Source organism: Asterias amurensis, chromosome 3 (genome assembly GCF_032118995.1).
Source record: "Asterias amurensis chromosome 3, ASM3211899v1".
Classification (NCBI taxonomy): domain Eukaryota; kingdom Metazoa; phylum Echinodermata; class Asteroidea; order Forcipulatida; family Asteriidae; genus Asterias; species Asterias amurensis.
The window spans coordinates 23493653-23595194 of NC_092650.1; the positions used below are offsets into that span (position 1 = coordinate 23493653).

A 101542-nucleotide genomic window follows, 5' to 3' on the forward strand; every position below is an offset into this window, starting at 1 on the left:
AAACACTCATTTTAAGTAGTAAATAAAATTAAAAAAACGTTTAGTTTTTGGGGTCGTTTTTAAAAGTCGTGTATAGATTCTTTCCAATTTCCAGGGGCGCAAAAGACTCCGGACTTTGAGATAATTTGTATTTGTATTTGTATTTGCACACATTTATTTCATTGCTGCCCTACATTTAAACTTACACATTTTACAAAGTTTTATAAATATATTCAAATTATGAGTAGTTTACAATATTACTTAGTATCTTAGGATATGAAAGTTTACAATGATTTAGATAGTTATATATTATATCCCTCCTCTTTTTGCAATAAGCCCCACCTTCAATTTACCATGTGGTGTCAAAATTCACAAATAGTAATAATGAACAAATATTATTACTTTAAAGGTAAAGAGGAGAGGGGTTCTCAAAATTATTTTTATTACTCACACTTAATTCCATTGTTTTCAAACAAAGTATATACATAACCTATTACTGCGCTGTAAAAAAAACAAGCTATTTAAAATACTATAATTTCATGTAACACACAACATGTTTCTATGCACTGAGTAACGTTGACGCGTATAAAATCGTTATAAACTCTTGAAGCGAAAAGCTAGTTTAATTCCCCGTGTAAAAAATTTCCCTTTGGAATTTAAGTCCGAAATATGTGGTAAACTAAAAAATAGTAGTTATGTATTATGCTAATTTTTGAAAAAAAATTAGGCATTGCATTTACGTTTGGTAATATTGTCAAAGACCAGTGTTTCCACTTTGTGTATCCCATCATAAGCATAAAATAACAAGCCTGTGATCATTTCATCGAAGTTGCGAGAAAACTATGAAAGAAAAAATAGCCTTGTTGGACGAATTTGTGTGCTTTCAGATAAGAATAAAAGACTTCTAGCTAGAAGTATTTTATTAGATTTATGAGAAATTACCTCTTTCTCAAAAACTACGTTACTTCAGGGGGAGCCGTTTCCCACAATGTGTTTTACTATCAGCAGCTCTCCAAAGCTAGTTACCAAGTCAGTTTTTAAGCTAATATTTGTTTTGAGTAATTACCAAACGTGTACCTTCCCTTTAAGATTTCATTAAAACCTCTGAACTTCCTTTGTAGGAGTATGCAGCTCAAGCAACCAACTATAAAGGGCGGGAAAATGAGATGTATGCAGCGCGCCCTCTCAGTTCTTGTTGGGGCTGGTTTTCTTTAAAGGCAATGGCGTTCGGTACCAGTATTCTCACTTTTAGTGTTTCCCAACTTATGCATCAAATAACGAATCGCCGAAAAAATTGGACTGACTTGGTCATCAAAATGTGCAAGCGAACAGTGACAGAAAAAATACCCTTGTACCACAAATTTGTGTGCTTTCAGATGCCTTGTATAAGGCTTCAGCTGTCCGTTGAGTGAGAAATTACCTCTAGCTGCCGGGCAACCTCGGTAGTCTAGTTGGTAAGACACTGCTCTAGAATTGCAAGGGTCGTGGGTTCGAATCCCACCCGAGTAACATGCCTGTGATATTTTTTCACAGGACTCGGGAAAGTACTGAGTATACAGTGCTAACACACATCGGTGTATGGGTATAAACCAAAATTAATATACCTATTGCTAAATACGGACTTTTCACAAAGTTTTATAATATCAACATCTCATTACTCGTTACAAAGTAAGTTTTTTTTTTTTTTCTTTTTTTTTTATAGTAATAACCAATAATGTTCAGTGCCTTTAAGTAGATTGTATTATTTGGCAAGTCTAGAAACGTATAATAAATGTGTTTGCAAGAATAGTCATTGTTTCCAGAATGGAGTGTCATTTCTGCAGCAGTTTCACGCCTTTGGTTTGGCATTATAGATAGCACAGCATTGGAAAAAGGGATAAATAAACAATGTATGTCTGTCTGAATAATGTAATCGAATAAATTATTTGATCGTTCTACGTATCATAAACTAACGCTTTCCTTAGACCAACTCGCACAACTCAAGGCAATATGCCCCTTAAAGGCAGTGGACACTATTAATAATTACTCGAAATGGTGACGAGTAATTGGGAGAGGTTGATATAAAACATTGTGAGAAACGGATCCCTCTGAAGTGCCATAGTTTTCGAGGAAGAATAAATTTTCCACGAATTCGATTTCGAGACCTCAGATTTAGAACTTGGAGGTCTCGAAATTAACTATCTAAATGCACACAACTTCGTGTGACAAGAGTGTTTTTTTCTTTCATTATTATCTCGCAAGTTCGATGACCGATTGAGCTAAAATGTTCACAGGTTTATTGTTTTATGCATATGTTGAGTAACACCAACTGTAAAAGCTATGTCTTTGACAATTACAAATAGTGTTCACTGCCTTTAAATGACGCGAGTTGATTTTGTTAAACTCTAAACTCTCACTGCTTCTTGTTCTTGAAATAGGATAGGCGGGAAATTTTCGCGTACATTATTTATAGCCGATTATTCCGTTAAGACCAAGCGCATCATAAATTCTCACACAAGGTTTTTAGAAACATGTAGCCTTTACAGATGGATGTAACTAGGCAACGAAAATTAACCCATCAATTTATTCATGAGGCCGAATGGGGTCTTACGCTGCCGGATTGAGTCTCGCAAAAGTAATGGTTAGCTTCTTAAAGGCAGTGGACACTATTGGTAATTACTCAAAATAATTATTCGCATAAAACCTTTCTTGGTGACAAGTAATGGAGAGAGGTTGGTGGTATAAAACATTGTGAGAAACCGCTCCCTCTGAAGTGCCATAGTTTTGGAGAAAGAAGTAATTTTCCACTAATTTGATTTCGAGACCTCAAGTTTAGAACTTGAGGTCTCGAAATCAACCATCTAAACGCACACAACTTCGTGTGACAAGGGTGTTTTCTTCTTTCATTATTATCTCGCAACTTTGATGACCGATTGAGCTCAAATTTTCACAGGTTTGTTATTGTAAAGGCTGTACTGTGAAGGCTAGTCTTTGACAATTACCAATAGTGTCCACTGCCTTTAAAGGATGTGGGTACTTTTTGTAACACAAAACGCAATGTCCACAGATTTACATTAAATTAACACCGTTTGAAGATAATGATAGTAGAAAGCTTACCACAAAATATTAGTTGCTGAGGTGCTGTAGTTTTTGAGAAATGAGTAAAACAATGTTATGAAAATACGTTTTTACATGCTAAAATAATTTTCGTCTCCGAAAAAAAACCGGCCCTCAGCATGTGATATTTTCAGGAAAGCTTTCTACCATTATTATCTTCAAACTGTGTAGTTTAGTGAAAATCTGTGGACATAGTGTTTTTTATTCCACAAAAAGTACATAGACCCTTTAAAAGGAAACGTTGCCATGGATGAGTTGGTCTATGAAAATCGTTTGAAACCGTTTGTTGTGAAATGCATGGTTTAGAAAGTAGTTTTAATAGTAGAATATAATTATCCTCACAAATATGCCTTGAAATTGCGTGATTTTGCGAACTTACACGGTCGGCCATTTTGTAAAGTAAAAAATTGGACTCCACATAATGGCGTGCCATTTTATTTCAAGGAAAATCATCTTTCCAACCATATGCATCAAACGGTTTTCAAACGCTTTTCATATACCAACTCGCCCGATCCAAGGCAACGTGTCCATTTAGAGCAGAGAAGAACTAGTTATAAAATAAGTGACGCAAATGGCTGACGCAACATGCGACACGATGGGCAATGGCACGACGTGACGGGTTACGGAAACAGTTGGGGGAAACAGGTGACGCGACGCACGGCGGCTTGCAGGCGACGCGACGGTGACGGATCGTATTTCTTCTTTAGAACACCGCAGTATTCACATTTTGGATTTGCGCAAAACAAAATTGATGGCACCATTAAATTGTCAAGTACCAGAATCTCACTTTGTGTACCCCCAACATATGCGCAAAATAGCAAAGATGACAACACTTTTCATTGGGCTCGATTGGTCATTGAATTTGCAAGAGAATAATGAAAGAAAAAACACCGAATTGTTGCATTACTTTATGTGCTTACAGATGCATAATGTAAAGGCTTCAGCTGAAGTCGTTTATGGTTGAGAATTTACCCCTTTCTCAAACTACGTTACTTCACAGGGAGCCGTTTCGCACAATGGTTTACAGTATCAAATGCTCTCCATTGCTCGCTACAAAGTAAGTTTATATGCCAACAGTTTTGAGTAATTACCAATAGACCTTTTCGCAAATACTGGGGCGCGCGCGTAAAGCTTGGAATTAGGTGCATTGTGGTCTAGCTGATTACAAATTTGATTCATATATATCCCACAATGCACCTCATTCAACAGTCTGCGCTTGCGCATTGGTATTTGCGATAAGGTCTATAGTGTCCAGAGTGCTTTAGTTATAATTATAATGCGCCCCCCCCCCCCCACATGTGAAGAGCGCTTCCTCACCTTGGCGGACCTCGTCGTCAAGCAGACTTAGTGTAGGCCAAATAAAACAAAAATATCAGTTTCTCGTTGCCTCCCTCATCCTTTTTTGAGGCCACACCCCGTTTTTTCAAAGAAAAACAATTCTGTGTATTTCTCAATCAACTCGCTAATCTTTTAAGAAATTGTAACTACACAAAGTAAATGGTGATTTTAAAACTGAAGAAAACCAGCTTGAATTAAAATGCTTCGCGGCCACAAGAAATAACAAATACAAAATAAAACATGCCATCATCCTCCTTTTTTTTGGAAAAACCCGGACGATTAACTGGTATTTTCTTTTACCTGGCCTTACCCTGACTGAAAGCTTTCGGTAGCAACAGGTAGGTTATGGTTTAAGCAAGTATTGGTATATAACGAGCATTTGGTGTTGAGGAAATTACAGAACAAAGTAGTATATATAAATGTATTCACAAACTCGTAGTGTTGTTTGAGTCAGTCAAATCGTTGTGGGTCTTTCTTTGGTTTGCGGTATAGCACCATCGTGTGTGTATCTATACTTGCCATTTAGAGTTTGTTCTTTAGAGAACTATCATTGCTATAAAAACTACATTCTACTAGTACCGCGGAGTAGATTATGTGCTAACAATTATTTTGAGCAACGACCAACAATCTTGCTATATATAGTTACATCATGGCATACTATTTGTATCTACCCATCTTGCTGATTCTATACACACTGTCACGAATACCTTTGGTTTACGGGAAGCTCACGCCATGGTGTGGTGTGATTGACTATGCTTTGGTTGGCCGGAACTACACCACCATAAACGCCACCAAGAATCAAAAGCTGTGTTACCAGGCCTGTCTGAAGGATTCACCGAGATGTAGATCTGCAAATTACCGGCCTAGAGATCAAGAATGTGACTTGAACTGTGCCTCACACTTTGATGTTTGTGCGGGTGGGAGATTGGTCGAGCAGCCTGGCTCTCTCTACACCTTTACGGCATCTAAGGTAAATATTTCGTTGGAATTTTCTTCTTATAGTTTAGTTATTTCATCGTCGTATATCATGGGCGTCAATCTGTCTTGGGGGCATTGTTAGTTGAAACTTTTCCGAACTGGAGTCCGGTGCCCGCTGTAGGGCCCCGGGGGAATTTTGTGGCCGTTGCTGCTCTCTGGTGCAATCTAGGGAGACTGAAAGGTGCTTTACACTCTCTCTTAACGTAGGAATTTAGGGCTTACGGATTGATGTAAATGACGGGAAACAGGGTTAGGTCTTCACGTTGCAAAACTGAGTCTCATGTCCCCGCCCTTCAAAAAAGTGGGGACGGGGGGCCACCCTCCCACCCTTTTTTTAAAGAGGGAGGTGAGCATATGTCAATGATGGAGCATTCGGTGTGAAGTCTTTACGGCGTGGGGTCCAGCCAGCATAAGGGCCCGGGGAAATTTTGCATTTTAGATGCTCTGAGTATGCAATATAATAAACTGCGCCAATAAAGTATCTAAACACTTACAAATAGTCAGATTTGTCGGAACCTGACATAGTATACCAAAAAATAATTATTCATTTCTATTCACCGTTAACTTCTGCGCATTTTGACACATCTTGTGTTGCGCTACGATGTTGTTGGGTGGATTTATTTGTTAGTGTTTAGATACTTTATTGGCGCAGTTTATAATATAATATATAATCGAAGTCTTATATAGCGCACGTATCTACCAAACAAGGTACTCAAGGCACTGAGTATCTACAAACTTTCAGAAAGATAGGTTATTGCAGTGATGAATTCTGAGACCCAATTTTGTAGCACTTATAAGGGTTTACAAGATGCTACGGCGCATGAAGCAGCCACAACCAGGAACACTGGGCGAACCCCTTCTCTTTTTGATAAGTGCACTGGGTTCTTTTACATGCGTTAACACATGGGACCAACGGCTTTACGTCCCATCCGAAGGACGAAGCAATGGTAAAGTGTCTTGCTTTTATAAGGACACAAGTGTCACGGCTGGGGATTCGAACCCACACTCTGCTGATCAGAAACACCAGAGTTTGAATTCGGTGCTCTTAACCGCTCGGCCACGACACTTCCACAATTATATAGGCTAATTTTGAGGGGGGGGGGGAATAGAGTCCCTCACCCTTCCAAAAGTGGTGTCATCCGTTTCCCCCAGGATTAATCCCGATGGCGGTTTTGGGGTTTTACAATACAACACTTCAGCATCATGATAAAAAGTAGTCAAAAACCTTGTCCCCCAATCCCAAAATTTTGAAGGGTGGGGGACATCTGACATTGTGCAATCCCCCCCCCCACCCTTCACAATTTTTCCTCCCCTGAGTGAAGCCCATGTCGTATATACATCTCTGTTTTTATAGGCAGTGGCTTTAGCTACGGTTTCAAGGGAAGGGACAGACACACTATACACAAAGTTAAACAAATTTTAACAAACTTGTGTATTTTTCTGCTTCAAAATACCACCATATCCTTATTATTTGGGGGGTAAACCAAACATCACTTGAATATAATTGGAACAATGGATTGTATTGTAACAACATAAAGTGTGTCATCACACTTAAAATTATAATTGGTATTGTGCACTTGCTTTGTTATTGTCATTATAATTGCTGTGCAATTAATTTATATTCATAAATACCTCAGACAGTTGCGCTATTCCTATTGGTGGAGAGCGCGTCACGTGGGGGTGTTTAAACCTTTGTCTATAACCGGTTGTGAGCGGGGACTCCGCGCTAGTCTTGATGCAAGACGTTTCTTGTTACGGGCGATGCAGTCGCTGTCGGTGCATGAGTTGGCCGCGCTGTGTGTTAAAGGAAAACCAGCGAATATGCACCAAGACTATACGCGCATGCGCACGAACGGAACCGGAAAACACACGCGTACGGTCATCGTACATGTGCATGTATGTGTACTGAACATACCATGGAGGTGGAAATACAGAGCTCAAGCACTCGGAAACGGATAAGTTTTACAGAGTTTCTTACTTTATTATGCCTTTTAACCAAAAAGGTACTTATGAATGGGAATCTAAGTTTGTTGAATCGGTTTTAAACTAGTGGTTAAAACCCGCCGAGGCCTGGTTCTTGATAATTTACCTCGACTTCGTCTCGGTAAAATTATCAAGAACCAGGCCTCGTTGGGATTAAACCACTAGTTGAAAACCTCTTCGCCACACATTGAATCCCTTATTTCAGCACTTAAATAAATAAACCCTACAATAAGTTCTATGTAAATGAAAGCTGTTATTGGTATTAATATTAAGTATCCTGTATACCCCATTAGCAAATTACCAAGAACTGTTGGCAATGCTAATTCTTTAGGCTTGCATCCAAGCTACCACGGCAACCATTGTTTCAGGTGGATTTACCAATCCCCATAAAATAAACATCAAGGCCAATTTCTTACTGCGTGGATATTTTGCTAGGACTGGTTGAACAACCTTAAACAGTTTTGATGCAGCGTGGTTTTTTTTCTTCTTTCATTATTCTCTTGCAAATTCGATGACCAATTGAGCCAAAACTTTTAGCATGACAATATTAACAGCTGAATCCTTTAATTAGGCATCTTTCATTTGATGACCAATGGAGCCCAAAATGTTCACACAGGTTTGTTGTTTTATTCATATGTTGGGATACACTAAGTGAGAATACTGGTCTTTGGCAATTACCAAACGTGTACAGTGCCGTTAAAGGGACACGTTGCCTTGTATCGAGTGAGTTGAAAAACCGCTTGAAAACCGTTTGTTATAAAATGCATATGTTTGGACAGATGTTTTAAAAGTAGAATAATGATCCCCACATAAATGCCTCGAAATTGCACGGTTTTCCTTATACGGGCCTACAATGTGAACGTCAAATTTTTGACTCCACAAAATGGCCGACCATGTTTGTTCACAAAATAACAGGAAAACCACGTAAAAACGTACTTGGTAACGAGCAGTGGAGAGCTGTTGATTGTATTAACATTGCAAGAAACGGCTTCCTCTGAAATAACGTAGTTTTTGAGAAAGAGGTGATTTCTCAACACTCAAATAACAAAACACCTCGGGCTTCCTAATAATTTTTTATGCATTTGAAAGCACACCAATTTGTGCAACAATGGTGTTTTTTTCTTTCATTATTCTCTTGCAACTTCGATGACCAATTAAGTCCTAATTTTCAAACATTTGTTATTTGATGTATATATACATGGGATACACCAAGTGAGAATACAGGGCACAATTTCATAGAGCTGCTGAGCACAGAAATTTGCTTAGGATGAAATTTCTTACTCGATAAAAACAGGATTACCAACCAAATTTCCATTGGTTGCATATAATAAATATTGCTTGTTACTGGTATTCAGCTGTTGTTTGCTCATCCTGAAAATCATGTGGAAATGTAGGTGGTAATCCTGTTTTTATCGAGGCAGAAATTTCATGCTAAGCAAATTGTTGTACTTAGCAGCTCTATGAAATTGGGCCCTGGTCTTTGACAATTACCCAATGTGTCCAGTGCGTTTAAGGTAATACTTCTTTTTAAAAACACGGTTTCTTTTAATCATCAGACAAAGGGATGCGACATTCACCCTGGCACTACGCCTGCTGATGGGTGTAATCTTATCCGGAACAACGAACCTTCTTGTCCGGGAGATCAAGGTGAGACCAGGGACCAATTCCATAGAGCTGCTAAGCACACAAATTTGCTTAGCACGAAATTTCTTACTCGATAAAAACAGGATTACCAACCAAATTTCCAATTGTTGCATATACTGCTTGTTACTGCATGGTATTCAGCTGTTGTTTGCTTGTTTGGTAATCCTGTTTTTATCAAGGCAAAAATGTCTTGCTAAGCAAATTGTTGTGCTGAGCAGCTCTATGAAATTGGGCCCAGTTTGAAACGTCACAAAAAGTCAAGCTAAAATATCCGCTTCATGCGTAAAATTTGTCGTGAATTATTATCTGTTCAGCCCTGTTCGTACTCTGCTTCTGCTTCACAAATAACTTGATTGTGTTTTCACATTCTTTTTTTTTTTCTTTCTTTTTTTTTTTGGGTGGGGGGATGGGGGGGGCAGGGGGATCAGGCTAGAACGAACCTCTTGACTCGATAGTCACCGCCGCTACACACTGTTACAGAGCTGGTTAATTGCATGTTTCATCACTACCTATAAAGCATCTGTTACTTCGAAGGGCCGGGGTCAAGCCTCCACCCCCTCCCCGGACAGATAAAGACATTTCTTAACGCAATGTTGTCCCCACCTCAACGAGGATAGAGTGCTCCCAAGGGGGGGGGGGGGGGGGGGGTATCGCGAAAACTTTACCATGAGCATGCAGAACCCCACCCCCCCTCCCAACAATTTTTTGCGGCATTCATATACTCATCTTTACATGAGATGGAAAATCCCTCTAAAAAGCTGATGTAGATAGTCCCAACCGGTAGTATGACTGTACAGTTCTTGTCAAAACTGTCTCCTAAATTCAGAAAATCTACTCCGCAGTGTTTTAGTAGAATGTAAAGCAAGACAAGTTCTCAGACGAACATAATCTACATTGCCAGAGCTGTTTTCAGCATGTCAAAAATGTGCTTATCCAGAGTAAGGCTACCAGCTTAAATACAACGTCATGTGTAAATGTGTGAATGGTATTAGCAGACAATTGCTAAGCAAATTCCCTGGTTAAAGGATTCGGGTACTTTTCAAAATATTCACAGATTTACATTAAACTTACAGAGTTTGAAGATAATGATAGTGGAAAGCTTCCCTTCAAATATTACTAACTATAAGGTTGTGCAGTTTTTGAGAAATGAGTAAAACAAGTCACAAAATAATTTTGGTCTCATGAGACCAAACTTATTTTAGCATGTAAAATCCTCTCATAAACCAGTTATGATATTATACCTATATAAACCATACTGGTTATACGTTTTTACATGCTAAAACTAAGACGAAAATTATTACTTTTACTCATTTCTCAAAAACTACAGCACCTCAGTAAGTAAAATTTCAAGGGAAGCTTTCTACTAAGTAAGTTTAATGTAAATCTGTGGACATTGTGTTTGTTTGTTAGGAAAAAATACATATACCCTTTAAAGGCAGAGACACGATTGGTAGTTAAATAATTAACAGCATAAAACCTTTCTTGGTAACGAGTCATGGGGAGCTGTTGATGGTATAAAACATTGTGAGCAACGGCTCCATCTGAAGTAATATAGTTTTTGAGAAATAAGTAACTTTCCACGAATTTGATTTCGAGACCTCAGATTTAGTTTTGAGGTCTCGAAATCAAGCATTATAAGCACACAACTTCGTGTGACAGGGGTGTTTTTTCTTTCATTATTATCTCGCAACTTTGACGACCGATTGAGCTCAAAGTTTCACAGGTTTGTTATTTTATGCATATGTTGAGATACACCAAGTGCGAAGACTGGTCTTTGACAATTCCTAAAAGTCTTCAGTGTCTAGCAGCTCAATAAAATTGGGCCACGGTGTGGCAGCAAATCAAATATTGGTGCCTCACCATTATGGATGGCACATGACTAAGACAAAGAAAGCTGTTTTACAAAGAGCGGTACGTTCCTTTTCTCATCAGGTCTTGAATGGCAACTGGTCTTCAAAGGAGTTGCTGGGACGGGATTTAAGATGCATGATCTCTGGACTAACACAACCTGGTATAGCGACTCAGAAAACAACGGGAATTATCGAAACGAAACGGTGTACAATGCTTGGATCACTAGACAATTGAACATCAGACGGGTAAGTCAATTTCGTTGGATTCACATTAACTGGTAAATTATTAACTATTGACCTTTATTTATAGGGCATCGCTTGACATTGTTAATTATTATTATTGTTTTTTTTTTTATGCATTATTTTTTTTCTTGCTTGTCTTTTATATCTGAGTTGCCTGGCTTGGCTGGTGGGTAATACGAATTCCTCCTGTGGAGGGTGTGTCTTGTTATAATGCTCGTTATTGTCTCGAACCAAAAGGTCAGCCACTTTGAAAGTGACTTTTTGTCGCTATTGGCTTTCCCTGCCAGGGTTCTTGTCTTTTGTTTTGTCTGTAGTGTTTTGTGTTCCACCCCCACTGGAGGTGTTTCCTACACAATCCTTATATCTGCCCGCGGCCAGGCCAGGTTTCTCAGTAATTTGCTAGTGTTTTTGCATTTTTTTTTGCTGTTCTCTTTTTATAACCATTGTAGTATTGCTTTTTCTTGTAAATCTTTGATGTGCAATTTTTTAATACATGTTTGTGCTTTTTCATGTTTGCTGGCAAATAAAATGAAATGAAATGAAAAAATTGTTAAAGTGTCACGTTGCCTTGGATAGGGCGAGTTTGTCTACGAAAAGCGTTTGAAACCGTTTGTTATAAAATGCATATGGTTAGAAAGATGTTTTAAAAGTAGAACATAACGATCCACACAAAATATACGCCTCGAAATTGCATGGTTTTCCTTCTACGTCATGAACTAACACGGCACGCCCTTTTGTGGAGTCAAGTTTTTGACTCCACAAAATGGCCGACCATGTTAGTTCGCAAAGTAAAAGGAAAACCACGCGATGGTCAACCCTGTAAAACAGTTGCTTTAAAACCTCTACCCAGGTCAAGCTGTCCTTGTATGACCACACTGGGGTCAAAGTTGAATTGGTATTCAATGGAATAGACTCGGACATTACGAGCTGGTTCGCCAAGGAGCGCCTTGTATCCTCTCCATGGAGTGACCTGACAACAACGGCCACTACGAACTACTTCTCCATCGGAGGGTACGTATTAGTACATAACAAGGTAACACAATCAAAAGTGTTTTAAGTATACACCTATAATATAAGAAGCAAATAATAAATGATGAACTATAGGTTTTCTCGGTCAATTTCGGAAAACGAGCAGCCAATTTAACCACCAGCTTATTCTATTTGGCACGAAATTGAATGCTACTGAAAAGGGTCATTCGATTTCGTTTTCAGACTAGTCAAATGTACCTTTACGTTATTCGATTTAACAAAATAATCATTCAATTTAACACTTCATCATAGCAGCATTCAAATTCACAGACGCTTCTTGGGGCGTGTGTGTCACGAAAAAGAATGACGATACGCTAAATTGAACGAATTTGACTCGACTCAAAACGAAATTACACGGCCGAATTCTGAATTTGAAACGCAGTTACAACTGTGGAGGCAAAACAGTTTTAATTTGAACGCATGAAAATGAAATTGACTGCTCATTTTCCGAAATTGACCGAGAAAACCTATATTAACAAGAGAGGAGCGAGAACATGTTAGAGTAAGCCGATGCTTGTAGAAAACAGCCTTATACAGACGAACAAACAAACAGCGAATCACGAAACAAGGACAAGACAGACATAAAGAAGATTAATTGCATTACAAAATGCTGACGACAAAATACAGAGTTGTTACTTTGTGCATAATGTCGGGATATCACCAGGTGAGAATACTGGTCTTTGACAAAAGAGGTGTCCAGTGTCTTCAAGGGAAATTGTGTTTCTGGTGACATGACGATGTTTCATTAATTCAAAAATTGTGGTCGGCTTAGATTGAAGATTGTCAAGGTTTTTTTTCGCTATTAATGATTTACTTGTGGTTCATTTTAATAACCAGAACTCACTCTGCATTAATATTCTGTTCATACAAACTCAAGGGACGGGTATCATGACCTGTACCATCGACGGTTCTTCATCAATAAGAGTTATGGCGGTTGTAATGCGGACCGTGGTTGGCTGGTGGTGGTAGATACAGCAGCGTATTGTCAATGGGATAAATCCTTCAGCAGTTATCCCGCCATACTGTACAGTACTCACTGCATTGCAGTCAACTGGGCAAAAGGTGGGCTACTTTATAATAATGTCTTTAAGGCACTATACACTATTGGTAATTGTCAAAGACCAGAGTCCTCTCACCACTTTGTGTATCTCAACATATGCATAACATAATTACAACCCTGTGAAAAATTGATCTCAATTGGTAGACGAAGTTGCAAGCGAGATAATAGTGAAAGAAAAAACACCATTGTAACACAAAGTTGTGTGCTTTCAGGAAGCTTGATTTCGAGACCTCAAAATCTAATTCTGAGGTCTCGAAAACAAATTCGCGGAAAATTACTTCTTTCTCGAAAACACGATACTCTAGAGGGAGCTGTTTCTCACAATGTCAGCCATTGCTTGTTACCAAGTAAGTTTGTTATGCTAACAATTATTTTGAGTAATTACCAATAGTGTCTAGTCCTTTAATAAACCAAACAGTAGACCAACTCCTCTTTACTATAAAAGTGTGTCAGAATATATTGTTTTTAATTGTTCTTCTGAATATAGGTTTTCTCGGTCAATTTCGGAAAATGAGCAGCCAATTTAACCACCAAGCTATTCTATTTCGCGCAAAATCGAATGCTACTCAAAATTTGCTATTCGATTTTGTTTTGGGATTAGTCAAATGTAATGTTGCGTCATTCGAATTAACAAAATAGTCATTCAATTTAACAATTCATCAAAGCAGCATTCAAATTCGCAGACGCTTCTTGAGTCGTGTGTGTCACGAAAAAGAATGACGCTACGCTAAATTGAACAGAGTGCTAAAGGAATTTGACTCGAGCTCAAAACGAAATTGAATGGCCGAATTCTGAATTTGAATCGCAGTAACAACTGGAAAGGCAAAACAGCTTTTATTCGAACGCATAAAAGTGAAATTGATTGCTCATTTGCCGAATTTGACCGAGAAAACCTATAGTTCAACAAATCCCACGTAATTTTAGTCTTTTCGTACAGAGAGCGAAATGGACGTGAAACTGAATATGATATAAATGTGTAATACAATGCATGGTACGATACATTCCGTTGTTAAATACACAGGACACTTTTGGTAACTGTCAAAGACCAGTCTTCTCTGTGTATCTCAGTTTCTCAAAAAAAAAAAACTGTGAAAATTTGAACTCAATTGGTCGTCAAAGTTGCGAGAGAATGATGGAAGAAAAAATGCCCTTGTCGCACAAGTTGTGTGCTTTCAGATGGCAATTTTTTAATACCTCAAAATTCAAATAGTTTAGTGAGAATTTACTTCTTTCTCAAAAACTACGTTACTTCAGAGGGAGCCGTTTCTCACAATATCTTATACTACCGTAAGCTCTCCGTTGCTCGTTAATACCAAGCAAGTTTTTATGCTAATTTTTATTTTGAGTAACTGCCAAACGTGTCCAGTGCATTTAAACTGTTAGCAAAATAACACCTATATTGAAAGAGACTGTAAATCACCGCTAATAAGGGAATCAATGTGTGGTGAAGAGGTTTTCAACTAATAGTTTAGTCCCAACGAGGCCTGGTTCTGTATAATTTTACCGAGACGAAGTCGAGGCCATCCTTTAATTTCGGAAGATAATGCAATCAACGTCCGAATGAACTTGCTTGACACAAGACACAGACCAACACAACTGCACAAAAATTATTCATCGAATGATAATATTGTAACACGTGACGGATTGAAATCTGATTTGTTTGCAGCAGACGTATTACCATTCTGAACACGCAAAGCACGCGCATTATTTTATCAAAACAACCACGGGCCAAGCTAGCCTGAGCCGAATCTGGAACCGAAGCCGTGGTTTTGAAAAGGGACTATGCTGCCACCAAGCGGCCCAACCCATTTTGGTATCAATCGTATAAGAGCGTGTCCATGGATGAGCAAACTGCACGCATCTGGGAACAGACCAATACTTTCTTGTTTCACCAACAAATCATGAGTTGTGTGTGACTATCTGGTAAATCGTCTTAATACCCATATATACCCCCAACAAACCCCGGGGCAGAAGTTTGCGGAACTGAACCATATTTTGATCGGGTGTCCTGATGATGAAAGACATTAAAGATGCTATGTGAGATTTTTTGCCGATTTGACCCAACAATTTTGATTTAAAATTCAATAGGTATTTTGATAGGGGTCGAGAAAGTTACAAGCTTTCGTTTGAGCCATTGCTCGAAAAAGTCCGCCAATTATTAGTAGCAGTGAAAAAAAGTGCTCAAAATTAGTTTTTGTGTTTTATAAGAAACGTTTTAAATTTTTGTCATGGTTCCTGACCATTAAAAGTAAAAGTTAAACTTTTCTTCGTTAGAGCGGGTGATACTCTTTGAAATACCATTCACTCAAACAAATCTAGTTTTTAATGTTTTGGGCCAAAAAACTTACATAGCACCTTTACAATGTCGAAGAAATATTTCAAAAAGCATAAAAAGGTTAATAAAAAATAAAAAAAATACTCCAGAAAACACCTCCGACCCCCCCCCCCCCCCCCACCCCGCTTTCCCCTTTTCTCTCCCCAAGTCCATAAAGGCGTCCGCCGTCCCGTAGTCTTGAAATCAAGTCGGTAATTGTTAAGCGGTGTACTTACGGGGACGGTACACACATCCTCGATCCCAGTAGTGAGCCAGTCGCAGAGTATGGTGCTTTCTTACCAAAACTTTTGTTTTATTTCACTTTATGTTGTTTCCAGCTAGAGCTTTGGCCATGGCGGATTACTTGACCATCCACATCGATACTGAGTGAGACGAGACCTTGAAGCGAATCCGCACCGTGCACGACCTGTTGGTGTCGCACCAGTTTTATATTCATCACGCGTATCACTTTTCACTTTTACCTAATAATTTTAACCTTAGTATTATAAATTGGCCTTATTTGATGCAGCTAGGGTGGTGTTATATACGTACCCGGGGGGGGGGGGGGGGTGTAGCAGAGGGGCTTGGTTCATTTATAACTAAAATGCTAAATGCTCTACAACTGACTCACTTGGTCATCGCAAATTTCTTTTGACGTGGATGGTCTCTATTGCAATGTTGGACATTCACGACTAATCACTAATATAAATTTTATCGGTCAATTTCGGAAAATGAGCTGCCAATTTCATTTTTATGCGTTCGTATTAAAGCTATTTTGCCTCTCTGGTTTTTACTGCCGCGTTTCAAATTTAGAATTCGGTCATTCAATTTCGTTTTGAGGCATTCAAGTTCCTAGCACACTCATTCTTTTTCATGACACACAATCATCATTCAATTTAGCAAAGCTGGTTCGACTAGAGATTTTGCTGATTTAATCATTTTCAATTTCGTGAAGAGGCAATCAATTTCGCTAAACGAGGATTCAAATAAGTATACGACTAAAGAAATACGAATAAACAGATAAACTGCAAATTTAAAGGCAATTGTTTCGTACCTTCACTTTTAAATCAAGCAAACCTTATTTTCTTTATTTTATGTTTCCAGTAGACTTTACCTGGGGCCCCAAAAGTTTTTTTTTCTTCTTTATTTTTTCGGGAGAGCTTTGATGGTTAACTGAGCAAGACCCGATATTTGAATGTGTTTGAATGTTTTTTTTTTGTTTTTATTTTAATGTTAAACTGGGTTTTACTGCGTTTAAGATAGCACAAATTCTAGAATTGACTGTACTGCCCCACAATGAAATTGAATGACTAAACGCACGCCCTAAAAAAAAATCCTGCGAATTTGAATGCAGCTTCGATGACCTGTTAAATTGAATTATTATTTTGTTAAATGGAATGACGTAAAAGTACACTTGACTAGTCTTAAAAAGAAATCGAATGACCATTTTCAGTAGCATTCGATTTCGTGCGAAATAGAATAGGCTGGAGGTTAAATTGGCTTCTCATTTTCCGAAATTGACCGAGAAAACCTATAGTTAAAAAAAAAAAAAAATTGCGCTATTTGCCCTTTACATTTCAGGGTAGTCTTGGCACTGGATATACTATTGGTATATTACTCAAAAAAATTGTTAGCATAACATCTTGGTGACGAGCAAAGGAGATCTGTTGATGGAATAAAACATTGTGAGAAACGGCCCCCTATGAAGTTACGTAGTTTTTGAGGAAGAGGTAATCTCTCACTCACATATTGAAAAATACTTCAACTGAACCCTTTTATATGCGTTCTTATTCTATAGACCTACAAGTAGTTTGCACCTCCGTCATTCTCAGTCATAAATTTCATAAATTTGGGATAACTCTTTTGTGCGGAATGTTACCTATGATTTGGCTTTATAAATTATGTGGTGTTGTCGCAGCTTTTGTTTGATTCACTTTATGCCAATTCCTGTTTGAGTCGAATGTTTAGTTAAAAGTAATTTATACCGATTTACCGGTGAATTTTTGGTCCCTGAGTTACACTGCATAAATTGGGCTGTTAAAACAGACACCATAGGTGTTTTCGCATTATAGATACCAAAAAGGGAATCAAAATTGTCCCCAAAGAGTGTGAAAACAACATGTATGCCTGCCGAAATAATTGCATTTGTGATATTTTAACACCATTAATGATGTTTGTTTTGGGTAGGTGTCAACACTCACGGTGCTAATTTTAACACCCCCTTTTTTACAAGGTAGGCCTAGAGACTCGCAACCATTGTAATAGAATACAGAACAGTTGTTGCGCCACAATGTGGTTTTGTTTCAGCGTTCTGGTAAATATGAAAGGAAGAACATGTTTAAATAAGGGAATAAAAGAGTAGTGACTTGTTCTTAAGCGGCCGTTTAAAACTGCCATCGACCCTGCAAGGTTTTAAACGTACGTTTAAGAACAAGTCACTACTCTTTTATTCCAATTCATAAATGCCCTTTTGTTAAAAAACGTTAAACAAATATAATTATAGACACTTTGACAATTGAAAACTCGAGGATTGAAAATATTCTTTTCAAAAACTTTGTGAAGAATCTGTTGCGCGTGGGTTGTGTGTACGCGCGCGCGCGCTTAGAAAAAGATTACGCGCCGCGTTACTAAAAGCTATGGTTTGCGCGTTCCGCGTGATCATATTGGCGTACGCGCGCACCTGAATCCAGCCGGTTATAATAAACTCCAGCTGGTCATTATCAACCGTTTAAACACTCCCACAGACTTCAGAGTTAAGATGATACGCTGTTGAGTATTAGTCCAATTTTTAAAGTAGATCATAGGAATTTGATTTTTTTTTTTCTATTTATATTTCTTTGGCCCCAAAAAACTGTGAAGTCTTACACGTTGACCTTCCCACTTAATGTCTTGGTACGAAAAAAGGGAGGGGGGTCTTCGTCACACCCCCATCTGGCAACCTACTTACAACGACCCAAACGAGCCATGATCCACATGACCTGTGGATCATGATCCACCGCATAAAAACGGGGTCATATGCGCCGCACATAATTACTACTCTCCTAATAAGGGAATGCTGTGCGCGTCGCGCGTGTCGTGCGATGTGGCCATAGAGTTATATATAAGAACTAGAGCGCGCACTGGCCTATATACGCGCCCCGGTATGCGAGCAGGCGGCCATTTTCTAAGTTGACAAAACAGCTATCTCACAGCGTGTGTTTGTGCGGCCATTTTGTAAGTTGAACAAACAGCATCGCGTGATCGTTCAATAAAAAAAAACCTCAAACGTGTATTTCATATTCAACGCGCGTGCAGAATGACGCGCTTGTCATCTTGCGGTCCCGTGGCATAGACCTTATCGCAAATACTGGGGCGCGCGCGTAAAGCTTGGAATTAGGTGCATTGTGGTCTAGCTGATTACAAATTTGATTCATATATAGCCCACAATGCACCTCATTCAACAGTCTGCGCTTGCGCATTGGTATTTGCGATAAGGTCTATTTGTGCACGAAGCATCACTCGTGCGCCCTCTAGTTCTTATATATAACTCTATGGATGTGGCACAACTTCAGCCGTTGATCTCAACCATTAGGAATGAAGAAACTACAGATGCAAGCTCGCGTGTCACGCCCATGAATTAACACTTTTTACCCGTCATAAACAAAGGTTTATACACACCCACGTGACGCGCTCTCCACCAGGAATAGCAAAACTCTCTGAGGTATTTATGAATACATTTTTGTGCACGTGTGATGATCAAACTCAACAATTTCCTTTGACGGGGTAGCCTTCGTATAGGCTCTTATACGCAAGCACGATTTTTTTTTTTTGCATTGCCTGTCTATATTGTCATACATAATTATATAAATCAACCGACGATGAGGATTATGAAAATGAACGGCGGGGGGAGGAGCAGGCGCAGGTCCTCTTTGAAGATGATAGTGGTGAACCAACAGGGGGATTGTGCCGAGTATGGGGATTGGGAGGAGGGGGGCGATATGGTAGTGGTGAATCAACAGATGAGGAAGATTATGAAAATAAAAAGGAAGGGGACTCTTTGTGACTTACAATCTCAACCTGTAAAGGGACCCTATCAACCCACTACATGCATTACAGTTCAGTCGACAGATACCAAATTCCTTGTACATTCGGGGGGGGGGGGGGTCTTTATCATGATGATAACGAAATGGACCATTGCGAACAGTGGGATAAATATTAAGTAATAAATGTCATGAAAGATTTCCTTGATGACCCGTTGATGACATTTTACTCAGTATTTTGCTTTGTATGCAAATCCAAAAACATAAGTATAACATTATGTGTGATGGTTTTCCCAACATTTTGCTTTGTATGCAAATTTAAAAGAAGAAAAAAAAAACCCAAACCCCACTTCGATTAAAGGTCATCAAAGGCTTCCTTTTCCACCTGGGGGCGATATGGTGGTGGTGAATCAACAGATGAGGAAGATTATGAAAATAAAAAGGAAGGGGACTCTTTGTGACTTACAATCTCAACCTGTAAAGGGACCCTATTAACCCACTACATGCATTACAGTTCAGTCGACAGATACCAAATTCCTTGTACATTGGGGGGGGGGGGTCTTTATCATGATGATAACGAAATGGACCATTGCGAACAGTGGGATAAATATTAAGTAATAAATGTCATGAAAGATTTCCTTGATGACCCGTTGATGACATTTTACTCAGTATTTTGCTTTGTATGCAAATCCAAAAACATAAGTATAACATTATGTGTGATGGTTTTCCCAGCATTTTGCTTTGTATGCAAATTTAAAAGAAAAAAAAAAACCAAACCCCACTTCGATTAAAGGTCATCAAAGGCTACCTTTTCCACCTGTTTTCTTCTCCCTTGACGTCTTTCCAGACGTCATGGATTCACCGTGCGCATGTGCTGCACTACCAGCAAATGAAACAACTAGCCAAACTTGTGTTTGCCATCGCCACTGTGTCTGTTAAGCTCAGCCGTTATACCTTGTCGTCTGAAAGTACAGAACTGTACACACACCAACATTATTGCTTCTATAAGTTTGCCGGAAAATGGATTCATGTTGTGTAAAAATGACCCTCTTGGTCTTCATAGCCTTGTTTGCTATGACTGTGAAGGTGTACCATGCTGAGCGTATCATTAACGAGACTGAACAATGTGGGTGCAAGCCCCACATTACCATCGTCCCGCCAGTTTGCGGACGCTCCGCTCAAGTGGATGGATTGCAGGTTGCTGTCGATAACAACCACAAATCGGTTTCCTCCGAGCTGCTGAACATAAAAGAACAGCTAGAAAAGCTACAATCAGCAGTTACTTCCATAGTCGGAGTGCCGAAAGGTAAATTAACACACTTGCCATTGAGGGAACTATGTAAAAGTGTCCAGCAGTCGTCTTTGTTTTAAAGGCTCTAATCTATACGGCTGATACCATTTCAAAGGGATGGTATTTACTTAAAGATGTATGTCAGATTTCTTGCCGATTTGACCCAATTTGTGATTTAAAATTCAATAGGTATTTTGATGGAGATCGATAAAGTTACAAGCTTTCATTTGAGCCATTGCTCGAAAAAGTCCGCCAATTATTAGTAGCAGTGAAATAAAGTGCTCAACATTAGTTTTTGTCGGAATCACGTGACCAATTCTTATGTGTTTTTTAAGAAACGTTTTTAATTTTTGTCATGGTTCCTGACCATTAAAAGTTAAACTTGTTTTCATTAGAGCGGGTGATACTCTTTGAAATACCATTCACTCAAAAAAAATATATTTTTAGTGTTTGGGGCAACAAATCTGACATAGCATTTATAAGCTGCACTTTCCATGTTACCCGGCGCCCTTAGTCCTGGCGGCCTTACACTTTCGTTTTGTACTACAGTGACGTCCTGGACATCAGGGTACATTTCTGGGGCGGAACATTTTCACAGCTTCATAACTCAAATCTTACCTGCAAGAAAGCACACATTTCAACAGATTCACATTCCATGGCAGCATATGTTTTTATGCGGTGGGGTTTGATCGTCATATATTTTTCACATTTCCGTCATTTCCATGAAATAATGCAGCTCCCAACGTTAAGGAATTCCCATTTTTGTTCGTACTCTCACAGTCTGCCGTGTGTACGCAAGACGCACGACGCGCAAATTTTGAATTGTGTTGTTAACGCTGCGCAGTCAAGATACGGTGACAAAGAATTCATGCGTCTAAGCTTGCATCGTGCGTCTTGCACGCGAATGTGTACGCGTACGCACGACAACAGACAACACTGTGAGAAAACGATCGAAACAGGGAATTTTTTAACGTTGGAAGCTGCATTATTTCACGAAAATGACGGATTTGTGATGAAAATATGAGGACCAAAACCCACCGCAGAAATATGTATGCCGCAATGGAATGTGAATCTGTTGAAATTAGTGGCTTGTTGCAGGTAAGATTTAAGTTATGAAGCTGTGAAATTTTTCCGCCCCAGAAACGGGCCTCAATAGTTAGGACTCTGTTCCTGTGTACAGAGAAAGAGTCCTAGATAGGGCTACCGGCGCCCTGTGCATTACGCTTAGCGCAGTTGTTCAAAATTGCTATCTTAAATAAGGTCTATGATACATTATATCGTAGGAGGTCCTGTTTTCGAGGTGTCCCTAATATCGTGGCAAATCTTTTACCTCTCTGTGCGCGATGTAAACAGTCCCTAGATAAAAATTGTGTGGTTTTATTTGCCAAGCAAAGAGTCTCCTCTTCTTTGACCAAAACTTAGAAACACGTAATGCTCCACTGGTCATTTGCACTTGTAAATGCAAAAAAGTTGGTATTTTAGGTATTTCTACAAGGTACAAAAATATGTCATAATGTTGAGGCCATAAAAAAATATTTGCCCACCGAAAAAGTTTCATCAAACGCTATTTCAATTCACAATTCATGATGATCAAAATCATGTGACTGAATGTTTTGCTGAGCATTCTTAAAGAAAAATACAGAGGCTTAAAGAAGCCATGTGCCTTATATCATTTTCTAATATTTTTTGAGATTTTTATTTTGTAACCCTCGTATCAATACTATTATTTATATTAAAATTTAAACATCAGCTTGTTGATTCAATTATCACTGTTTATTATACGCTTTATTATAAATATTAAGAAAAAAAGTAGAAAAAAAATAAATAGAAATCAGATTTTGAAGCCAGTAATTATTCACACTTTTTATTTTTTTTTTTTTTTTTAAATTTTTTGCAAGTTATCATGGTAATTTTAAAAATTTAATAAAAAAATATTTTGAATAAAATGAAGGCAACTGCTGGCTATACAGTCATACACAGAGTCTCAAAGAACACTTGTAGTCACTGCAGATGTTTCTTCCATGTATGGCTTCACCGGGAAACCATACTTTCTTGTTTGCCGTGAAAATAGGAAAAACTCAAAACAAATGGGGCCAGTTGAAGTCATCCAAGATCGGTGTGTGGTGTGAACATTTCAATGTCCATCAAGTTTTAATATATGTTTGCATACTTCGTATTAACAAATGAAGATAATTAGGGCATCGGTTGATATATTGCATCATTATTTTTTTCCCAATTCAAAGAAAAAGGCATAATAGCGTGATAACTGGTAAGCAGAGGATACAATTGTTGCACGCTGTGATGGGATTCATGTCGTTTCGTACACCCGAGGGGGAAAATGGCACCCGAGGCGAAGCCGAGGGTGCCGTTTGCCACCGAGGGTGTACAAAACCCATGGACCCCAGTAGGGGTACAGATGGAAGCTTTACCGTGACCAGCAACCAACAACTACACCCCCAATCGACCTTTTGCGGAATGCGGGATTATTATTTATTTTTTTAATAACAAAAAGCCTTTTTTGTTCGTTAATTTATGATTGTTTTTAATAACATCACCTTTTCTACTCAGAGTGTGGATGGCAGTTGGTCTTCAAAGGGGTTGCTGGGACGGGATTTAATATGTATGACCTGTGGACTGACTCAATCTGGGATAGCGGCTCAGATAACAGCGGGAACTATCGGAACAACATATTGTACAATTCTTGGAAAAGTGGACAGTTGAACATCAAGCAGGTGAGGAAATAGACTGGTCCCCTGTCTGTATCCGAAAACAGACATGTACTTGCTTTTCAGAAACAGTGATTTCATTTGATACAATTATGAGTTAATTTATAAACATGCAGCGACGTAAGCTTAAAGGCACTGGACACCTTTGGTAATTGTCAAAGACCTGTCTTCTCACTTGGTGTTTCTCAACATAATGCATAAAATTACAAACCTGTATTAATATTTAAACTCAATTTGTCGTCGAAGTTGCGAGAGAATAATGGAAGAAAAAACACCCTTGCATCACAAGTTGTGTGCTTTCGGCTGCTTGAATTCGATACCTCAGCTGAGGTTTCGAATTTTGAGAGGACCAGGCGGATTCCCCTGGGGGTATCTAACGACCTTTTCGAAGTGCAGGACGAATGTTCATATGACAATAACTAGCTCAATGCATTTCCTAATGGGCTTATAATCGTTTGAGCCTGTTTGTTAGAAGTGTGCGTGGATCAGTGCGATTTACGCAACATGTTTTTGGTTTTTTGTCTTTCGATGATACAATCCTGTTTAACTTGAATCTCTGTCCAGGTCAAGTTGTCCTTGTACGACCAGACTGGGGTCAAAGTTGAATTGGTATTCAATGGAGTGGACTCTGACATTTCGAGCTGGTTCGCCAAGGAGCGCCTTGTATCCTCTCCATGGAGTGACCTGACAACAACGACAAACACGAACTACTTCTCTATCTTTGGGCATGATATATCCAGGTACGTACACATGATGGTGGTCAGCTCGGCACGTCGCATACATTGTTTTATTTTAAACTCCATAACAAGAACGCATACACACAAGCGTTCGTTTCAGTCAAATTTGAACTGTGACTGAAACAAACGCTTGAAAATTTAAACACTGAATAAAACACGGAGAAATAATGTTCTGAAACATTCGAAAAGTAACCAGAAAGAGTAACCGCTAATAATGGTCTATAACAAAATAAGAAAGATGAGATGACGAGTTATGGAGTGAAGTTACACAAAGAGTAGGACCGGATATACTATGCATTTCTGTTTCTTCAATAAAAAGTTTTACGGCAAGAAAAGATGCTGGATCTGTTTGCCTCCTCTCTTTAGCATTGTCTTTAGCATTGTGACTTTCCGGTCACTAGCGGTGGTTCAAACTGTGGGTATTAGCACACGAGGGTGGTTGGTATCCAAATGTGTTTTTCGATTTGGTAAACACAAGTGTATGTACACAATTTTTTACAGGTCTCAAAAAAGTTTTTTTTTTTTGTATTATATCCATACGACATACGACACAATAGTTGAGTGAAGAACCAGTGCGCACGCGCAAACTCACATACGCCAGGTCGGTCATTGTCTGTGTAAGGTATGTGGGTGATTACGAGGTGTCGTTAAACGACCGCGGTACCACGGGTTCGACTTTTGAAGTCTCTTCGTTCGAGCTCCTTCTCTTCCTTCCTCCATGCTTTTACTGGCGTTATTCACAAGCATCGAAGTTTGACGTCAGATGCTAGGCTGAGACATGGGCTGATATAGCTAAAGCTGACTCATTCATTGCTAAACAAAATATACGTCTGCTTGAATTATACTTTTAAAGACAATGGACACTATTTGTAATTGTCAAAGACTAGTCTTCACAGTTGGTGTATCTCAACATATGCATAAAATAACAAACCTGTGAAAATTTCAGCTCAATCGGTCATCGAAGTTGCGAGATAGTAATGAAAGAAAAAACACCATTGTCACACAAAGTTGTGTGCTTTCTGATGCTTGATTTCGAGAACTCAATTTCGTGGGAAAACTACTTCTTTCTCGAAATCTACGTCACTTCAGAGGGAGCTGTTTTTCACAATGTTTTGTACTATCGACCTCTCCCCATTACTCCTAATCAAGAAAGGTTTTATGATGATAATTATTTTGAGAAATTACCAATAGTGTCCACTGCCTTTAAATAATATTGTGGGTATAAATAAGCTACTGTTGGTATCAGAATTCCTTTCTCGTTTCTCTTGTCACGCAAACTTTAGTGGATCGGCTCGTCGACGGTTCTTCATCAATAAGATCTATAACGGCTGCCCTTTGGACTATGGCTGGATGGTGGTGCTAGATTCAGATGGCGTTTGTCAATGGGAACGATCCTTCAGAAGTTATCCGGTCTTACTGTACAGCACACAAGGAAATATCAACTGGAATGTTGATACATCAAACGGTAAAACATATAACAACTAATGTCTTAAAGGGTTACACCGGCTCAACGTTTACGTAATTTAGTGTTAAGAATCTATGAAGATAAACATTATTTTAAAAGTGTATCCGCTTTTCCAGCCGTTGCAACTGTCAAATCTATACGCGCACTTTTTTAAGTAGACTGGTGCTCTGTTTATATACATGTTTACTATGGGGACAGTCTCGTCAGTATAATAAACCTTTCTTTTGTTTTGCCTTGGTTGGCATTGACGGCCGGCCGCATGTTAGTAAAACACCCAATCGTTTTAACATATTATGTTTTAACCAAATTCAACGTTTTCTGTAAACCTGCTACTAAATAAAATACCTCCCATAAGTAGTTGTTTTGTTTTCAGCAAAATGAACACAATGTTTGAATATTTTTGTACATTGTAACAAACAGTAGCGATCTGTTTTTGATTTGCATTCATGGCTTTCCATAGTTTTCCAACCTGGGTTGGCAAAAACTTGGGCTGTGACGTTGCAAAAAAAGATGGGCGGTCTACATAATCCATGTGTATAAGCAACCGGCATAATACACGCATCTGCTGCCACCTAGCGTTCCAAAATCTCCCATTAATCGTTATAGCGTGTCTACGAGCAGACAGCACGCATCGGGAACGAACAATGATTTCTTGTTTCACTAAAAAAAAAAAAATGATTGGTGTGTAGCCACTGGCCAGGTTGGGACGGAAGTCTGCGGAATTTAACTAGTTTGAGTAGTTGACACTGAAACAACAACATTATTGTCAAATCCATTTGCAAAACAAAAACGTGTGGTAATGAAAAACACGCTTTGTATTAAAAAGACACGCTTTATCAGCACAATTGGAAAAAAGTATGATGCTTTCTCAGGGTGCTTTTTTCCCGAGCCTTTTATTTTATTTTATTGTTATTGTTTCCAGCTGGAGCGTTGGCCATGGCGGATTACTTGACCATCCACATCAATACTGAGTGAGACCAAGGCTTTGAAGCGAATCCGCACCGTGCACGACCCGTTGGTGTCGCACCGGTATATTAATCATGCGTATCACTTTTACATAATCATTTTTAACTCTTATATAATCATATTAACTTTACATCATCATTTACATAAATAATCATATTAACTTTTACATCATCATCATCATCATCATCCTTCGTCCTTAGGCGGGATAGTCTTTTACATAATCATTTTAATTACTTTGATTACCTTTTTTGGTACTCTTAGATTACATTAGAATCTAGAATGATTTATTCAGCCAACGTTAAAAAGTTGAAAACCTAAAACATCGGAAATTGTAGTGCACCTCGAGCTCTCTAGATTAACAATCGCAGAATACATTTAAAAACATTGCGAAGAAAATACTAAAGTAAAAATATATACAAATATATAAGCTACAAAAAGCAGAAAACAAACTAGTTATCATTAAAAGCACGAACAGCATCAGGATAAAAACTATCTATGAACCGCTTACTACATTTAAAATGCTTAAGACGACGGTTAGAAGGGAGAAATTGGAAATAATAATCTGTTACCAAATTCTATATAATTTTTATTTGATTATTTTTTGGTACTCTGTTAGCATAAAAACTTACTTATCAATGGAGAGCGGTTGATACGTTAAAACATTGTGAGACACGACTACCTCTGAAGTGACGTTTTATTCGAGAAAGAGGTAATTATTCACTAATATAATGAATTTGATTTCAAGACCTCAAAATTAAACTTTGCGGTCTCTATAAGTCAAGCGTCTGAAAGCACATAACTTCGTGTGACAAGGGGTCGATTTCACAAAGAGTTAGGACTAGTCCTAACTTAGGACTAGTCCTATAGGAGATATACAAATTGCATGGATAGTCCTAAGTTAGGACGAGTAACTGGTCCTAACTCGAGATAATACTAGTCCATAGAGCTATTATGGACTAGTCCTAACTCTTTGTGAAATCGGCCCAAGGTGTTTTTTCTTCCATTGTTATCTCGCCACTTCGACGACAAATTGAGCTAACAATTCCACAGGTTTGTCACGTTTTGTATGTTGAGATATACTTAGTAAAACCAAAAGCGTACTTTATTATTAAAAGCTTCGTTGATGATGCATGCATGCTGGGTCAAGATGGAGGGGCACTTCCCCGGTAAAATTTCAACTAAACAACAAAGAGAGACGAGAGGGGGAGGGGGAGGGGGGTTGATTGAGAGAGGGGTAAGTAATACCAAACGTTCAATGCTGCACAACTTCGCGTTTGTTATATTAAAGCCATTATACACTTTCGGTAAAAATATTTAAAACAACAAACCTGTGAAAATTTACGCTCAATCGGTCATCGGAGTCGGGGGAAAATAACGGGAAAACCCACTCTTGTTTTCGCGCGTTTCGCCGTGTCATGACATGTGTTTAAAATAAATCCGTAATTCTCGCTAACGAGAATTTATATTGTTTTACTGTTTTCTCAAAAAGTAAAGCATTTCATGGACTATTATTTCAAGAGAAGTCTTTCACCATTGCCTTTTATAAACCCTGTAAATCATTTGTAAATCTGTGAACTTTTTTTTTTTTCTGTACCGAAAGGGTCCAATGGCTTTAAAAAGGGTGTATGTACTTTTTGTAGGACAAAAAACACGATGTCCACAGATTTACACTAAACTTACACAGTTTGAAGATAATGATAGTAGAAAGCTTCCCTGAAAATATTACGTGTTTTGGTGTAGTTTTGGGGTAATGAGTAAAACAATGTCATGAAAATAATTTTCGTCTCATGAGACCAAAATTATTTTAAGCATTTACAAACGTATTTTCATTACATTGTTTTACTCATTTCTCAAAAACTACAGCACCTAATATTTGAAGGGAAGCTTTCCACTATCAGTATCTCTAAACCCTGCGAGTTTAATGTAAATCTATGGACATTTTGAAAAAGTACCCAAAACCTTGAACCAGAAACATTATAAGCAACACAAGCAGAAAATTTGCGAAATTTCAAAATCTAAAAATAAAAGTGTGATCATCAAACTTGCAAAACAAATTTTTTTTTTACGGGGATGCACATGGTGGCCCCTCTCTCCCACACTCTCTCGCATTTTCCCAAAGTTTAAAGACATCGGGCACGACTCACTTGGTGTATCTCAACATAGTGCACAAAATAACAAACCTGTGGAACTTTTGAGCTCAATTGCGAGATAACTATTGAAAGAAAAAATACCCTTGTCACACGAATGATTTCGAGACCTCAAACTCTAAATCTGAGGTCTCGAAACCAAATTCGTAAACTACATTACTTCAGAGGGAGCCGCTTCTCACGATGTTTTACCTCTCCCCATTACTAGTATTCAAGAAAGGTTTTATGCTAATAATTATTTTGAGTGATTACCAATAGTGTCTACTGCCTTTAAGGCAAGATCTGAAACTTGACATAGTGTTTAGTCCAGTGCATGAGGAAGTAAAATAAATTCTTGTAAGCGCAACGGAAGTGCAATTAAAGTTGTTGCCCATTATTTTTTTAGGTCATCAATCGCCCAGTTCCTATTAAGTTCCGGTACCTCATTTAAAACACTCTGAAAACTTTAATTTGAGGGATGAAGATCCCCACCCCTTTAAAAGTCGATTTTGCCACCACCCTCCTGGGACCAGCATATATTTTGAACAATCCTCCAATGAGCAACACTCGACTTTCAGAATAATCTAGGAAAATTCACACTGATAAAATTGTTCTGTCACCTGGAAGTGGTATTTTGTCAAAATAAAGCTTTTGTCATTGAAGTATGTGTTTTGATGAGTGGAATATGAATAAACAACTAACTAAGGTTTACATAAATTAGTTTCCATGTTTTTTACAAATTGGGAAAAAAGCCCGACCCGAGAGTGCGCTGTTCGTGACGTCAATCGAGGCGCGATGAATCGCATGTAGTTCCAACACAGCATAGTGACGCTTGGCGCAAGCTAAAAACGCCCTTAAAGTTGAAACAATACCTGATTTTTTTCACGTTAGGCAAATGCTTCTTTAGGTTCGTTACGTCTTTCAGGTACCTTCTACGACTACCCCACTAGTTGGAAAAATTATTGGGATAGCGTCATGTTTTAGAAAAGAACTTTTCTCTTCATGTCAAAATGTGTAGTGTATTCCGGATTCTCGAAGCACGACGGCTCGAAGTGTTTGCCGCACAGCGCTGGAAAAGACGTCGGACCGGACAACTTGGTAAACTGACACCATCTTTAGTTGTATTGCTGCATTCAGCAGCAATACACCTGGTTGACATTGCCGGGAAAATGCAAGAAAAAAACGTTTTCAAACGTACAAACTCACGTCCAGGACTTCAATGTACTTGCACGTACGTATGTTCGATCGAGGCAAAGTGTTCCTCGATTGACGTCACAAAAGGGGTAGGCGGAGTCACCCCCCACACATCCTTATTTAATTTGTTAAACATATAAATCGTCGAAAACAATTACTCAACAAATTATTTTATTGTTCAGGAACATATACTCTAATGTTTAAAGAAAAAAAATATATATTTCTAGGTGCCTTTAAGTCAAAACAATTTCGCTGGACAAACTCGACCCAGAGAAAAATTCCTACCGATAAATTTCCGTCCACCGTCATTAATTTTATTATTTGACGGATTTTAAAATGAATGGGAGACTTTTGGGACGCTTGGTGGCAGCAGACTTACCAGGTAAAATCCACTGTTCTCGGTAATGTGCGCATGCTCATAACTACGTAAACAATGGAAATTTACCTGGTAAGTCTGCTGCCACCTAGCGTCCCAAAGTCTCCTATTGAACATCACAGCCCTGGATATCGAACCGTGGAACTCCAAACTCGAGCAATCTTCGGCTGGATCAACTCAACTCTCTAGGAAAATTATTACTGATAATTTTCCGTCCACCATCATTTTTCAAACTGTCAGAATTCAAAATTCTCGAGTGGGGGGGGGGGAGGGTGCAGCCATCTGGGCTTGGAGATTTGTTGAGGTCTAACCTAGACACACAACTCTAATAATATCTGTCACTGAAACTGGATAATTATAAGCATAAAAACTTACTTGGTATTACGAGCAATGGAAAGCAAAGGAAAGCTGTAGATAGTATAAAACATGGTGAGAAACGGCTCCCTCTGGTTTTTTTTTTAGAAAGAAATAATTTCTCGCTAAAATGTTTTAATTGAATAGGCATCTATAAGCACACAACCTGTGCGGCAAGGGTGTTTTTTCTTCCACTATTCCATTGCAACTTCGGCGACCAATTGAGTTCAAATGGTTACAGGTTTGTATTATTATTATTTATTTTTTTTAAATAAGAGTAATCTTAAATCGAGTTGTGTGAATAGGTATGTAAGTATGAAGTTGTGTACATACAGCCTCCGTGTGGAATTGGGAAAAGTTAACACCTTGATTGTCAGCACGCCCAAACCACACGCCCACCCCATACACCACGCCCACCCACTGGGTGCAACCGTGCTGAAAAGCCGCTACAGCCCTCAGCAGCAACTGGAATGGAAGCAGTATCTGACCACAGTTCAACAACTGCTCAACCCCGAAATGAGAACACAAAAGTAACTGTCACGAACGGTGTAATTTCCATAAGTAGTGCTTTAAAGGTGCACTTTTCAAAGTTGTGTGTATGCCAAACCAAAAGTTCGACTGAGGTGAAACTTGGTGTATTGTTAGTCAAGGACAATTTAACTTCTTGAACTCGGAATGACGTCATCGTGTTGTTTCCACAATTTTTGCAATTTTGATTATTTGTTACACATCTTGAGACAAAGCAAGTTGCAACATTTGTTTTTTACACCAGGCTTTTACTCCCGGAAACCGAACACCTAGAGTTTGTTCACAAACTCTCAATGTCTAGTTATCTTATTTATTGTATACATGAGTGGGATAAGCCCAAACAGAAAGGTGATTGTATCAAGTTTAGATCATTTGTGAACATGAACCACGAAACATTTGGTGATGATCTTTCTGCGGCCCCATGGTATCATGTTCTTAATCGTGAAACGTCGATGATGCCAGGGCCCAATTTCATAGAGCTGCTTCCTTGCTTAGTAAAATCAGATAACTGGCGAAGACTCCACTCAATTGTTGTGCTAAGTAAAAAAACAGCTAAATATCAGTCACAAGCAATGTATTTAGCATTAATTTTGGCCAGTAACATGTGTCCAATGAGCGAGCTATTTTTGTGCTTAAGCAATGTTTTTGCTTAATAAGCAGCTCTATGAAACTGGCCCCTTGTCTTTATGGCACTCTACGTTCATGAACATAGTCCGTCAATTTACATGTTCCTGAAAAAACCAAACGTGTTCGTGATGCTTCACTGCCTTGGTTGAGCACTGAAATTGTCCATCTCATGCGTGAACGTGACCGCATCCACAAAACGGCGAGACGGTCTTGTTCATCAGATGACTGGGACAGTTACAAGAAGTGACGTAACATGGTGACTTCTAAAACCCGTTCTGAGAAAAGTAACTACTATGTTTCTGCAATTGAGTCGAACAAAGGCAATTCCTCTGCTTTTTGGAAAACAATTAAGAGAATCCTCCCCCCCCCCCCCAAACAAAAAAAAAGCCAGTTCCAAACTCTATCGTAATAGATGGTGAACTGTAACGTACTGCCAGGGTCCTTGTTTGCTCTGTAGCCAAACGCAGACAGAAAAACAAACAAACTCAAATTCCGTTCAATATGAAACACACTGATTTATTTAATACTTCGAGAAGGACAACTTATTCCATGCTCACCCACTGAACTCAACATTTGGTCTGTCTACACATCTTAATCATACACAATACATTGTATAGAAAAGGCGCCAAAACAACGCATCCGGTCCGCGCACCTGGATAATCTCTTATAATTATGTGTTACAAAGTTATACATCATCGATAGTTTGTCCAATCACAGAATGGTTCACCAAAAGTTCAAGCCAGCTGCCGTGGGAGCTTTGTCCCCCAAGATCCGGCGGGGCCACTCCAACGCACCGGCGGGGCGCACAGTTTCAGTTCGTTACAGAACATTATTTTGGATGGTCCCATTGACATTGCTAACACATTCAATGAATACTTCTCAACCAGTAGTAGCAGTAGTTCTTCCAAGAACAGTGCCATGTCTGATGGGGGCGATTTCTCCACTCCAGTTACTGACTATGGTCACGAACACAAGTTTCTATTGTCTGAAGTCACTGAAGCTTTTGTTAAAAAAACAGATTGACTCAATGCCAGTCAAAAAAACTACAGGCCTAGACGGCTTAAGCGTAAAGCTCTTGAAACTTGCTTGTCCATAATGTAGTCACAGTCACATTACTAATTTATCTATCAGAAGTGGTCAATACCCTGATGCTTGGAAACATGCTTCAGTAATTCCAATACACAAAGGTGGTGATACAGGTTGCGTCGGTAACTATCGGCCGATTTCCATTCTTCCGATTGTCTCCAAGATTATTGAGAGGGCGGTGCACAATGATCTGTACTCATACCTTGATGAACACATTATATGATCACCCCCTTACCAATCAGGTTTCAGACCTCAACATTCAACAGAGACCACACTGCATGGATTGATTAATAACTGTCTCAATGCATTAGAGCATGGGCAAATCACTGGTACTGTTTTTATTGATTTGAGCAAGGCCTTTGATTCAGTAGATCACAATATTTTATTGGAAAAGCTACATTCTAAAAACAGGTTGACAAATAATGCTACAAAAAAACTAAGTCAATGATCATCGGCTCTAAACACAAGGTAGCTTCAACTGACCTTAACATTGTCATTTAAACGATCCAGTTGAACGGGTTTCCTCTTACAAGTGTTCAGGTGTTATTATTGTCGAATCACTCACATGGTCTCCTCATATTGATTACATTAAAAAGAAAGTTTCTTCTAAACTAGCCGTGTTAAGTAGAATTCGCCACAACATCCCAAAAAGTAGTCTGCACACGTTGGTTAAAACTTCTGTGTTACCGAGTCTGGACTATTGTACGGTTTGGGGAGGCCGATACAACAGTAAACACCGACCACCAGAAAACTTTAAATAAGTCGAACCTGTATGGATCTTTCAAACCTAGATTAAAAGGTAACATGGGGTGAGGTCGTTGTCAAGCAAGCGAAACAACCGACAAACGAACTTGACAACGACCTGAGCCCAATGCTACCTTATAATCTTAAGTTATAAGACCCATACAGGTTCGACTAATTTAAATTTTTATCCAAGTTCAACAGTGTATCGTCTTACTGTGATGTCTTACACTTTGACCTCCCCGATTGCTGTCTGTGCTGGTAAAAAGAAGAAAGAAAAGGGGGGGTCTTCGACACATCCCCATCAAGCAACCTCCTACTTACAACGACCCAAACGAGCCATGATCCACAAGACCTGTGGATCATGATCCACCTCTCAAAAAGGAGGTCATATAATACGCCTCCCATACTAAACTGCGCCAATAAAGTATCTAAACACTTACAAATGGTCAGATATATCGGTACCTGAAATAGTATGCCAAAAAATAATTATTCATTTCTATTCACCGTTAATTTCTGCACATTTTGACACATCTTATGTTGCGCTACGATGTTGTTTGGTGGATTTATGGGCACTTGAGTGGCTTAAGGTCGAATTTCAAAAGTTGCAAAAGCCCCTATTCGAGCTAAATCGTTGTATTGTGACGAGTAAGATCAGCGTTTCTTTTGCCCGCCTTTTATAAATGATTTGTTTGTCGCGTTTTGGATAAATCGGTTGCAATGAACATCAGCAATAATTGTCAGTAACCAAGCAAAGGGGTCAAAGATGGGAGGCATACAACAAAATGGGTTAAGAGCCAGAATCCCTGATTATGGTAAGACAGGGAAAGGTGTTTCAAGATAACAGGAAAGATGGCACAACTGACCAAACAGGAAAGAGGACGGATCGTTGGTTTGATAGAAGCCGGTATGTCGATTCGAGCTGCAGCTCATCAAGTTGGAACGTCACCAGCGACGGTCAGTAAAATGGTGGAATGGCTACCAAGCTCAGGGAAATGTGGACAACCTGCCAATGAGTGGCCGCCCGAGTGTGACTTCTGCAGCAGAAGAAAGTGAACAAGTCCATCAAGCCTGACACCACTCTCGAGGGATTGCGACGCACCCTGATCAGGAAATGGCAGGGGATTGACCAGGGACAGATCAAATGTCTCGTTTGGAGTATGAGAAGACGACTCCTTGCCGTTAACAGTGATGGAGGACACACCAAGTATTGAGGACAGGATATCAGCAGTTTTAGAGTTAAAGATACGGCCATAAACTTCCTGGTCAAGTAAACGAAACGAGTTTGTGTCTTTTGTCTTGATTTTGTCTGTGTGTGATGCTTGTGTGAGTTCCCTTCTGGAATTGGGGTGAATAGGGGCTCAAGTGAATAAGCCACTCAAGTGTCCATAAATCCACCAAACAACATCGTAGCGCAACACAAGATGTGTCAAAATGTGCAGAAATTAACGGTGAATAGAAATGAATAATTATTCTTTGGCATACTAATTCAGGTTCCGATAAATCTGACTATTTGTAAGTGTTTAGATACTTTATTGGCGCAGTTTACTTACAACGCACAGAGTAACCTGTTGAACAGACTATTGAAAAGAGCTGCCAGATTAATCCTTGGTTGCCCCTACCGAACTTCCTCGACTGATATGTTTAATGAACTCAAGTGGTTAGCTTTTCCCGAGAGAATTTGTATGAAAAAAACACATTCTCGTGCATAAATGCATTCGTCATCTATGCCCAGAAAACATGGCAAAACTATTTAGTCATTTCACCAATAGCTGTTCCACTAGACAAAATGACAACCTTACTCTGAGAGTTCCCATGGCAAAGACAGAAAGCTTGTGCAACACTGCTCTCGCGCGAACTGATGGCTCCTCGTTATTAGCCTTGCTCAAGGTAGTCGCATTATTCGCTCCGAAAAGACGCCGCTGTAAACCCACCCGTATACCCTGTGCGTGGTGCGTGCGATCAGTGTACGGGGCATCGTGTCGTGCGATGTTTATTTTACGCACAGTGAATACGGGTGGGTTTTTATACAGCGGCGGTCTTTTTTCGGAGTGAATTATTCGGCTGCCTTGAGCAAGGCTACCCCGTTATCGACTCCTCATTCGAAATCGCTAAGCCATCAGTTCGCGCGAGAGCAGTGATCTCGCACTATCTCAGCGCGTGGGGCCGATTTAACGACTTGTCCACAAGATTTAACGACTTGCGCTGTGTGAATGGGGTACTTGAGCAAAATACAGGCTTTAAAGGACCCTTTTTGTTTGCTTACCGCTTTAAGCTTTAAGCGCTTTAATAATTTTCATTATTGTATAATTATATTTTTATCGTTGGCAGGGGTCTGGTTTTACACATCTTTTGATGACAGTTTTATATTTTTGTTTTAACCTGGACAGCCCCTGTACAACTTGTAGCTATTGTATGTCTAAAGATTTAAAATAAATAAATAAATAAATGAATAAATAAGCAAAAAACCTTGCTTAAGCAAGGCTATGAAATGAAAAATGTGCTAGGTGCGCCCAATCAGCACAAAATCGACCGTTGCAGGCAGCTTTTGGCTCTATGCTTCTTCAGAGTACTTAAAGGCAGTGGACACTAATGGTAATTACTAAAAATAAATATTAGCATAAAACCTTACTTGGTAACGAGTATAAATGGGAAGAGGTTGATGGTATAAAACGTTGTGAAAAACGGCTTCCTCTGAAGTGACATAGTTTTCGAGAAAGAAGTATTTTCCACGAATTTGATTTCGAGACCTCATGTTTAGAATTTGAGGTCTCGAAATCAAGCATCTGAAAGCACAAAACTTCGTGTGGCAAGGGTGATTTTTCTTTCATCATTATCTCGGAACTTCGACGACCGATTGAGCTCAAATTTTCAAAGGTTGGTGTTTTTATGTATATATTGAGATACACCAAGCAAATGTACTGGTCTTTGACAATTACCAATAGTGTCTAAGAACATTGCTTAAAGGAACACGTTGCCTTGGATCGGTCGAGTTGGTCTTTGAAAAGCGTTTTGTAACCGTTTCTTATAAAATCGGTATGGTTAGAAAGATGTTGTAAAAGTAGAATACAATTATCTACACAAATATGCCTTGAAATTGCGTGGTTTTCGTTTTACCTCGTCGACAAACACGGTCGACCATTTATGGGAGTCAAAAATTTGACTCCCATAAATGACCGACCGTGTTAGTTCGCGACGTAAAATAAAAACCGTGCAATTTTGAGTGATAATTGTGTGGATCATTATATTCTAGTTTTAAAACATCTTTCTAACCAAATGCATTTTGTAACAAACGGTTTCAAACGCTTTTCATAGACCAACTCGTCCGATCCAAGGCAACGTGTTCCTTTAATCAAGGCTATGAAATGAAAAATTTGCTATGTGCGCCCGATAAACACAAAATCTACCGTTAAGCAGCTGTATGAAATTTGGCCCTGGACCCAATTTAATAGCGCTGCTTAACGGTAAGTAAATTTGCGTGCTTACTGTAGCAGAAAAATTTGCTTAAGCCTTAGCGTCTTTCACAGGTTAGCGGAAAAATTGGGCGGCCATATAGCGTGTTTACCGCGGATTTGCAATGTGACGATTTATTTTCGTGCGGTAAGCACTGGAAGGTTAGCATGTTTTTTCGTGTGCTTAATACGGTTAGCAGCGCTATGAAATAGAAATTACAAAGTAAGCACAAAATCGGCCGCTAAGCAGCGCTAAGAAATTGGGCCCTGGTAAGTCTGCTGCCACCAAGCGTCCCAAAAGTCTCTCATTTGGGATCTATAGAGGTGCTTTAATAAGCAGACATTTTGTGCTAAGCAGATCATAGCAATAGCAGGAAAGATTGCCCGGCCGTGTGACATAGTATACTTTGGGCTGCTTACATTAGTCTGGTAAGCACGTTGTGTTAAGTTGTGCTTGATATTGGTCCCTTCATAAACAAATACCGTTCTCGGGCACTGTCCACTATTGGCAATTACTCAAAATAATTGTTGGCATAAAACTTACTCAAGTATAAACATGGAGGTAGAAATATCCATGGTATAAACAAGCAATGAGCATTATTGCTCCATGAAACAAGCAATGGAGAGCCAGTGATTATGAGAAACGTGATTAAAGTATTTTCAAGAAAGGGGTAACTTCCCCATAATAAAATAGTTTATTTGAACTTAATTTAGACACCTCAGAACTATATTTCGAGGTCCCGAAATCAAGCACCTGAAAGCACAAAACTTCGTGTGACAAGGGTGTTTGACGTGATCATGACTTTTTTTGTTGTAGCCAATGAACATGAGACGGTTGCCGGTTGCTGTCTTGCCCAGTAACCCCCGATAAGGCGTGGATAACTCATACCCTCCATGCTCATACTATAGGGCCGGGGCTGCACAGTCGTGACTGATCTCATTCCCATCTCATCTCAAAATCAAGTCTCACAGTCTCACTCAATTAAGTGTGCACCTGCTCATGTAAATTCACAAAGTTACATTTACATCATTCGCTTTTATTAGCGTCTGGTATAAAATCGAGAGACATGCAAATGCTTGGGTAGTAAAAGTAGAGAATGCTTGGAATTGGAAATAGCGCAGCGACATCGAAAAACAAGGTTGTCGTGAGAACGAGGTTGAGTGGTACTACTGTCAAGGAAACCCGATGCGCGTCATTCATTGTGTATGTCATGGTCCATGTAGTTTGTATGTTGTATCCGGGTACGTGTTTTTTCCCACTGCGTGCTAGCTGCAATGGGTTTTTCCATTATTTATACAGTACTGCGATTCTGTTTAATATTATGACTTGTAACTATTTGTACAATCGATTGTACTTTATGTCGCAGATACTGAAACCTGAATTTTGTCAACGACCGACGGAAGATTGCTCATTTCAACTAGATTCTCCGTCTTCTATGTCACAACGTTTTGATTGAGGTAGGCACGTAGGGTAAAAAAGGGAGGCAATAATAATGTTGTACTTCGTGTTTTAATTCATCGTTTATGACTGGCAAAACTGGTGCGATAGTGGGCAGTGGTCGTATTCAGTACGGCCTAGAACTATTTGAGTTTCGTCTGCTATCGTCTCCCATAACTGAGACCGAGACGATCGATAGCGGACGAAACCGAAATAGTTCTAGGACTATAGGTCTGGATAGCCCACCTTGTTGAACTGTTTTAAAATGGCTCGCTTTTAACATCAGTCTCATCACTGTCACCATTGCATCACTGTCACGATTACATTGTAATGGTGACAGTGATGTAATGGTGACACCGATGAGACCGATGGGAAAAGTTTCCGTATGGCGCCACCACTTTTTCATTCGAAATAAAATAATATAGTATCTAATTTGGAAAAGTTTCCGTATGGCGCCACCACTTTTTCATTCGAAATAAAATAATATAGTATCTAATTTACCTGATTGATATATCCCTTTTTGTAAAAATGAGTGAAAAAGTGGTGGGGCCATACGGAGCCTTATATCCTCCCCTTACCAGTTTTCACGCTATTATGCCTTTTTCTTTAAATTGGGAAAAAAGTAATGATGCCTTATATCAACCGATGCCCTAATTACCTTCTTTTGTTAATGTGAAGTATGCAAACATATATTAAAACTTGATGGACATTGAAATGTTCACACTACACACCGATCTTCTATGACTTCAACTGGCCCCATTTGTTTTGAGTTTTTCCTGTTTTCACGGCAAACAAGAAAGTATGGTTTCCCGGTGAAGCCATACATGGAAGAAACATCTGCAGTGACTACAAGTGTTCTTTGAGACTCTGTGTATGACTCTATAGCCAGCAGTTGACTTTGTTTTATTCAAAATATTTTTTAATGAAATTTTAAAATTACCATGGTAATTTGCAAAAAATAACAAACAAAAATAATTTAATAAAAAGTGTGAATAATCATTGGCTTTCAAATCTGATTTTTATTTATTTTTTCCCCCTTTTTTTCCCCCTTTTTTTCCGAAATTTTGTCTTTATCAGTCGAGTACCACCGATACTGACAAAATTTTCGAAAAGAGGAGTACAGCTACCCAGTTCCGTGGTCTACGTCAGGTCAAGATCTTGTGTGCAAGTGTTGTTTGGAAGCACAGGTTCGTTGTAAAACCAAGTAACTATTGTGTTTGTTTCGCTATCATCTCCACGAACAGGTACTAAGCCACCAGGGGCCAACTTCATGAAGCTGTTATTTGAAGCAGAAAATACTGCTCAACAATGTTCTCTTTTAGTTCTATGTAAAACTCGATTGGGGCACCTTGTTTGTTTGTTTCGTTCGTTCGTTCATTCGTTGGTTCGTTCGTTCGTTCGTTGGTTCGTTCTTTCGTTCGTTCGTTCTTTCGTTTGTTGTTCGTTCGTACGTTCGTTCGTTTCTTTTTTTGTTTGTTTGTTTGATCAAGATATGATTATTTTAAATTTAGGGTTTCGTGAAATTGGCTGCTGTACTCCACAGCAATTTTCATGGTGCACTTCGCAAGATTTAAAAAACATTTACAATTTACTTGGGCCTGTTAGTATTAGAAGTGTCCCTTATCCAAAGTTAGTGTTGCCGTACCCCTTAAAGCCATTATACACTTGCAGTAAACAGTATTTTCAAGTCCCACACTTTGTGTATCACATCTTATATATAAAATAACAAACCTGTGAAAATTTAGGCTTAATCGGTCATCGGAGTCGGGTGAAAACAACGGGAAAACCCACTTTTGTTTTCCGCAAGTTTCGCCAAGTCATGACATGTGTTTCAAATAAATTTGTAATTCTCGCTATCGAGAATTGATATAGTTTTACTGTTTTCTCAAAAAGTAAAGCATTTCATGGACTAATATTTCAAGAGAATCTTTCACCATTACCTTCTGTAAACCCTGTAAATTATTTGTAAATCTGTGAACTTTTTTTTAATTTTTTTTACCGAAAGTGTATAATGGCTTTAAAGACCACGGTTCGAGGCATGAGAATCTGTACTACAGCAGGTAGGCTGTTTAATGACATCAGGACTGCAGACCACAGGTTGTTGCACTGTTAGGCCAAAAAATACTGCTTGACAAATTGCTTTGCTAAGCAACAATTGAGAGGGGCACCAGTCACAGCAATGTAAACTTCAGGTAACTTTGTTAAGCAATAATTGTCTGTGCTTAGCAAGTTTTGGGCTGATGACAGGCTCTATTAAAATGGGCCCAGGTGAGTTTGGATCAAACTAAAGACATTTTCCACTTGGTTTTTTTTTATGCTGATTAGCATCACAGGTAATAATTGCTTAATTTCTTGTTTATTTATTTATAACAATATCAGGATGTGAGTTGGTGAGTCTTGGTGATATAGAAGTGGAACTGACGCTCATTAAGTACCAAGTGACCCCCAGTTGACCCCAGTTGACCTCCAAGTTGACCCCTCCATCATGAGGATCCTACCATCAATGAGTTTATCCCCTGCAATCTTCAACTGCATCATTATAATAAGCATTCAATATGTTGTTGGACAGGGTAAGTTAAAGTATATAAAAAACAATCCACAATTATAATAATAATAAACATTTTTTGGAAAGCTTCTTGCAAAAAGAAAATCTCAAAACGCTGTACAGAATAGTTTTTACATGTTATAAACATTAACTTTAAGCTTTTAGAAAGAAGCAAGATACAGCTCTTAAAGACTCTGGTCACTATTGGTAATTGTAAAAGACTAGTCTTCTCACTTGCTGTATCTCAACATGCATACAATAACAAACCTGTGAAAGTTTGAGGTCAATTGGTCATCAAAGTTGTGAGATAATAATGGAAGAAAAAACACATGTGTCACACAAAGTTGTGTGTTTTCAGATGCTTGATTTTGAGACCTCAAAATCTAATTCTGAGGTCTCAAAATCAAGCATCTGAAAACTACTTCTTTCTCGAAAACTACGTTACTTCAGAGGGAGCGGTTTTTCTCAATGTTTTATACTATCAACAGCTCTCCATTGCATTTACTCATTTCTCAAAAACTACAGCACTTCAGCAAGTAATAATTTTTTATTTTAAGTGAAGCCTTCTTATATCATTGTCTTCAAAAACCCTGTGGAAATTGTGTTTTGTATTTCAAAAAAGACCCTGATCCTTTTAGAATGTGTTGCATCATGCTCCCTTCGTTACATATGCAAGGTAAACTGTACATTGCAGCTCCTGATAAGTGTAATGTGTGTTAAATTGTAATGTGTGTTATTTTGTTTGCATACGGTGTGTAGATGAGTTCTCAATAAGAATTGTTGACGGAAGCACCAACTTCGAAGGCCGTGTTGAGGTGTATGTAAACGGTGCATGGGGAACAGTGTGTGATGACGATTGGGGCATCAATGACGCTACAGTGGTGTGTACACAACTGGGCTATTCAAGTGCACTATCAGCCAAATCATCAGCCTACTTTGGTCGGGGTAGTGGAGCCATCAATTTGGATGATGTTGCTTGTACCGGAACAGAGACCAACCTCGGCCAATGCTCATATAGCACAAGTCACAACTGTGGTCACGGTGAAGATGCTGGTGTAATCTGCACTGGTACGTATACAGGGTGTGTGGTTGAAAGTAACAAACAATAAAAAAAGGAAAAGTCCAAATCGTTTTGTAATGCTATGTAGCATATATTTTGAGCCAGATAGTCCAAAAACATCAGATATAATTATACTGCACAGAGGTACTATAAAGCTAGGAGAAGTGGTTTAAATGCTGTATAAGTGTAGAATACCTATCACAACATGGAGTCACACGCTCACAAGCCAAAATTCCTTGCTAACTGAAATATGCTTGGCGTAAGCGCAGAATTTCCGCGAGTGTCGATATTTTGCTTACAATAAGTCGAGCCATGAATTTGGGCCCAAGATAGGAGGGGACCATGAGTTGTTTTTCCTTCCTGTCTGCTGCTTCATTTGTCTCCTGTGTAGAGCCTCGCTAGCAGCCAGCTGGGATGCCTGTCTAAGAGCTTAACTCCAAGTCCACTGTGGAAATTTTGAGAAACCCTTCCAAAAAGGCAGAGACCGTGTAAAAAAAACGGCTGAGGTGTCCATTTGAAAATTTGAAATGGAAATAACACTCCCAATTTACCAGAAATTATGCTATAATAAAGAACCAAAAATTGAGGTGCAACACAGCCTCCCATTATATCGTTGCGGTACCCGCTGCCAAAACATAGGATACGAACTGCCTCTAGCTACCGGGCAATCTCGGAACTCGGTGGTCTAGTTGGTAAGATACTGCTCTAGAATTGCAAGGGTCGTGGGTTCGAATCCCACCCGAGTAACATGCGTGTGATGTTTTTTCACTGGACTCTGGAAAGTACCAAAAAAAAATGCTTGATGAAGTCTTAGTATATCTAATGCAGTCTTCTGACGAGCCTATATGGCTGTATGATTCAGTAATGGTTTCAGTTTAAGGAAAATGTACTTGATGAGTAAATTATTACTTGTTAGTTCAGGTTTTGATTGTTCTGCATTGCCAACATGTCATTTTTATTTTGTAACTCATTAACTGTAACAGGTTCGTTTTCTGTGCGACTTGTTGGAGGAAGCTCTAGCTCAGAAGGCCGTGTTGAGGTGTATGTAAACAATGCGTGGGGAACAGTGTGTGATGACCAATGGGGCATCGCTGATGCTACAGTGGTGTGTACACAACTTGGCTATACATATGCAGTATCAGCTGAAACGGGAGCCTACTTTGGTCAGGGTAGTGGAGACATAGTTATGGATGATGTTGCTTGTACCGGAACAGAGACCAACATCGGCCAATGCTCATTTTCAACAAGTCACAACTGTGGTCACGGTGAAGATGCTGGTGTAGTCTGCAGTGGCACCTCGGGTATGTTTCGGTTTTTGTACATACATTTGAATCGTTTGTGGAGGTGTTCTGAATCGGCCAAACGCCAACGGCTATTTTGGTGGTTATTTGATGAATTTGTTTTCATCCTCTTTTGATACAAACTTTTCTGCGAAAAAAAAAACATTTGTAAAGTTTCTTTGTATCGCCTTTAAACTTTACGTGTAAATGCATTTTTTGTTATGTATGTACATGTACATGTATGCTCTTTAAATAATAAATGGCCCAAATAAGTCCATCATGTAGGTCATCATCAGATCATACTCTACTCAAAATGTTGACTGCCGTTAAGCTTGGGCGGTGCCTTCGGTTACCCAGTTCTACCCGGTTTCAAATTGAAAAACGGACCGCAGGTTCCACTCTTCTGTGGAACCCGGTATCCGCTTTTGTCGGTTCCGATTTTAAAAGACAGAGTCCCAATTATAAAAGACTCTACGGAGCCGATCCTGCGACGAACCGGCTAATGCATCTAGGTATCTACAGCCACCACCTGTATACATGTATATCTCATGCATATACATGTACATGTACAGAGTCCAAAGTCCAAATAGACAGCACGTTGTGATTGGCTGCCAATATATCCATATTCATGAAAGCTTGCCCCAAGCACAAAATACACAGTACTGTATGCATGTACATGCATATACACTTGTATGTACAAAGACGACACACTGCATGCACTACGGACGTTCTGCACTACGGACATACTGCACTACGGACGTACTGCTACACAACGGATGTACTTTGCCGGCCAAATCAAAGACTTGTTTAAATGCAGGGAGAATAGGTGCTCGGTGGCACGATGTCTGATTGACTTGGGGTGGGTATTCTGGTATTTTCGTTAAAAATAGATCGGCTCCAATTGTGTGTGTGAGCTCGGGACCGATGTCTGATTAACTTGGTTATTTTCAGTTAAAATAGATCGGCTCAATTGTGTGTGTGTGTGAGCTCGGGACGGGCGGCTTATGTTTTATATTGAATTGGAACCAGGTATGTCTCGGAACTGAGCTTTTTTTTCGCAACCGGAACCGAGCCCCAAATTTCTGGAACCGCCCAAGCTTAACTGCCGTTAGCGCTTCCCTATTAAGCCACCTTGTGCTGTGTGGTCACCATGGATACGTTGCACCTGTGCAACGACACTTGGACGACCTTCATTGGTGAACTTTTAATCAACTTCTGTTCCCAAAAGGAGGATCAATACGCAATTATACTAAAGTGGGCATCGAGGGAGATTTAACGCTTGCAACTTATCCTGTTGCAGGATCCAGTGTGAAGCCAGTCTAAGAGCTTCACTCCAATGTGTGAAATGAGATTTTTTTTTTTGGGGGGGGGGAAGGGGGACCGGTAATACAGTGTAAAAATTTGTGTCCCTTTGAAAATTTGAAATAAAAGAAAATTCCCCAAAATATACCAGAAATGATGTTCTATAAGAAACAAAGAATGTTGAGTTGGGCTGTTTTGTCGCAGAAGGGTTGAGGGGCCACAGCCTCCGATGATCTCTGGTTTTAACGGCTGGTCTTTTGGTATCGTTTGATGAAGTCTTCATGGTCTTCTGAAGAGCCTACGTAGATATGGGTGTATGATTCAGTAATGGTTTCAATTTAAGGTACAGGAACTTGATGAGTAAATAAACTTGTTATTATAATTCAAGTTTTGAATGTTCTGCATTATATGCCAACATGCAAAGATTATCATTGTGCTCTTTCTAAATGAACGTTTAAAACATCAGTTATTGTTATTTTGTAACTCATTAACTGAACAGGTTCGTTTTCTGTGCGACTTGTTGGAGGAAGCTCTAGCTCAGAAGGTCGTGTTGAGGTGTATGTAAACAATGCATGGGGAACAGTGTGTGATGATGATTGGGGCATCAACGATGCTACAGTGGTGTGTACACAACTTGGCTACTTATACGCATCATCAGCTGAAACGGGAGCCTACTTTGGTCAGGGTAGTGGAGACATAGTTATGGATGATGTTGCTTGTACCGGAACAGAGACCAACCTCGCCCAATGCTCATTTTCAACAAGTCACAACTGTGGTCACGGTGAAGATGCTGGTGTAGTCTGCAGTGGCACCTCGGGTATTTAATGTTATAATTATTTAATCAGTGTTTAGTCTTACAAGGCAATAATACAATACAATAAGCATTTATATAGTGCCCCACAAAGATCGGAGCGCTTTACAATTCATGGTACAAACAAACAATACAATGACAATAATACAAAAACAATACAAGTAAATAACAAAATGACCGGATTAAAAAGATATCCCTCCTTAAAAAGTGTGCCATCACGAAGATTCATCTTTATACTTTTGTCTTCCAAAGGTGTGAATTCTGTACGACTTGTTAGAGGAAGCTCTAGCTCAGAAGGCCGTGTTGAGGTGTATGTAAACGGTGCATGGGGAACAGTGTGTGATGACTACTGGGACATCAATGATGCTACAGTGGTGTGTAGACAACTTGGCTATTCAAGTGCAGTATCAGCTGAAACGGGAGCCTACTTTGGTCAGGGTAGTGGAGACATAGTTATGGATGATGTTGCTTGTACCGGAACAGAGACCAACATCAACCAATGCGCATTTTCAACAAGTCCCAACTGTGGTCACATTGAAGATGCTGGTGTAGTCTGCAGTGGCACCTCGGGTATGTTTCGGTTTTTGTACAAACATTTGAATCGTTTGTGGAGGTGTTCTGAATCAGCCAAACACCAACAGCTATTTTGGTGGTTATTTGATGAATTTGTTTTCATCCTCTTTTGATACAAACTTTTCTGCGAAAAAAAAAAAACATTTGTAAAGTTTCCTTGTATCACCTTTAAACTTTACATGTAAATGCATTTTTTGTTATGTATGTACATGTACGCTCTTTAAATTGGGCCCAGGATAGGAGGGGACCATGAGTTGTTTTTCCTTCATGTCTGCTGCTTCATTTGTCTCCCGTGTAGAGTCTGATTAGCAGCCTGGCAGTCATCTGACACCAAAATTTGGGTTGTTTTAATGTTATAATTATTTAATCAGTGTTCAGTCTTACAAGGCAATAATACAATACAATAAGCATTTATATAGTGCTCCACAAAGATCGGAGCGCTTTACAATTCATGGTACAAACAAACAATACAATGATAATGATACAAAAACAATACAAGTAAATAACAAAATGACCGGATTAAAAAGATATCCCCTCTTAAAAAGTGTGCCATCACGAAGATTCATCTTTATACTTTTGTCTTCCAAAGATGTGAATTCTGTACGACTTGTTGGAGGAAGCTATAGCTCAGAAGGCCGTGTTGAGGTGTATGTAAACGGTGCATGGGGAACAGTGTGTGATGATGATTGGGACATCGCTGATGCTACAGTGGTGTGTACACAACTTGGTCATTCAAGTGCAGTATCAGCCGAATCGTCAGCCTACTTTGGTCAGGGTAGTGGAGACATAGTTATGGATGATGTTGCTTGTACCGGAACAGAGACCAACCTCGCCCAATGCACATTTTCATTATATCACGACTGTGATCACAGTGAAGATGCTGGTGTGGTCTGTAGCAATTCGTACCCTGGTACAGGTAAGTAGCTAGCTATTGTCCTAAATAAATAAAATAAAATTTAAATAATGATAACAATATAAAAAATAGAAAATAACTATGACTGGTAAATGTGTTCACACAAACCTCTGTAAATCTCTTTCGGAAATAGTCTGGTCTCAACTGTATACTCCGGTCATCTTCTGGAGAATGCTGGACTACCGATGATGCTGTGGTTTTGTTTAATACAGCTTTAGGGATGAACAGTTTGGGCATGGATATTCCAATCTGTTCTTGTTACTTTAATAGAAGAGGTGTCCCATGTATTGAAATTGATGTATTATTTACAAGGCTGTGATAAAACTTACATCATAGGACTGGTACAAGTCTACACTCTGTTGTGATAATGCTTACACACAACCTCGTTCCCAGGGGTGATCGATCTCGCCGCGCCATTTTTTCCCAGAATGCCTTGCTCGATCATAACCCCTGGAAGTGTGACTTTAAAATATCCAAATATATTGGATATTACAATTAGTCCTGTGGTTGATGTGTTCTGTGGTGGGCGTAGTCGCGCACAGGCTAGATGCGCTGTGTGGAAAGTTGTAGAAAACATACCGTGTATGTAAACTTGGCGGTCAGGGTTGTGTGACAGAAAAAGCAAATACGTACTTTGATTTCATTTTTTTTATTTTAAATCTTTAGACACACACAATAGTTACAAGTTGTACAGGGGCTGTCAAGGTTGAAACAAAAGTATAAAGCCTGTCATCAAAAGATGTGTAAAACCAGACCCCTGCCAACGATAAAAATATAATTATACAATATGAAAAGGTAATTGCACTGAAACATAATACATCTTCATACGCACGCGTTTGAGCATTGAAGAGCTTTTTGAAGACGCATGGCGTTTCATATTTTGCGCATTATATGATGCAATCAAAGACACAGATCGGAGTTTCCTTCCCAGGGGTTAGAGACATACGCATAGCTAGCGGGTGATACGGCGCACTGCCCATGGTAGCGAGGTTGACTTACATAGAACTGGTTGTGTGACATAAACTGGGCTTACTAACATATGAATAAAACATGAGTGAAGACTCGTACCAGTCCTATGTACAGGATGTAAGTATTATCACAACACAAATGAAGTTATAACATCACAAAGGTGTGAGCCCAGAATCCTGTCCCAGAGTACATGTAGTTGTGAATATCTGTCCTTTCCTCTCAGAACACATTTGACCATCCTTGCACTTTCCCGCTAGTAATCGCCTTGTAACATGACCTAGCCACATCCCAGGGAATCAAAACACACAAGAAATTCAGAAGGAATTTTGGCCACCCTCCGTTCACTTCACGCTTGGTGGAATTTTTTTAGGGAGAATGAACACGCAGACTGTATCGTTCCCGAGGGAAAGGTTTCTCCGAGAGTTAGCGATTCAAGTGTGAGAAGGTGAACAAAACTTTCCTAGAATGGGCCATATTTTTTACCCCGTGAGGGCCCTTTCAATCGCTTCAGGGAGTATATTCATTCATACCCAAAACAGTTATTAAAGATTGGAACACATTACCACCACCACAGACATCTAATCCATCACGGACAATAAGACTTTTAAAGGAACAAAAGTGACAGAATTAATTTGTGCAGGGCGAATAGTGTATTCCCCCGGAAGTGATAAAAATACTATTTAAAGCATCCTCGCGCTTTTCAGAACTGAGAAGTCTCCACAACATTCGATAAATCTACTCCGCGTTAGTAGAATTAAGAAAGACATTTCTCTACCTGGCATGTACATGTGTAGATACACACATGTTGTTACCCAACCAAATATATAGTGATACCTCACCATGCAATGCGTGTGGGGTGTCGTGGCTGAGCGGTTAAGATCTCCGAATTCAAGCACTATCATTGCTTCTCTCCACCCAGGGGTAAATGGGTACCTGTGAGGGCAGAGATGCAGGTCCTTGTGATTGATTTAGCCGAGTAGCGCATTTGTTGCACGAGCCTGTATACTCCCCAGGGAGCTGAGATGGTTTAAGGAGTGAATTAAGGCCCAGTGACCAGGGGTAATATCTTGAAGCGCTTTGAGACACTCGTAGGGAGTGAAAAAGCGCTATATAAAAACTCAATATTATTATTAATGCCTCAAATCCTATATATACGTAGGTACGCATACGCACACAAATGTGAATAACAATTCTCTCATGACATCTTTTTATACAGATTATGATGTACGTCTTGTTGGTGGAAGCTATAGCTCAGAAGGACGTGTTGAGGTGTATGCAAACAGTGGATGGGGAACAGTGTGTGATGACGGTTGGGGCATCAATGATGCTAGAGTGGTATGCAGACAACTTGGCTTCTCTGGTGCAACATCAGCCAAATCTTCAGCCTACTTTGGGGCGGGGGGCGGGGAAATAGTTCTGAGCAATGTCGCCTGCACTGGCTCAGAGAGTAACATTGGACGGTGTGCATCAGGCAGTGTTGGCTGTGTTCATAGCGAAGATGCTGGTGTCATCTGCGTTGATGACGATCGTAAGTTTTTATCTTGTCTAGTTTTTTTAAATCATCTCACCACCAACTGCAAGCCTTTCATCTTTGAGAGGGCAAGGCCCTTTTCACTTGCAAAGGACATGTCTACTTCAAAATCTAAATATCTATTTGAAGGGTCCCTGTACAATATATCGGCCTTTTTACACTCCAAAAAATCTCTGTGTTGGACACGGATACTGTTTCACACTTACAACTTTTCAACACGGTGTCGATCCGGATATGGTTTATTATCCGTGTCGAAACCAACCCTGCCTGGCTTGATAAATCTCTACACGGATCGAAAGTCGTAGTGTGAACACCTCCGGGTTAATTTTCGATCCGTGTTGAGTGTGCGTGGCGCCATCCGCGCACACTATTGTCCAGCGCATACGAAAAACCGCGTACGAAAGGCGCTGCGTAGCTGCGTCCTGCTTCGATCCGTGTACGATTTTGCAGTGTGAAACGGTTGCACAATATACGGATTGAAAGTTACACGTGTAACCAAAAAGCCGATTTCCTACAGAGCTAGTGTGAAAGCGAAACTGTTTGTATCTGTGTTGAAATTTTACCGAACCAACACGGACCCTTTCCAGATAGGGTTCGACACGGATCGAAGATCAATAGTGTAAAAAGGCCTAATGTCGCAGTCAACCTGAGACGACTGTAACGTGAAACGCATTTACAATTGCTTGACATTTATTTGCAAGTGCTGGGGAAATGCCCCATTCCTGGCTTCTGTGCAATTACTTTATCTCAAGTTCTACTGAAATAAAACAAGAGCTCAATACAACTAGCAACTGCTTAAAGACACTGGACACTATTGGTAATTGCCAAAGACCAGTCTTCTCACTTTGTGTATCTCAACATGCACATAAAATAATAAACCTCTTGAGCTTTATTGGTTGTCGAATTTGCCAGATAATGATGTAAAACAAAAAACTCTCTTCTCACACGAATTTGTGTGCTTTCATATGCTTGGTTTCGAGACATCAAAATTTAATTCTGAGGTTTTTTAATCAAATTCGCGGGCAATTACTTCTTTCTTGAAAACTACCTTACTTCAGAGGGAGCTGTTTCTCACATTAATTTATACTATCAACAGCTCTCCATTGCTTGTTACCAAGTAAGTATTTATGCTAACAATTATTTGGAGTAATGACCAATAGTGTCCCGCGCCTTTAACTTGTAGTACTTTTATATTTCAAGATAAACCACAATGGAAACTGACTGGGTAAATTTGTAAATTATTTTTGGGATTAAACAAAGAATTGACTAGAGTGGGATTCGAACCAACGACCCCCGGATTAACGTGCCGGCGCTCTACCAACTGAGCTATCTAGCCCTATGTTGGCAGTGTCCCTATTGTGTCAATATCCAGATATTTCCAGATATTGACAAAATAGGGACACCGCCAATATAGGGCTAGATAGCTCAGTTGGTAGAGTGACGGCACGTTAATCCGGAGGTTGTTGGTTCGAATCCCACTCTAGTAAATTCTTTGTTCAACCCCCAAAATCACTTTTATATTTCATCAGCATACTATTACGGATTATCTGGTGGAGCTATAGCAGGTATCGTTGTTGGAGGTATATTTGGCGTAGTTGTTCTCGTCGCAGTTGTCTGTGCCTGCTGTTCACAAAAAACCGCAACCCAGGTAAGCTTGTCAAAGTTACGGTCCAGCTAGCACCCACAAACCCAGTAATTAGGACATTACCATGGATGAAAAATATGCTGCTTTTTGTGGGAATTCCGGCTGTGAAAAAGCGTCTTTTGTTGTCAGTTAAAGGAACACGTTGCCTTGGATCGGACGAGTTGGTCTATAAAAAGCGTTTGAAACCGTTTGTTATGAAATGTATAAGGTTAGAAAGATGTTTTAAAAGTAGAATATAATGATCCACACAAGTATCGCTCAAAATTGCACGGTTTCCCTATTACGTCGCCAACTATCACGGCCGGTCATTTATGGGAGTCAAAATTTTGACTCCCATAAATGGAAGACCATGTTAGTGGACAAAGTAAAAAGAAAACCACGCACTTTTGAGGCATATTTGTGTAGATCATATATTCTACTTTTACAACATCTTTCTAACCATGTGCATTTTACAACAAACGGTTACAGACAGCTTTTCAAAGACCAACTCGTCCGATCCAAGGCAATGTGTTCCTTTGAGACTTATTTAAATCTCTGACTTTCAGCAAATGGACTTTTGACTCCTGACTCTCCGGCATTTAAATTGGCTGCATTGAAAACAGCGGCGCGCGAGTCAACCAATTTGTTCCCTGTGTGATATTGTTGAGCTTTTTTTGTGATTTTTTTTTTTTAGATGTTTGGAAAGTTGTGTGCAAACTTGCGGGGGCCACACAAAGTGATCTACCAGCTTTTTCATGGTGTACCCAAAGATACCTACTGTAGATAGTGGTCTAAAGGCAGTGGACACTATTGGTAATTGTCAAAGACTAGTCTTCACAGTTGGTGTATCTCAACATATGCATAGAATAACAAACCTGTGAAAATTTGAGCTCAATCGGTCATCGAACTTATGAGATAATAATGAAAGAAAAAATACCCTTGTCACACGAAGTTGTGTGCGTTAAGATAGTTGATTTCGAGACCTCAAGTTCTAAACTTGAGGTCTCGAAATCAAATTCATGGAAAATTACTTCTTTCTCAAAAACTACATTACTTCAGAGGGAGCTATTTCTCACAATGTTTTATACCATCAACCTCTCCCCATTACTCGTCACAAAGAAAGGTTTTACGCTAATAATTATTTTGAGTAATTACCAATAGTGTCCACTGCCTTTAAAACACCAAAACAAATACTTCTGTTTAATTTCTGGTTTTACTCATTGGATTCTAACCGGGTAATCTCAACGGGCTAGTGGTAAGACATTATCTTCTCTAGAATGTCAAAGGTCGTGAGTTTGAATCTCACGCAAGTGATCTCGTATGGAGTTTCAGTTTTCCTGGGGTGGATTTCACAAAGGTAGTCCTAACTTAGGACTAGTCCTAGGCAATGCTAAGAGATAGGACCAGTCCTAAGTTAAAATGAGTTACTGGTCCTAACTTAGGACTGGTCCTGTCTCTTAGCATTGCTTAGGACTAGTCCTAAGTTAGGACTACCTTTGTGAAATCCACCCCAGGACTCTGGAATGCATTGTGTCTGCAGTGCTTTACACACATCGGTGTACGAGTAAAACAAAATAATATTCTTTAGCACAGATACAAATTTAACATGTCGTACTATGAATTCTTCTGTATTTTGTTGTTTTTCACAGGCACGAGGCAATTCAGTACAAACGCAGAACCAGTCGGTCACAGTTCATGCAAGGTCCGGTGTGACTAACATAGCCTACGTCGATTCTACGTCAGTGTACTACAATCCATCCCAACCGACTGTGACCTTTAACCCAACACCCCAAGGGGCGGCACCCCCTCCATCCTACGGTGATGTCATTGCAATGCCTAACAATTACCCAAAGGTCCAATCCAATGGTATGTTTACAGTTGGTGCCATAAACCCAGGTGGCCAAGGTGCTGTGTATAATCCACCACCTAGTCAGGGTACTGCCCAACCCTATGGTGCGGTACCCCAGCACTACCTAACACCTAGTCAGGCAGCGGCACCCTACCCACCACCACCGGGTGACACCACCACATCTTTGTACCCAGCTCCCAATGAGACACCTTACCCGTTACCAGTGGAAACACCTGAGCGCCTCTAAAACCAAGAGCAGGGGACAAAATAAAAACGCCAACAAATCCTTCGCCATCTGTGCCACATGGTTCTTTCATGGACCAAATCAGTTATCTTGACGAGGTCGTGTCTTTGACGAAAGAGGTTATTGTCTTCATGGAGTCATTCAAATTTTTTAGAAGAATTTTTTTTAATTTTCCAGTTGGGTGGTTGGGGAATATCTATGTCAGTTTTGTGTTGATTGTGAACAAAAATTCAAATTATAAGGATCTATGTATTTGTTATGTAAGACAAATATTTAATTCTTTCTGTAGTGCTTTGTCACAGAATAGCCCAGATTTCACCCTTTGATTACATTCTGTGACATTGCACTCACATGCATTGAATATTTGTATAATATAACAGTCCTATAATAAATTTGCAAGGGGTCCTGCATTGGGCCAGTGAATCATGGCATGATAACGTAGGACACGTCCACAAATCATTGACAATGATCTATGCCTTGAGTGTTTACTGGGGAAAGACAAATGTCATGTTGCATTTTACATAATGGAAAAATAATGTGTGAATAAGTAAATTTTTAAGACTCTAGGTCCTATTTTGGACGATTTGACATGAACATTTAGATTTTTATTTTGAATAGCTATTTGTATAGATTCAAGAAAGTTATAGATACAATTTTAAGTTCACCAAAATCACGCCGATGATAAGTACTAGTTAATTTAAAACAATAATTGAATTGTTGTCTGGATTTGAACATTATCTCGCTTCCATACGTATCATCTTGCTTGATTGTCCATGGCATTATGCAATTGTTTTTGTATGTTTTGGTGTTTTTTTCATGTTCAAAGAGAGCATCATTTGTCAAAATTCTTCAAGAAAAAAATCAACGAAAACAAAAAACATGTCTTTTTGTGAATATTGGGCTATCATGCCATAAGTAATTTAAAACTGAACTGACCACTTTGCCAACCATTCCAAGAAATGCTGCAGTTAATATATGTAGCAAGATAAACTAAGACATCCCACAAATTAAACGACAAGGGTTCATGTATTGTGTGTTTTATATTAAAAAATATTTTTACAGTGGGACCGTTGTCAACTATTCTAGCATTAGACAATAAAGCATGACAACATTACCTTTTGACGCATTGACATATCAACACAGAGCTAGACTATAACGGGAACTGAGCATATTATATGGGAATCGATTCACTCTATGGATTTTAAACTGTAAAGGGAATCTATTAACATTATGGATTTCGATTCTGTACTGTGTAAATTAAGCAAAGCAGGGTCTTTATTGCACAAAGAGCTAAGATTTGTCTGAAGTGTTTATCAATCAATCTTAATTTCTAATGTAATTTGGGGTTTCTCAACTTACACCGATATGTGTAAGCACTGTATACATGTACTCGGTACCTCGATTTCTGTGGGAACAAAAATCACAGGCATATTACTTGAGTGGGATTCGATACACACCAGTAAGAGGTTATAAAGAACAAATGACATTCTTTATCCCCGATGCAAAAGTTTACATCTTCATGAATTAAATCAATGATGTACCTGATGCTTCTCTGTGGTATAGCGGAAAGACGTCTGGGCCCAATTTCATGGCTCTGCTTACCGTAAACACATAATAGGCGCTTACGGAAGCAGGGAGTTCTGTGCTTACGGCAAGCGTATTTCACAAGTTAGCGGCAAATTTTGGCTTCTGCGCGTCCGTACTCCACGTTACTAAGCATTCTGCGCTTACAAGGCTAGCGCAGAAATTCAGCGCATAGCGGGGAATCGTGATCGTAAGTGCAGAATTCGGTGGTAAGCAGAGCCATGAAGTTGGGCCCCGCTCTAGCAATGCAATGGCCATGAGTAGATTGTTTGTTCACAGAACTTTGGGAAAGTAAAAAGTGTACAGTGCATCGAAATAAAGGTAAAAACAAATTGTATTCTTTGCTATTAATGCCAAATGATGTAAATTTTTAGAGATTGTTCCGGGGTGGTAGCAAGCCCTTCCGTTTGATTTGGAAAAAATAGAGGATCTTTTTTAATTAAGTGTGTTTTGCAACTCAATGTATGCAGCTTGTGTTGACCATATTATAACCGCAGTAATGTGTTTGTGTAATTTTACAAACTGATAAGGTTTGCTTGATGGATGCAAGTACAATGTACGCTGTACATGCTTTTTAACTAAAAGGTTTTGTTTTCATGCAAGGTTTTCGGTTTCAAGCCTCGAAGTTTTTTTTTTGCTTTTTTAATACTTTAGGATTTCTATTGATTAAGTTTGTTTTTGAATGTTTCTAAGAATGTTTACTCCCGTTGTTATAACTCAGTATTTTCTTATGTTTTAGTTTGTCTAATTTTCCATGTTCAGCGCCCTAGAGCATGTTTACACATGATTAGGGCGCTATACAAGTTTTTGTATTATTATTATTATTTAAGAAAAAATATTTTTGTAACAATATTATTTTTACATGAGTTTTCTTCCCCATAATTTTTAAAGTGTATTATTTCAAAAATATAGATGTCTAATTTGTAAATAAAGTCTTTCATTGTTTTTACACAATGATGTAATTTTTTTTAATGTACATGCTGTCACAATGGTAGCATGATAGTTTTCACTATATGTGTCGTTTTACATAAGTTTCATCAGTACTCCATTTTCACGTAACTATAATATTTACTATTCATATCTATATTTATAGGTACTGTTTTATGCTTAGTATAAAAGTATATTTTTAAAATCTAACCTTTTCAACCAAATATATATTCAGACTGTATTAATAGATACACATACTAGCTTATTTTATAGAGTTTACAGTTATTTACACGGGGTCTTCATTGTGTTAACACAAGTATATTAATATTTTGATGTATAATGCTGATAGTTTAGGTAATTTTAACTCAATCTATTTTCACTATAATTGTAGTTCAAAATAAGTTTCACCAGTACTCCATTTTTACGTACTATACTCTTTACTATTCATTTATGTTAGTATCTATTTTGTAAGTTGCACCATGATGCAACTTGTTCTCTAATCCTACCCTTTCATGTTTCCCTGCATTGTTATCGAACAATGCTTTTACCATTATGGTCCATTAATCCATCCTTTCATACTTAACATCCTTTGTCCTCACCACTTTACTCTTATTGGTCCATAGCTACCAATTGTTTCTGAAATAGAAAGTTTGATTTGCTATAACTTTCTCGCTTCTTTCTGGATCCTTCTCTTAATCCCTTTCCCTTTTTTTCTTTTAATGGATATGTATTTGTTTGTACTTGTTTTATGCCTCTGAAGAAGGTCCGGTTCGGATCGAAAGCTAAGGCCATCTACCCTACTCATTATATATTTATAGTTACCCCTATATACTTGCGGTTAATGTATAATACGTAGGGAATATGGCCTTAGCTTTCGATCCAAACCGGACCTTCTTCAGAGGCATAAAACAAGTACAAATAATCACATATCCATTCATAGAAAAAAAGATGGGGAAGGGAAGGATCCAGGAAAAAAACTGTTAATATAGAAGTAGACTTTTTTAATCTAACCTTTTCAACCAATTAATATATTCAGACAAACATATCAGCTTCTTTCGTAAAGTTTTTTTTTTCTTTTCTTTTTTCTTTTCACTTGCTCCATGTATATTTTGCATCTGATTGGCTTACGGTCCCATGGTTTCACGCGTGCGCCCAGCCACAGTGCTGTAATCTTCAAATTTTCTGAAGCAGGACTTTAAAGGAAGAAGTTAACGGTTGGTTTGTTATTTACACAGGGTCTTTCATTGTTTTTACACAAGTATGTATTGCTGTTACAACGGTAGTATGATAGATAGTTAAGGTGGTTTTGAACCCAAAATTGGTATTAAATACTAATTTGTCCTTAATAAAAGATAACATTTGTTGAAGTGAGCATCTAACATTCAAACTTGTCGTTATATTGTGTTTGTGGTGTTCTTGTTAAATTCGAAAAGGGTGTATAGTTTTATTTTATTCACGTAAAACTCTCCAAATGTCAAGGCACGACCCGTTTGTAAAAAGTGTGGGTTTTATTTAAATAATTAAAAAACAGGATTTGCTATTATTATTTTTTCATGATTCAAGCTTAGATGGGGTTGTCTTTGAAGCTATTATTTTGTTTGGTTTTTTTTTTTTTTTAATGTTGCCATTTGCATTTTTTGTACTAGGATTAGTACAAAAATATAAAAATTTTAAAAAATGAGTACACAGCCCCAGTTATTGGGTCTAGTTATGAAATACAACTATGTCATGGGACAGATAAAAATTGATCTGCATATAGGTTGCATGTTATTGCATTTTTTGTTTTGAAGTAACTTTATATTATATGGAATGCCAAAGAGGCACTTAATAATCGGTGATAGTCTTTTGCAACCGGTGATTAAATTTGTCATCGGTGATGGTCTTAGGTCATCGGTGATCAACTTTAGCAATCGGTGATGCATATACACGATCGTTGATGGTCCAAGTTGCAATCGGTGGTTGATGGTCCAAGTTGCAATCGGTGGTCAACTTTAGCAATCGGTGTCTGCTTATTCAAGATCGGTGATGTTCTTTCGCCATTCGTGATCAACTTTAGCAATCGGTGATAGTCTTTCGCAATCGTTAGGAACGTTACAGATTTGGTAAGAAACAAAAACTGTGAAGATCACAGATTTACATAAAATTTACACGGTGAATGATCGATGATATCGATGATAATGGTAGAAAACATCCTTTGAGATATTACTGTAGGACGCAAGCCTCGTGCGTCTTGGAACATTGGAACCCGTTAGTGAGTGCGCCATAGATATAGAATATAATATTTTATCTATGGAGTGCGCGAGTTTGTTCCATAGATATAGAATTAAGTTGTTCTATTCTATATCTATGGTTTGTTCACGCGATACACGCGTGCGTAATGCGTTTTATGCGTCGTGTTTCTGATGCTTGCGTATGGCGTACCACCGGCGTTGCCTGTTTATGTAGATATATAGCTCTATGGTACCGGTACAGTTTTCACAGGATCGGCTTGGTTGTAGACAGGCCGCCGCAATCTTTTACAATTTTTAGAATCAGCAGATACTTTCAGCATTAATATATATAAAACAAATGTTTTTAGTTGTGTATTATTAAGCATTTACGGCAAGTGGGGAAGAAGGAAGTCACAGGAATTCGAGGAAAGATACGTCACACGGTAAGTGAAAGTTTTATATAATTGGAACACTTTGTATCCTACCCTAATAATCTTGCAGTAGCTTACTCCTTCATTGCGTCTAGTGCAATGAATGGTAAGGCCTAGCCTATGTACTGGCATATAGGCCTATAACCTAAACATGACATAGGCCTACTCTATCCCAGGTTTGGACTACTTTACAGCGCAGTATTCAACCGAGACCGACATCCTATAGGGCTAAAAACGATACCCCAGGGCCTAGCCGTGGAGGAGTACCATGTACATTTTGATAGTTTATTTAAAACCTATATTAAGTAAACAATTAGCCCAGCCCAGGTTGGACCCTGCCTCCACGGTCACCTTCCACGGCAGTGTAGACGAAAAGTCCTCCAACCTGCCGAAAATGTAATTTGTATAGAAAAAACAAATCAGAAGTGGTAAGACTGCATGTCTTGCAATTACAAGGTTGTGGGTTCGAGTCATCCGAGCTATAGCCGCTGATTTCACAATGACTTGACTAGAATACGTCGTTGTCGTCTAGTTTTGAACCTTAATTTCTTGATTTGTGCAATTTTTCGTTTTAAAAACGAAACATGACAACGACATTGAGTTAGCCCTATAGTTTAGGACTCTTCCTCTGGAGGGCTAAACGATAGTATGCTTGGACTGGTTTCTAAAGAATAATGACTATTAATGGTAAATAATTATTCTAAAAAGTTCTTGTTATCTTATCAGGATGGGAGTTGATGAGTCTTTGTAATGTGGTGGATGGAGAACTGACGCTATAGTTCAGTATCACTTGACCCCAAGTTGACCCCTCCATCATGAGGATCCTACCATCATTGAGTTTATCCGCAGCAATCATCAACTGCATCATTATAATAAGCATTCAACATGTTGAACAGACACTTGGACAGGGTAAATCATACTTTTCACTGGATTCCTCATTTTTCACTTCAAGTTCGTAATCTTAGAAAGTAGAATTTACTTAAGCCAGCTACAGCTCAGCAGTCGAAGACCCAAGAATAACTACTAACATGAAGGCAACAACAAGAAGCAAGCTGAAACAACTTGTTCAGTTTAAGGTTTGCCGCAATATTAAAACTCCTTTAAAGGCAGTGGACACTCTACTCAAAATAATTATTAGCGTAAAACCTTAATTGGTAACATAACTAGTTATGGGGAGATGTTGATGGTATAATACATTGTGAGAAACGGCTTCCTCTGGAAGTAGCGTATTCTTCGAGAAAAATAGTAATTTTCCACGAATTTGCGTCTCGAAACCAAGCATCTGAAAGCACGCAACTTCGTGTGACAATGGTGTTTTTTCTTTCATTACTCTCTCGCAACTTCGATGACCGATTGAGCTCACATTTTCACAGGTTAGTTATTTTATGCATATGTTGAGATACACCAAGTGGGAAGACTGGTCTTAAACAGTTACCAATAGTGTCCAGTGTCTTTAATTAAGTCATGGCACAAGTTTAACTTTTGATGGCCGTGAAGGAACATCGAACACATCAACATGACAACATATCAACATATCAACATGACAACATTTTTAGCTTGTGCCCCAACCAAGAAGTGAATACTGACGCAAAAAGTGCATGACCAAAAAATATCTAGCCTAATAATCGACGAAATTCACGACTTGGGTACCTCCCAAGTCGTAAGTTTTGACGTCATTCGTGACACAAAAGCTCACGACTTGATGCCAAGGCCAAAACTGCAAACTCCAACGAAGTCTGAAATATTTGTTTGGTTTCAGCATTATGCAGGTCCTGATACAAACACATGTTCATCAAACAATTAGACACATTGTTCGTGTTCCTAAAACACTTACTTATCTTAAGACTTTTGTTTTGCGTTTTAGATATGTATTCTGTGCGACTTGTTGGAGGAAGCTATAGCTCTGAAGGCCGTGTTGAGGTGTATGTAAACGGTTCATGGGGAACAGTTTGCGATGGCCAATGGGGCATCAATGATGCTACAGTGGTGTGTACACAACTTGATTTAGGAAGTGCAACGTCAGCCAAAATGTCAGCCCATTTCGGTCAGGGTAGTGGAAACATAGTTATGGATGATGTCGCTTGTACGGGCACAGAGACCAACATCGCCCAATGCTCACATTCATCAAGTCATAACTGTGGCCATCATGAAGATGCTGGTGTAATCTGCAGTGGTAGGTTTTATTTGTTAAAGGAACACGTTGCCTTGGATCGGACGAGTTGGTCTATAAAAAGCGTTTGTAACCTTTTGTTATAAAATGCATATGGTTGGAAAGATGTTTTAAAAGTAGAATACAATGATCCGCACAAGTTTGCCTCGAAATTGCGTGGTTTTCCTTTTACTGTGCGAACTAATACGGTCGGCCATTTATGGGAGTCAAAAATTTGACTCCCATAAATGGCCGACCGTGTAAGTCGACGAGGTAAAAGGAAAACCACGCAATTTCGAGGCCTGTTTGTGTGGATCATTGTATTCTACTGTTACAACATCTTTCTACCCATATGCATTTTATAAAAAACGGTTACAAACGCTTTTCAAAGACCAACTCGACCGATCCAAGGCAACGTGTTCCTTTAAAGTAGTACATGTCAACTTAAAATGTTTGTTTAGGTATTTTTAATTGGCACAACGGTGGTGGTTTTCTCCGTAGATTTTTTTTTTTCTTCTTTTGAATGAAACTTGTCCGCAGAAAAAAAAACTAAATGGTGTGTTCTGAATGTTTTGTAATAAACCAATAGTAAAAGACAAGAATCAACTGGAAGTGTCCGAAAAGGACGAAAGAAACCGATGTAGACCAACCAAAGACACACCACAACAGTGGCTCAGAAACACTGGGTTGAAAGCAGAGACGGAGGGCCTTGTATCATTGCCGCCAAAGACCAGAGTCTCGCCTCCAGATCATTCCGCGAGCGCATCATCAAAGATGGAATGAACACACAATGTAGGATCTGTGGACAATATCAAGAAACCGTAGACCACATTGTCTCCGGTTGTCCACAGCTAGCGAAGACTAAGTACAATTATCTACATTTTAAGGCAGCGCCATAAATTCTCTGGAAGATCTGTAGCCATTTTTGAGACGACGAGTGGTATATAGACCTTTATCACGCTGTCTCCATCTTGGTCATGTTCCCTGTTTCCAATAACAGTAACGAATGTCAACATTCATTGCGCAAACATGGCACCAAACTATTATTTCGTCCAGCCTCAGTTTGGTTACGATGAGTATGAATGGTGTAAAATCAAGATGGCCACACCGTGATAAATGTATATAGACACCAGCCGACAACGGTCACCGAGAATGATGTTGTAAAGAAGTAGCCTTTAGTCAAGGCGCACGCGGCACACCGGATAGCACGCACAGCCCCAAAAATGTAACGCACGAAAAGTAATTGTGGCTTCTTATTGGCTAGCAACTCACCACGCTAATGCATTATGCATTACATTTTCTCCCACCTAAATCGTTGGCAAATGTAAAGAAAAACATAAGGCCCCGAAACGAGTTGGTGATAGTCTTTTTTCGTGCGTTACATTTTTGGGGCTGACATGTGCGTGCTATCCGGTGTGCCGCGTGCGCCTTGACTAAAGGCTAGTGAAGAAGGGACTGGATATAATTCATTAACCGTATCCCGGGCAACAATAGCATTAATCTAGTTAAGATAGCACTTCTTGAAACAACCCACATATTACGTAGAAAAACTGTCCATGAAATAACATCTCCCCTTTAGCGCCTCAGATCCATGGTCCGGAACCGGTCTATAAGATTTTAGATTGCATATAGGGGAAACATCATTATGTGAGAAAGCTGTTGCAGATGCGGCGCTTTTGGGAACAGCGAGGATTCTAAGAAGGGCCCTCGAGAAGGCTACGGAACGTAGCCCGACTCGAGGAGTTACCGGCAAATGTTATCTTTCTTTTGCATGCTATGATAAGATGAAATAATAAAAATAATAGTGAGAAGTTTTGCTAACCAACAACAATTATGTTGACAAATATTAAAAATAAAAATACTCAATTGTGTTATTTATTAAACAAATACATTAATCTGTATACACTTGTCTCGCTTTACAGGTTTGTCTGTACGACTTGTTGGAGGAAGCACCAGCTCAGAAGGCCGTGTTGAGGTGTTTCTAAACGGTGTATGGGGAACAGTTTGTGATGACAGTTGGGGCATCAATGATGCTACAGTGGTGTGTACACAACTTGGCTACACAAGTGCTGTATCAGCCAAATCGTCAGCCTACTTTGGTCAGGGTAGTGGAGCTATCAATTTGGATGATGTTGCTTGTACAGGCACAGAGACCACCATCGCCCAATGCTCACATTCATCAAGTCACAACTGTGGCCATCATGAAGACGCTGGTGTAATCTGCACTGGTATGTTTTGGTTTTTAAAGTACTGTACACGTCAATTTATATTGTGGGCTTTATCTGTTTCGAATTAGTCTAAAACCAACAATTTTGTGATGTTTTAAGATTATTATTGTTCTTCCTCTTTTGAATTGTGTGTTTTGTATTTCAACGAAATCCCCCCTAAAAGCGTGTATTTGTCGGGTTTAATCGGGTATTGTAATGATGATCTAGATGTCATGGGCAGAAATAGAAAAATACTAACCTTTGACCTTTTGACCGGTCGAGGGAGATATAAGGTTAGCTTCGAAGGAGATGGGTAAGATCCAAATACCAAGACCTGGCTAGGATAAGATTTGGCAGATGGAAGTAAAAGAAGCACCGGTGGTGGTTTTAGCGCTTGGCGCCATTCCGAAAGAACTGGAACGGAATAATCTAGGGACAATAAACGATGTGACCTATGTTTACATTCAAACCGCCCTCTGTTGACAAAACACTATATACGTCATGTTTCGCCGGGCACTGAGTTGCGCAGTCATAGTAAGATTGCGTTCACTTTCTAGCTGGCTGCGGTGTGCGCGCCAATCATGTTATGGTTTTCGTGTGACGTCAGAGGTCACATCGTCTATAGGTATGTTGCAGAAGACGGCGCTCTTGGGAACAACGCTCATCCTGAGCAAAGCCCTCGAGATCTTAAGGCTACGGAACGTAGCCTATAACCGACTCGAAGTACCGGTGTCGCGTGCAATTATGTCCTCTGTGCAATACTATCCGGAGGACATTATTGCATATGCAATAATGTTCGCCAGACAGTTTTGCATATGCAATCGTGTCCACCCGGACGCTGCTACAAATGCAATTGTGTCCGCCCGGACACACTTGCACGTATGCAGTTGTGTCCGCCCCGTGCAAAACCATCCTTGCAGTAAGTTAAACGCCCTTGGTCGACGAAACACGTTCGCCATTTTGTTTATAAGCTACAAAGTGCATGTCATTAAATGTTAACTTTCTTGTGCATGCTTTGATAAGATGAAATGGTAAACAATTAAAATAAAAAAGACCAATTGTGTTTAATCCAAAAGGTTAATCTTTATACCTTTGTCTTGCTTTTTAGATTGGTCTCTACGACTTGTTGGAGGAATAACTAGCTTAGAAGGCCGTGTTGAGTTGTATGTACACGGTGCATGGGGAACAGTGTGTGATGACTACTGGGACATCAATGATGCTACAGTGGTGTGTACACAACTTGGCTATTTAGGTGCAACATCCGCCAAAACATCAGCCTACTTTGGTGAGGGTAGTGGCGAGATAGTTATTAATAATGTCGCTTGCACAGGCTTCGAGAGTAACATCGCCCAATGCTCATTTGCGACAATTAACAACTGCCGCCACAGTGAAGATGCTGGTGTAGCTTGTTATGAAGACCAAGGTACTATTATCTAATGTATTTAAAGGAACACGTTGCCTTGGATCGGTCGAGTTGGTCTTTGAAAATCGTTGTAACCGTTTGTTATAAAATGCATATAAGTAGAAAGATGTTTTAAAAGTAGAATACAACGATCCACACAAACAAGCCTCGAAATTGCACGGTTTTCCTTTTACCTCGTCGACTACCACGGTCGGCCATTTATGGGAGTCAAATTTTTGACTCCCATAAATGGCCGACCGTGTTAGTTCGTAAAGTAAAAGGAAAACCACGCAATTTTGAGGCAAATTTGAGTGGATAATTATTGTATTCTACTTTTAAAACATCTTTCTAACCATATGCATTTTATAACAAACGGTTAAAAAAATGCTTTTTATAGACCAACTCGTCCGATCCAAGGCAACGTGTTCCTTTAAAGGCACTGTTGGTAATTACTCAAAATAATTATTAGCATGAAAACTTTATACTTGGTAACGAGCAATGGAGTGCTGTTGATTTTAAAACATTGTGAGAAACGGCGTCCTCTGAAGTAAACGTAGTTTTCGAGAAAGAAAGTAATTTTCCACGAATTTGATTTCGAGATCTCAGAATTAGATTATGAGGTCTCGAAATCAAGCATTATATGCACACAACTTCGTGTGACAACTTCGAAGATCCAATTGAGCTCAAATTTTCACAGGTTTGTAATTTGTTGCGTGTGTTGAGATACACCGAGTGAGAAGAATAGTCTTTGACAACTACCAAAAGTGTTGGGTGCCTTTAATTGGTGCTGTAATCTTTGTACTACTTCTGTGTATTACGGCGATTCACTAAACGGGTTTGAAGAATGACTAAAACAGACATGTGCATACGATCAAAGAAAGCGTTCGCAATGGTTTAAAGTTCAATCCTTTCTATTCCTGTCCCTTTGACAAAAGCCCGATAGACTAGCACTGCGAGACTAACGCGGTAGCTCATATTTTCAGAGCTAAATTTTTAAAGTAAAGATTTGAGAAGTCGAACCTTAAAGGTAGTGGACACTATTGGTAATTGTCAAAGACTATAGCCTTCACAGTTGGTGTATCTCAACATATGCATAAAATAACAAACCTGTGAAAATGTGAGCTCAATCGGTCATCGAAGTTGCGAGATAATAATGAAAGAAAAAACACCCTTGTCACACGAAGTTGTGTGCGTTTAGATGGTTGATTTCGAGACCTCAAGTTCTAAATCTGAGGTCTCGAAATCAAATTTGGGGAAAATTACTTCTTCCTCGAAAACTATGGCACTTCAAAGGGAGCCGTTTCTCACAATGTTTTATACCATCAACCTCTACCAATTACTCGTCACCATGAAAGGCTTTATGCTAATAATTATTTTGAGTAATTACCAATAGTGTCCACTGCCTTTAAAGTTAAAAGCCCGATAGACTAGCCCTGCGAGACTAACGCGGTATAGCTCATATTTTGAGAGCTAAATTTTCAAAATAAAGATTTAAGAAGTCGAACCTTAAACCTCGCACAGCCCGCTGCTGTAGACTGGTCCTTTGCACTGGCGATTCTTTTGACACTTCTCTCTCAAATCATGTATAATTCCCTAAGTTCTGTTACTGTCTGACGTAGATTACTCTGTGCGGCTAAGCGGAGGAAGCAACAACTTAGAAGGCCGTGTTGAGGTGTTTCTAAACGGTGCATGGGGTACAGTTTGTGATGACCAATGGGGCATCAATGATGCTACAGTGGTGTGTACACAACTTGGTTTAGGAAGTGCAACATCAGCCAAAGTGTCAGCCTATTTCGGTCAGGGTAGTGGAAACATAGTTATGGATGATGTCGCTTGTACGGGCATAGAGACCAACATCAACCAATGCTCACGTTCATCAAGTCATAACTGTGGCCATAATGAAGATGCTGGTGTTGTTTGTAACAATTCGACGACAGGTGGGTATATAGGTCACTTTTTGTCGAGATAAAGACAATCAGAAGATCAGTCGTATTGTATAACCAGAATTATTATAAACAAACAACAACAAAACAGATGTACAATATGATTTTGATGTTTTATGTTGTGGATAATGATGTGACTATGGCTATACAACTCAACTTGCAGGTAGACAAGTCTTAGCCTGAACATCTGACGTCACACTTCCAGGTTCGTGACTAATGCCGGCAGAGGAACACGTTGCCTTGGATCGGACGAGTTGGTCTTTGAAAAGCGTTTGTAACCGTTTTTTTATAAAATGCATATGGGTAGAAAGATGTTGAAAAAGTAGAATACAATGATCCACACAAACATGCCTCGAAATTGCGTGGTTTTCCTTTTACCTCGTCGACTAACACGTCGGCCATTTATGGGGGTCAAATTTTTGACTCCCATAAATGGCCGACCATGTTAGTTCGCACAGTAGAAGGAAAACCACGCAATTTCGAGGCAAACTTGTGTGGATCATTGTGTTCTACTTTTAAAACATCTTTCCAACCATATGCATTTTATAAAAAACGGTTACAAACGCTTTTGTTTTGACCAACTCGTCCGATCCAAGGCAACGTGTTCCTTTAAGCCGGCGTGTTCATTCACCTTTCACCTAGACGGTCATTTCACGTAGAGATACGCAGTCAAATTCAACACCAACTTTACATTTAATTACATGAACATGAATGTGCATGTACTGTATACACGTGGACACGTATGTGTTTTGATTGATTGGTCCGTAATGTCACTGCATTTTAGTCACTGCATGCATTGTATCTTATGGAATCACTGTATTTGGAATAGCAAGAACCTGCCATTATCTAGACTAGCCTGAAGATCTGACGTCACACTTCCAGGGTAAAGACAGGTGCATGCCCAGTCTAGGTCTAAACCAGTGTAAGCTCTAACCAACAACTGGGCGGCAGATTAAAGGGGGGGGGAAGCTGAGCATTTTATACTGCATATAAAAAAAAAACATAAATAGAGAGTTTAAAGGCGGTGGACACTATTGGTAATCACTCAAAATAATTATTAGCATAAAACCTTTCTTGGTGACCAGTAATGGGGAGAGGTTGATGGTATAAAACATTGTGAGAAATGGCTCCCTCTGAAGTGCCATAGTTTTCGAGAGAGAAGTAATTTTCCACGAATTTGATTTCGAGACCTCAAGTTTAGAACTTGAGGTCTCGAAATCAAATCTAAACGCACACAACTTCGTGTGACAAGGGTATTTTTTCTTTCATTATTATCTCGGAAGTTCGATGACCGATTGAGCTCAAATTCTCACAGGTTTGTTATTTAATGCATATGTTGAGATACAACAAGTGAGTTGACTGGTCTTTGACAATTACCAATAGTGTCCACTGCCTTTAAGGTAATATTTACTGCACGCAAATTTTAATTTAAAAAACTGGTGGAATTGTTTTACTATGCAGGGGGTTATGAAGTACGGCTTGTGGATGGTACTAGATATTTGGAGGGCCGGATTGAAATGTATGTAAACGGTGCATGGGGAACAGTGTGTCATGACGGTTGGGACATTAATGATGCTACAGTGGTGTGCAGACAGCTTGGCTTCTCTGGTGCAACGTCGGCCGAATCTTCAGCTTTCTTTGGGCAGGGGAGTGGGGAAATAGTTCTGGGCAACGTCGCCTGCACTGGTCCAGAAAGTAACCTGAGAGAGTGTCCATCGGGCAATAGTGACTGCCACCATGGCGAAGATGCAGGTGTCATTTGCAGCGATGATAATGGAGTTTGTAAGTTTCTATAATATTGTCTAACATTATTCGGGCGCGACACATCATTTAAGTGTGTATGTCAACACGGTAACGGATGAATTCAGTTATTGTTATTATACTTTTGACGGAAGGGGGAGGGGTAGTAAATAAGATATTTACTTGTGTATGTATTAGGGTTTCTTTATAATGGGTTTGCTCTTTTGGATTGTGATCGGGCCACTTTCCTAATGGCTTTCGTTTGCTTTGATAGTGTCATCATTTTTAGTGTTTTCTTATTTGTTTTTTCAAGGGCCCAAAATCTAGTTTTCATCAAAATTACTATCCATAAAACCGAGAAGTGACAGACAAACATGGCCAGATGATATTTTGCGGCAACATTTTAGTGGCTTAACTCTTGCCTCGTATAGACCTGAAATTTGTGTGCCTTTTGTGGCTCAACTTAGTTTGAAGATAGCTGGAGCACTTTGCCTCAAATGCCCCAGGGTGATATGGGATACACTTAATTATTTGGTGCAATGTTCTTTTGTAAAGGCTTTTACGTTATTTTTAAACTTCTAATGACATCAAGAAACGAGTTTTTGGGGGGAGTGTGTGGGCCATACTGTCCGCATATTTGAATAAAAATCCTTCCATGACGTTGTTACTATTCCATACATCAGGGGGTTATGATGTACGACTTGTGGATGGTATCAACCATTTAGAAGGCCGTGTCGAGGTGTATGCAGACGGTGCATGGGGAACAGTTTGTGATAACGGTTGGGGCATCATTGATGCTACAGTGGTGTGCAGACAGCTTGGCTTCTCTAGTGCAACATCATCCAAAACATCAGCATATTTCGGTCAAGGTAGTGGAGATATAGTTATGGATGATGTCGCTTGCACGGGCACAGAGACCAACATCGCCCAATGCTCACATTCATCAAGTCATAACTGTGGCCATCATGAAGATGCTGGTGTAATCTGCATTGGTAGGTTTTATTTGTTAAAGGTGGACTATAACAGATTATTGATATAGCCAATATTACTATTTTTGTACAAGAAATGTAAAATAAGGACTGATATTTTAGTAGTATTCAATAAAACCTTTTCCTTCATGCAAAAAAAACACGAATTCGCGCGGCGTACTCCGACCCAGAAAACTCAGTTTCGGCAAAAGCCGGTGACCCACGAACCATTCATACACAGTGTGTGACGTCACACCACGTACCGAAGCTCTGTACACAGTGTGTCAGGTCGATCGTGTGCGTGCATTTTACATGTACATTGAATGTGGAATAACATCGGACACTATAGGCTGCATTTTTTTTGACACAAAAAAACAGTGAAACTGTCCGATGGCAGCGGGTCTCGGGAAAACCACAGTATAGATGAGGAAAAGGCATTTTAGGGAGGCACTTCAGAGGAAAGTGAGGGCTCTAGCGATAAGGGGAGCTCACCGGACGAGAGAGAAGCCGAAGACGTGTTATGAGTACATGTAGTTAACCAGCCCGGGGACGATGATCGTCAGGCCGAAGACGATGAGCCAAACCCTGATGATCGACGGCTAAAGACAGACTGGTAAGGCCACAAAACGTTTCATGAAATATACTGAATGATGCTTCGTTTGATCAGTTTATTTCTGCTCCCAAAAATAGTTGAAGGCTATCCTTGACTAAATTAAAACATGAACGAACATGATGGACAAGGTTTATTGTTTACCTCCATTCACGTTATAATACATGTATGTGAACAACACATGCACTGACTTGGGCAGTATAGAAACGTGAGGGGAGGGGTAATTTTTGTCTTGCGTTTTATACTTGGTTGGCAAAATTCATACATTATCAATTTAAACTGATATTGTAGATAACCTATGTTGTTGTTTTTCTCCACCAAGTAACTGCATGGTGGTTGACACATGTGCATCTACACAAATATCTCATGTACATGTATGTAACTGCTACTTTGGATTATGATTGCCTTCTGGCATGGGTATAGTTTTAAAGCAATTCAGGTACACACATGCAATATTAACACTTCACCATGCAAACCACAAATCTGTTGTTAATAATTTTGTATGAATTCTTTTGTTAATAATTTTGTATGAATTCTTTTTTGTTTTACAGAAAACACTGCAATGATGATTATCAGCAAGTGGTGAGCTTAGGACTATCTTGTCCGTTCAACCGCTGCCACTGACATCATGTTTGATGGCAGCAACACGAAGGACGTTTCCAAACCCTCGTGTACAGTACAGTGGAAGGATTTTCGTATCCACCAACGGATTAGGCAGCTTTGCTTTGGTTTATTTGTCTTCAGTCGTAACAATTTTCCAAGTTATAATGATCCGGAGGGAGTGAGAAATAATTTGATAAGCCATAATAATTTACGTATAAATGTACATGTATATTTCATTTTGTTTCTTTCAGATGGGTGGGTGGTTCAAATTGATTAATTTAATTTGAACCACCCACCCCTCTGAAAGACACAAAATGTAAATTACTATGGCTTATAAAATTAGGTGTGTGGTTCAAATTGATTAATTTAGCACTTATGTGCAATAAACTTGTCCCCTGTTGTCAACAATACACTATGATTAACATGGTAACAACATTCAACTTGGTTAGCAGAAACATAAAAACAAAACAAAAAATAGAAGCCATGTACACCTCCATAATAACGACAACACTAAAACTGTATGTATTTGCAAACGACAATAGTTTATTTTTGAGTTTAAAATATCAAAATTGAAAAAAGGTTGCCTAGTGATAGCGAAATCATCTGAACATTCCATCATCAAAAAAAGTTAACTATACAACCCTGTCAACGCCCCTACCCCCAAAATAAGAAAACCTAAGCCATGTTATGTACCTAGTTAGCTGTGGTTCTCTTTGTAAATTGTAAATTAAGTTGTACATTAAAAGAATATAATAAAATCATTGTGTACAGACCATGTCATTCTGTTTTTAAACAAAGTTGATTGTACTACCCTGGTTACCCCCCCCCCAAAAAAAAATATATATATATAAAAAATAAAATAAAAACCCACATCAATGTGTACAAGCTAGGGCCCAATTTCATGGATCTGCTTACTGTAAACAAAGAATCGACACTTGCGGAAGCAGGAAATTCTGTGCTTACGTCAAGCGTGTTTCACAGGTTACCAGCAAATTTTGGCTTTTGCGGGTCATGGGTGCATACTTGGTTTATACCAGGCATTCTACGCTTACAAAGTATTAAGCGCAGAAATTTAGCCTTTGGACGTAAGCAGAGAACCGTGACCATAGCGCACATTTTGGTGGTGAACAGATCCATGAAATTGGGCATAGGTCATTCTTTCTTTAAACAAAGTTGATTTTACTACCATGGACCCCCCCCCCCCTACCAAAAAAAAGCACCAAAAAATCAATGTGTACAGGCTAGCTAGGGCCCAGATTCATGGATCTGCATACTGTAAACAAAGAATCGGCACTTGCGAAAGCAGGGAATTCTGTGCTTACATCAAGCGCGTTTCACAGGTTACCAGCGAATTTTGGCTTTTGCCGGTCATGGGTGCATAGTTGGTTTATACCAGGCATTCTACGCTTACAAAGTAAGCTCAGAAATTTAGCGTTTGGACGTAAGCAGAGAACGGTGATCATAAGCGTAGAATTTGGTGATGAACAGATCCATGAAACTGGACACAGGTCATTCTTTCTTCAAACAAAGTTGAACCCACTACCTTTGAACCCCCACCCCCCCCCCCAAAAAAAAAAAGCTGTTGCATCCTTTTCCGGCTGGTGAAGGTTGATGTCAATGACACGGGGGTTACACATCAGCTGCGGATGGAGTTGTTTTCGTGTCTTGTCACCCTGCTGACAATGAACAAGTGCATTGTGCATGCATTCTATGCGTATCTGTTTAATGAAAAATAAAAAACAAAACCAAATAATCGTTATGTGGGATTTCTTGAAAATTTACAAGGCAGAAATACAATCTCGGAAGGTTTGACGTAACACCATGTACTGACAATCTCTCTTTGAGTTTGCGTAGTTTTGAAAAGAACCTTACAGGAGTTAACGCAAAACCAGTACAAAAGGAGTCCACATGCAACAAAACCAAGGGGGCAGGTTTTCTTTATGTCTGATAGAAAACATGACCTCCAACCACCCCCCTCCCCCAGATCTACACCTAGTACAAAACTGTTCAGGTACAGATCGGGGTGGGGGGGGGGGGGTTTGCGATTCAACACCCCATCCCCTCCCCCCCCCTCCCTGTGAACAGTTTTCAAAGGGGCAGCTGAAAAACTAAAAATGAAGAAATCATCTGATCCTCTGAAAATTTGCATGCATAGGCCTACTACTTACCTAAAGTGCTATTGAGAATCTTAGGTCTCCATTTCTAGTTCTGGCTAGCATGTCTTCGTACTGCATTGTCTTTGTCCTGCATTCTCATTGTAGTGTAGAGCTGCGAGTTATTTCTGTACAAAAAAATATAAAAACAAAAAATAAATAAATAAACAAAAAAACTAGTGCTGAAAAAGAACTGGCCTTATTTTACAAATGCAAATATAGTAAACACTCCATAATTAACCGTGCCAAGCCAATAAACACAGCTATAGGAAAACTTCAGACTAAACTTCTCTGGAATTGGTAATTCCTGAATTAGGAGAGAAAAATTCTGAATGACCATGGATGGGCAATTATATGGATGGGAGTTTGAACATATTTTTGAGCTGTGCCTTAAAAAAAAAAAAGCAAACAATTCTTAGGCAGCTTTGGCAAAAACAATGTCCAGCAATCCAGTATAGACCAATATAAATACATGTCAGCGAGGCCAATAAACTGTTAACTGTAACAATCAACTTTTTAAATGGATTAATATAGTGTTCACACATGGTTGAGCATGAACATGCCAGAAAGTGTAAACCAGGGCATAAACATGCCTAAAGCACTTGGGTGGCTACATGGATTCATCACTCAACAGAGTCAATACACTATGTAGCTATTTTATGGTAGTCGGGTCAGATTCAGAGCATGCACATCGTGTCATTTGACAACAAGATGATTGTTCCTTGCATGAAAAGGGTAGAGATTGTTTACTATTTTTCTGATTACAATTACATGTACAAGTATTGGGCCTGAATTAATAATGGAGATAGTTTCTCAGTAGTAGATTTTTAAAAATTATTAACAAGTACTTACCAGGCTTTTCTCTCTCTCTTTTCTGTAATGCCACTTGATTCTTTTGCTGTTCCACGGCCACTTGCGACCAGGGCCACGGCAGAGGGACCCCGCCGACGTCGTAACATGCACAAGCAGCACTGGCTGGGGCCTGGTGGTAGAAGATCCCCCTGAATTCTCTCGATGCTTAGAGGTTTAAATTTCGGAATCGATCCAGGCTTCTTACACAAACTTTGAAACTTCTAGTGCATCCACAAACAACCAAATAGTCGGCAGTATTTATAGCTGATACATTAGAAACAAAAAGCTTCGTAGCACACACGCACGCCTATAGTGTGGATGAAAACGCATACACAACACACGGAGTAACATGGCGTAATCTTTGTTTACTCTCGTTGCTTCATGGGTATGACATCACCATTTTTTGACCGCGTTCATGACGTCCGCTGGTTTACAAATCCGCTTGGATTTCAGTGTTGGTTTAATAGCCGGGAACCAGTCCAGGGCGGGAAATTTCAAAATCGAAGAATCGAGGTCAAATTTTTTCGGTCAAATTGTAGCAAAATTATTTGGAGAAAAACATGACCACAACAATGAATTGATAGCTGAACACAACATAAACAAGTTCTGATAGTGATTTTAATGTAGGAGTACCGTTATAGTCCATCTTTAAAGTAGTTCATGTCAGCCTACTTTGGGCAGGGTAGCGGGGAAATAGTCTTGTACTGGTTCAGAGAGTAACTTGAGAGAGTGTCCAGCAAGCAGTAGTACTAGTAACTGCCACCATAGCGAAGATGCTGGTGTCATTTGCAGCGGGGATTATGATTGTAAGTTTCTCTTCTGTCAACATGATCAAGGGTGAATTCAGTTTTTGTTCCTTTTGGCGGGGGTGACTGTATTTTTTGCATTACATTTGTTTTTACAGCCTGGGTGAAATATTTGTTTGTGTTTGTAACAGGTTTTTTTTTTAAGGGGCATGCAATATAATGAAATTGTTATGGCAAGGTCTACTGCCCCCTGTATTTGAATAATAGCATATCGTGATTTTGTTATACTATTCCATACATCAGGGGGTTATGATGTACGACTTGCGGATGGTATCAACCATTTAGAAGGCCGTGTTGAGGTGTTTCTAAACGGTGCATGGGGAACAGTGTGTGATGATGATTGGGACATCAATGATGCTACAGTGGTGTGCAGACAGCTTGGCTTCTCTGGTGCAACATCAGCCAAATCGTCTGCCTTCTTCGGCCAGGGGAGCGGGGAGATAGTTCTGGACAACGTCGCCTGCAATGGCTGGGAGGTTAACCTGAGAGAGTGTCCATCAGACAGAAATATGAACTGCCATCATAGCGAAGATGCTGGCGTCATCTGCGTTGAGGATTATGAAGATTGTAAGTTTTTATTTATCTTGTCTATAATATTAATCAGAAATCAACTCAGCGCCAACTGCAGTTGATATTTCAAAAATACGAAACTCGTGCTTGGCCCTGAACGTTTTGCAGCGAATACGGGTACTGGTAAATGCTTATTAAATAATTTTTGCAAAAAATACTTATTTGCCAATTAATGTTGAGTGATTTTTAACTCGTACGTCAGTTCGTGGCGCGGTCCGACGATGGGATTTGTAAAAGACCAAGCTACGTGACTATTGCCAAGGCCTTCGTGGTTTGGACAGCTTCATAGAGCTGATATCCCGAGCGATTGGAAAGGAAAGGGAGACCACGCATGCCACTCGACTTGTACGCGTGGTCCCCCCTTCCAGTCGCTTAGAGATGAAGCTATCCAAGCCACGAAATCATTGACAAAAGGCTAAGCCGTGACCAGTCTGGAGGCCTCCAGCACTGCTTATTTAGGCAAATTGTATTATAAATGAAATAACATTTTAGTTCAATTTAATTGTAGTACTTATTTTTTTCACCAGCATATAGTTTCGGATTAAGCTGGATTGCTATAATTGGGATATCTGTTGGATGCGTATCTGGCCTGATTGTTCTATTCGTATGTATCCGCCATGCCTGCTGTTCAAACACAACCAATACCAGGGTAAGTTTATTAATGAACAAAGTGACTGTGGGGGAAAATGTTTCCCTCCATCCTACAAATCTAGACTGTTTTCAGAGGATCATCAATTCCTTCCTTCAGCTCCCCTGAGTTCTTTCCACTTTAGATAATTGTTCCTCTTGTAGCCCCATACTAAGAGTGGCTTTTAGTTTTAACCTTGTTTGGGGCGGACATGCATATAACAAATACATGTATAAAGATAGGCCTATCATAATAAAAAGGTAACTTGCGGGTACAAATGTGTAAGACCTCTTCTGGTGTTTGCTCTTAAAGTCATTATACACTTTCGGAACAGAAAAAAAAATCACGGATTTACAAATAAATTTCAGGGTTTACGGAAGGTAATGGTAAAAGACTTATCTTGAAATATTATTCCATGAAATGCTTTACTTTTTGATAAAACTTTAAAATAATTATCAATTTTCGACATCGAGAATTACGGATTTATAGTAAACACATGTCATGACACGGCGAAACGTGCGGAAACAAGGGTGGGTTTTCCCGTTATTTTCTCCCGACTCCGATGACCGATTGAGCCTAAATTTTCACAGGTTTGTTATTTCATATATAAGTTGTGATACACGAAGTGCGGACCTTTACCGAAAGTGTCCAATGGCTTTAAAAGAGCCATTTTGGTTTCGACGTTTTTCAGAACTGTTATTTCCGTGGTGTTGTTACTGAAAGCTCTACTGCAGGAGTGCGTTTTGGCGACCCCAACCAAAAACTGTTTCTGACGTCATAACCAAAACGGTAACCGAGCTCACAACTCGGTTATCGTTCAGTCTGAACAGCAGAACCAACGACCAACAACCGAAACAGTTTTTGGTTGGGGTCGCCAAAACGCACTCGCAGGTCGCTCTGAACATGATTCCTCAAACTATTTTGTACTCGGTCGGTTTTCACAGGCACGAGGTACTTCAGTGGCACCACAGAACCTACCAGTTATAGTTCATCCAAGCTCGGGTGTAACTATTCAAGGCAACGCCGTTGCTCCATCGGCGTTCTTCAGTCCTTCCCAACAAAATGTGGTCCTTAATCCTTATAACAAACCGTATCCAGTGGCTGCTCCGATGCCAAACTATGCACCCTCCCCGCAAGTCGCTCATCAGGGGCCACAACCAATACAGGGTACCACAGCGTACCCACAAGCCACTCAGGGTACCACCACAGCGTACCCACCAACCACTCAAGGTGCCTTACCCTACCCACCACCTTACCAATGTGGGGTGAATTATCGGCCACCTAGTCCGGGTATTGTACCACAACCTACAGTCGCCTACCCACTACCACCACCCAACCAGGGTGACACTTCTGGGACTTTCTATCCACCGCCAAGTCACGCACTTTACCCGCCATCTGAGAAAACACCAGAGCCCCACCAAGGGGCAGCTAAACAATGACAAACTGGTTTGGGTCGTCAGGTTACCAGACCCAAAAGTCCAATGAAAACGCAGCTTAAGCAGTCCATATTTATAAACAACTTTAACATCATACAAGACGATAGAACACACAGTGTATAGGTTGCGTAAAAAACATGAATGTTTTACAGTTTATTAATATAAAAAAATACTCAAAATTAAATTTGTCATTAATCAAATAAAATTTATTAGAAGTAGTAAAAAATAAATGGACGGATTAACCAAAGTATTTCTTTAAACAAATGGTGCATTCTGATTGCCTGTTGCGTGTGACATCACTAAGGAGGAAAGTTTATTGAAACGAAATTTCTAATAAACTTTAATGATACTGAGTATATACAATAAATCCGTTTTCATAAATAAGATCTGGGTATTGGTAAGAAACAAAAAAAAATAGTGAAGATCACAGATTTACATAAAACTTGCATGGTACAATGATGATGTTAGTAGAAAACATCTCTTGAAATATTTCTGTCTGATATGTCGTATTTGATGAGAAAAAAATCTAACTTCGCGTTTGGAGTTTATCGCTTTAGTGAGCGTTTTATTGATTTTTATTTTGTTTATTTGGCATCGATGCAAGGCAAAATTTGTAATCGCTTCTTCACTATTCTGACCAAGATGGCCGATCGATCTCAAACTTCTACAGGTTTGTATAGTTTATGTATAATATGGTGGATAACATAAAGTGATTACACTGCCATCAACTGTTTTGTGAGCCCAAAAAAATAACTATGTAATGTTCCTTTAAACCATTTTCAAACGGAGCTTTATGGACTGGAAGTGGCGCACCCAGGGAAAGGGTGGCCTTTTATGTTTCAAACACCACACCCAACCCTAGCCTCACCCAACCCCAGACCAAAAATGAAGGCCATAAAGAGAGACTTGGGATCACCTGTCTCCCAACCCCCCACTTGGGTTAAACACTTTTTTGGGGGTGCGCCACTTTGGTTCTGGGTATAACGTTATACTAGTATATACACCTTTCCCATGAAATATGTAAATTACACATCGGACGTCCTATACGAATTTACACTATGGCAAAATGAGGGGAAATCTTGCCATCTTATGGTGCCGATGGTGGCGTGACGTGTAACATGCGTATGTCTGACTCTATGGCCCTTTTCGAAACCACGGCTTCGGCTTTGGATTCGGCTTCTCAGGCTCCGTCCTCTCGTCTGAAGCCCTGAGCACGTACGCAAAGCGCACGCCAACTTGCCAAAAACAATCGCGGGGCAAAGCTAGCTTCGTAAAGGGCCTACGGCGTTTGCCAACAAAGACCGTCTGTACGCATGCGTGAATGTAATAAGCATATTTCACGGAAAGGCTTACTGGTTGAGACTGATATCTTACAACTATCTAAAGCTAAACACAACAAACTGCAATATAATTCCAGGTATCAAAACAAATACGGTCAATATATGCCAAGACCTTTGCATAAATGCCGGTTTATTTGAACCAATGGAAGCCGGGGCCCCCATATCAATGTTGACCGTACACGATAAAATTTGAAATATTTCTGGAAAATTGCCCTACTATAATCTGAACGTGCATTAAAAACTATAACTTTATCAAATCACATTTAACTATAAATTTTATTTTAAAAACTAATTTGTATCCCAGCGTTCAAAATTACTTACAAATTAAAGAATTAAGGGTTTTTTTACCAAAGGGCATAAAGTTTAGCATAGTAAAAAAATGAAAATTGTATATCCTAGCGTGCCGATTATATGTTTTTGGTTTTTTTTTTTACCAAATGGGCATAGCTTTTAGCATCATAACATTGTGGAAATTTAACAATAATTATTCAGGTCACGCTTCATAGTGTTGGTTGATTTCATCATCCGTGGTTTATCAACACGTTCACTGTCTCTGGCAACCCTGCCGCATTGACAGCAGTCACTGTCAGGTAGTAGTCTGTATGGGGAACCAGCGGTGATACACGCATACCAGTATCCATTGTCTCTATCCACTGCATGACGTCACTTCCGCCAAGGACGGTACCGAGAGAGACTTCAAAGAACATTGGAGAGGAGGACATGAACATTTCGTCCCAGCTTAAATCAACCAAGGTGCCATTGCCCTGCCATGTCGTGATTAGAAGATTCGAACCTGTAATAGTAAAAGCACAGACCAATCTTTACTTCATACGTGCGACGCCATTCGACGTGTTTCCTCTTGCTCAGAGCTAGCTGTTTCTTGGTTGGTTGATATTGCAGCCTGCAACTCACTAACCATTCGACGTGTTTCCTCTTGCTCAGAGGTGGCTGTTTCTTGGTTGGTTGATACTGCAGCCTGCAACTCACTAACCATTCGACGTGTTTCCTCTTGCTCAGAGGTGGCCGTTTCTTGGTTGGTTGATATTGCAGCCATCGTACGTCTTGTGTCCTCCAGCTCCGATGAAACAGTTTCATTCATTAATACTTTGAGCTCTTTCACCAGGTCTTGTGTGTTTCCGAGTTCATCTTCAAGAATGACTAGGTAGTTTTCTACAATAAGCCTTAACTTGTCTACCTTACTATTTGTGTCTACATTACATGAAACCGTTCTCTGATGTCTGGAAGCTTCAACTTGTAGTTCAACTTGAGCTTTCACGATCAAAACGACCAAGAGCGAACGTGTAAACAACCCCATGTTGCTCAATTAACTGCAACTACAAAACACGACTCTTTCGTTGCTGAATAGAGTAGAAATGTATAGATGAGTGAGCAACAGCCTGTCTGTAGATCATTTTACATTGAACAGATGGTACCCGCATTAAAGTTTGTTTTTCTTCCTGATACGCTGTTAGAGCAACCTGGATTCTTAGGGGAAATAGCCGTTGAACGTTAAAGACACTGGACACTATTGGTTATTGTCAAAGACCAGTCTTCTCACATCTCAACATATGCATAAAATGACAAACCTGTGAAAATTTGAGCTCATTACTGGTCGTCGAAGTTGCGAGATAATATGGAAGAAAAAATACACTTGTCACACGAAGTTGTGTGCTTTCAGTTGCTTGATTTCGAGGGCCTCAAAATCTAATTCTGAGGTCTCGAAATCAAACTCGTGGAAATTTACTTTTTTTTTCTCGGAAACTACGTTACTTCAGAGGGAGCCTCTACTCACAATGTTTTATACTATCAGCTCTCCATTACTCGTTACCAGGTAAGGTTTTGTGCTATTAATTATTTTGAGTAATTACCAATAGTGTACACTGCCTTTAAGAGAGACTGACTCGGGAACTATGTAGGTAGGTCAGAGTTCAGAAAGTGTTGCGTGAACAACTTTCAACCAGACTCGATGATTGGTTTTGGACTTGGGCCAGACCCAAAGTTGTTATAATGACGTGTTGACAACGAACCAGGTGCAACTCAGTCTGAAAATAACCAGGAAAGATGGCTTAACAAGAGATTGATGGTTTTTACAGCTTTCACTACGTAATGTCTACAACATGTTTACTACACATCACTACACATCAATAATATTGAATGCAACATAATATAAATAACTAGGCTTTCGAAAACACATCAACATTTTGCTAACAAATTGCAAGAGAGAATCGTGGGCTCGTTTTAGATTAAGACTATACGAGGGTAAATCACAACAAAATAGCATTATCAGTTATACACTGCTTCTCCACACGGGAACGATAACGACAAGGACAACAACGACAATGACAACGACAAAGGTCGTTCAAACAAGTTAATTTAGGAACGATGGAATTAATATATATTAAAAAGCCGCGGCCTCATTGTTTATTATTATTAATTACCAAGATAATAATCGACAGGTTAGAGTGGTAGCAACTTACACTCATAACAACACTGTGATTTGAATCGACATAATTAAAATGATCCGCCAAACCCCTTTTGTGACGTCAATCGAGGCAGACTTTGCCTGCAATGCGTATAGTAAACACAAGTGCAAAGTACATGTACGTCCAAGTCGTGCGTTAGTACGTTTCAAAAAGTGTTTTTCTGCATTCAGCAGCAATACACCTGGTCGGCATTGCCGGAAAAAAAACAAAAAAATCTTTTTTTGAAACGTACAAACTAACGACTTGGTCCGTACATGTACTTTGCAATTGTGTTTACTCTACGCATTACAGGCAAAGTCTGCCTCGATTCACGTCACGAACAGCGCCCTCTCGGGTCGGGGTCTACTCTTAAATTTGTAACTAACATAACAACTGATTTTTTTAAACTTAGTTAACTGTTCATTCACATTCCACTCATCAAAACACAAATATATTAGTGGCAAAAGCTTTATGTTGAAAAAATACCACTTCCCGGTGACTTTAAAGTCATTATACACTTTCGGAACGGAAAAAAAAAATCACGGATTTACAAGTAACGTTCAGGGTTTACGGAAGGTAATGGTAAAAGACTTATCTTGAAATATTATTCCATGAAATGCTTTACTTTTTGAGAAAACTTTAAAACAATTATCTATTCTCGATATCGAGAATTACGGATTTATAGTAAACACATGTCATGACACGGCGAAACGTGGGGAAACAAGGGTGGGTTTTCCCGTTATTTTCTCCCGACTCCGATGACCGATTGAGCCTAAATTTTCACAGGTTTGTTATTTTATATATAAGTTGTGATACACGAAGTGCTGGCCTTTGGACAATACTGTTTACCGAAAGTGTCCAATGGCTTTAAAAGAGCCATTTTGGTTTCGACGTTTTTCAGAACTGTTATTTCCGTGGTGTTGTTACTGAAAGTTCTACTGCAGGAGTGCGTTTTGGCGACCCCAACCAAAAACTGTTTCTGACGTCATAACCAAAACGGTAACCGAGCTCACAACTCGGTTATCGTTCAGTCTGAACAGCAGAACCAACGACCAACAACCGAAACAGTTTTTGGTTGGGGTCGCCAAAACGCACTCGCAGGTTGCTCTGAACATGATTCCTTAAACTATTTTGTACTCTGTCGGTTTTCACAGGCACGAGGCACTTCCGTGGCACCACAGAACCTACCAGTTATAGTTCATCCAAGCTCGGGTGTAACTATTCAAGGCAACACCATTGCTCCATCGGCGTTCTTCAGTCCTTCCCAACAAAATGTGGTCCTTAATCCTTATAACAAACCGTATCCAGTGGCTGCTCCGATGCCAAACTATGCACCCTCCCCGCAAGTCGCTCAGGGGCCACAACCAATACAGGGTACCACAGCGTACCCACAAGCCACTCAGGGTACCACCACAGCGTACCCACCAACCACTCAAGGTGCCTTACCCTACCCACCACCTTACCAATGTGGTCTGAATTATCGGCCACCTAGTCCGGGTATTGCGCCACAACCTACAGTCGCCTACCCACTACCACCACCCAACCAGGGCGACACTTCTGGGACTTTCTACCCACCGCCAAGTCACGCACTTTACCCGCCATCTGAGAAAACACCAGAGCCCCACCAAGGGGCAGCTAAACAATGACAAACTGGTTTGGGTCGTCAGGTTACCAGACCCAAAAGTCCAATGAAAACGCAGCTTAAGCAGTCCATATTTATAAACAACTTACATCATACAAGACGATAAAACACACAGTGTATAGGTTGCGTAAAAAACATGAATGTTTTAAAGTTTATTAATAAAAAAAAATACTCAAAATTAAATTTGTCATTAATCAAATAAAAGTAGTAAAAAATAAATGGACGGATTTACCAAAATATTTCTTAAAAACAAATGGTGCATTCTGATTGCCTAATGCGTGTGACATCACTAAGGAGGAAAGTTTATTGAAACGAAATTCATAATAAACTTTAATTGGTACTGAGTATATACAATAAATCCGTTTTCATAAATAAGATCTGGGTATTGGTAAGAAACAAAAAAAAATAGTGAAGATCACAGATTTACATAAAACTTGCATGGTACAATGATGATGATAGTAGAAAACATCTCTTGAAATATTTCTGTCTGATATGTCGTATTTGATGAGAAAAAAATCTAACTTCGCGTTTGGAGTTTATCGCTTTAGTGAGCGTTTTATTGATTTTTATTTTTTTATTTGGCATCGATGCAAGGCAAAATTTGTAATCGCTTTTTCACTATTCTGACCAAGATGGCCGATCGATCTCAAACTTCTACAGGTTTGTATAGTTTATGTATAATATGGTGGATTACATAAAGTGATTACACTGCCATCAACTGTTTTGTGAGCCAAAAAAAATAACTATGTAATGTTCCTTTAAACCATTTTCAAACGGAGCTTTATGGACTGGAAGTGGCGCACCCAGGGAAAGGGTGGCCTTTTATGTTTCAAACACCACACCCAACCCTAGCCTCACCCAACCTCAGACCAAAAATGAAGGCCATAAAGAGAGACTTGGGATCACCTGTCTCCCAACCCCCCACTTGGGTTAAACACTTTTTTGGGGTGCGCCACTTTGGTTCTGGGTATAACGTTATACTAGTATATACACCTTTCCCATGAAATATGTAAATTACACATCGGACGTCCTATACGAATTTACACTATGGCAAAATGAGGGGAAATCTTGCCATCTTATGGTGCCGATGGTGGCGTGACGTGTAATATGCGTATGTCTGACTCTATGGCCCTTTTCGAAACCACGGCTTCGGCTTTTGATTCGGCTTCTCAGGCTCCGTCCTCTCGTCTGAAGCCCTGAGCACGTACGCAAAGCGCACGCCAACTTGCCAAAAACAATCGCGGGGCAAAGCTAGCTTCGTAAAGGGCCTACGGCGTTTGCCAACAAAGACCGTCTGTACGCATGCGTGAATGTAATAAGCATATTTCACGGAAAGGCTTGATGGTTGAGACTGATATCTTACAACTATCTAAAGCTAAACACAACAAACTGCAATATAATTCCAGGTATCAAAACAAATACGGTCAATATATGATGCGAGACCTTTACATAAGTGCCGGTTTATTTGAACCAATGGAAGCCGGGGCCCCCATATCAATGTTGACCGTACACGATAAAATTTGAAATATTTCTGGAAAATTGCCCTACTATAATCTGAACGTGCATTAAAAACTATAACTTTATCAAATCACATTTAACTATAAATTTTATTTTAAAAACTAATTTGTATCCCAGCGTTCAAAATTACTTACAAATTAAAGAATTAAGGGTTTTTTTACCAAAGGGCATAAAGTTTAGCATAGTAAAAAAATGAAAATTGTATATCCTAGCGTGCCGATTATATGTTTTTGGTTTTTTTTTTTACCAAATGGGCATAGCTTTTAGCATCATAACATTGTGAAAATTTAACAATAATTATTCAGGTCACGCTTCATAGTGTTGGTTGATTTCATCATCCGTGGTTTATCAACACGTTCACTGTCTCTGGCAACCCTGCCGCATTGACAGCAGTCACTGTCAGGTAGTAGTCTGTATGGGGAACCAGCGGTGATACACGCATACCAGTATCCATTGTCTCTATCCACTGCATGACGTCACTTCCGCCAAGGACGGTACCGAGAGAGACTTCAAAGAACATTGGAGAGGAGGACATGAACATTTCGTCCCAGCTTAAATCAACCAAGGTGCCATTGCCCTGCCATGTCGTGATTAGAAGATTCGAACCTGTAATAGTAAAAGCACAGACCAATCTTTACTTCATACGTGCGACGCCATTCGACGTGTTTCCTCTTGCTCAGAGCTAGCTGTTTCTTGGTTGGTTGATATTGCAGCCTGCAACTCACTAACCATTCGACGTGTTTCCTCTTGCTCAGAGGTGGCTGTTTCTTGGTTGGTTGATACTGCAGCCTGCAACTCACTAACCATTCGACGTGTTTCCTCTTGCTCAGAGGTGGCTGTTTCTTGGTTGGTTGATATTGCAGCCATCGTACGTCTTGTGTCCTCCAGCTCCGATGAAACAGTTTCATGATTATCAGTCATTATTACTTTGAGCTCTTTCACCTGGTCTTGTGTGTTTCTGAGTTCATCTTCAAGAATGACTAGGTAGTTTTCTACAATAAGCCTTAACTCGTCTACCTTACTATTTGTGTCTACATTACATGAAACCGTTCTCTGATGTCTGGAAGCTTCAACTTGTAGTTCAACTTGAGCTTTCACGATCAAAACGACCACGAGCGAACGTGTAAACAACCCCATGTTGCTCAATTAACTGCAACTACAAAACACGACTCTTTCGTTGCTGAATAGAGTAGAAATGTATAGATGAGTGAGCAACAGCCTGTCTGTAGATCATTTTACATTGAACAGATGGTACCCGCATTAAAGTTTGTTTTTCTTCCTGATACGCTGTTAGAGCAACCTGGATTCTTAGGGGAAATAGCCGTTGAACGTTAAAGACACTGGACACTATTGGTTATTGTCAAAGACCAGTCTTCTCACATCTCAACATATGCATAAAATGACAAACCTGTGAAAATTTGAGCTCATTACTGGTCGTCGAAGTTGCGAGATAATATGGAAGAAAAAATACACTTGTCACACGAAGTTGTGTGCTTTCAGTTGCTTGATTTCGAGGGCCTCAAAATCTAATTCTGAGGTCTCGAAATCAAACTCGTGGAAATTTACTTTTTTTTCTCGGAAACTACGTTACTTCAGAGGGAGCCTCTACTCACAATGTTTTATACTATCAGCTCTCCATTACTCGTTACCAGGTAAGGTTTTGTGCTATTAATTATTTTGAGTAATTACCAATAGTGTACACTGCCTTTAAGAGAGACTGACTCGGGAACTATGTAGGTAGGTCAGAGTTCAGAAAGTGTTGTGTGAACAACTTTCAACCAGACTCGATGATTGGTTTTGGACTTGGGCCAGACCCAAAGTTGTTATAATGACGTGTTGACAACGAACCAGATGCAACTCAGTCTGAACATAACCAGGAAAGATGGCTTAACAAGAGATTGATGGTTTTTACAGCTTTCACTACGTAATGTCTACAACATGTTTACTACACATCACTACACATCAATAATATTGAATGCAACATAATATAAATAACTAGGCTTTCGAAAACACATCAACATTTTGCTAACAAATTGCAAGAGAGAATCGTGGGCTCGTTTTAGATTAAGACTATACGAGGGTAAATCACAACAAAATAGCATTATCAGTTATACACTGCTTCTCCACACGGGAACGATAACGACAAGGACAACAACGACAATGACAACGACAAAGGTCGTTCAAACAAGTTAATTTAGGAACGATGGAATTAATATATATTAAAAAGCCGCGGCCTCATTGTTTATTATTATTAATTACCAAGATAATAATCGACAGGTTAGAGTGGTAGCAACTTACACTCATAACAACACTGTGATTTGAATCGACATAATTAAAATGATCCGCCAAACCCCTTTTGTGACGTCAATCGAGGCAGACTTTGCCTGCAATGCGTATAGTAAACACAAGTGCAAAGTACATGTACGTCCAAGTCGTGCGTTAGTACGTTTCAAAAAGTGTTTTTCTGCATTCAGCAGCAATACACCTGGTCGGCATTGCCGGAAAAAAAACAAAAAAATTTTTTTTTGAAACGTACAAACTAACGACTTGGTCCGTACATGTACTTAGCAATTGTGTTTACTCTACGCATTACAGGCAAAGTCTGCCTCGATTCACGTCACGAACAGCGCCCTCTCGGGTCGGGGTCTACTCTTAAATTTGTAACTAACATAACAACTGATTTTTTTAAACTTAGTTAACTGTTCATTCACATTCCACTCATCAAAACACAAATATATTAGTGGCAAAAGCTTTATGTTGAAAAAATACCACTTCCCGGTGACTTTAAAGTCATTATACACTTTCGGAACGGCAAAAAAAATCACGGATTTACAAGTAACTTTCAGGGTTTACGGAAGGTAATGGTAAAAGACTTATCTTGAAATATTATTCCATGAAATGCTTTACTTTTTGAGAAAACTTTAAAACAATTATCAATTCTCGATATCGAGAATTACGGATTTATAGTAAACACATGTCATGACACGGCGAAACGTGGGGAAACAAGGGTGGGTTTTCCCGTTATTTTCTCCCGACTCCGATGACCGATTGAGCCTAAATTTTCACAGGTTTGTTATTTTATATATAAGTTGTGATACACGAAGTGCGGGCCTTTGGACAATACTGTTTACCGAAAGTGTCCAATGGCTTTAAAAGAGCCATTTTGGTTTCGACGTTTTTCAGAACTGTTATTTCCGTGGTGTTGTTACTGAAAGCTCTACTGCAGGAGTGCGTTTTGGCGACCCCAACCAAAAACTGTTTCTGACGTCATAACCAAAACGGTAACCGAGCTCACAACTCGGTTATCGTTCAGTCTGAACAGCAGAACCAACGACCAACAACCGAAACAGTTTTTGGTTGGGGTCGCCAAAACGCACTCGCAGGTCGCTCTGAACATGATTCCTTAAACTATTTTGTACTCGGTCGGTTTTCACAGGCACGAGGTACTTCAGTGGCACCACAGAACCTACCAGTTATAGTTCATCCAAGCTCGGGTGTAACTATTCAAGGCAACACCATTGCTCCATCGGCGTTCTTCAGTCCTTCCCAACAAAATGTGGTCCTTAATCCTTATAACAAACCGTATCCAGTGGCTGCTCCGATGCCAAACTATGCACCCTCCCCGCAAGTCGCTCATCAGGGGCCACAACCAATACAGGGTACCACAGCGTACCCACAAGCCACTCAGGGTACCACCACAGCGTACCCACCAACCACTCAAGGTGCCTTACCCTACCCACCACCTTACCAATGTGGTCTGAATTATCGGCCACCTAGTCCGGGTATTGTACTACAACCTACAGTCGCCTACCCACTACCACCACCCAACCAGGGTGACACTTCTGGGACTTTCTACCCACCGCCAAGTCACGCACTTTACCCGCCATCTGAGAAAACACCAGAGCCCCACCAAGGGGCAGCTAAACAATGACAAACTGGTTTGGGTCGTCAGGTTACCAGACCCAAAAGTCCAATGAAAACGCAGCTTAAGCAGTCCATATTTATAAACAACTTAAATCATACAAGACGATAAAACACACAGTGTATAGGTTGCGTAAAAAACATGAATGTTTTAAAGTTTATTAATAAAAAAAAAATACTCAAAATTAAATTTGTCATTAATCAAATAAAAGTAGTAAAAAATAAATGGACGGATTTACCAAAATATTTTTTAAAACAAATGGTGCATTCTGATTGCCTAATGCGTGTGACATCACTAAGGAGGAAAGTTTATTGAAACGAAATTCATAATAAACTTTAATTGGTACTGAGTATATACAATAAATCCGTTTTCATAAATAAGATCTGGGTATTGGTAAGAAACAAAAAAAATAGTGAAGATCACAGATTTACATAAAACTTGCATGGTACAATGATGATGTTAGTAGAAAACGTCTCTTGAAATATTTCTGTCTGATATGTCGTATTTGATGAGAAAAAAAATCTAACTTCGCGTTTGGAGTTTATCGCTTTAGTGAGCGTTTTATTGATTTTTATTTTTTTATTTGGCATCGATGCAAGGCAAAATTTGTAATCGCTTTTTCACTATTCTGACCAAGATGGCCGATCGATCTCAAACTTCTACAGGTTTGTATAGTTTATGTATAATATGGTGGATTACATAAAGTGCTTACACTGCCATCAACTGTTTTGTGAGCAAAAAACAATAACTATGTAATGTTCCTTTAAACCATTTTCAAACGGAGCTTTATGGACTGGAAGTGGCGCACCCAGGGAAAGGGTGGCCTTTTATGTTTCAAACACCATTTTCTGAAGCAGCACTTTAAAGGAAGAAGTTTGGTTTGTTATTTACACAGGGTCTTTCATTGTTTTTACACAAGTATGTATTGCTGTTACAACTATAGATAGTTAAGGTGGTTTTTAACCCAAACTGGTATTAAATACTAATTTGTCCTTAATAAAAGATAACATTTGTTGAAGTGAGCATCTAACATTCAAACTTGTCGTTATATTGTGTTTGTGGTGTTCTTGTTAAATTCGAAAAGGGTGTATAGTTTTTATTTTATTCAAGTAAAACTCTCCAAATGTCAAGGCACGACCCGTTTGTAAAAAGTGTGGGTTTTGTTTAAATAATTAAAAAACAGGATTTGCTATTATTATTTTTTCACGATTCAAGCTTAGATGGGGTTGTCTTTGAAGCTATTATTTTGTTTGGTAATTTTTTAATTTTTTTTTAATGTTGCCATTTGCATTTTTTGTACTAGAATTAGTATAAAAGTATAAACAAATTCAAAAATGAGTACACAGCCCCAGTTATTGGGTCTAGTTATGAAATACAACTATGTCATGGGACAGATAAAAAATTGATCTGCATATAGGTTGCATGTTAATGCATTTTTTGTTTTGTAGTAACTTTATATAATATGGAATGCCAAAGAGGCATTTAATAATCGGTAAGGTCTTTTGCAACCGGTGATTAAATTTGTCATCGGTGATGGTCTTAGGTCATCGGTGATCAACTTCAGCAATCGGTGATGCATATATTCAAGATCGGTGATGGTCCAAGTTGCAATCGGTGGTCAACTTTAGCAATCGGTGTCTGCATATTCAAGATCGGTGATGTTCTTTCGCCATTGGTGATCAACTTTAGCAATCGGTGATGGTCTTTCGCAATCGTTAAAGGAACGTTACAGATTTGGTAAGAAACAAAAACTGTGAAGATCACAGATTTACATAAAATTTACACGGTGAATGATCGATGATATCGATGATAATGGTAGAAAACATCCCTTGAGATATTACTGTAGGACGCAAGCCTCGTGCGTCTTGGAACATTGGAACCCGTTAGTGAGTGCGCCATAGATATAGAATATAATACATTATCTATGGAGTGCGCGAGTTTGTTCCATAGATATAGAATTAAGTTGTTATATTCTATATCTATGGTTTGTTCACGCGATACACGCGTGCGTAATGCGTTTTATGCGTCGTGTTTCTGATGAACTTTACGCTTGCGTATGGCGTACCACCGGCGTTGCCTGTTTATGTCAACACATTTTTTTTCATCATTCTTTTTTCCTTGTATTTTCGTATATTAAATTTTACAGATTTATTTACCCAGCGTCTGGCTTCCTTGTAAGTTCCGGTCATAGAGCTATATATATTGACTAGAGCGCTAACACCCCGTTATACACGCACTAAGGTTTTGAAGCCGTGTGGGCGCATCTATGTATATGTACAAACCAATACAAAAGCTTGAAATAGACCCTTCCCATGAAATATGTAAATTGCACAAAGCGCGTGCGCACTAACGTTTTGGTTGGCAAAATGAGGGAACATCGCGCTGTTTTGTACACGGCTAATGGGTGCGTGACGCAGACGCGATTGCGCGTCTGCTTAGTGCACAACAGGGTCTGTACGCATGCGTGAATGTAAGCATATTTCATGGGAAGGGTCCATTGTGTACGGCAATTGTACGACGGAAAATTATCAGTAGCAATTTTCCTAGAGAGTCGTGTTGATCCAGCCGAAGATTACTCGAGTTTGGAGTTCCACGGTTCGATATCCAGGGCTGTGATGTTCAATTCATTTTAAACTCCGTCAAATAATAAAATTAATGACGGTGGACGGAAATTTATCAGTAGGAATTTTTCTCTGGGTCGAGTTTGTCCAGCGAAATTGTTTTGACTTAAAGGCACCTAGAAATATATTTTTTTTTTTCTTTAAACATTAGAGTAGATGTTCCTGAACAATAAAATAATTTTTTGAGTAATTGTTTTCGACGATTTATATGTTTAACAAATTAAATAAAGATGTGGGGGTGACTCCGCCTACCCCTTTTGTGACGTCAATCGAGGAAGACTTTGCCTCGATCGAACATACGTACGTGCAAGTACATTCAAGTCCTGGACGTGAGTTTGTACGTTTGAAAAAGTTTTTTTCTTGCATTTTCCCGGCAATGTCAACCAGGTGTATTGCTGCTGAATGCAGCAAAACAACTAAAGATGGTGTCAGTTTACCAAGTTGTCCGGTCCGACGTCTTTTCCAGCGCTGTGCGGCAAACACTTCGAGCCGTTGTGCTTCGAGAATCCGGAATACACCACACATTTTGACATGAAGAGAAAAGTTCTTTTCTAAAACATGACGCCATCCCAATAATTTTTCCAACTAGTGGGGAAGTCGAAGAAGGTACCTGAAAGACGTAACGAACCTAAAGAAGCATTTGCCTTACGTGAAAAAATCAGGTATTGTTTTAACTTTGAGGGCGTTTTTAGCTTGCGCCAAGCGTCAATATGCTGTGTTGGCACTGCATGCGATTCATCGCGCCTCAAATGACGTCACGAACAGCGCCCTCTCGGGTCGGGCTTTTTTCCAATTTGTAAATAACATGGAAACTAATTTATGTTAACCTTAGTTAGTTGTTTATTCATATTCCACTCAACTCATCAAAACACATATTTTAGTGACAAAAGCTTTATTTTGACAAAATACCACTTCCAGGTGACCTTAACATTTTCAAAATTGATGGGGGACAGAACAATTTTATCAGTGTGAATTTTCCTAGATTATTCTAAAAGTCGAGTGCTGCCCATTGGAGGATTGTTCAAAATCTATGCTGGTCCCAGGAGGGTGGTGGCAAAATCGACTTTTAAAGGGGTGGGGATCCTCATCCCTCAAATTAAACAAGTTTTCAGAGTGTTTTAAATGAGGTACCGGAACTTAATAGGAACTGGGCGATTGATGACCTAAAAAAATAATGGGCAACAACTTTAATTGCACTTCCGTTGCGACTACAAGAATTTATTTTACTTCCTCATGCACTGGACTAAACACTCATGTCAAGTTTCAGATTTTGCCTTAAAGGCAGTGGACACTATTGGTAATCACTCAAAATAATTATTAGTATAAAACCTTTCTTGAATACTAGTAATGGGGAGAGGTAAAACATCGTGAGAAGCGGCTCCCTCTGAAGTAATGTAGTTTATTAGAAAGAAGTAATTTTCTACGAATTTGGTTTCGAGACCTCAGATTTAAAATTTGAGATACACCAAGTGAGAAGACTAGTCGTGCCCGATGTCTTTAAACTTTGGGAAAATGCGAGAGAGTGTGGGAGAGAGGGGCCACCATGTGCATCCCCGTAAAAAAAAAAATTGTTTTGCAAGTTTGATGATCACACTTTTATTTTTAGATTTTGAAATTTCGCAAATTTTCTGCTTGTGTTGCTTATAATGTTTCTGGTTCAAGGATTTGGGTGCTTTTTCAAAATGTCCATAGATTTACATTAAACTCGCAGGGTTTAGAGATACTGATAGTGGAAAGCTTCCCTTCAAATATTACTAACTGCAGGTGCTGTAGTTTTTGAGAAATGAGTAAAACAATGTAATGAAAATACGTTTGTAAATGCTTAAAATAATTTTGGTCTCATGAGACGAAAATTATTTTCATGACATTGTTTTACTCATTATCCCAAAACTACACCACAGCACGTAATATTTTCAGGGAAGCTTTCTACTATCGTTATCTTCAAACTGTGTAAGTTTAGTGTAAATCTGTGGACATCGTGTTTTTTGTCCTACAAAAAGTACATACACCCTTTTTAAAGCCATTGGACCCTTTCGGTACAGAAAAAAATAAAAGTTCACAGATTTAAAAATAATTTACAGGGTTTATAGAAGGTAATGGTGAAAGACTTCTCTTGAAATAATTAGTCCATGAAATGCTTTACTTTTTGAGAAAACAGTAAAACAATATAAATTCTCGTTAGCGAGAATTACGAATTTATTTTAAACACATGTCATGACACGGCGAAACGCGCGGAAACAAGAGTGGGTTTTCCCGTTATTTTCTCCCGACTCCGATGACCGATTGAGCCTAAATTTTCACAGGTTTGTTGTTTTAAATATAAGTTGTGATACACGAAGTGTGGGACTTGGACAATACTGTTTACCGAAAGTGTATAATGGCTTTAATATAACAAACGCGAAGTTGTGCAGCATTGAACGTTTGGTATTACTTACCCCTCTCTCAATCAACCCCCTCCCCCTCCCCCTCTCGTCTCTCTTTGTTGTTTAGTTGAAATTTTACCGGGGAAGTGCCCCTCCATCTTGACCCAGCATGCATGCATCATCAACGAAGCTTTCAATAATAAAGTACGCTTTTGGTTTTACTAGGTGTATCTCAACATATAAAACACGTAACAAACCTGTGGAATTGTTAGCTCAATTTGTCGTCGAATTGGCGAGATAACAATGGAAGAAAAAACACCTTGGGCCGATTTCACAAAGAGTTAGGACTATTATACAAATATTGACTGCTTCGAGTGCTATGGTTAAAACTATGACTCCCGAGGTGATCCCCGGAGCGTTCTATTTTCCCGAGGCGAAGCCGAAGGAAAATAGAACGCTCCGGGGATCACCGAGGGAGTCATAGTTTTTAACCATTGCACGAGTAAAAGCAGTCAATATTTGTTTTATAACACCCCAAACATTTCTAAATACTGTACTGTTATTATTAAGTTACAGACCTGAATGCTACAATCCACGGACGACGCGAATACAGATTGCAAACACTTTTACTTACTGTGTTGCATGTAGTGTCGTGCAATCCGAAATGGTTACAGACTATTAATTTATCATCCTCGTACACGCAACGGACGTCTGGGTACTGCACGCCTGTGCTAGTCTGTCGGACTAGCGCACGGCGCCGTGTGCTAGTCTTCGGGCTAGCGCATGGCAAACCGACGCACTATCACACGGCCGTCGTCAAGCAAAACTAAGACATGTCATGTGACGCGCTCTAAACCAATGAGCAGCCAGAATACTTGCAAGTGGTGTTATAATATAATGGCTCTATGGACTAGTATTATCTCGAGTTAGGACCAGTTACTCGTCCTAACTTAGGACTATCCATGCAATTTGTATATCTCCTATAGGACTAGTCCTAAGTTAGGACTAGTCCTAACTCTTTGTGAAATCGACCCCTTGTCACACGAAGTTATGTGCTTTCAGACGCTTGACTTATAGAGACCTCAAAGTTTAATTTTGAGGTCTTGAAATCAAATTCATTATATTAGTGAATAATTACCTCTTTCTCGAATAAAACGTCACTTCATAGGTAGTCGTGTCTCACAATGTTTTAACCTATCACCCTCTCTCCATTGATAAGTACGTTTTTATGCTAACAGAGTACCAAAAAATAATCAAATATATATAATTTGGTAACAGAGTACCAAAAAAGGTAATCAAAAATAGTGTCTTAAAATGATTATGTAAAAGACTATCCCGCCTAAGGACGAAGGATGATGATGATGATGATGTAAAAGTTAATATGATTATATATGTAAATGATGATGTAAAGTAATATGATTATATAAGAGTTAAAAATGATTATGTAAAAGTGATACGCATGATTCATATACCGGTGCGACACCAACGGGTCGTGCACGGTGCGGATTCGCTTCAAAGCCTTGGTCTCACTCAGTATTGATGTGGATGGTCAAGTAATCCGCCATGGCCAACGGTCCAGCTGGAAACAATAACAAGAAAATAAAATGAAAGGCTCGGGAAAAAAAGCACCCTGTGAGAAAGCATCATATTTTTTTCCAATTGTGCTGATAAAGCGTGTCTTTTTAACACAAAGCGTGTTTTTCATTACCACACGTTTTTGTTTTGCAAATGGTTTTGACAATAATGTTGTTGTTTCAGTGTCAACTACTCAAACTACTTAGGTTCCGCAGACTTCCGTCCCAACCTGGCCAGAGGCTACACACTAATCATTATTTATTTTTAGTGAAACAAGAAATCATTGTTCGTTCCCGATGCGTGCTATCTGCTCGTAGACACGCTATAACGATTAATGGGAGATTTTGGAACGCTAGGTGGCAGCAGATGCGTGTATTATGCCGGTTGCTTATACACATGGATTATGTAGACCGCCCATCTTTTTTTGCCACGTCACAGCCCGAGTTTTTGCCAACCCAGGTTGGAAAACTATGGAAACCTTTAATGCAAATCAAAAACAGATCGCTACTGTTTGTTACAATGTACAAAACTATTCAAACATTGTGTTCATTTTGCTGAAAACAAAACAACTACTTATGGGAGGTATTTTATTTAGTAGCAGGTTTACAGAAAATGTTGAATTTGGTTAAAACATAATATTTTAAAACGATTGGGTGTTTTACTAACATGCGGCCGGCCGTCAATGCCAACCAAGGCAACACAAAAGAAAGGTTTATTATACTGACGAGACTTTCCCCATAGTAAACATGTATATAAACAGAGCACCAGTCTACTTTAAAAAGTGCGCGTATAGATTTGATAGTTGCAACGGCTGGAAAAGCGGATACGCTTTTAAAATAATGTTTATCTTCATAGATTCTTAACACTAAATTACGTAAACGTTGAGCCGGTGTAACCCTTTAAGACATTAGTTGTTATAGTTTTACCGTTTGATGTACCAACATTCCAGTTGATATTTCCTTGTCTGCTGTACAGTAAGACCGGATAACTTCTGAAGGATCGTTCCCATTGGCAAATGCCATCTGAATCTAGCACCACCATCCAGCCATAGTCCAAAAGGCAGCCGTTATAGATCTTATTGATGAAGAACCGTCGACGAGACGATCCACTAAAGTTTGCGTGACAAGAGAAACGAGAAAGGAATTCTGATACCAACAGTAGCTTATTTATATATACCCACAATAATGGGAGAGGTTGATAGTACAAAACATTGTGAGAAACAGCTCCCTCTGAAGTGACGTAGATTTCGAGAAAGAAGTAGTTTTCCCACGAAATTGAGTTCTCGAAATCAAGCATCAGAAAGCACACAACTTTGTGTGACAATGGTGTTTTTTCTGTCATTACTATCTCGCAACTTCGATGACCGATTGAGCTGAAATTTTCACAGGTTTGTTATTTTATGCATATGTTGAGATACACCAACTGTGAAGACTAGTCTTTGACAATTACAAATAGTGTACATTGTCTTTAAAAGTATAATTCAAGCAGACGTATATTTTGTTTAGCAATGAATGAGTCAGCTTTAGCTATATCAGCCCATGTCTCAGCCTGAACATCTGACGTCAAACTTCGAGGCTCGTGAATAACGCCAGTAAAAGCGTGGAGGAAGGAAGAGAAGGAGCTCAAACGAAGGGACTTCAAAAGTCGAACCCATGGTACCGCGGTCGTTTAACGACACCTCGGAATCACCCACATACCTTACACAGACAATGACCGACCTGGCGTATGTGAGTTTGCGCGTGCGCACTGGTTCTTCACTCAACTATTGTGTCGTATGTCGTATGGATATAATACAAAAAACAACTTTTTTGAGACCTGTTAAAAATTGTGTACATACACTTGTGCTCACCAAATCGAAAAACACATTTGAACACCAACCACCCTCGTGTGCTAATACCCACAGTTTGAACCACCGCTAGTGACCGGAAAGTCACAAATGCTAAAGACAATGCTAAAGAGAGGAGGCAAACAGATCCAGCATCTTTTCTTGCCGTAAAACTTTTTATTGAAGAAACAGAAATGCATAGTATATCCCGTCCTACTCTTTGTGTAACTTCACTCCATAACTCGTCATCTCATCTGTTTTATTTTGTTATAAACTATTATTAGCATACTCTTTCTGGTTACTTTTCGAATGTTTCAGAACATTATTTCTCCGTCTTTTATTCAGTGTTTAAATTTTCAAGCGTTTGTTTCAGTCACAGTTCAAATTTGACTGAAACGAACGCTTGTGTGTATGCGTTCTTGTTATGGAGTTTAAAATAAAACAATGTATGCGACGTGCCGAGCTGACCACCATCATGTGTACGTACCTACTGGCCCAAATATCCCCAAAGATAGAGAAGTAGTTCATGTTTGTCGTTGTTGTCAGGTCACTCCATGGAGAGGATACAAGGCGCTCCTTGGCGAACCAGCTCGTAATGTCAGAGTCCACTCCATTGAATACCAATTCAACTTTGACCCCAGTCTGGTCGTACAAGGACAACTTGACCTGGACAGAGATTCAAGTTAAACAGGATTGTATCATCGAAAGACAAAAAAACAAAAAACATGTTGCGTAAATCGCACTGATCCACGCACACTTCTAACAAACAGGCTCAAAAGATTATAAGCCCATTAGGAAATGCATTGAGCTAGTTATTGTCATATGAACATTCGTCCTGCACTACGAAAAGGTCGTTAGATACCCCCAGGGGAATCCGCCTGGTCCTCTCAAAATTCGAAACCTCAGCTGAGGTATCGAATTCAAGCAGCCGAAAGCACACAACTTGTGATGCAAGGGTGTTTTTTCTTCCATTATTCTCTCGCAACTTCGACGACAAATTGAGTTTAAATATTAATACAGATTTGTAATTTTATGCATTATGTTGAGAAACACCAAGTGTGAGAAGACAGGTCTTTGACAATTACCAAAGGTGTCCAGTGCCTTTAAGCTTACGTCGCTGCATGTTTATAAATTAACTCATAATTGTATCAAATAAAATCACTGTTTCTGAAAAGCAAGTACATGTCTGTTTTCGGATACAGACAGGGGACCAGTCTATTCCCTCACCTGCTTGATGTTCAACTGTCCATTTTTCCAAGAATTGTACAATATGTTGTTCCGATAGTTCCCGCTGTTCTCTGAGCCGCACTCCAAGATTGAGTCAGTCCACAGGTCATACATATTAAATCCCGTCCCAGCAACCCCTTTGAAGACCAACTGCCATCCACACTCTGAGTAGAAAAGGTGATGTTATTAAAAACAATCATAAATTAACGAACAAGAAAGGCTTTTTGTTATTTAAAAAATAAATAATAATCCCGCATTCCGCAAAAGGTCGATTGGGGTGTAGTTCATGGCTCGACTTGTAAGCAAAATATCGGCACTCGCGGAAATTCTGCGCTTACGCCAAGCATATTTCAGTTAGCAAGGAATTTTGGCTTGTGAGCGTGTGACTCCATGTTGTGATAGGTATTCTACACTTATACAGCATTTAAACCACTTCTCCTAGCTTTATAGTACCTCTGTGCAGTATATATTTCTGATGTTTTTGGACTATCTGGCTCAAAATATATGTTACATTACATTACAAAACGATTTGGACTTTTCCTTTTTTTATTGTTTGTTACTTTCAACCACACACCCTGTATACATACCAGTGCAGATTACACCAGCATCTTCACTGTGACCACAGTTGTCAATTGTGCTATATGAGCATTGGGCAATGTTGGTCTCTGTTCCGGTACAAGCAACATCATCCATAACTATGTCTCCACTACCCTGACCAAAGTAGGCTGACGATTTGGCTGATAGTGCACTTGAATAGCCAAGTTGTGTACACACCACTGTAGCGTCATTGATGCCCCATTGGTCATCACACACTGTTCCCCATGCACCGTTTACATACACCTCAACACGGCCTTCTGAGCTAGAGCTTCCACCAACAAGTCGCACAGAAAACGAACCTGTTCAGTTAATGAGTTACAAAATAACAATAACTGATGTTTTCAAACGTTCATTTGAAAAGAGCACAATGATAAGTTGGTGCTTCCTCCAACAAGTCTTATTGAGAACTCATCTACACACCGTATGCAAACAAAATAACACACATTCCGTTATCAGGAGCTACAATGTTCAGTTTACCTTGAATATGTAACGAAGGGAGCATGATGCAACACATTCTAAAAGGATCAGGGTCTTTTTTGAAATACAAAACACAATTTCCACAGGGTTTTTGAAGACAATGATATAAGAAGGCTTCACCTAAAATAAAAAACTATTACTTGCTGAAGTGCTGTAGTTTTTGAGAATGAGTAAATGCAATGGAGAGCTGTTGATAGTATAAAACATAATTTTGAGGTCTCAAAATCAAGCATCTGAAAACACACAACTTTGTGTGACACATGTGTTTTTTCTTCCATTATTATCTCACAACTTTGATGACCAATTGACCTCAAACTTTCACAGGTTTGTTATTGTATGCATATGTTGAGATACAGCAAGTGAGGAGACTGGTCTTTAGTGATCAGAGTCTTTAAGAGCTGTATCTTGCTTCTCTCTAAAAGCTTAATGTTTATAATATGTAAAAACAATTCTGTACAGCGTTTTGAGATTTTCTTTTTGCAAGAAGCTTTTCAAAAAATGTTTATTATTACTATTATAATTGTGAATTGATTTTTATATTGGTAATGAGCAATGGAGAGCTGTTGATGGTATAAAACAGTGTAAGAATTGAAACGGCTCCCTCTGAAGTATCGTAGTTTTCGAGAAAGAAGTATTTTTCAACTTAAATGATTGAATTGAATTGAATTGGAGACTTCAGCTGAGGTCTCGAAATCAGGCGTCTGAAAGCACACAACTTGTGCGACAAGGGTGTTTTTTCTTTCCTTATTCTCTTGCAACTTCTACGACTATTTGACTCCCTTATTTCACAGGTTTGTTATTCTATGCATTATTTTTTTACTGTCGAGTTACACCAAGTGAAAACACTGGTCTTTGACAATTACTGAAGGCGTCCAGTGCCTTTAAACATACAAACTGTCTTAATGTAAAAGAGTGAAAAAACACTCCTTTTGTCCGCCATACCACTCTTGCAAACAGCCATATGACGAAAAACTCTTTTTAGAGTGAAAGACGGGTACTTTCAACTCAATTTAGAGTGAGGTTTGTTCCACGTTCACTCAAAAAGAGTAACACAGATTGACTTTCACTCTCAAAAGAGCGGAAGTGATACCACTCGGAGTGAAAACACCCTTGTCGTCGCACTTTTGTGTACGAGTAAATTTGAACGCATGTTTATAATGGACAGTTTAAGGTGTAATGCTTACGATCTAGTGTGGGGGCGAGTACGTTTCGAATGGTGATTAAATAGACCCCTTGCATAATGTCGCCACTGAGGTCCATAAAGGGCCATCTTTGGCGGAGAGTAATGCGCAGCGCGTCACCGCGCGTTGATAGATTGACATTAAAGGTGACCGCCAATGCTAGGGGTCTTTGGTGTACAACAGTCTCCCCTCAACAAAGTCTTGGATATTTAAGAGGTAGTGTTGTCTGCTTGTGTCTATTTCTACCTCCATGGTTTAACCACGATTGTGAGCAAACAAAACCTACCATGGATCTTCGTCAACCTAGATACTGATTCCTGGAGCTCTTCCACCTGACGCCCAATGACTCCCATTTCACGTCTTGTGTCTTCTAACTGAAGTGCTGTGTTTCTTAGTGCGACAGTTACCTTTTGTTGGTTGGTCGAAACTGCAGTCTGCAACTCACTAACCATTCGACGTGTTTCCTCTTGCTCAGAGGTGGCTGTTTCTTGGTTGGTTGATACTGCACCCTGCAACTCACTAACCATTCGACGTGTTTCCTCTTGCTCAGAGGTGGCTGTTTCTTGGTTGGTTGATACTGCGACCTGTAACTCACTAACCATTCGACGTGTTTTCTTTTGCGCAGAGGTGGCTGTTTCTTGGTTGGTTGATATTGCAGTCTGCAACTCACTAACCATTCGACGTGTTTCCTCTTGCTCAGAGGTGGCTGTTTCTTGGTTGGTTGATACTGCACCCTGCAACTCACTAACCATTCGACGTGTTTCCTCTTGCTCAGAGGTGGCTGTTTCTTGGTTGGTTGATACTGCGACCTGTAACTCACTAACCATTCGACGTGTTTTCTTTTGCTCAGAGGTGGCTGTTTCTTGGTTGGTTGATATTGCAGTCTGCAACTCACTAACCATTCGACGTGTTTCCTCTTGCTCAGAGGTGGCTGTTTCTTGGTTGGTTGATACTGCACCCTGCAACTCACTAACCATTCGACGTGTTTCCTCTTGCTCAAAGGTGGCTGTTTCTTGGTGTGTCGCTACTGCACCCTGCAACTCACTAACCATTCGACGTGTTTCCTCTTGCTCAGAGCTAGCTGTTTCTTGGTTGGTTGATATTGCAGCCTGCAACTCACTAACCATTCGACGTGTTTCCTCTTGCTCAGAGGTGGCTGTTTCTTGGTTGGTTGATACTGCAGCCTGCAACTCACTAACCATTCGACGTGTTTCCTCTTGCTCAGAGGTGGCTGTTTCTTGGTTGGTTGATATTGCAGCCATCGTACGTCTTGTGTCCTCCAGCTCCGATGAAACAGTTTCATTCATTAATACTTTAAGCTCTTTCACCAGGTCTTGTGTGTTTCCGAGTTCATCTTCAAGAATGACTAGGTAGTTTTCTACAATAAGCCTTAACTCGTCTACCTTACTATTTGTGTCTACATTACATGAAACCGTTCTCTGATGTCTGGAAGCTTCAACTTGTAGTTCAACTTGAGACTTCACGATCAAAACGACCAAGAGCGAACGTGTAAACAACCCCATGTTGCTCAATTAACTGCAACTACAAAACACGACTCTTTCGTTGCTGAATAGAGTAGAAATGTATAGATGAGTGAGCAACAGCCTGTCTGTAGATCATTTTACATTGAACAGATGGTACCCGCATTAAAGTTTGTATTTCTTCCTGATACGCTGTTAGAGCAACCTGGATTCTTAGGGGAAATAGCCGTTGAACGTTAAAGACACTGGACACTATTGGTTATTGTCAAAGACCAGTCTTCTCACATCTCAACATATGCATAAAATGACAAACCTGTGAAAATTTGAGCTCATTACTGGTCGTCGAAGTTGCGAGATAATATGGAAGAAAAAATACACTTGTCACACGAAGTTGTGTGCTTTCAGTTGCTTGATTTCGAGGGCCTCAAAATCTAATTCTGAGGTCTCGAAATCAAACTCGTGGAAATTTACTTTTTTTTTCTCGGAAACTACGTTACTTCAGAGGGAGCCTCTACTCACAATGTTTTATACTATCAGCTCTCCATTACTCGTTACCAGGTAAGGTTTTGTGCTATTAATTATTTTGAGTAATTACCAATAGTGTACACTGCCTTTAAGAGAGACTGACTCGGGAACTATGTAGGTAGGTCAGAGTTCAGAAAGTGTTGTGTGAACAACTTTCAACCAGACTCGATGATTGGTTTTGGACTTGGGCCAGACCCAAAGTTGTTATAATGACGTGTTGACAACG

The 101542-nt window shown here is 39.5% G+C and overlaps 6 protein-coding genes and 2 long non-coding RNA genes across 8 annotated transcripts; 4 read left to right on the forward strand and 4 right to left on the reverse strand.

Annotated features, from left to right (window-relative positions):
- The first annotated feature begins 4874 nt into the window (after nucleotides 1–4874).
- On the forward strand, nucleotides 4875–16032 carry LOC139935340 (uncharacterized). The gene is made up of 6 exons (XM_071929875.1): nucleotides 4875–5383; nucleotides 8931–9021; nucleotides 10951–11114; nucleotides 11962–12122; nucleotides 13018–13202; nucleotides 15853–16032. Exons 1-6 carry the CDS (start codon nucleotides 5063–5065, stop codon nucleotides 15903–15905), a joined length of 975 nt encoding a protein of 324 aa, XP_071785976.1. The 5' UTR covers nucleotides 4875–5062; the 3' UTR covers nucleotides 15906–16032.
- Nucleotides 16033–20435: 4403 nt separating this feature from the next.
- Nucleotides 20436–29544, forward strand: LOC139935311 (uncharacterized). Its single transcript, XM_071929836.1, has 5 exons — nucleotides 20436–20839; nucleotides 23393–23556; nucleotides 24115–24290; nucleotides 25571–25752; nucleotides 26675–29544. Exons 1-5 carry the CDS (start codon nucleotides 20554–20556, stop codon nucleotides 26725–26727), a joined length of 861 nt encoding a protein of 286 aa, XP_071785937.1. The 5' UTR covers nucleotides 20436–20553; the 3' UTR covers nucleotides 26728–29544.
- Nucleotides 29545–38416: 8872 nt separating this feature from the next.
- LOC139934785 (scavenger receptor cysteine-rich domain-containing protein DMBT1-like) lies at nucleotides 38417–76568 on the forward strand. Its single transcript, XM_071929190.1, has 21 exons — nucleotides 38417–38660; nucleotides 39718–39827; nucleotides 41020–41210; nucleotides 41945–42253; nucleotides 43229–43546; nucleotides 45327–45644; nucleotides 45891–46208; nucleotides 46801–47127; nucleotides 49310–49621; nucleotides 51154–51272; nucleotides 52898–53342; nucleotides 60358–60666; nucleotides 61232–61402; nucleotides 62565–62870; nucleotides 63958–64272; nucleotides 65871–66188; nucleotides 67656–67976; nucleotides 68618–68926; nucleotides 74170–74493; nucleotides 75024–75145; nucleotides 76069–76568. The coding sequence occupies exons 3-21, from the start codon at nucleotides 41126–41128 to the stop codon at nucleotides 76561–76563; spliced, it is 5541 nt and encodes a 1846-aa protein (XP_071785291.1). The 5' UTR covers nucleotides 38417–38660; nucleotides 39718–39827; nucleotides 41020–41125; the 3' UTR covers nucleotides 76564–76568.
- Nucleotides 68939–71162, forward strand: LOC139934522 (uncharacterized). Its single transcript, XR_011785712.1, has 2 exons — nucleotides 68939–69515; nucleotides 70064–71162. It is a non-coding gene; the product is annotated as an uncharacterized lncRNA (long non-coding RNA).
- Nucleotides 70223–73761, reverse strand: LOC139934521 (uncharacterized). The gene is made up of 3 exons (XR_011785711.1): nucleotides 73121–73761; nucleotides 72284–72396; nucleotides 70223–71833 (listed from the first exon to the last, which is right to left on the reverse strand). It is a non-coding gene; the product is annotated as an uncharacterized lncRNA (long non-coding RNA).
- Nucleotides 76569–78589: 2021 nt separating the features above from the next.
- LOC139934520 (uncharacterized) lies at nucleotides 78590–79215 on the reverse strand. Its single transcript, XM_071928776.1, has 2 exons — nucleotides 78817–79215; nucleotides 78590–78693 (listed from the first exon to the last, which is right to left on the reverse strand). The coding sequence occupies exons 1-2, from the start codon at nucleotides 79213–79215 to the stop codon at nucleotides 78679–78681; spliced, it is 414 nt and encodes a 137-aa protein (XP_071784877.1). The 3' UTR covers nucleotides 78590–78678.
- A 2799-nt stretch (nucleotides 79216–82014) lies between these two features.
- Nucleotides 82015–85161, reverse strand: LOC139934519 (uncharacterized). Its single transcript, XM_071928775.1, has 2 exons — nucleotides 84252–85161; nucleotides 82015–84128 (listed from the first exon to the last, which is right to left on the reverse strand). Exons 1-2 carry the CDS (start codon nucleotides 84657–84659, stop codon nucleotides 84114–84116), a joined length of 423 nt encoding a protein of 140 aa, XP_071784876.1. The 5' UTR covers nucleotides 84660–85161; the 3' UTR covers nucleotides 82015–84113.
- A 7738-nt stretch (nucleotides 85162–92899) lies between these two features.
- Nucleotides 92900–100851, reverse strand: LOC139935089 (uncharacterized). Its single transcript, XM_071929547.1, has 7 exons — nucleotides 100352–100851; nucleotides 99597–99904; nucleotides 97643–97951; nucleotides 97056–97219; nucleotides 96316–96494; nucleotides 94930–95111; nucleotides 92900–94007 (listed from the first exon to the last, which is right to left on the reverse strand). Exons 1-7 carry the CDS (start codon nucleotides 100831–100833, stop codon nucleotides 93955–93957), a joined length of 1677 nt encoding a protein of 558 aa, XP_071785648.1. The 5' UTR covers nucleotides 100834–100851; the 3' UTR covers nucleotides 92900–93954.
- Between the last annotated feature and the right edge of the window lie 691 nt (nucleotides 100852–101542).

Excerpts from the sequence above, each read along its gene's own strand:
- LOC139935311 (XM_071929836.1), top strand. The coding sequence starts at position 20,554 with ATGGATTCATGTTGTGTAAAAATGACCCTCTTGGTCTTCATAGCCTTG. Across the intron at positions 20,840-23,392 it reads CATAGTCGGAGTGCCGAAAG|AGTGTGGATGGCAGTTGGTC; the intron begins GTAAATTAACAC and ends TTTTCTACTCAG. Across the intron at positions 24,291-25,570 it reads TTTGGGCATGATATATCCAG|TGGATCGGCTCGTCGACGGT; the intron begins GTACGTACACAT and ends CGCAAACTTTAG.
- LOC139935340 (XM_071929875.1), top strand. The coding sequence starts at position 5,063 with ATGGCATACTATTTGTATCTACCCATCTTGCTGATTCTATACACACTG. Across the intron at positions 5,384-8,930 it reads ACACCTTTACGGCATCTAAG|ACAAAGGGATGCGACATTCA; the intron begins GTAAATATTTCG and ends TTTAATCATCAG. Across the intron at positions 13,203-15,852 it reads TGCAGTCAACTGGGCAAAAG|CTAGAGCTTTGGCCATGGCG; the intron begins GTGGGCTACTTT and ends TGTTGTTTCCAG.
- LOC139934785 (XM_071929190.1), top strand. The coding sequence starts at position 41,126 with ATGAGGATCCTACCATCAATGAGTTTATCCCCTGCAATCTTCAACTGC. Across the intron at positions 68,927-74,169 it reads TGCTGGTGTAATCTGCATTG|GGGGTTATGATGTACGACTT; the intron begins GTAGGTTTTATT and ends TCCATACATCAG. Across the intron at positions 74,494-75,023 it reads CGTTGAGGATTATGAAGATT|CATATAGTTTCGGATTAAGC; the intron begins GTAAGTTTTTAT and ends TTTTTTCACCAG.
- LOC139934520 (XM_071928776.1), bottom strand. The coding sequence starts at position 79,215 with ATGGGGTTGTTTACACGTTCGCTCTTGGTCGTTTTGATCGTGAAAGCT.
- LOC139935089 (XM_071929547.1), bottom strand. The coding sequence starts at position 100,833 with ATGGGGTTGTTTACACGTTCGCTCTTGGTCGTTTTGATCGTGAAGTCT. Across the intron at positions 96,495-97,055 it reads GACAGTTGAACATCAAGCAG|GTCAAGTTGTCCTTGTACGA; the intron begins GTGAGGGAATAG and ends ATCTCTGTCCAG. Across the intron at positions 94,008-94,929 it reads GAATGTTGGTACATCAAACG|CTGGACCGTTGGCCATGGCG; the intron begins GTAAAACTATAA and ends TATTGTTTCCAG.
- LOC139934519 (XM_071928775.1), bottom strand. The coding sequence starts at position 84,659 with ATGGGGTTGTTTACACGTTCGCTCGTGGTCGTTTTGATCGTGAAAGCT.